Source organism: Pteropus vampyrus, unplaced genomic scaffold (assembly GCF_000151845.1).
Source record: "Pteropus vampyrus isolate Shadow unplaced genomic scaffold, Pvam_2.0 Scaffold276, whole genome shotgun sequence".
Taxonomy (NCBI): domain Eukaryota; kingdom Metazoa; phylum Chordata; class Mammalia; order Chiroptera; family Pteropodidae; genus Pteropus; species Pteropus vampyrus.
This window is the reverse complement of record NW_011889057.1, coordinates 2375104-2518131: the sequence shown is the minus strand read 5'-3', so window position 1 is coordinate 2518131 and position 143028 is coordinate 2375104. Positions and strand designations below refer to the sequence as shown.

General features: G+C 40.1%; 4 protein-coding genes, 1 non-coding gene and 1 pseudogene across 42 annotated transcripts; 2 read left to right on the top strand and 4 right to left on the bottom strand.

Annotated features, from left to right (window-relative positions):
• Window positions 1–4121: 4121 nt before the first annotated feature.
• PCBP2 (poly(rC) binding protein 2) lies at window positions 4122–25204 on the top strand. 32 transcript variants are annotated; one of them, XM_011375794.2, is made up of 15 exons: window positions 4297–4386; window positions 6675–6817; window positions 7395–7418; window positions 7510–7542; window positions 7910–8026; window positions 9426–9557; window positions 10592–10720; window positions 11743–11817; window positions 13659–13751; window positions 14842–14883; window positions 16100–16172; window positions 16650–16688; window positions 17634–17686; window positions 18613–18782; window positions 24747–25178. In XM_011375794.2, the coding sequence occupies exons 2-15, from the start codon at window positions 6749–6751 to the stop codon at window positions 24781–24783; spliced, it is 1086 nt and encodes a 361-aa protein (XP_011374096.1). In that variant the 5' UTR covers window positions 4297–4386; window positions 6675–6748; the 3' UTR covers window positions 24784–25178. The 32 variants fall into 32 exon arrangements, with proteins under 32 accessions (XP_011374102.1, XP_011374104.1, XP_011374099.1 ...); XM_011375792.2 differs by having other exon boundaries at window positions 11731–11817; XM_011375791.2 differs by having other exon boundaries at window positions 11731–11817; window positions 17631–17686.
• On the bottom strand, window positions 25031–40708 carry MAP3K12 (mitogen-activated protein kinase kinase kinase 12). 3 transcript variants are annotated; one of them, XM_011375805.2, is made up of 15 exons: window positions 40458–40708; window positions 33490–33728; window positions 31705–32186; window positions 31177–31360; window positions 30806–30997; window positions 30370–30528; window positions 30059–30217; window positions 29215–29323; window positions 28857–28966; window positions 28615–28731; window positions 28376–28513; window positions 27580–28195; window positions 27332–27402; window positions 26967–27240; window positions 25824–26576 (listed from the first exon to the last, which is right to left on the bottom strand). In XM_011375805.2, the coding sequence occupies exons 3-15, from the start codon at window positions 32147–32149 to the stop codon at window positions 26478–26480; spliced, it is 2673 nt and encodes an 890-aa protein (XP_011374107.1). In that variant the 5' UTR covers window positions 32150–32186; window positions 33490–33728; window positions 40458–40708; the 3' UTR covers window positions 25824–26477. The 3 variants fall into 3 exon arrangements, with proteins under 3 accessions (XP_011374105.1, XP_011374107.1, XP_011374108.1); XM_011375806.2 differs by lacking the exon at window positions 33490–33728 and having other exon boundaries at window positions 31705–31913; window positions 32013–32186; window positions 40458–40707; XM_011375803.2 differs by lacking the exon at window positions 33490–33728 and having other exon boundaries at window positions 25031–26576.
• A 1255-nt stretch (window positions 40709–41963) lies between these two features.
• Window positions 41964–47590, top strand: TARBP2 (TARBP2, RISC loading complex RNA binding subunit). Of its 3 annotated transcripts, none has more exons than XM_011375789.2 (9): window positions 41964–42501; window positions 43044–43213; window positions 44234–44336; window positions 44910–45005; window positions 45581–45653; window positions 45869–45986; window positions 46290–46417; window positions 46802–47003; window positions 47163–47590. In XM_011375789.2, exons 1-9 carry the CDS (start codon window positions 42449–42451, stop codon window positions 47318–47320), a joined length of 1101 nt encoding a protein of 366 aa, XP_011374091.1. In that variant the 5' UTR covers window positions 41964–42448; the 3' UTR covers window positions 47321–47590. The 3 variants fall into 3 exon arrangements, with proteins under 3 accessions (XP_011374091.1, XP_023376552.1, XP_011374092.1); XM_011375790.2 differs by lacking the exon at window positions 41964–42501 and adding an exon at window positions 42604–42748; XM_023520784.1 differs by lacking the exon at window positions 44234–44336 and having other exon boundaries at window positions 42159–42501; window positions 44927–45005.
• Window positions 47591–51691: 4101 nt separating this feature from the next.
• ATF7 (activating transcription factor 7) lies at window positions 51692–130065 on the bottom strand. Of its 3 annotated transcripts, XM_023520758.1 has the most exons (13): window positions 129613–129626; window positions 113831–113899; window positions 90205–90390; window positions 75633–75729; window positions 71685–71803; window positions 68482–68619; window positions 66679–66836; window positions 65546–65645; window positions 64903–65016; window positions 64139–64291; window positions 61692–61889; window positions 60386–60494; window positions 51692–57020 (listed from the first exon to the last, which is right to left on the bottom strand). In XM_023520758.1, exons 3-13 carry the CDS (start codon window positions 90289–90291, stop codon window positions 56803–56805), a joined length of 1491 nt encoding a protein of 496 aa, XP_023376526.1. In that variant the 5' UTR covers window positions 90292–90390; window positions 113831–113899; window positions 129613–129626; the 3' UTR covers window positions 51692–56802. The 3 variants fall into 3 exon arrangements, with proteins under 3 accessions (XP_023376526.1, XP_011374088.1, XP_011374090.1); XM_011375786.2 differs by lacking the exons at window positions 90205–90390; window positions 129613–129626 and adding an exon at window positions 129942–130065; XM_011375788.2 differs by lacking the exon at window positions 90205–90390 and having other exon boundaries at window positions 129613–129904.
• A 4613-nt stretch (window positions 130066–134678) lies between these two features.
• On the bottom strand, window positions 134679–134797 carry LOC111729727. Its single transcript, XR_002776364.1, has one exon. It is a non-coding gene; the product is annotated as a 5S ribosomal RNA (ribosomal RNA).
• Window positions 134798–136334: 1537 nt separating this feature from the next.
• Window positions 136335–136453, bottom strand: LOC111729737 (annotated as a pseudogene).
• Between the last annotated feature and the right edge of the window lie 6575 nt (window positions 136454–143028).

Below are 143028 nucleotides of genomic sequence, written 5' to 3'. Positions count from 1 at the left end.
CTAACCCAATGGATTCCTGGCAGAAGAAGTTTTACAGAAGCTCAGAGTTGTAAAAGGTGTAGGATGAAAGTTCAGGAATTTCTGAGCCCAAGTTCTTGTTCAGGAGCCTAAAAGCAGCAAATGAGGCTGAGGTGGGGGAGATGGGGCTAGAGAAGGGAGTGGGCTTGAGAGAGGTTTATGAAGTGGGATCCACAGGGCTTGGGGACTGACTGAGTGTGAGGCTTGAAGAACAGAGAAGGAGAGTTTTTAGTTGGCTGTATTACATCTAAGGCTTGTTCCTGGGTGGATTATATGAAATAAATGCTTGAAGTAGTCCTATATTGTAGAGATAGCTTCTAATTTTATTAGGAAATCCTAAGGCAAGGCCTGCTTTTCTGGTATCCTGGATTTGGGGGCCATTCTAATGTTTCTTTCCAATCACTCTGTTTTCAAATGTTCATCAGCTTTTCCTTTTTGAGAAGAAGGGAGATATGGGCACAGGGGGATTGTGAAGTGAAGAAAAACAAACAGTAACAAACAAACCAGAAATGAGAGACAATGACAAGGGGCTAGAGGAGGGAAATACAAAGAAAATGAGGGAGAAAATCCCCTGATTTTTTCCCCCCTACTCTTAATGTTAGAGAGCACATCTCTTCCTGGCATTTCTAAGTCACACACAGAGCTCCTTGCTACTATTGTTTTGTTATTGTTTCTCAAAAGTTTATTACTTTTTAAAAGCTGAAAGTAATACATGTACTTGGGAAAAATTGTAACATTTTTAATAGGATGTTCAGTAAAAAGTAAAGTTCTCTCATTTCAGATTCCCAGCTTCCTCCCCAAAGGCAATGAGGACTGCCAGATTCTTTTGTAAACTTACAGAGCTATTTGGTATAGTTAAGTCGCATCCCCACCACGCCCTTTTATTTCTACGTCACATTGTTTGTTGCCCTCCACTCTCACTTTATATCAAATAGGAGCATAGTACAGGCCCTCTTTTGGACTTAATATTTTCTCATTTATCTATCCTGGAGTTGATTCCATATCAGTATATGTATGTGTCTGTGCATGTGTGTGTATGTATGTGTGTATTTAGATAACATTGTTTTAACAGCATTCAGTTTATTCAACCAATCTTTTATTGCTGGAATTTTAGATTGTTTCTGATCTCACTATACACTTAACTGCTGCAGTGAACATTTTGGTACATATATGCTCGCCAGAGGTTAGACATTGGATGTCCATGCAATGTCTGGACGTGAGACTTTTATTTATTTATTTATTTATTTATTTATTTATTTATTTATTTATTTCTGTGCTTAATATCAGACTTTTCAATAAAGGTTCAGATTTCAAGCTGGAAACTTTAGCAACTGTGAACCCACATTTCTAAAGGCAGAAATATGGCTTGAGTAGTGGTCATTCCTTATAGATGGGTTCTGTACTTTCCAGTCCTCTCATTGTCCTTTCATCTTCTTTTTGCCTTCATTTAGGCCATCTTCTCCCAATTATATTACTTCCCTAGCTCCTGAGACCACTGGGTTTGCGCCCTCTGTTTTGTGCACCAGTTTAAGATTCTAAAGATAATGGTTCTCAAATGTTTTTATCTTATGCCTTTACCACCCTGTGTCCATGAAAGGATCTGGGATTCTGCCATTCTCATCTTACTAGGAACTAGGTATAGCAAGATTTCCACACAACTGAGATTGGAAAGGATAGGAAATCCATGAGATCTAAAACACAAATTGACACTATTTTTGGAGACTGCCAGTCATGGAATGAGCCTTTAGTTTGCTTCCTTTTTGGAAACATCTCCCCATATCAGGTTGCTTTGTGGTCCTAGGCAGGTTCACTCACTTGACTAGCTTAATTCCCCTTCAGAGAAGAATTTGTTGATTCATAAAATTATCAGCTATGCTATTAGGTGTACTGCATCTTTCTCTGTAGGCCAGCTCCAATAGAAGCCATGTTATTGTTAGTAGAGGATGACATTATTTTATCAACTTTTGATTTTTGTTTTGTCTCCCACATTAGGGATGATTTCATGAATAGCCACTCACTTTCACCCTAGCTCTTAGAATCCCTGGAGTATAAATGACCCAAGTGTAATATCTTGAGATTAATCTGACCTTAAGCTCAAGCCACACAGAAAGCTAGCTCCTTAGTTTGCTTTTTTCTGGGTGTTCTAACACTGTCCTACTTCGTTTCCTTTCTTTCAGTATTTGATCAGCCCCTTGCCTTTGTCAAACGACAGACTTCTTTTTATTTGTATTTCACATTGTTCCTAATGTTCGCTCCCTCATTTGGGGTGGGGGTAGGGGTGGGGGCATTGGCATCCCCAAGTCTTATTTACACTTTAGGAAGCTATCCCTCTTCAGATGACTCCACTAAATTGGGTTGCCCAACAAAACCTGACTAATATTAAGGCCAGAACCCATGCCCGAAGGATTTGAACAAGGTTCAATAATAACCCTGTATGTGCTGTCTTTCAATTTCTTTCTCTTTATTTTGTGGGTTTGTTTGTTTGTTTGTTTGTTTGAATGTGGAAATTTATAGATAGACACAAGCATAGAGAAAGCAGTTTAATTAACTCTTATATTGCCAGCACTTAGCTTCAGTAATTATCAATATTTTGCCAATCTGGTTCCATTCCACATCATATTTTTTACAATTTTTATTATGAAAGTTATTTTTTAAATGTTTAAAGAACAGTAAAATGATCACCCATAAATCTACCACCTACATTCAATAATTGCTAAAATTTTACCATATTTGCTTTATTGATATAACTATATGAACCATTTGATAATGTTGCAGATATCATAACCCTTTATCCTTAAATATTTCATCAGGCACTTCTTAATAGTATTTCTTCTACATAACCACAATTCCATTGTTACCATTTAGAAAATTAACAATACTTCCTAATATTAGCAAATATTCCATTCTCGTTTGAATTTCCTCAATCGTCCCAAAATATCTTTTATGCAATTAAAAAAAACCCCAGGATCCAAACAAGATCTACACATTATATTTGATATTATTGTCTTTAAAAATTTTCCTTCTCCTCCTCTAATTCCTCCTTCTTTTCTAATATATTGCCTTTTTGAAGAGACCAGGCTAATTATCTTATAGAATGTCCCTCATTCTGGATTTGCTCATTATCTCCTTGTAGTGTGATATGTTTAACTTGTTCCTTTATCCCTTATAAATTTCCTGTAAGTTGAAAGTTCGGTCTAAAGGTTTGATTAGATTAAGATTAAACACTTTGACAATAATTAATAGATGATGCTACATACTTCTTATTGCGTCTCATTAAGAAACACACGTCAAAGTTGTCCTACTATTAGTGATGCTGTTTGATCACCTGGGTAAGATGTTGACTATCACCTCTCTCCATTTTGGTTTTTTTTCTGTGCAATTTGCAAATAATCTGTGGTGCTGATTGGCACTATGATAATATCCTGTTCCCTAACAACCTTTTGCTTAAAGTTTTGATGATTTATGATACTTGCCTGAATCCATTATTTCATTCTGGGTTGCAGAATGAATGGTGATTTTCTAACCCTTTCATTTCTTCTACATTTATCAGGTGGAACTCTTAAAAAAGTTTTCCCTTATCAATTACGAATAAACCGCAATCCTTCCTAAAAAGAGGGTAAATTCTTTCCTTTAATTACGAATTTTCAGATTAAGGAACTGGTGTAAAAGTTACCTTCATTGTGGCAAATTAGTTTTTTTCTCTTTCTTTTTTGACTATCACTACAGACTTACTGTTTTTTTCCCCCGTCCCTCCTCATTCTGTCCTCATCCAACCCTTTTTCCCTCTCGACTCCTTTATCCACGGCGATCGCCAACCTTCTCCGCACTTACGCCTGGGCTTTGCAACCGGCCACTAGGAGCCACTAGTTTCCTCCCTGCCTCAGTGCTGCCGCTCTATCATAGACTTCGCTATCTACTACCAGCTATTGTCTCGCTGGTGCCGACGCTGTCCATGGAGCCGCTCTAGGCTATTGGGAGGCCGCCCGCATACCGTGGGGAAGGTTTGGACGACGCAGTCGCCTCGCCGGCCCCCGGGGCGTTTAGCGCTTCCGGGGTCGGAGGGTGCGCGGGGTTGAAAGCGGGCCGCTCCGCCCCGTTCCCCTCCCAGACCAGCAGAGGCAGCAGCCGGAGCAGCCGCAGCCTGCGCCCTCTCCCGCCCGCCCGCCCGCCCGCCCTCCGCCGCCCTCCACCCGCCCCGGGGTCTCTTTCCCCCTTCCTCCTCCTCCTCCTCCACCCCCCCCTTCCTCCTCCGCCCGCCCGCGGGGCCCCCCTCGCCTTCCCGCCCGCCCCTATTGTTCCGCCCCCGGCCTCCCGCCCTTCCCCTTCCCGCCCGCTCCCCTTTTCCCCTCAGTCGCCTCGCGCCTGCAGGTAAGCTTCAAAATTCTCCCTCCGCCCGCGGTTATAGCTCTATTTCCACTCTTGCCATCTTTCTTAGCGGGCTCCGGTCCTCGTCACGAGCCCCGGCCTCGCGTAGTCTCGCGTGAGCGCATACCTCCTCGCTTTGCCTGGCCAGCCATTCACGCGAGGCCCTGGCTCCGGCGCGGCCTAGTAGGCCTCGCGCAAGGCCGTCCCCCTCCCCCCGCCTTTTCCCGGTGGCGGCTGCGCAGGAGTTAAGGAAGGCGCGCGCGCGGTGGGCGAGGGGGGGGCGGCGGTGGATTTGTTGGTTGATGGGGGTTGGGGGAGGCGATGGCCGGCTTGTTGGCCGGGCGGGTGAGCGCGGCTCCCCGCGGGGGTCAGGCGCTGGCGCAGCCACTCGAGGAGGCGCTGCTAGTCCGGCCCCTCCCCCTGGATCGCAGCGCCCCCCCCCGACCGAACCGTTTATTTTTTTTCTCTTTTCCATTCGAGGGATTTGTTGGGGAGGGGTGGATATTTTTTAAGTGGAAAATGCTAGGATGACCGAGGGGAGGGGGGCTCCCAGTTACCGAGTTATTCAGGACGTTCTTTCGGGGTAACGAATTTTGAAATTACAAAATGCCTGCCGATATAGACCCAGATCGAGCTATTTATAGGAGAAGGGGTAATGGACTGCAGGATTAACAGCTGGATTCCTGGGATTGGGTACACTTATGTTGACTATGCAGGAGAGACATATGACAGGGATTTCTTGTATGATTTGGAGTTAGAAATGACTTTAAATAGGTTTTCAGTTTTCTTTTTTTTAGGCTTGCATTATTGTGGAATTTGTAAAATACTGCTTATTACATTTGAGTGGGGATGAGGAATTAAACTGCCAATTTGTTACCATATCTTATTTTAAAATTCATTATTACAGACCTGACTGTCCGGTCTTCACTACCTCCCCCAAGCACTATTGTTTTTCTTTGATTGAAAAGTGTTGAATTCTGGGATTTTGCCAGCAATTAATTATTCTGAAAATAGATGGAGGGGTACTTTGGGGATGCAAAGCTCATCTTTTAAATAATCACTCTCTCGAGGCAGCTATGGGGCAGTTTGCCATATACAGAATGGTTTGGCAGCCACTTTAGCAGTTTTTAAATATTTAGGTAACGGCTTTGTGTTAGAGCAAAGTTAAAATGGTAGGTAGTTTTGTGAAAGGGAAAAACTAGCTGTAAGAGATCATTGTTGAATTTTGAGGGGATGGGTACTAAAAATGTCACTGGAGAAATTTAACTTTAGAGAGGTCCTCTCTAAAGCTACCATTGTTAGGTCCTAAGGAGATATTGTAGGCAAAGGTATATCCAGAAGAAGTTCTCTTCACATAATCGGTGCTCTCAAGCAGAAATGTTAAATCGTTTCAGGAGCTAGATGGAGAAAGGGCCTCCTTGGTAGGAAAGGCTCATTACTGCAGTTGCTTAAAGCAACTACACAATTAATTTTCAGCAATATCAGTTTTATTTTGATAGTTTTCTTTGGAAGGAAATTTAGGAGACTTAAAGACTGAGTGGTAACAAAGGTTAATACACAGAAACAAGGAAAATTTTCAAATATGAGTGACTATCAAGTTGGTTTGGGAGAAAGGATAGGAGAAGGGACTCAGGCTGTACTTAATGTGTTGTTATTTCCCAAAAGGAAATATAGAACCATAACCTACAGGGAGGGCATTTCACATAATGCCTTCTTCAGTGAGGTTCTTGACTTAAATCTTTTAAAAATTATTTGGTGTCATCTGTCACTATTTAAAATTTTATTGTGAGACACATCTCAATTTCTTTACTTAGAAATGGCTACCGATGAGAAAATTTACTTGTGTCCTCTATGTCTTATAGCCTGAGCTGCTACATACAGGGAAGCAAAAGGTCATTTGCCCTCACTGTAGTTGGTTAGTTTGAGGTTTGTCCTCATGATTTCCAGGTGTTTCTGTATCCTGTTGAAGCTTACTTAATTCTGCTGAAGGACAAGTGGTGCACGTTCAGCAGTTCCTCTTAGAACCATTGCCAACTGAAGGAATCGTCCTCATCCTGAGAGTCAGCAGAAACCCGACCATTAGTGAGAGCTGACTGTGGCCTTCCATACTTTTAAAGAACCTGAGCTGTTAATGGTTGTCATTAATGCATTTGTGCTGGATGTATACAAGCTTGCCAACTGATAGGGCGTCATTTAAGGAAAAGAGTCAGAAAACGTTGATATTGGTGAAAATAGCAGGGAAGTAGTTTTCCTCCCCTGCTCCCCTGATTTTGGTCATGTTTGCATTTCAGTTTTTGGCTTTCACCCCCACCAGTGACCAAAGACTTGACCACTCATAGTCCAGCTCCCCAGAACACTGCTCGACATGGACACCGGTGTGATTGAAGGTGGATTAAACGTCACTCTCACCATCCGGCTACTTATGCATGGAAAGGTATACACCAGCTTGGGAAATTGGGTCATAGTAACTTCAAGGGGAGGGGCCAGGAAGAGAGGGCATGTATCTTGGAGCTCATCAGATTAGCACTGTGGGATGTCTGGCTTTAGCACTCTTCTCTAGCAGAGTAAATGAGAGTGTAGTGGGGGAAAATGGACAGACTTTACTGGGAAGCTCCACTGAGCAGGAAAGGCTTAACTAGAGGCTAGAGCCAAAGAATATCTCATACCTGGCTGGTAAGATTTTTCTCATGGAGGTTGCTATAACTTGTGATAGATAGATTTCCCCTGCCAAGACAATTTGGTGAAACTTTAAGGGAGGGTGATATAGTTGGTATTTTAAAAACAGTTTATATTGAGCACATAGATAGCATTTAGTCACTCCTGCATCATCATTCCTTCAGATGTCTTTGATATCTTCATTTACGTTTTGAGCATAGAAAGGAATAAGCTCACCCACTTCCTTTCCCAATAAATCTTAGTTTTTTCTTGGCTTTGGACAGTTAAAAATTTATTTTCGTGGTAATGAACACTTCGAGTTTCCTCTTATTTGACACTAGTTTTCTCCATCACAGGAAGTTGGCAGTATTATTGGAAAGGTAAGACAGTTTCACTTAAACTTTAATTATTATTTAGTCATTCTGGGTTGAAATAGCATTTGGAACTCATGCTTGACTTTTCTTCTTACAGAAAGGAGAATCAGTTAAGAAGATGCGCGAGGAGGTGAGTTATGGGGGGATTTTAGAAACTTACTTTGGAAAGTTAAAATTTTTAAAACAAAAATAATTCTGTTTAATGAGAGATTAGAAGGGAGAAGGTCTTAATAGAAGAAGCTGGTATTTTTCTGTCTTGGTTATTTGTAACCAGTGACAAATAGTATGCTGTGAAATGTAGTTCTAGCAAGTCTCAAAGCAACTTTTGTAGTCTGAGGACAAACATAGAGCAGTGTTTGAAGTGATAATGATATTGCCTTTGTCAGAATCATTTATGTAGGCAGCTTCTTGCCCGTCTTATTTTGGAGGGTTTGTATGTATTCTTAGAAGCTCAGATCTTTTGTCTTTTTAACCTCTTGATTTTGTTTCTTATTCAGAGTGGTGCACGTATCAACATCTCAGAAGGGAATTGTCCTGAGAGAATTATCACTTTGGCTGGACCCACTAATGCCATCTTCAAAGCTTTTGCTATGATCATTGACAAACTGGAAGAGGTTTGTTGTTTTCCTCCCTCTTCCCTCATTCTTCATTTTTAAGTTCTTGTAGATAGCTTAGTGATTTTCAAAGGGCTTTTTAAATTCGAGAACAGACTGAATTTTATAAATCTGTATATAGGTTCTTTGCCCCTTTTGAGCATCCCCCAAATTTGACCATTTTTAGTTAAAAAATAACTTTTATCGGACTCAGTGTTAAAAATTGTGAAGTACCAGCATCTTTTATTTCTTGACCAACAGTTTTGAAAGGTATGCCACTACTGTGTTGGTAAACTTTGTCCTTAATTTGTAGTTAAGTGAACTTTTCAGGCTTTTTTGGCAGAATGAAGAGTTTGTTTTTGTTTTGTTCAAGCCACCTTAGCTTCAGATGCCGAACAATCATTTCTCTAGGTCTTGCCTTCTCCCTCCTCTCCCTTCTGCTGTTTGCTAGTCATGCAATTGATACCATAGGCAGAGGAGAGCTTCTGGCTGCTGCATGGTTGGTGGTTGGACACCTAATGGTGCCTGAAATCTTATCCTTGTCAAGATCAGAAATGTTACATTTTGACCTGCAAGACCCTGCTAATTCAGAATTTGTGGCTTAAAAAACATTCAGAAGCCTTTTGAGTCACACTTTCTCTTGCTCAGGCCCGCTTCCACATTTGGAGGTGTACTTTCCCTTCTAATAAAGCTTTTCTTTTCTGCTATAAACAAAAAACCCCAGGAGAGCTGTTGTTCATACTTTAACCAAATAAGAAACATGTCTTAGATTTTAGGGTTTAAGTAGTTCCCAGGTCTAGCTGCTGTATAGAGATAAATCTGGGAAGTGATATTTAAACTAGTTAATCTTTATAGAAAGCTAAATTTAACTAGGTTTAAAACTATGATGACTTTTTAAATTTCAAAACTACAGTTTTTTAAATGTAATTGGGGCAAGTACTCAGCCTCAATTTCATCATTTGTACAATGGTAATACTACCAAGAAATTAAAACTACTTAATCTTTATAGGTTTCTAAGAGGACAGAATTAGTTATTTGACTTTGGGGTTGCATCGTTTCATCTTAATATTTAATTTTGACTTGTGTTTTCCTTTGCCCAGTCAACGCTAATTTCCCAAACCATTGTTCCCTCCGCCAAAAACAAACAACATTCCCCCCACCCAGCGTCAAGAAAATACATGCAAGGCTAATTTTGAGGAAGATTGTAGGCGTTTTTATCTTCAGAAATAGTTGGGGGGTACATTTTGGAGCATTTGTTGATGGTGGATTATGATATAATGTGTTTCTTATTAAGGGTAATGGATCATGAAATTGTGTGTCCCTTATTAAGGGTAAGTGGTTCTTTTGTGACAGTTACAGGTTCCCAGGGATCTGTTTAAAACTTGTATATTATGGTATTCTGACTAATTTATTTTTGTAGGACATCAGCAGCTCCATGACCAATAGCACAGCTGCCAGTAAACCTCCAGTCACCCTGAGGCTGGTGGTCCCTGCTAGTCAGTGTGGCTCTCTCATTGGAAAAGGTGGTTGCAAGATCAAGGAAATACGAGAGGTTGGTAACTTTTGTGCTGCTTTTTGAAATGTTAATTATTCTAAATGTGGCTTCTATTAGCTCTTATTATGGCTAGGAGGAGTTAGTATTTGTTGAAGTGAAGATTTTTATTAAAGTAACAGTTCTCAAAGATTGTAGTTTGATTGTATTGAGATGAAAAGTATTGTACAATTGATAGACCATCTTTTTTTATAATTTATGTATAAGCCATAAATCGGCTTGAAAAAGTTAACCAGAATTTCCAGCTATTGCATACGACTTGTTTCCATTTTTTATTAATTTGACAACTTTTCCATGAGGCTACATAATTTTTTCATGTCTAAAGAGATTACAGTGTTATATAACAGTAGCAAATATTTTCTTTGGGCAAATTCCTAAATAGGAGAAAATAGGAAGGTATATTGGGATGTAGATATAATCCTGTTCTCTTTTAAATTGTGAATGTTACATTGAATTATGGAAGCTTTTAACTATTTGGGAGTTAGAATTGGATGTTGGAATGAAATTTGAATGGTTCCTGAAAGAAAATGAGTTGGAGTTTTTGGGAGCCTGTTGTACATGCCACAAGAGACAAGGATTTTGGTTTTGTTCATTAATGTATTCCAAGTACCTGGAATGGTGCCTGGCACATAGAATGGGCTTAATAAAAATATTTGCTCAATAAGAGAATGAAAGGTGGGTGATACTTGTGGGGATTTTGTTCGATGGCCCACAGAGCTCACATTAGCTGAGGGAAACTATCTAGAAGGACCTTTTTCTTAAGAACAGGTTAAATTTAGGCTGTTATTCAGGCTTATTCTTGATTTTTAGAGACTAATTTATAACTGATTAAATAGTTCTATCTGGAATAAGGGAAGATTATTCCAGATATAAGGGAAGATAAGAGTAGGAATAGAGGATAAAAAGAATTAGATAGGAGGTGGAATAAGTACTTGTCTACTGAGCTTTAGACTCTAAAGTTGTTACTGGGAAGAATTGGAAGAGTAAGTATGAGCTGCTTTTCTCTGATTTTTGCATTTCTTTTTACCCCAAAGAGTACAGGGGCTCAGGTCCAGGTGGCAGGGGATATGCTCCCCAACTCAACCGAGCGGGCCATCACTATTGCTGGCATTCCGCAATCCATCATTGAGTGTGTGAAACAGATCTGCGTGGTCATGTTGGAGGTAAGCCCTCAGGCTCATGCTGAGAATGGGGGAGGGTGAGTCTAGGGGAGACAGATCTATATTTAGTAAGACTAGAATTAGGTAGAGCTATTAGAAGCCTCCAATGAGGGTAGGGAAGAGGTTCCCTGAGTTCATATTTTCCTACTCCCAGCTTTGACTTTTTTTATGGTCTGACCAAAAATAGATACTGCTAAGCAGCAGTGATCTTTTGGGTTATAGCAGTTCTGGTGGGATTGGTAGGGGAAGATTCACTGTTTAGACTGGACAAAGGTATCTGGGTTCCTGAGACGCTAAGTTGCCTTTGGATTACATTATTTTGGCTATATTCAACTTTGACATATTTAAACGTCTATTTTGAGACAGGATTATATTTTAAATGGTAGTTATGTAGAAAAAAACGTATCCATAGTGGTGGTTATGAACAACTTCTGAGGGGCTGGTATGTGCTATTTAATTGAAATGATAGCAAAATTAAGGGAAATAAACAGTTTTAGAATTGTCATACAGAGTTGGTCCTATATTGGTGACAAAGGAAAGTAGAATTTCCAAGTAGAGTTTAGTGAAATATTGATCGAGCCTTTGAACTATTTATAGACAGTGTCTGTATTATCTTAGATGCACCATTTGGGTACTTTATTTCCTATTTAAGTTTAATATCGCATTCAGGCAAAATGTGAAATCCTAAAAATTACCAGCTAAAATGTACATATGTACACACATACATTTTTTGTTTGTTAGATTTATTTGAAAACATGGGAATAATGCCTGAATTGTTACAGGGGAAATTTACCTTGTTGAAAAATAGTGTGAGCTGTGTCGTCCACGGACTATCTTATTGGTTTAAAGGCAAATAACTGCAGATGATTTCAGGTTAGATCTAGCCAGAGACAGTGTTGGTAGGTGAGGGGATGGAAATAATACAGTTTTTAACTTAACTGACCTGTGTGAGCTTAAGCCACACAGCTGAAGCAGTTTTGAAACCTTATCTCTTTTTGTTTTTTTCCCCTCTGACTCTCTCCCAGTCCCCCCCGAAGGGCGTGACCATCCCGTACCGGCCCAAGCCGTCCAGTTCTCCGGTCATCTTTGCAGGTGGTCAGGTAAGAAAATTCTTATTGCTGGGCTAGAAATGAACAAGGATTATATTTGAAATGTCAACTTTGCCAGCAGCACATCAGGCCACTCTGCATGCTTGCTGAAACCTGTACTCTGGCCATAGTTTGACCTGCTTTTAGTTTTATTTTTTATTTTTGTACTGGAGAAAGCTATGAATGCCAAGCCCTTATTTAATTTTAGCAGGCAATGGGAGTTTTGTAGGCACTCGAAGATGTAATTTACTTGGTAATGTAAAGTGGGTTGGGTTAGAAGAAAAGGGTTAATTGCTTTGGTGTCACTATTCTCCCTACCCCCACCCCATCCATGCTTTTTTATGTGTTGGGGTAGTCTTTAGAGGTCTGAATAAAGGTAGCAAAGAGTTGGACCTCTGAAGATTTCTGGATGGTGGTCTCATGATCTGGGGTCTAGAACTTGAGTGTCCTACAAACTTCCCCTTCCCCCCACCTCACCTCCCCTACTCCTACCCCTTCACTCCCAAACTCCAGTGTGTTGTTCCCCAGGCTCTTAACCTCATAAGCACTGATTTGAACCCATATGGCATAACAAATCAGCTGGGGTAAGGGTTTCGTGTGTAAGAATAGAAGCGGGAGAGCATGTTGGGCTGTGGTGCTATGACCTTTGGTGTTAGAGTAAGAACACCAAAGCACCCTCTTGGCCTCTACTCCTTCACCCACCTAAACTTTTGATTCTTGGCACATGGTTTATTATAAGGTCAGATTTCTATGACGAGCACTAATTAGTACCATGGTAGTTTTATGCTTTGTTGGTTAGTATTTGAGGATTAGGTAGGTCAGTTTTTAAAATACCGTGGTTCAGGTTGAAATAGGACCTTCATTTTGGTAGTTGCCTAAGCAAATGCACTTTCCAAATTTCCTTTTCCCCAAGTGGGGCTGGCCTGTTAACAAGCACAATTATTTAGTCCCATCTTATATTTGAACTGGGAAAGCATACACTGAAGACTCATTCACAGTCTCTTGAGTTGGCATAAAACTGAACAAGTTTTGGGGGACTTAGTTTGGTGTGTAGTTCTGGGAGTTTTCACAAGAAGTTAATCATGTCACAGTGTTACCTTGGTACAGCTTAGTACCTTTTAACACTAGCCATGTACAAACTGGTTTGGTCAAAGGGGTTTTAGTCAGTCTGGATAGAGGCAGGATAAGCAAAGGTCCAGAGTCAGTGTAGCAAAGTTTAGCTTTAGGAGTCTTCCCTTCTCCCCAGTAACTCCAGGTTCCTCCTCTTCTGAATTTTTCCACTCCCTTTTGGGATTTTAAAGAGTCCCCATGCTGTGCAGCAGCAATCCTTTCTATTTACAATTCTTCCTTCATTTCCCTTTCCTTCCCTCCACTACCCACCTCCCCCTTCTTACCTCTTTGCTTCCCTTCCCCTCCCTCTCCTTTATTCAGTTGACCACCCTCTAAAAGCTTACAGCTTTTCTTCCATGAATGGTCCTGTCAAGAATTATTCTCACGGGCCTTTTTAAATGGACTAGTCATGCAATGTCCACAGATGGACCTGTCTTTTGTTTCTTTGACAAACTGGGCTCTATAGGGGTTCAACTTAATCCCACACTTACCAGGAGCTGGCATAAGCTCTGTTGCCCTACCCCTTTATTCTTACTGAAAATAGCCCAATTGTGCAGTATGAAATCTGCAACTAGGTAACTTTTTTTTTTAATTGACTGATTGCAGCTCGTTTCAAATTGTGTCGTGAGCTACTTTTTAAAGGAAAATAAAAAATTAAACAACTTTTTTTGTGTGAATTTCATGCTGGTGACAAGGTGCCGGATTGACAGCCCTGGAGACTGAAATCCTCTATTTATCCACAGGACAGGTACAGCACAGGCAGCGACAGTGCGAGCTTTCCCCACACCACCCCGTCCATGTGCCTCAACCCTGACCTGGAGGGACCACCTCTAGAGGTGAGAGGGGATGTTCAGTCTCCAAGGCTCACTCAATCCTTCCGCCTCAGCCGAGACTGCCAACACGCGGGGGGCCAGTGGCGCTGGTGATTTTTATGCTGTGGACACCACCTGTCCACGGGGACCTGGACTGACCCCCCCCACACACCTCATTTCATACAGGCCGCGTAGCCCACCAGATGGTAACACCAACTCTCTTTTTTTTTCTTTTTGTTCAACCCCTCTTCCCATCTCCCATTCCTCTCCCATTTTCACCTTCCCACCCCGACCTGGGTGCACTTTTGGGGGTACTGGCCACTGATGTGAGAAGCCTCACATCCTTATAACCAGCCACTCCTTACTTGCCCTTCCTGCTTCTCCTTGTCCCCCACCCTATTGCCCTGAAGACCCAGCTCCCTTTTTGGGAGGTTATGGTGTGGGGGGAGGAGGGCGTAGTGGGAGCTGCAAGTGCCTTTTACGGAGGGGAGGTGGGAAAAGGCAGGACTTAGAACAGTGATTTTTTTTTTTTAATTTATTTTTTATTTTTATTTTTTGCATTCCTATGGTCAGCTCCCTAGTATTAGGGACTTAGCTAGCTTCTAGTGCATTTAAAGTCTTAAGGCAGATGTAGAGAAAATTAAAAATAAGATAGAGAAAGGGAAGTGTTTGAAAACATGCCACGTAGGTTTGTGCAAATACAAATCATTCGCATCACCATAATTAATTGAAGGGTTGGGGTTGTTAAGGGAAGAGACCATTTTCTTCTGGGCTATCTTGTAAATAGAAAGAAGGGAGGGGGCTTGGTCAATCGAGGCATTGCTTAATCCTCTTCCCCACATTTTCAGTAAGAAACTGATGTGTGTTTTGCCTTTGATTGCAGGGAACATGGTTCCCTTTGTAGGCTTCCCAGAATAAGTCATATTTAGGGTTCAAAGAAGGCCAACTCAGGTCTGACTGTATTTGTGAGATACCGTTTATTGCCTCAATCACTGGCCTCCCCATTCTCCAGTTCAACTCTGGCTTCCTGGCTAGATGAAATCTGTCTTTTTCTCGCCACTGGGTGGCTGTCCGTGATTGGTTTTTAATAGGAACTGTTTTCCTCCTTTTGTAGGCCTATACCATTCAAGGACAGTATGCCATTCCACAGCCAGATGTAAGTTTTGTTTTCACTTCTTGTTTTGAAAAGCTCCCTCTCCCACCCAAAATTGTCTCACTCCTTTCTTCCATGTAGGCAGAAGTGAGTTGGGTCTTGAACATTTGCAGTGTTAAATTGTTTCATTACAAGGTGAATCCTGTATTTTGGCCTATAAATAATCTTTAATCAGGGCATAGTAGCATCTTTGCCTTTTGACATTTAATCCCTGGAAATTATAACCTAGCAGATTATTAGGTTCTGCTTCCCCCCACCCTCGTTCCAGATTACTCTGTTTTAGAGTAATGTTCCATGGTATTCTGTCATTTGTTATGTTGCACAGTTTAAATTAACAGTGGACTGTGCATCTCTGCATGGAGTCCTTTCTGTGGGGGAGGGGATTGGGAGGTGGGTTTGCCCTTGGGTGTTCCTCAATTTGAAGTGACTATTTAAAAAACATCTAGAGGGGTGGGAAAGGGGCTTATTTACACAGGAAGGGATAGGAAGCTTGACTGTTTGGAAGTTCAACTTAAAACCTTCGTTGCCACTAAAAACTCATTTAAAAAGTGTGTTCAGTCTTTGTTTAAGGGCATTTCTTTCTATACTTTTCCTTTATCCTTACTAACCCTTTCAGGTGCTGAGCATTAGACTTGGGAAGTTGAGTTTGACTCTTGGTTAGTGGTAGGCCCCAGGAGGGATTGTTTTATAACAGCCAAGACAGTTTGTATAGATGAAGGAAAATAGCTATAGAAGCTAGTGGTGGGGGAGGGGCTAAACCCAGTTTGGTTTCATCTTTATCTCTCTCCTCCTTGCAGTCTCCCTGCCCCTTCATCTCCTTCCCTCCTCCCAATACTGACAGAATCCTGCATGGTGTGTTTTCCCTAGCACCACTGCACAGTTTGTTTACCTATCCTGTCTGCTTTTCCCTGGGGCAACTGTTGGAATGGCTGTAAACACCTTCATTAAATAGCCCACAGGGGATGGTTCTTGGGCGGGTGCTGCTGCTTTTCACACACCCAAAATGCATTCGTTCTCTTACAGTGATTCCTGTTCTAACCCTTCGTATTCTGCCCATCCCCAGGATTGTGATAAAAGCCTCAACCTTACTCTGTGTTATAGTTTAAGTAGTAAGAGTCAATTTTGGGAATCAGGAGCTCTGCATTTTCAAATTTGAATGTGCTTGAGCCCTGGCTCTGTTATTCTTCTAATGCCAACCTCTCCTGTTTCCTCCCTGCAGTTGACCAAGCTGCACCAGTTGGCAATGCAACAGTCTCATTTTCCCATGACGCATGGCAACACCGGATTCAGTGGTATGGATACCTCAGTGTTTATTTCTGTAAGGTGTAGTGCAAGACAGAGGCCAGCCCCAAGGTCTCAGTTTGACATCTGTTTAATCTGGTTTAAACTTGCCTATCTTCTGTGGCTAAATCGAAGGAGGTAATGTGTTTAACTTGGTTTTCATTTGGGGCGAGTTATTCTAAAAGAAAAAGGCCCTGGAAGGTTTGGGGTGAGGTCTGGGGATGCTTGTCAGGCAAAGGGTAGGCTGATATTTCTTCTAACTCATCCTCACTGCTGCCCCTTTGATCTGATTGGCACCCCCTTTCTCTCCACCAGCTTATTCACAGACCTGGGTAGAGACAATCCATTTGTGCCAAATTGTGTAGTGTTTTTTGTTTTAGTTTTTGTTTTGTTTTGTTTTTGGGCTTTTCTTTTTCTGTATAAGGAATAACTTGTCCGATAGGGTTAGGATGAGACCACCAAACTCATTTTCACTTGTATCTTAACAGGCATTGAATCCAGCTCTCCAGAGGTGAAAGGCTATTGGGGTAATGATTAAAAAAAAAAATCTGTAGTATTCTACTGTTATATTAATAAACTGGTGGGAGTCTTGTTTCACTGCCCATGACATACCAGCAACATGCACATGGCAGAAAGAAGCTGAGAGAGCAAAAGGGTGGGCCTGGTGCCCCTGAGGGTCCCTTGGTGGATCTGGCTAACCCCCTTTAAAAGTGTTGAGTTTAGCAGCCACAGCTGAGAGCAGGACTAGCCTTAAGAGTTAGCCAGCTGGCCTGGTCCAGTCTAGGTGTCATTATAGATGGGTATGGGTGTTTGCTGATCGGATTTTTTTTTTTTTCTTTTTCTTTGAAAAACAAAAACCAGAACAAATTAATGAGCAATTGAGTAAAAGATAGGGAATAAATCTGGAGAAGTGAACTTCCCTCACCTGACTGCCATTTCATTCTCTCTGACCTTCAAGTGTAGGTTAGGATAGATGGGGGGCGGGGGCCTGTTAATCTGATACAGGTATATTTAAAGCAACTCTGCATGCGTGCCAAAAGTCCATGGTACCCAATAACAGGCATGATGTTGGCACTGGTGCTAGTGAGCATCAGGTGAGCTAAAATTGGAACACAACAGCGGGAAATCTAAGCAGAAAAGGGGAGAAGTACAGAAGGACTTGGTTAGATTTTAGTCCTTTTTAAAGATGCCACACTCCCTTCTCCCTTGCTTCCATCCCCTTATACCTTAATAGGCTGGGCTTTGCAGGAAATGGCATGAAATCAGCTCTTCTGAGTATACAGAGGAACCTTTCCAGCATTATTTCTACACCCCTCTACCCCTCTTTCCTCCTTGGAGGCTTCCAAGTTAGTGATGAATCCCAACAGCCAATGCTGGGTTTCCAGTTTGTTTCCTTCTGTTAGGTTAATGTGCAAATCAGTGGTTTCTATGCTGTGCATTGAACTTTCTTGCTCTCTTCTGTCTTTTAGCAGGTTTGGATGCATCTGCTCAGACTACTTCTCATGAACTCACCATTCCAAATGATGTGAGTATAGTTGTAAGTTGAAGTTGGATGAAAAAAAGAGAATTGGTTTTAAAGAATAGAAGTTTCAGTGGTGTTATGCCATTTTTAAGGCGTAGAGAAAGAAAATGGGGTGGGAGGTTAGATACTGGATTCAAAGTTTTGAAGTATGTGGAATCCTGAATAAAAATGGAGAAAATTGATAAAATTTATTGAGGTATCTTGAGGCAGAACCTTTTTGTCTCAAATAGAAATTCCCATTTGCCTTTGTTTCTTGTAGGATCTGAAGCTTTATCCTTAAAGCAGTGGTCCTTGGATGTTATGTCTGTGCTGTTCAACATGGTAGTCACTAACCACATGTGGCTATTTATATTGAGAATAATAAGTAACTCATTTTCTTAGTCTCATTAGCCATACTTAATGTGTTTATAACCACATTTCATTAGTGTCTACAGTATTGGACAGTGCAAATATAGGCCAGTTTTTTACTTTTTCTCAAAGCAAAAGCATTAGTAATTAGCCAGAATTCAGTTTATCAGTAAAATGGTAATCTGGCAGGATGAGTTTAGGCAAATTTTTGTTGCCAAAAATACCTCAGATACTTTTACCCTTATTCCTAGATTTATTACGATAAACTAGGTTTATTATCGTCTTGGTTTTGCTTTATTTTGTCTTTGGATTTAGTAGTCTAAGGGAATGAGCTAGTGCTCCTAGGAGTCAACTCAGTTGGCTCTGACCTGTTGTTGTCAGAAGACTAGGTAGAGTAAGAAGTTGAGAGTAATTTATAACTCAAATTTTTAAATCAGGAGTAGATAAGTTGTGTGTGTAGGATGCAGATAGTAGTAGTTTTCATTGTCTTGTTAACCCAAGCTCTAGGGAGGGATGGGATGGAATTCTTGGACCTAGGCATTAAAACATTAATTTAATGTGCCTTGTTTTTCTCCCTTAAGTTGATTGGCTGCATAATCGGGCGTCAAGGCGCCAAAATCAATGAGATCCGTCAGATGTCTGGGGCGCAGATCAAAATTGCGAACCCAGTGGAAGGATCTACTGATAGGCAGGTTACCATCACTGGATCTGCTGCCAGCATTAGCCTGGCTCAATATCTAATCAATGTCAGGTAAGGATTCTCTTCTCTACCTTTTTTATCTTATTGATGCCAACACAAGTAATGTCTGTGTTGGGGAAAGCTACAGTGTATTATTAAATGTGGGATTATTTGGGGCATGGGAGTGGGGATAGGTGGAGATGGCAAAAAGAAAAAAAAAAAACTAGACATATTTTTATCTATTCTTAGTGTAGCAGAAAAAGTAAGTTTGCATGGGATTGGGTTAGGGAGAATAGAATGCTTGAATTTGACTTTGACTTGGATGGTTTGGGGAATGGAAAGGTTGGAGCATGTCTTCAGTAGTAGGACAGTGTCTGGCTAGAGCATTCGTACTGACTTAGAAACAAATGTGGGTTTCTTACCGTACATGTCATAGACCAGTATTTCTTTCACTGATTAATTAGGTTTAGGCCTCAAAGCTCCCATAATTGAAATAAGGATCATGAAGTAATATGACAGCAAGGCAGTTTCTTGGAGGCAGCCATTACTATTTATTCTGAAAACATTCAGTTTTCTTGAAAGTGTGTTCCATTGTTCAGAGCTTGTGGGAAAGGAGAGTCCACAGGTATTAGAATATTTCAGAAATGCCTAGTGTTTTCTTTTTTCCCCCATCATCTCAGCCTTTGATGACTTCCTTAGGTTTTCTTTTTCTTCCCCAAAGCTAGCTAATGTTACTATATATACAACTGTAGCAGGACTATTCACAGTCCAGTGGGCATTCTTAAGGCATTTGTTTTTTGCTTTTTCAGCACATATGCTTAAGTCAAGTTTTTCATTGCTTACTAACAGTTTAAACCAGTGTTAACCCATTTCCCAAGGAGCTTAGCTATCCTTTCTATGTAGACTTGTTCAGTTATTCCTTACCTCTGTCATAACTGAAATCCTGGTACAAGGGAAAGAAACTTGTAACTGTTGTCGTGTTTACACTGATGATGTATTCCATGGTCTTCATCTCTTGGTTAAGAATTTGTCAGTTCCACAGTAGTGGTTCTAACTTTTTGCCTTAAGTCTTCATGCCTTGAGGGATTTACTAATCTTGATGTAGGAAAGACTTCTGTGTTTGCATCTGCTTTCTTCTTCAGCTACCAAACACATTAAATTCTTAGAGTGAAATGATAAGCTTTTCACAGAGGCTGTTAACAAAGCTTTTTTGTCCTTTCTGATTGGGAAAGGAGTCAGTGTTGATTGTTTAGTGGCAAGAATCATGTTCTTGGAAGCTGGAAATTGTTTTCTTCTTGGGTAGGCGTGCCCTGAATATTGTCAGATAGTGTTTAAATGTAATCTGCTTGTGTGACCTCTGTACTAGGCCAGTGGCTGCATTGTAAGGAAGCAGAACTTTGCCACCTTAGTTTCCTGATTTATTCAACTCTTTGTAGGATCATCCGATTTAATTTAATGAAACTGTCCAAGCTATGGATTTGGGTCAAAACTTCTTAAAGTTTCATTTAACACTAAAGCAAGGATTCTGTGTGCACAGTTTGCTCTTCACTTTCTCATCTTAGTCCAGTTTGAGTGCAAAAAACAAATTGGTTTTACTAATACAAGGCGATAGATTTCTCTGCTTTCAGTAATGGGTTCCGAGCATTTCTGCTTTGATTCTGACAGTCTGAGTTCTTTAGTCTCTCCTTTATGGATAACAACTGTCCTGGACTTACTTAGTAAACAAAATGGTGTCAAGAGGAGCCTCATTGCTCTTGAAGACATAATCTAGTAGGGCGGATTGTCTAGACAGATTTCAGCAAATACCTGCATTTCGACTCAGACACATGCAGGCATTTGGGAGCTTCAGGTCATTAGTTATTTGGAGCTTATTTTAGAAGAAGCAGTATTTTTACTTTTTGAACATGAACATTTTGGAAGTGCTTGAGTTTCTCTTCCAGTTTTTTAAGGTCTCTATTACAAGTATGGTCAGTCAAAAAGAGCTTTTTTCCTTACCACAATACCTCACCAGAAATGAAGCTTCTCTAGTTCTTATCTACACTTCTGTTCTCAGCATTTTTCTTTGAAAATGCTACATTCTTTGAAATTTGTCATTGACCTACTTTGATCTCTTCTCCCTGTCCATCCTAATGTATTGCTTAGTTTACTGTGGTTATGGAAGCAAACTTTCATATTCAGGAGGAACAATAATTTGAAATTTCTTTAGGTTAATATCCCAAAGCTTTGCAAGTGATTTGTGGGTGAAACATTTGTTCCTTATTTGGAGATTGATGAGTGTTTTCATTTTCTGGTTGAAATCATTCCTTTCTGATCTCTGGGTTGGAACAATGTCAGATATATGGTAATGTGTGCTGTGTGATTTCTCAGTCTGTAAGCTTTTTCTTTACTGTAGCAGTTTTAAATAGCACTGTGGAATAGAATTTGGCAAAGTTACTTTTTAGAGGGTGGGATACAGACTAAAAGATAGCTTGTCATGAGTTGGTATTAGGTCTTCCTAATTGGCAACCAGAGGCACTTACTGATAACTGAAGCGGTTTTTGTCCTGTACTTTTTCCCTTTTGTGGTCTTCCCTTCCACCCACCCTTTTTTTTTTGTTCCTTTTTTCCTCTGTTACAGTTTAGAAAACGCTAAACCCTCCTCCCAGGCAGCCTCCGTCACGATCCCTGATCACCTCAGCATCAACCTCTCTCAACCCTCCACCCCTTCTTCTTCTTCTTCCTCCTCCACCACCACCCCCTCGCTCGCCACAGCGGGGACCTCCGACGCACCCTCCAGCCTCCCCAACCCTCTTCCGACCGCCCCTTGTGTCTCCAGTCTGCTTGGCATGAAACCCATCCCTCTCCTGGCTCTAAATGTTGTGTCTGCTGCTAAGGGTACCGGGGCTTCAGCTACCACCACCACCACCTCTGCGGTGCCATGTGTAACTAACAAACTGAAAGGCGAGAAACAGAGATTCTCTCCCTACTGATTGCATATCTTGAGGCACCCCATCAAAGTAATTCTTGGTTCATTTTGTTTTCCTTTGTTAACATTGGTAAGAACCAAACAATTGTGAGCTTGTGACATTTCCTTTTTACTATTTCAAGGGATAACGGGTGGAGGGTGGGGGCAATAGTAACCCATGTTTAGGTTTAGGTCATTTCAGCTGAGTGCCTGTTTCAGAGTCTGACCTGTTGAATACTTTATCTAGAGCCACAGTTCTTGCTCTTTCTCATTGTTACTTTTTTGTAGCTTTATTCTGCCTTGCAATATAACAATGTGTTAGGCTCTGTGTTAATGAATAAAAACTTCTCCGATAACCCTTTTTTTAAAAATTTATTTAATGGTTAAGTTATCAGTGGGCCTTCTTGGCCAGATTTGTGTTTCTAGCTGTAATAAAGTTGCCACAGTAAGAACCTTAGTTGACCGTGTGCTGTGAAGGGTAAATGGGTGGGAGCTTGTGATATGTGGCTTTCTGGACTAGGGAGTCTTATAAAGACTGACTGCTTTTTTGTATCCCTGGTTAAAATTTTGTAGTCCTTTGTCATTCCCCACAAAGGGAGATGGGTCTGTGGCCCATTAAATCCTGAGGGTCATAATTGGCAAGCTTCCTTAGTGAAGAACAGTTTCTCTGACTTCTCAGATACCTTACTTTGCCAACAGCAGGTAATGGGATGCCCATCTCAGACTTGCTTCCTCTGACAAGTGGTTACTCTGAGGATCTTTTACAGGTCATACATACAAAAAAGTTACTTCTTTACCCAGAATGGGGGGCAGTTGGGAAAATTCTCAAAGTTTGCCAGCTTGTCTGTATTCCTCTGAACTAGCATTAACTCTTCTTACTGTGATATTGGCTAAATCTTGAACAACCAATCTGTGACATCCCCTAAAATTTGACTGGATTCTATCCAGTCATCCTTCTATTAGGAGTAGAAAATTATAGACTAAGATTTAGAAGGAATCTTCACATTGATCTAATTTTATCAGATTGGAAAAGTAGAAGCCCAAGGAGAATTTAAATTTGTAGATCATGTGGGTGACTAGTGAGGACTAACAACTTGTACTTATACTCAATCTTAATCTCCCTGAAGCCATATTATTTTTCTTATCCCAAGACCACAGTTCTCTCTTCATGAAAGAGTAGAAATGCTGTAGGTGTAATGGCAAAAGACCTCTGGTAGGCTTCCATTCAACCTGAATGCATATTGCCAGGGTAATGAAACTATAATGGTCTTCCCAGGGCATTAGAGAACCAGTAGAGAGATTTGATTTTCCTGATGACTTTTTCCCACAACCCCTTTGGTTTATAAGTGTTTAAAAAAACTAATTGCCCATGAGTGTTACACCATATTATTTTCATGGTATTGTGGCCCCTCAGTCCCAGATTGGGCCCTATGAATTAGTGTTACATGTCTCAAATCTGCATGAAGGACTAGAGGAGCAAACTTCAGTTCATCGTCCAGACAGGTTTTTTTCTGTTAGTTTGCTCCCTTACTGTGTGGTCCAGCTCTCTTAGGTAAGCTCTTTTGTTATTTGAAGTTAATCTCACTGATACTGTCTCCCCCTGAAGACTTGGTTTTTATTTAATGGTTGATTAGAAGGCCTCTTTACCTAACGAGTTCTCCCTAAAGAAAGGTTGCTGGGAAGGAAGCCAGATGGTTAAGGGGTACTCAGTGTTAAATTTTTTTAAAGGTTATAGCTCCCCCGTGTGGTTCTTCTAAGAGTCCTTAACATAATATTTCTGATTGGGTTTTCCCTTCCTATTACCTCTACACAGTTTTTTCTGAGCTTTTTGGTGCCAGAATTCCACCACCTTCTCACATGAACTTCATTTTTTTAGGTTGTAAATCTAAACTTCCCAGCAGTTCTTTCTTGAACCTTCAGTTAATTTGAGGCCTGTTTACGTTACCCTAGATTATCCATCCCATTTTGGCTTGGCAGGAATCTACCCTCTTTAAGAATAAAATATTCCATTTTATGTCAAGGTGAAAATACCATTTTTGACTTAGTTGAAAGACCCATCTATTCTTGGCCCTTATTTGTCTTCCCTCTCCTGGCCAGCTTTTAGCTTGCATTGTTGTGGAAGAGAGATGGGAAAGTATTATTCATGCTCCCTTGACTAGATACCACAATTAATTTATGCCAGTCAATTTAAAATCTATGAAATAAATTTATAAGCCGAAATTTGAGTTGTAACACATTTAGTTTTATACAAAATGGAAACTAAGTTTTGCTCGCTACCTAATACAGTGAAGCAAGCCAAATGCCTACATACCTTTCCTTCAGAGCCCAAAATTGGATTCTGGGGCTTCAGATGACCTATTTGAAAGATAGGTATCATAGCCAGGTATGTTTGGATGGAGAATTTGACTTAAGAAGACCACAGATTTGGGAGCTTCTACAGTGAGCTAGGGAGTTGTCAAAACAAATTATTTTGGCTTTCACTTTTAAGTCCCGAAAAATAGGCCTACAAACTGTAAGTTGAGTATAATTCTTGATACATACTTATACTTTGACATCCTTTAGTGCTTAAAACTATTATCTTAGTAATAGCCTTCACATTGATAAACCTAGGACTGTTCTAGAATAAAGGTTTGAGATGTCTCAGTATTAGCTTCATGAAACTATTTTCAGATTGTTTCCTAAACTGTTCTATTAGTATCTAAAGAGAAGCAAAAATAAGTTCAGCAGTAAAGAAACTTGTGTATTGTGACTCCTTAAGAGAAAGCTTCAGTATATGGTGTATTTTCATAAAGTGTTTAACATTTCCTACAAAGATTTTCAAGAACATAGTTTGAAGGATGCCCACAATTGGTGTCCAAGGTCCTGTTTCCTTTGGTCGTGGGGGTAATTTGCCTTTGGGAAGCTTGAATTGCAGAGGTTGTGGGTTATAGACTCATGGTACTTGTTAAGCTAAGAAATATTAAAATGTTATTCTTGATATTAAAACACTGATTGTGTATTCTTCATGGTTCACTAACCAGGTTGAAAGTTTCGGAGGTGAGGTGCAGTTGGGCACTCAGGAAACTAACTTGGAGTTCTTGTTTTGTGTTACAGGCTTTCTTCGGAGACGGGTGGCATGGGGAGCAGCTAGAACAATGCAGATTCATCCATAATCCCTTTCTGCTGTTCACCACCACCCATGATCCATCTGTGTAGTTTCTGAACAGTCAGCGATTCCAGGTTTTAAATAGTTTGTAAATTTTCAGTTTCTACACACTTTATCATCCACTCGTGATTTTTTAATTAAAAGCGTTTTAATTCCTTTCTCTGTTCAGCTGTTAATGCTGAGATCCATATTTAGTTTTATAAGCTTTTTCCTGTTTTTAGTTTGTTTTGGGTTTTTGGCTCATGAATTTTTTTCTGTTTGTCATGGAAATGTAAGAGTGGAATATTAATACATTTCAGTTTAGTTCTGTAATGTCAGGAATTTTTCAAAAAAAAATTAAAAGATGGACTGGAGCTTTTTCTTTGTGAATAGAAACTGGATGCCACAGTGATTCATGTGGGTTTTATTCCTGTTGTCTTGCTTTATTTTTTGCACCTTTTATCCTCAAAGGACAAGGACCCTGCTTGGGCTTTGAATATAATAAGCCTTTATTCCAGTCAAGATGTTTTCTTCTGTTTTACCACTCCATCTTTTTTTATAGCCCTTGATCTGATTTCCCTTGAGCCTACATTGCAGAATGACCTAATAGCTATAGCAAGCTGGCTGTGCCCTTGGTACCAAAGATTGGGGGTTACATTTTCCTAGGACTAGTCTGCAAATACATTCACTGGAGGGTGTGGAGAGGGATGCACATGACATTCACATGGAAGCAGTTGGATATTTGACTGGGATTGAAGTTGCTGGGAATGTCTGTCCTTTTCCAATCTAAAGCTTTTAGTGTGTGGTTTTTAGTAACTTCATTTATTGTCTTCTCTCCATATTAAGAATGGGTGTTTTAAGACCCACCCTTCTTTCAAGTTACCTGCTCCCATTTATGCAGATAAATTTAGAAGGTTGGAGCTTTGATGTTAGAAAAGCATAAAAGGAGGAAGTAATTCATCCAGAGTCCTTAGATATCTGTAGCCCAAGGCTCTACTTAACCGTGTATGCTGCCCCATTTGTTCATCAAGAAAACCCTCAACAGCTGGGCCTGCATGGAGTGGTTATATTTCAAGGTTTTTCACAGGGGTTACAATATGACAGTCCCCACCCCAATCAAGCACCAAGATAAAAGCAGGGACTTAAACAACACCCCAGTTCTTCAGCTTGAGCCATCACATGCTTTCACAATCTCCTAACCTCCCCCTAGACCCTAAGCCAGGGCTTGGGCAGAGAAATGGAGGGACAAAGAAATTAGTTACATTGCCACCTGAGAAACCTCAGAGGGGAGGACCCAGCTTTAGCCTCCCTCCTCCCAAGTGCAAAATGTGTAAACAGTAAATGGAAAACAAAAAAGTGCAGTTAAGTGGTTCCCTCTCCTTTTCCCCTGGGATTTGGGAGAAAGAGTATAGAGGAACATGGCAGGCAAGTCTGGCTTTTCTGTTGCCTGACTGCTTGCTGAACATAATGAGGTGAAGCAGGAAGGGGCCAGTTTGCCCTTACCCATAGCTCTAGGGCAGTCCTTGTCCTTCATTTCCACAGCTACTGGTGTCCCTAGAGTGTATCAGGTGAATTGGTCAGGGGTCAGTCTCCCTTGAGTCTGACAAGGCTGGGATAGCCCTGTCTTTCTCTGTTGATTACGTGGCGCATATATATTATTTATATAAATATTTCTCTATGTACAAGAGTAAGAGTGGCTTTCATGGAGGAAGGGAGGCTGGGGGCTGCAAGGCTTCACCACTGTTGGAGTTGTCCAGTTCAGTGCTGTCACAGTCTGAGTCCTCAGAATTGGGAGGACCCTGTAAAGAGACAGGCAATGAGGTTTGAGGCTTAGCATGTCTATTGGCGGTACAAGTAGATTCCTTCAGGATCCTTTACTGTCTTTTTAATAGCTTACTGATTTTACTGCGTCCAAATTTCATAGCTCAGGCCATTCTCTAAGACAGTACATTCTGATTTCAGGATTCCTCCCTAGCTGCAACTTACAAGCAAACCTAGTAAACTTTTCATGTTAGTTCTATGCATATATTCCACCATGTGAATTTTTGCTCTTTTGTATTGGAAACAGGCTCAGATATTGAATGACTTGCAGGCTAAATATCTATCTTTCTGACCTCTGCATCTCCCCAGTAGCTGTCAAATGACCAGGTATCTGCTCCTTGTCCCCTATAGCTGTTTCTGTGACTCACCTGCTCCCTTCTGAGTAGGTTCTGGTGTTGGTTGGACAAGGAGCTGGGTTCAGGGCCAGGAACCACCTCTGAAGCAAGTGGGTCCAGTGGGATTTCTGAACCCTGGGAGCACATGTCGTCAGACCGCTCATCTGGCCGCTCATCTGTGTTGGTACTGCCAACTTCAGGTGTGCCAGTAGGGGAAGGCTCACTAGCTGTGCCTTCCTCCCCATCTGATGGATTCTCTGAGCTGAAGGTGGATAGTGACTGGCGCATGTTCAGGCCCTGAGGCCACCTATATGTTGCAGAGACAGGCTGCAGCTTAACTGTGGCTTGCAACCCAGGAAGCAAAAGAATGCCATTATCTCCTGTATTGCATTACTCACCTCTGGCTTGATGTCAGTTCTACTTCACTGTCCACTTCTCCTTCCTCTTCCTCTGAGGAGATGCCACGTTTCTGCAGGATAGATGAGTTGGACTGTGGTCAAAAGTGGGGCCCAGGAGAAGGGAATATAGGATTAAATAGGGAATGGCTTAAAACAAGAACCTAATATGGGAGGTGAATTATGGACTTGCTCCCCAGGGAGAACAAGGAAAGGGAGGGGAAGAGCTCAGGAACCATTCCATACTTTACCTGACTTCGGGTGACAGCAGCCCTGTACAGCAGTGCAGCTGGGGTCAAGTGCTGGGACCCAGCCCGGCTTCCTCCCCGTCCTGCCGTACCTTCCCTTCCAGTTCCCAGCAGCCCAACACTGTCACCAGGTCCTACTGGTGGAGGTGGCTCCCCTTTTGCTCCCCCAGGTGAATCTGGGCTGGTGGAGCCAGGTGCTGAGCCCTCGCTTGGGGGAGTGTCACCTCGGGCTGGAGGTGGTGAGCCAGGATCCCCAGCTACCCCTGTGGCACCCCGGCCCCGGGCTCCCAGTGCTGCTGACAACAGATCGGGGGACGATGAGGACATCTTTCGTAATAGGAGGTCATGGTGGAGCCCACGGAGGGCTGGAGGGCAGGCGTCCCAGGCTAAGGGTCCCCCTCCTAGCACCCCTGGTCCCCCAGGTTCATGGGGTGGCACAGCTGCACGAAGCCCAGGCAGGTCCCCACAGCTGCCCTTGGCGCTGGCCTTGCGATGACGGGTCTTGCCACGGCGACTCCGTCCTGGTGAGGGGGGACCCTTAGGACACCCAGGAAGACCCACCCCACTCAGGGCTGCATCTAGTTTTGGTAGCAAAGACTCCGTCTTGAGGATATCCGGCCTGGTGGGAGAGGGAAAGTACAAGTTGGAGATAATCACCTGAGGGCACTTCTTAACCTTGGGTAGTACAAGGCAGTATCTCTCCCCATCTAAGTATCAGTCTTTATAGCATTCTTGATTCCTACCCCTGCTTCTTCAGCATCCCCCTTGCCATTCTCGAACCTTGGCACTTTAATCCCACCTTTTGCTGTGGGGTGACAGCTTCTGTGGGACATTCCTCTTCTTGATGAGCTTCTCCATTGTATTCCCATGCAGGAGGCCTCTGGAAGGGTGTGACTTCAGCAGACCTGGGCACCTCCGCTCCAAAGCTTGCTCCCTTCTAAAGACAGACACCACTCAGGGGCACCCAGGCTTAGTAGGATCTGAATCAGGCACAGCTCCATGAAGGGAGGATTGAGTGCATAAAGGCCATATGGTTACCTGAGGAGCTCCCGCTCCTTGAGCTCCAGCTGTAACATAAGTGCATTAAGTTCCATGTACAGATTGTTGGCTCTCTCCAGCTTACGTTCATAATGTTCCCTGATGTCTAAAGCGTGTCTGAAATGGACAGAAGGGTCCTGGAGGTGAGATGGCTTTGCCCGGTGCCATAATTTACCCCATTCTCTGGGAACTGGTCCACAGTCCCTGTTGGTGAAATCACCTTTCCAGACACAGGCACACACCTGAGCTCCTCCCTCCTCCGCATCACCAGCTCCTCTTCTAGGCGGTGCAGACAAGTCCCTTCTGACTTAATTTTTTCAAAGTGCAGCTTTACCTCTTCCCGCCACTCTGCCTGGGGGTGGAGAGACGAGGGTTGAGTGAGATTCCTTTACCCAGCAGACCTTTGGAAACCCTCTGCAGGTGCCTGCACTGCTGCAAATGGTGTGTTGGAAGTAGCAGGCACACAACTGACCAAGACTGCGGTCTCAGTCCTCCAAGAGTTCATCTTTTCTAGCCCAATCAACCCCTCTTCCCAGCCTCCCCTCAGGGCATCGCCTCAAACAGGGAGCTGAGGTGTTCATTTTCCTACCCACAGCACACCTGGGACTTAAAGTAAGTCTCTTGGGGCGTGGAGAGGACATCTGCTGAGGCGATGTCCAGATGCAGCAGGATCTGTCGGAATGATGGACGATTTCGTGGTTTGCTGTTCCTGGAGGGAATGGAGTTAGGGGAGAGGAATGAATTTCAAGGAGGACCAGAAAGGAACTAGAGCTAGAGCATCCTTTCCCCAAAGGATGTCCTGGAAAATCCAATCCTAGAATATACTCTGTGACAAAAGAAATCCCATCCCTGGTCAGTTATCTCCAGGAAATGTTTATACTCTTAGCATATCAAAGTACTGCAGTAAGGAAATCTATTTAATTCTGTTTTTCAACTTGTTTGCCAACCTTTTTCTGAGTGACTCCACTAAAAGAAATATACTTTGGGAAATCCTTAAACAAGATAAGAAATCTCAACCTTCCTTCAGGACTGGTTTGAAACCAACGATCCTGGGCTCTTCCCTCCTGCATTCTTAGGCAGTCTACTTGAGGATCAACCAACCCTGCTCGGTGGCACTGTAAGCCCTTCACAAGTGCTTCACAGCAACCTTATGGAGCAGATACTGTTATCCCTATTCTACTCCTAAAGAAATGGGGACAGTGCTTGCCCAAAGTCACACGAATTCTGTCTTTGAATCTAATGCACCTCTGCAGATTACTGGTCAGTCCACTTTATTTCTACATTGTAGTTCCCTGAATTCACACTCAATCCTGAGGTCTTGGAGCCATACCTAGAAGCTCTGTTCCCCTTTCCCTGTTAAGGATTCTGGGTCTGGATGCCTGGGTTCTAGGTGCTAAGCATCACAACACCCCTTTGCTTCCCAGCTTTGCCAGGCCATCCTTACCAGCACTGGCGAAGCAAGATTTTGAAGCCATCTGGACAGCTGGAGGGCACAGGCAGATGGAGACTGTTGCTTCCCACACCCCAGATAATGGCTGAAGAATCTACATCTTTGTAGGGGATCTCACCAGTCAGTAGTTCCCACAGCACGACACCAAAGGACCTGGGTTAAGAGGAGACATCACATGGGAGGTACTCCCTCCAGAGGACCTGTTTGCTACGGACTCATTTCACTTGCACTCAGACCCTTGAGCCACCCTCCCTCCCTCCCTGTGCTAGCCATCTGCTATTCTCAATCCTCAGCTTGGTCCTCACCAGATGTCGACCTTCTCAGACACAGGCTCGTTGCGAATCACTTCAGGAGCCATCCAGGCTACTGTCCCTGCAAAGGACATCTTGGTGCTCTTGTCACTCAGTTCCTTGGAAGTGCCAAAATCGGAGATCTTCACCACATCATCGTACGTGATAAGCATGCTGGTAAAGAGTGTAGTCAGCTAAGGTCCAGGCTCCTGCACACACTTCATCTATCTACAGCAACTCTACCTTTCTGTTTTAAGCATTTGGGACACCCAGAGGCAGGGGGCTCACCATAGCCCTCCCAAAATAAAATTGTCACTGGGAGGGGTTTCTAAGATAGCCACATGGACTTAGGACAGGGTCTGGAAGCAGGAAGATGGCCACACTAACGTGGGTGGGGTCATCTACAGGCAACCATGCACATCAGCTTCTCCCTGCTTGCTTGTGTACTCACTTGGGGGACTTAAGGTCTCTATGGATAATCTTGTGCAGGTGCAGATAGTTCATACCACCGGCGATGCCCATGGACCAGTCAACAAGCAAGGATGGGGTGACAGGGCGGCCAGCCCGCAGAACTTCATACAGCTGGCCCTGGGCGCAGAACTCCATGAGGATGCAGTAGCAGGGAGCCTGGGTGCATACACCCCTGGAGGCCAAACACAGTGGTATAAAGCCAGCCCAGCATTCACTTGATTATACCTGGAACCCCCATTCCCACCCATGCCATTTGGATGTCTCTTTCATAAAGGGTGAGGGTAGATCCCTGCTGCCCAGGTCGGTCCCTGCCCTCAGCACGGAATCCCCAGCCCCTGCCCTGGACCTTACTTGAAGGTGATAATGTTGGGGTGCTTCAGCTTTCGCAGGTGCTTGATGTCAGTCTCCTTCAGGTCCCGTACCTTCTTCACAGCCACCTCCTCCCCATGGAAGCGCCCCAGGAAGACAGCACCCTGGGCCCCTGAGCCCACCCACTGCAGGTCCAGGATTTCCTCAAAGGGGACCTCCCAAAGGTCTGTGGACAGGAGGCACAGTGCCACAAGGCTCAGAGAGAGCCATGCTCAGTGCCTTGTAATGGCTGGACACAGGGGAAGGCACTGGGTTGGCTGAAATGACTCAAGGAGTGTGAGGCAGCAAAGTAGCCAAAATAGGCCAAGAAGACCAGGTTTGAGGAGACAGGAAAGGCAACGAATGGGTGGGAAAAAGCAATAAAAAGCTAGGAAGTCAGTGGCTGATGGATGAAAAAGGAGCTTGGGCCAGGCACTAGGGAAAGAGGATCATCAGATGACTTAGGTGGGATTGGCCAACAGATCTAGGGCTCAGGGAGACAGGGAGAGTCCCCATGAAGACAAAGCCTACCTTCTTGCTGCTGCTTGTGCTCTGTGGAATAGGCTTTGCCGATCATGGTCCAGACAGGGCGCAGACAGCCGAAGAGGCCTTCCAAGAAGCCACTGCCGCTCTGGCACTGCAGCCGCACCTCATCTGCTCGAACTCTGGATGCCCGACTCTCAGGGGACCCAGTAGCTCCCCCTGGGCCCCCTGCATCCTGTTCATGTAGCTGCAGGACACTGTTGGCAAAAGGCTCAGGGGGCGGCTCTCCACCTGGGGAGGGGCTGGGCCCACCCCCGCCCTGCCCACCCAGCGGCACTACATCTCGAAGTACACACTGGGTAGGTGTCAGGTCCTTCTCAGGGGTGCAGTCAGAAGTGTCTGGGTCCAGCTTGCGCATGGACGCCTCGCTCAGGGTGGACACGAAACCCCCAAAGGAAGGGGAGGGTGTGCGAGTCTCATGGAGGCAGGCCATGGCCTCTGGGCCCCAGTGTGGTGGTGAGCGGTGGGCCCTGTGGGAACAAAGGAGGGAGAAACGGTCAAAACCACAGGTACACCAGCTCAGGATGCTCACCCTAGAGGCAGAGGCACGGCATGGGTTGGGGAGCTAGGCTCCCTAATGGAAATAACACTTGAACCTCACCCTGAGGTACCCATTCACCTCCCAGTTTCACCTAGGAGCCATCTTAGGAAACCTGATACACAGGCTTCCTCTAGAGCATCTATTAGTAACACAAATCTTCCTTACTCAGGTATACGGGTAATACATTTGAGTATCATTCTCAGACACAGTAACAGTCCTGCTCAGGTACATACTGGTAAAATACATCTCAAATTCAAGTATTATAGTAATAGACTACTCTCTGTAAGAGTACTGTAAGTTGCCTCTGGAGGACATATTTCTTTTATTTGAGGCTCATATGCACACACATCATATGAAGGTCTCAGATATACACCTTTTACTTTGAGTCTCAACAATAGGCACGCAAAAGTAACACACCAAGGGCTCCGTCACACTGGAGCACACACAGGTGACACTCATAACACTGAGTGCCACTCAGGTACTCTCAGATGACATTCCTGGGCCTCCTGCATACAGGTGATGCACCTGGGCCTCACAATATTGTACTTACACATGCTACAATTGAGGCTGTAGCAGAAACACTAAACTCAGGTGAGAGTCATCCTGAAGCCCACTCAGGGCTCATATCTGGTCTCCTATAAGGGTGCTTACAGGTACACACGGGGGCCTCTTCAAGGTAAGTGCAGGCTATAACCAATCAGCTCCACTATCCTCCTAGCACAGTTGGGGAATAAGGCAGAACCATTGATGGGGATGTAGAAGCTGTGCCAGGACAAGCTGTAGCCTACTGCTTCACCCCGCTTAGCCCCCCAATCAGTCCAGCTGTTTCTCCAAGGGTCAGTTAGAGAAGACCCTGCCTCCTCTTTCTTCATTGTCCCATCCCCAGCTTCTCAAACCAAGACCTAGCTTTCCAGATGATGAAGATTTGTCCCAGTTCATAGCGGGATGCTACTTAAAAAACAATCATTAAAAAATCTGAATCCTAAAAAAAACAAAACAAAACAAAACCCCACACACATCTGAATCTCTGAATCCTAGCCTTGCCTCCACCACTTGCCAGCTATGTCACTTCAGGCAAGCAATATTTGAGCCTCAATTCCTCCAACTGTACAAAGGGATAAACTTGCTATCATTCAGGCACAGCTAATTATTCAATCTATACCAGATCTGACCAGAGCTTGACACCGGGCGTAATTCTGCTCTCCCATCTCCTTCCACATCTAGTTAATTACCAAATCCTGAAATATGAGGATTCCTGAGGCCAGCAATCCTTTAATTGTTCCTCATAGTAGGGTCCTCCTTTAAGCCCCTGCACCAGAGCCTCTGAATCACATTGAGAGGGGTGGCAGGAATCTCACTGGACGATGATGCAGATCGACATGGAAGTCTGGCACCTCTGACGGTCTCAGCTCTTGTAACAATTACCAGGCTTCTCAAAGGCTTTTCAGTGGGTGTGGGGTAGTCCTGGAATCTGTGTATATAATAAGCACCTCAGATGATTCTTATTAATGCCTGGAAAGTTTGAAAAGCTCTGACCTAACGCCATTCTAATCTCTTCTCTAGTTCCATGTTACTGCTTTAATTCAGGCCTCATTAGCTGTGTCACCTGGCCTAGGACAACTATCTCTTAAATGGTTTCTAAGTTCCTCCAAGGCCCCTCACCCCATTTTCCACCAGCCTTTAGAACGATCTAAAACGCAAAATGGCCAGCACCCGCTCTTCTGCTTCAAACCTTTTAGTAGCCCCCACGGCCCTCGGTCCAGCCACCTCATCTCCATGCTCTGGCTCCTTTCCAGCTTCATCTCCTACTGCTATTGGTACCCAGGCCATACAGAACTGAGTTTGACAGCAAGATACATCAGGCTTTTGTGCCAGGGCACCTAATGAGAATGGCTTTCACAGAAGGCTTACTATGTATGTTAGCCTCTGTCACAGGCACATTAGCTCATTTAATCCTCAGAACAAAACTAAAGTAGGCATTCTTCGCCCATTTGAGAGATATTATTAAATACCTTGCCCAGGAGGACTTAGGTAGAAGAGGCTCAAGCTCAGTCCCCAGTTGTGCTCTGCATGGAAGGCACTTCTCAAGCTGGATCTCTTGCCCTCTAATCTCACTTCATCTTGAAGTCTTCCTCTCTGGGCCTGCTGCTCTTGAGTTACTGTCCCTTCTGGGCTGGCACAGTTCCCTATGCTTCCTATCGTGGCTCCCATTATCCTGGATGCACAGTGTGGCTGGGCGTCTGGCTCCTCTGAGAGCTATGATTTCACGTGGGATTCCAGAGCTTCGAACAGCACCTGGCGCGCAGGCAGGTGTTCAGCAAGGTGGGACCACTGCTCTACCCACTCCAGAGGATCGTCAAAGAGCCATACCTACACTAGCTATGCATAAGCTCCTTCATTCCTCAGAACCGCCCAGTGAAGGAGATACTATCATTGGTCCCTTTATTCTTGAGAAAACTAAGCCTCAGAAAGCTGGTCAGAAGTCAGGTTTAGCCTCTGAATCCCCAGCGTATCTCACGAAATATCAGTGGCTTCAAGAGGTTACATGTACACTGTAATGCAAATGACAAACACAGGCCAAACGACATGCCAATACACCAAAGAATTTCCTCTGGAGGACCTGAGGGATGTTGCCTGCGCCCCATTAGCCAGGATTCCCTTCTGGACCACTGAGAACACAAGCCGGACTCTCGGGCTCTCTCTCGGTAGTCCAGCAGGGCAGGATGGTGGGAATGGCGTTTAAGCACGAGCTAGGGCTGCTTGCTTGCCCACTAGAAATCCAAATCAGAGCCATTCGAGATGGAGAGGAAGGGGTTACTGGCCCAGCGCCCCCTCCCCCTCCCCGACCTCCTTCCCGGCGGTCACGTGGCGCGGGGCGCATGGCTGGGGGCGGGGGCCGGGCAGCAGGAGGAGGGGTCCGGGTGGGGAAGAGGGGACACAGCGGGTTGGGGGAAGCGCTGGGTGCTGCGGCGTAACCATGACGACTGGGCCCAAGGCGGCGCGTGAAGTCACCAGGACAAGATTAGCCCAGGGTCACGTGAGCAGCGGCGGCGGAGGTGGGGCTGCGCCTGAGCCCCGCCCCTGGCGCGGGCTGGCCCACGTGCTTGTTGCCGGGATGGCTGCGGGAATCGTAGGCTTGGACCGCGGTCCCCCTTCGCATCTGTGCTCCCCTCCAGTCCATACCTCCCTCGACCCCGCATGCAGATCTTCGGCCGGGGCGGGACTGTTGAGCGATTGTTGCTGGAGAGCGGACTTAGGTTGGCATTGGTGGTGCAGTGCCACAGAGAAAGCAGGAAATAGGGAGAATAAACAGAAAGAACGACAGACACAGTTAGAGGGAGAGACTGAGCTGAGAGACACAGACCGAAATAGTGTGGAGCAAGGGAGAGTCAAACCTGAGAAGGAGGGACTGAAAAACTGATTTTGAAAAGCAGAGAAGACGCTGAGAAAAAGGCGATGAAAAGGGATTGAAAACGCGGAGATCATTTGCGCCCTCCCCAATTCATCTTCTAGAAGCTGAGCCTTGAGAAGGCACAACACCTGGCTTTTTAAAAGAGTTTTTCATCCTTCATCTGGTGTTTGGCTACTAGAAGGTCTAGGCATAGAGAGGGTGACAAGCAGCCGAGCCTCCCTCCAGTTCACCAGGTTCCCCGGAGGGCCCTCTGGTATCTAGGGCCAGCAGCTGGGGAGAGAGGGAGAGAAACCATTTCACCTGCTTGTCTTTTAGAGCAATGGGAGCAGCTGAAAAAAAGAGATGGGACCAAGGGAAAGGGCGGGAATCTAGCCAGGCTTAATCCACCCTCACCCTGTTCTCAGGCTAATGATTACCAGATTGACCCGAAGGAGTGGCAGAAAAAGCTGAGACCCCCCAAGAGATTCCTCTCTCCCAACACAGTTTCCTTTCTCTGACCTGCCAGCTGTGTCCCACTGCCTCCCAGCTAGGCCTTTGCCACCAGGACTTTGGGGGGGGATATGGCTAGGAGCCCCTAGTCCAGACATTCGGTCACCCTGGGGGAGGAGAGTTGTCTCCCCTGCTATCAATTATGCACAGCATGGGGGAAGGGCAAGGATGTGACAGGAGGGGGTGGATATCTCAGTCAGTCATTCTGTCTACTATATTTGCCAGTGTTTACTGTGCTGAACTCTGCTACAAAATGGGTGAGGGGGCAGATTGGTACCTAAGCTACACATCTGCCAGAGGAAGAGGCTCTTTGGACACCCCGGGAGGCCCTAATTCAGTTTCTGCTACCAGATTCTCTGCTTTGGTGTTGGTTTCCAGAGTGCCCCTTCAGGAGGCTGCAGAAGTGGAGTGGGGGCAGGGAGTACCCTCTTTGCCCTTTAGGTTCTCTAGCCTGAGATGTTGAAGGTCTGTGGCAAGGGAACTCTTTGAATTCTCTCACTCCCTCCTGTTCTAACAGCAGAATTGCAATGCCACGCTGCTTATCTGGCTGTCTTGGGGGCTCAGTTAAGAGGCCAGGCCAACTGTCTAAATTTTGAGCACTAGCCACTGTCCTGGACCTCATGTGGCACTCAGGAATAGGAGGAAGTTTTCTCTTTTGAATGGGAGTGGGGAAGGAGGTCTTCACGGGGTCAGGAGACCCAAGGCCTTGGAATGCTAGTTCCACCTCTGTGAGCTTTGAGATTCTGAGAGGATGAAGGACTCTGGCCACTTGACTGCAGCTTGTTCTTGTTTTACTTCTTAAGGAATCCATGGTCCTGGCCCCAGGGTTCTTCTCAGATGAAAAGAACTACAGCTTTTCTCAGTGCCTTCAAGAGAGAGAAATGCCTTTTCCTGAGAACCTGGGGAAAACTGGAGATCTCTCCTAAATCCAGACCTTCAGCCTCATACAGGTCAAGCCCTGAGACTCCTAGTGGCCACCACATCTTCCAGCAGGGGCTGGGGGAGAAAGGGGAAGTACTGTTTAGGGGAAAAAAAGAACCATCTTTGGATTTGGAGAGATCAGAACTAGAACCTCAGTTTTATTACAAATTAGTTTAAGGACTGTAACCTCTCTGAGACTCCCAACCCTACTTCATGGGGCGGTGAAGGTTAAGTAAGACAATGTAGGGAATGCCCTGAACACAATGCCTGGCTCCTGGCTTCCTCTTCCTGGTTGGCTGGACATCAGATCTTTCTTTGTGGATTTTGGAGAGGCCATGTCTTCTGTCTGACCAGAAAAAGGGAGACTTGGTCTCCCACCTTCTACTTCCCTAAGACAGATCTCGATTTCAGGTCCCAAGGGAACCAGGTCACAATGGCAGTGGTATGTTAGAGTTCCCAGTCATTCCTCTACCAGATCTATTGTTCTTCCTCTGCAAATCCTGCCATCCCACCTCCTCTGAATTGAGGGCAAAGGCCCAATTCTTTGCACCCCATCCTCAACCTCTGGCCAACATGATCCAGGATCACCCCTTAGCCCTACCCCTTAAGGTCTCAGTGAGAAGGAGAGGGTAGGAGCAAGATATGAAGAGCCATGGGGCTAACAAAGGGTCTCTTCTGCTCAGGATCTCAGGAGAACCTGGAAGAAGTTCAGCTTATTTTAACAGTTTCTGAGCTGAATGTGCATTTTAAAAGATCCTGAAGGTTAGATACCAAAGTGTAACATTTTCTGGGTAGCTGGAATGGTGGGTGTTTTCCTTCATGTTACCTATGTATATTTTCTAATGTTTCAATAGTAATTTTGAATTGCTTTAAAATAAATTTTTTAAAATCTATTTTAAGTTGAAAAAGGAAATGAAAATAGAGTGTCCATCCATTCCTCCCACCTAGCTTGAGACAATGTGCTAGAGAGGGAGGGTGGATGGCTTGAGAATCAGAGAGGCTTGGTTGGCATCCTGTCTTTGCTCTTGACCATTTGGGCAACGTAGAGTATGAGACTTTTAACAAATCTCAGTTCCTTCATCTCTAAATGGGGACAGTGGTACCTGTGTCACACCGTGGTAATGCAGTACATAACATGGTGGGTAAGAACACAGGCTCTGGGTCGGTGAGATCCTAAACTCTAGCCATATACTGATTTTTTCACTCTGAGCAGATTACTTCTCTAGTTAGTTTCCTCATCCCTAAAATAGACATGATAACACTACCTAAATCTTAGTCCTATTATGAGCATTATTGAGATAATCCAAATAAAGTTTCTGGCCTAGTACCTGGCATCCAAGAAGCCCCCTATAAGCATTAGTCACGTGCAAAAAGTGCCTGGCAAGCACTAGTGGGGGTTTTATATATGTGATTCCCATCCTTTTTTTCCCTTTTCCTCTGCAAAGCAAGAGGCAGTAGAGAGGGTACAGGTGGAAAGGGAGGTGGACAAACACGAGGGAAAAAAAAGAGCAAAGAAATAAGAAACCAAAGGACAAAGGCTCTTTATCCTGGATGACCCTTTGTCTCTTCTGCAGTAGTGTCTCTGCTTCTTCATCACCTATATGACCCAAGTCCTTCTGGGAGCAAATAAAGCAGACAGACAGGTCTCTGTGGCCAACCTTTCATGAAGCCCCTGTGTCCCCTGCTCCATCATAGCCACACTTTACTCCTGCCCCAGCAGGGACTCTTGAAGGGATTGATTTCTTAATCCCTTCTTTCTTCCCAGTCCAGACAGGGGAGATGGAGCACTGCACATGATGAGCCATTTTGCCATTAAGTGAGTCCAGGGTGGAGGGTACTAGAATTTAGGGTCCTCTTCCTGGTAAAGCCGGGCTACCATGATTGTCACCTCAAGGGGAAGAACTGGAAACAGCGGTTGGATTTTAGAGGGGTTCTGCCATCGTCAGCTATAAGGACACCCGGGAAGCCCTGAGCCACTTCCTTTCTTCTTGCCTCCTCTGCCCATAACTGGGTTTAAATAGGGGATATTTAGTTGTGTGTTTTCATGTATGCTGGAGTTTAGACTTCACACAACATTGGTCTTCTCAGCATCACCTCAGTTCCCACTGAGAGTAGGTGAGTGGCAGGCTTGAGAAGGCAGCTGCTTCTCTCTTAAGTGTGAGAGGAGAGTGCAGGCCCTAAAGCTCAGAGGAATTTCAATGTCTGGATGGGAAGGCCCAGGGTGCACTTAGGCCCTTTCCTTCCTGAATGATTTCTGCTCACCTCCCCTTGGTATGACTATCTTCCCTTAGTATGATCCTCTGGCTGAAAATCAGAGCTCCCAGAGCCATGGGTTCACTCTGCAAGTTGAAAGGGAACTAACTGCAAGTCTGTAGAGGGAGGCACTGACTGTGGCTTAGAGGACTCTGGGTGGGGAAGAGACCTCATGTGCACTCCCTCCAGGTTGAGGGCCACTCACCCACTCTCCTCCCAGGAGGGAGCAAGTAGTGGAGTTGAAAAGCAGGATATTCTACTATTTCCTTCCACTGTCTATAGAGCCTCTGACCTCTTCTCTTCCATCCTCTCTGCCAAGGCCATTGTTAGCAGGCATCTCAACTCTATGGAAAGGGTTCTTGTGTATTTTTAAGCCAAAGAGTTTGAAGAATGTATGGGGAAAAGGGAGGTTCATGAAAGGCCTGGGTTGGAGACATGGGTTAGGGGAGCCAGAAGACATGGAGAGAAAGAGGAGGGAGAAAGACACATATGAATGGGGGAGGGTAGGATGCAACAGCTGGATGGAAAAGGTGAATACCACAGCTGGAGGGGATTAGGGGCTTCAAAACGGAAGAGGAGGGGGACCATGCCTGGGCATCCAGGAACAGATGCTCTCTGCCTATAATCCTCAGGTGCAGCCTGCTGTGTGTGTGTGTGTGTGTGTGTGTGTGGCAGTGGGAGGGGGGAGGATGAGGGGGTCGGTGGGCACATCAGGCCTCGTCTTTCCTTCCCTGTTAGGGGCCAAAACTCTTCTTCCACCTCCCCTCACTCCCCCCCCCCCCGCGCTTCTTGAGGATGAGTGGGAGGAGAGGAGGATGGTGTCTTGCCCGCTACCCTTAAAGTCTTCCCCCTAATCATCCCCCCAAACCCATGCAGTCCTTTCCAGCTCTCGAGATCCTTCATCTCCAATCTAGGCCGCGGCGTCCCTCTGCTCTGTTCCCCTCCTTTCCATCCCCACAGGCGTCGGGTCCAGGTCCCCAGTTTCTCCATCCTCACAGCCTTAGCATCCCCGCTCCGCCTCCTCCACTCCTCCACATCTGCATTCCGACCCTCCTTCGGCACCCAGATCCCAGGACCCAGACCCATCCCTGGCCCCCACCCTCCACAACTCGGCCCGGCTCTCACCTCGGGGGCTCCGCGGCCGCAGCACAAAAGGCGGCGCTGCTGCAGCTCGGCTCCGGATGCTGCTCCCGCCTCCTCCTCTATCTCCTCCTCCTTCTCTCCTCCCCCCGCTGCCCTCCACCGGACCCAGGGCGCTGTCACAGTCGATGTTCGTACGGTGTCTGGGAGTACGGATGTCAGCCACGGATTTCTTCCCCCACCCTCCGACCCCTAGCTTCGTCCCCACTCGGCTTGAACTCCCGCTCCTTCCTAGGCCCCCGCCCCTGGCCCCCCGGGACGGACACGCCCTGAGCGGGGGATGCTGCGCTGGAGCCGCCGGCCTCTTAAAGGGGCCCGCTGCTGCCATCCGGCACGCTCCGGTCTTGTCCCTGGCCCGTCTCGGCCCCTTACCTTCCAGCTGACTGTCCCACCTTGGGCCTTACGCTGATTCCGTAGGAGCCCCCTACGATCGGTCTTATAAACTCCCTCCTATACCCTGAGACAGCAGCCCCTCATATAGGAACCCCGCCCCCCCGACATACACGCTGTAGAGTTGCTCCCCTTGTCACATCTATTTTGCCAGCTTTCCTTCCCTTAGTTGTCACCACTCCAGTTCCACCCAATGGGAATCCAGTTAGCTCAATGCCCCGTCCCCCTCCCGTGTTCCTGGATGACCCCCTCCTTATTATTCCAAGATTCCTCTAGACCTCCACCCCAGGTTCAGAACAAGATATCCCTTCTTCCCTGACCCATTCTCAGAACACTCATAAGAACTAGGCATTTTTCGTGATCTCTTTCTCTCCAAGGTCACAAGATTTTTCTCTCATCTTTCAACCCAGTGGTTGCGAGCCTTTGGGGAGGAGGAAATGGAGCTCTGAAAAACCCAGGTTAGTCGATTAGTTTTAAGAGACCAAAGTCTTGTCTTGCTCTTTTCAACTGAGAGACCTAAGACCCATGGCAGAGGTAATGAGACCACCATATGCCTTAGCCCTTCCAATTCTGTCGTCCCACTATAGCCTGATGCTCAGGCTCCAACAGTCTCCTGGCCAGCTACAGAAAGGTTCACTAGGACCATTCTAAAAAGACTTTAAAAAAGAAGTGGAAATCCGGCGGGTTGAGGGGCAGAATTAAGGGGAAGAGAGGTGAAGGACAACCTAGGAAAAGGAAGCAGGATCTGAGACCAAGGCCTGAAGGCCAGGGGCTAATGCCGAGGGCTGAGGGGTAAGTGTGAGATGGACTCGGAAATACAAATGTCCCAGCTCTCTGAGGCGGTCAAAGAACAGTCCCCTCCCGCGTCCAGGTAAGGTCCATTCTCCCAGACTGCAAAGAGTAAGGATCTTACGGCGGTCTCTCCTCTAAACCAATCACAACCCTTTCTTAAGAAAGAGGTGGGGTCAAGGGAGCTGACTCTTTCCTTGTCCCTGCCCCTCTAGGTGAAGTAACCAATCGTAATCCACGTAGAGCACGTAAGCGCAATAGGGAATAACCAATTACGCCGGGAAGCTTCTCGTGCATGCTTCACCCAGCCCCTCCAGCTGCGACAAAAATGGCGCGTGAGCGCCTGGGTTCTGTAGTTTTCTCGGGATTCGAAGGCGCGCCCCATCACAGCTCGTCAGCCCTTACCGCCCCGCCCCCAGCCGCTTCCACTCTAATACGCATGCCTAGAACCCCCGCCCAGGGGAGAGAAGACACGGAAGGAGGCGGGGCGATATAAAAAATAAACAAACAAAAAACCACCCTCAGCTCGAGCAGCAAATGTGGAGGGGTCGGCGCTCCTCCCAGAAGGCGGTGTTGCCTGCCAGGGCGAAGCACGCAGAGCGTTGTGGGACGGATAGCTCCTCTCCTCATGGAGACTCATGGAATAGGGTGGGCGGCTGACTCCATATCCCAGCATGCCCTGCGTCGGGCCCGACCGGCCACGACTCGGGGCTTGGCCCCGGCCCTAGCTCGTCAGCGGTGTATTAGGGCGCGTGGAGGCTGCAGTCACGGTGGCGCCCGCGGGGACGGAGGAGGGAATGAGTGAAGAGGAGCAGGGCTCCGGCACTACCACGGGTTGCGGGCTGCCCAGGTGAGCCGCCCCATACCAATCGCTGCAGGGTGAAGAGCGCGGTACGGTGCGGAGGGGTAGCGGCGCGGCCCCAGCATGCATCTGGCCTGAGGGTTCTTCCCGGCAAGCACTGGGGTAGTGGGCCGTGGTTCCCGGCATGCACCCGAGCAGTGGTCACTGCCTTCAGCTCGAAATAGTTTGGGATTGGCCCGGTTCCCAGACTGCACTGGGGCGCTGGGCTTTATGCCCCCGACATTTAGTGCATTTGGTGGGTACTGGGTTCCTGGCTTGCACTGTGTCTCGGGACATGCACTTCCAATCTGCACTTGGGTACAGGATCCCTCGCCTTAACTGAGACTGGAACAGTGCATTACCCGCAGTGGACCCTTCTTTCCCAGCCTGCACCTCTACTCCACATTGAACCCAGCCAATGGCTGCTGTACTGCCTAGGGTCCCTTGGACCCCTTGTACCCCAATAGTGTACCTGGGTCTGATATAGCAGTGCTTGGCCAGGTGGGTGCAGAGAGGGGAAGTGTGATGAGGATCTGTGCCCCTCCCCCCAGTATAGAGCAAATGCTGGCAGCCAACCCGGGCAAGACCCCGATCAGCCTTCTGCAAGAATATGGGACCAGAATAGGGAAGACGCCCGTGTACGACCTTCTCAAAGCCGAGGGCCAAGCCCACCAGCCTAATTTCACCTTTCGGGTCACCGTTGGCGACACCAGCTGCACTGGTGAGGAAGTTTTGGGCAGCCTGACTGGGATGTGCATTCACAGGGCCCTATTGGCTTTATTTCTTGGAATCTTTTCAAGGCCAGTAAGGGAAGGAGAGATTTCAGGGGGGAAAGGCCACTGACTGGATTGGGAGAACAGGTCTATGAAGAGGTAGGTAGAACTTGGGAGAATTAGAGGAGCAAGCAGAACTGCCACAGTGATCTGGTAGATCGTCATCCTAGAGGAAAAAGAGGAGATAAACGGAAATCTCAGCGAAGTATTTGGGGAGTGAGTGCCAGCTGTGCTGGGCTCTGTTCTAGGTGCTTAACTAAATTCCAATTTAATTATAAACCTCAGTCTAATCTAGTAATGTAGGTCGTAATATCTTCATGTTGAATATGAGGAGACTGAGGCTCAGCGATTCAATGACTGGTGCAAGGTCACTTGCTTAGTGTCAGAGCCAGGTTTTGACTCTAGACTCTCAGTGGGCCCCAACTTTTCGGCACCAGGGACTGGTGCTCCTATGAGAATCTAATGCCTAATGATCTGAGGTGGAGTTGAGGTAGTGATGCTAGCGCTGGGGAGAGGCTGCAAATACAGATGCAACTTCGCTCACTCACCCACCGCTCACCTCCTGCTGTGCGGCCCGGTTCCTTACAGGCCACGGACCAGTAGTGGTCCAAGGCCTGGGGGTTGGACCCCCTGCTCTAGAACCTACCTTCTATTTTTCCAGCCATCCCTATTTATTGAGAGAAAAGAAAGTGCTTCCCAGAGGAAAGTAAGGCAAAAAAGAACCTCCACCCAAAGTGTCTGAGCTTAGGAGTAGTTCTGCCTGGTGTAGCTTGATTTGGGGAGTTCATGGAAAGATAAGGGCCTTTCCTTCCAGCAATTAGTGTAACTCTTCCAGTCTTGGGCAGTGGGAGGTCGGTGAAAGGGGGCTTGTTTGACTCCCTGTGGCTGTGAGGAGAGAGGCTGTGGGATGCTGGTTTCTCTTCTGTCCTTCCAGTGACCTCCAGTATTGCCCACACCCCCTCTCTCAGGTCAGGGCCCCAGCAAGAAGGCAGCCAAGCACAAGGCAGCTGAGGTGGCCCTCAAACACCTCAAAGGGGGGAGCATGCTGGAACCGGCCCTGGAGGACAGCAGGTGAGGGAGGAACAGCTGAGGCATCCTAGAGGCCTTGCCAGGAACCCAGACCCCTACACCAGCCCCTCTCTCCAGTAGGCCTGGCCTTGTAAATTTAGCCACCTTGACCTGGCCTCTTCCTGAGTTTCCTCTGCACCTGAGCAGAATGCTTCCAGGGCTCCTGTTGTGATCAACGATTCTAGGGGGAATGGCCAGTCCCACCGAGGGGTTGTGACTGTGGTTTGGGGCTCAGGCTAGGGAGGGAAGGGGTAGAGGCTGAGCCTGGAGGGAGTTGCTGCTCCCCAACATGCCTCCTCTCTTTTTCTGCACTTAGGTCGGAGTTTGTTACTCCCATGGTTCTTGGGTCAAAAGAGACCCTCTTCCCTCTTTCCTCAGTCTTTTTGATCTGGTGTTTGGCAGCCAAGGATCTCAGAAGGAAGAGCTGGTGGTTGAGCTTCCCTGAGTCTTTGGCTCAAGTGGGAAGCAATTGTCTTAGAGGATGGGCAGATCAGGAGGACCTGGGTCCCCCACCCTTCCTCTACTCCTCCCACCCCCAGTAGGGTGTGAATCAAAGGCCCCCTTCCCCTCGGGAAGTTCTTTTTCTCCCCTAGACTCTTCACTGCCTGAGGACATTCCAGTTTTTACTGCTGCATCGGCTGCTACTCCTCTTCTGTCTGCTGTCCCAGCCAGGTATTTTGTGTCTCCTGACTGCCTGAGGGGGGTTGGAAGGGGTCCTGGCTCCTGGTCCCCAGCCCTTGGACCCAGGCTAGTCAGGCGTAAGGAAGTCTGAGAGTAAACAGAGGCTGAAATAGTTGAGGACCAGTTTGAAGAATTTGCACCAGCTGGTAAGCTCTTGGGACAAGAGGTAATTAATGATTTTTAAATATCCATGTGGATGGTATTTGACCATGTTTAAGGGTCTCGCAGGCCCTGTTTTCTTTCGAGTTGGCCCCATGATGGTTCCATGATGTGTTTGAGTCCCATCAGGTGCTTCCAGGGACTGGTTATACAGCCCCTCTCCTACTGTCCTGGTGAAGTGATGATCAGATGTTCCAGAAAAATCAAAATGAGCCTGAGACCTGGAGGAGACCTCACTTGTTGGGGAGGGGGAAGGAAGTAGGCTGCACTTTTGGACAGACAGCTGCCTGCCTGGTGGGAAGTAGGGAGATGGTAGTGGGGGAAATGAAAACAAGGCTTAGGACTCGTGGGCAGCTGCAGAAAGAACCAGCTCCCTCAGCTTTGGCCCTGGGCCCTTTTTCCTTCAGGAGCCCCCCCATGGAGGTGCAGCCCCCTGTCTCCCCTCAGCAGTCTGAGTGCAACCCTGTTGGTGCTCTGCAGGTGTGGCCCCATCCTCATTTCCTGTGCATGCCTGTCTTCCCCTGAACCAGGGACCATGAAGGAAGGATATGGGGGGCGGTTTTCCTGTTCTGAGAGCTTTTCCACCCTCTTTATTCCTCTTCTAACCTGGAATCTGAGGCTTCTAGGGTAGGAGGGAGAGAATATTGGATTCATTTTTTACTCAGCCTTGTACATCCTTGTTTCTCCCTTCTAAGGAGCTGGTGGTACAGAAGGGCTGGCGGTTACCTGAGTACACGGTGACCCAGGAGTCTGGGCCAGCCCATCGTAAAGAGTTTACCATGACCTGCCGAGTGGAGCGTTTCATTGAGATTGGTAACTGGGCAGAAAGGAGTTCTTGCAGCTACTATCCCCCAGTACTCTAGTCCCGGGCACAGGCAGCTCCTAGCTTCTTTCTGCTGTAGCCTCACTCTCCCCGCTCTGCTCCTTCCTCCTAGCTTCTTCCTTGCATGCTATCCTTCTTTCCTCTTCTGCCAGTCAGGTACTCAGGTGCATGGCAGGTCCTGATCTTTTTCCACTTGATACCTCCTGAGGGAACCCTCAAACCAAGTTTGAGTTGGGTGTAAAGCACTTGGTCTACTGGGAGTCATAATCCAGTAACCCTCTCCCCACATGCAGGCAGTGGCACTTCCAAAAAGTTGGCAAAGCGTAATGCAGCGGCCAAAATGCTTCTTCGAGTGCACACGGTGCCTCTGGATGCCCGGGATGGGAATGAGGCAGAGCCTGATGATGACCACTTCTCCATGGTGAGTGGCTTGTGGGCCATCCTCCATACCAGGCCTCTGGGGACTCAGGTCTATGACTCGGGAGTGAGCCCCTCTGAGTCCCAGGCCTGCTTCTGTCCGTTTTCCTATCAGACTCAGGGTTCCTGGGCCCCATCTCAGCCTCAGCTGTAGGCCTGTCTGGTGAGTGCCGTGGGGAAGCTGGCCCAGGGCCGGGGCCCTGCAGACTGCCTAGCCATCCCGTCTGGGATCTAGTAGCGAGAGGGGGCCATACAGGGATTGACTGAGGGGAGGCAAGCTGGAGGAAGCATTCTTTGGGCTTATCTCTCCTTGGACATTGAATGTCTGTTAAATGCCTGGGTCTCACAGCCCATGGCCACATCGTTCTCAATGTTTCCATCTTGTCAGGGTGTAGGCTCCCGCCTGGATGGACTTCGGAACCGGGGCCCAGGCTGCACTTGGGATTCTTTGCGAAATTCAGTGGGGGAGAAGATCCTGTCCCTCCGCAGCTGCTCCCTGGGTTCCTTAGGTGCTCTGGGCCCTGCCTGCTGCAGTGTCCTCAGTGAGCTCTCTGAGGAGCAGGCCTTCCATGTCAGCTACCTGGATATTGGTATGGCTAGTTGCGGGGCTGGGAGATGGTGGGGGACTGGATCAGAGCAAGTATAGATGGGTATAAGGAGTCGGGGGGACATGACCATGACGTGGGTGCACCCCTCCTGGTGCAGCCTTCCCACCCAACACTGTCTCCCTCCTCTCTCTTGGTCTCTAGAGGAGTTGAGCCTGAGCGGGCTTTGCCAGTGCCTGGTGGAGCTGTCCACACAGCCAGCCACCGTGTGTCATGGCTCTGCAACCACCAGGGAGGCAGCTCGTGGCGAGGCTGCTCGCCGTGCCCTGCAGTACCTCAAGATCATGGCAGGCAGCAAGTAAAACTCCAGCTGGACTCATGGATGTGCACCTTTGCTTTCTGCTCTTCTCGCCCCCTGGCCCAGGCATCTGTCCAGCTCTGGTACCCCCTAGAGGTACCACCATCTCTACCTCTGACACAGACTGCCTCCCTGCAGGCTGAGGAGGGCACGGGGCCTGGAGCCAGGGACCACGGCCTCAGGTGGCCCAGGATCGATCCTCATGTTAATGGTGATGATGAAATCAGGGGCTTTCTCCTAGAGCCCAGAATAAATGTGCTGCTTGGATTCTTAACTGTTTCCCTGAGTAGCTGATGGCAGACGAGGTGAGTGCCAGATCACCTCCCCGGTGGTGCCTCTCCACCTTGTTCCCCACATGTCCCCATGTCTGCCTTTCTGGTGGCAGGAGGCTGGGTGTAGTGGGACCTCCGGGAACCCCATCAGCTGCATTCCTGGAGAGTTTGGTGGAAATGGAGGAGCTATGGTTCTTGCCTTGGGCTCCTTCCCAACCCTTTCAAGTCTCAGACACAGACACCTGGATTCAGAAGCTAGGCAGCTTTATTTGAGAGGACACATAGCACTTCGGGGTGTGGGCTTTGCATGCAGACATATCAAGGAATGACATGTCACTTCTTCCCCAAGCGCTGAGGTGCAGCCAGGCTCCAGAATGGGGAGCTCAGGCCGTCCCCAGCTTGGGGACTCAGCCATTTGTTGTTCCAGGAGTCCCAGGTGTTTCTGCCAAACCTTACAAGAGAACGATCCTCAGCTGTAGGTTTTTCCGGTTCCCCCCTTCCCTAACTCCCTGCCTGTCCTCTCCCTCTGGCCCCGGTCTTGGCGGTGTTCCTCTCAGACTCACCTCTGGGGCTGAAGTGGGAAGGCTCTGCCCCGGACAGGTCTCTTCTGCAATGACCCGGAGCAGGGAGCGCAAAAGTGACCCAGGGGTCTGGGCATCCTACTGTGGGTGGAGTCCAGTGTCTTCCTCCTGTGGTACGGGAACATCCAGATGGAAGATTGGCAAAGGCCTTTGACATTTAGGTCACAAAGGGAAGAATGTGGCTCAGATGTGAGGACCGAATGAAAACCTTGGCCACTAGAGTGTTTGAACCTAGAGCACAAGTCTCAAGCTGAGGTAGAGGAAAATGGTGACATGGGGCTGGGGGTGCTAACTTACCGCAAAGATCTGATCTCTATCCCAGCCTCCTGGTCCTTCAGCGTGCCCCTAGTCCGTTATTAACAGCAGCGCCACCAGCAGCACTACCGCCTGCCTGGAATCCATGCTGTCATCTGCCTTCTGTGGCCACATCTGCCTCTTATACCTGCTGTCTCCCTGTCCCCCATCCCCACAGCAGCCTGAGGGGGGAATCTAGAGCATGCAATGGAAATGCTCAGCTCCATTAAAAGCCCCTGGGATCCCCTCCCATGGCCCCCTGGGGACTTCCTGCTCGCAGCCTCCGGCCCCAGCCCCTAAGCCCGGAGTTGCAGACTTTATTAGATGCATAAATCCTGTCTCCAGAGCTCTTAAAGCATCATTAATTGCAGACACTTTGTCAGAGCCAGGCCCTGGGGGGCCTTCAAGAACCCCCAATCCCTCAACAGGTTGGAGAGCTCCAATTGATCACCTGCTCTCTTTCTTAATTGTAGAATAAAAACATAAAGTCATGTCAGGAAGAGCTAGGCATTGTGTCGTGGAATAGAGGAATAGGGGGAAAAGAGCCAGAGTCAGAGTTGGCTAGGATGGCCCAGCCTAGTTCCTCCCCTGACTGGCTGTAGTTGGGGTCACCCAGCGCATTCACACTCCTGCATATATGCCTCTTGGGGGGTTACTATTCTGAGAGTCACCTGTGGGTAAAAAGTGAGATACAGGAGGAGACTAAAAAGTTTCAGAGCCCACAGAAAGTGGTGATTGCTTCAAATCTTTGTAGATGGACCCCATTTCACTAGGGAGCACAGCTTAGGACTCACCTCACCTGGGCCTCCGGAGCCATCCTCTACAGCTGAAGCACTGCTGCCACCCTGTGGTCACAGCTCCACACTGTCATGTCCGGCCATTTCCTTTTTCTGGAATAGAACTCTGAAGGACCAGGTATGGATGGTGGTTCCTGAGGCCCTGACTCTTAAGAAAGAATTCCAGAAAGGCAGGGGCAGGTTACTGGGGTTGGACTATCATTTTGTCCATCTCCCTCTAGTCATCCCTGCCTCGCTCTAGCTCTGGGTGCAGGAGACTAGAATCTTGCTTTAGGAAATATCTTTCAGGAAAAGGTCCTTCAAAGTCATTTGGTACCCTTTCTCTTATGATTTTAGGATCCCTTACTCAACCTCCCCACTAGCCTATATTGTAGAGGTGCCATGATGTAAAAAGCCTGTAATCAGCTTTGGGCAAGCTACCTCTCAAACTGCAGTTTCTTCACCGAACACATGGCAACATTAAAAGAAACTACTTCCTAGGGTGGGCATTATTTGAGATACTTTTTGTAATCTGTTAAGTACAGGATCTGGCAGAGCAAGTGTCCTTAAAATGTTGGCTGTGATAAGCCTTACATACTCAAGTCCTGGGCAAACTTACCATCTCCTGAGACAGTCTTTAGACAGATTGATCCTTGCACCAAGCTGGTTTCCATCTCCTTGTGGCCTCCACCAGGGGTCTGTTTGCCTCATTAAGTCTCAGAGAACATCTCATTTCATTCATGTGTGCCAGCCTTTTGCAGGTTTGAAGGTAGATTTCATTCTTCCACTCTATAGTACTTTTTTGTTCAAGGGGAAGCGTTTCTCCTCCTTAAGGCATCTACAAACCAATTTGTACTTTGGGTAGGTAGATTAGAGTAGGTTTTGACCTGGATGTTCTAGATACTACATTGCTATGAATGCAGCTGAACCTAGCGTGAAACTTTGTGTAAGTTTTGTCTCACAGATAGTCCCAATCACAGACCCTGACATTCATCATCATTACATCTTGTAGTTTCATCACTTTTTAAAAGGGAGCATCAAGACTGCAGGTAGATGGTCTTTTGTGGCAAGTGGATCCTCCTCACAGTGAGGTCCTTATCTGTTTTAATCTGACGGAAGTCCGGAGGAGCAGAGGGGTGGTGGAACACTGCAAAGAATGGCTAGGATCAGACAGACTCAGTATTAATCCTAGCTCTTGCACTTCACTGTGTGCCTTGGGCAAGTGTCTGAACCCAAAACTCAGTTCATCTTCAATAAAATGAGGCAACTACTCCTGTTATCAAGAGGTTATTGTGAACAGTAAGTGACCCCATCTAGCATTCCATCTAGCATTCCATCTAGCACAGAGAAGGCACTCAATAAATGTTTACCATCCTGCTGCTTCCCCCTCTGCTATTTCTCTAATCACCAATTACAACTGTATCTGAGCTGAGGCTGCATCAAGGGGCTGATTTGGATGGCTTCCTATGTCCAGGATGGAAGTGATTGGTCTCTCCTTCAGTTAGTTGGATTGGGTTAATTCTGCTAACATGTGAAACTTCCCTGCCTTCAGTCTCAAACGACTTAATCTTGGCTTTGGTATTTGGCTTAGTAACCTCCTTTCTTACCTTTCTCTGGACCCCCATGTGCTCCTGACCATAACACAATGAAGGCCACCGCTGCCCTTCCCACTCTCTTAAGGAGACTCAGTCTCCCTATTTGTGTCAATTATACCTAACATTGGCCACAAACGGTTTCTTAGATCATTTCTCTCCTACTGGGAAACCCTCAGAGGCACCTGCTATCTCCTGGTCAAGTCCTTCGGCCTGGCTCACTCTCCTCACTTGTGAAAATTATCAAGAAATATGCAGATACAAGGAGCAGGTAGTGACTGCCCTACACTCCATATGGTTCCTAAGCATTACCTGTTTTTCTTGAGAAATCTTACCTGCTTCTAAACGACCTTCCCCTATTTCCCGATAGAACTCACAGAATCATGGAAAGCTCCTCTTTCGGTCTGTGTGCATCCCCCAGTCATGCTGGAAACTTCTTGGGCGTAGGGATTATTTTTATTGTTTTGTTTTTTTAATTGTTAGGAGGGGTTGGGGATAAAACACTGAAAGGTTCAGAGGCCACTTGCCTTCAAACACTGTCTTATCCCCCATTCCCATCCCCATAAAGCACATAGGTCCTTCAGTGAGCCCTCCCATGATGCTGAGGGCCCTTGTCCCCAGGGCAGTACACAGTATGAGCCCTGGTTCCTGTGCCTTCTATTGTCTTATGTAATTTATATAAGCCACCCACCTTCTCTGTGTCTTCACTGTATAAAAAGAAGTGATAAGAATCCTGGCTCCTTCTGTCCTAAGAAACCTAGGAGTGTGAGGAAGATCACAGATGTGAAAACCCAGTGAGTTCCCAGAAAGAGTGGACAATGGGACTTGTAAATCAGAGTATTGAAGCATCAGACATAACAGTGGTTCTCTTGATAGTTTAATGTTATATTTGCAGCATAAATAAGGCACAATATATGTCAGGGCAGGGAGAAAGGGAGAAGGCATGGCTGGGGGATTAACTGCTAAGTGGCAAGGAGGAAGGAAGAAGGGATGGTTAGGGAGAATAGAGCGAAGCCTCTGCCTCAGCCCTGTCCCGGGAGATTGTGAGAGCCTGCTCACAGGGATCATGCTGAACTGGATGGAGGGGAAAGGGAGAAGATGATTTTGTAACAAAAAAGCCTGTAGCACTGTACTCTCCCACCTGTCAAAGTCTACCACTGGGGACTGGGAAGACCCACATCAGAGTTCCTTGATGAGATGGAGAGGTTTTGCTACATGTCAAAGATATACAAATGAGCAGAGATAAAACCATAGATACACACTGTTTTCTTTTCAACAGATACTGTCAGGAGGCTGCAGCCTCCACTGTTGGGGCTGGAGGCTCATCTCCCTGCCTGAAATGTACGTGTGTGTGTGTGTGTGTGTGTGTGTGTGTGTGTGTGTGTGTGTGAGAGAGAGAGAGAGAGAGAGAGAGAGAGAGAGAGAGAGAACGGACACGAACACGAACACGACAGCTAGAACTCCAGCTGCTCTTTCCTGTAACAAAGAACATGGAGTGACCAGTCTGCTCAGGTCAATGAAGGACAGGTTTTAGGGATAAATAGGACAAAGACAAACCTAGATTTTGAGATGAGTGATATGGTGGTTGTTTTTATGGGAGTGGAAGAAGGGACTGGAGGATATGGAAAAATGTTAGTGCTAAGGCAAAAGATGATCCTTAAAATATTCTTGACACCCTACAAGAATTTCCCTTCTGCCCCTAAGGTGATGGTTCTCAAACTTTTGTGTGCATTAGAATCATTTGGAGTGCTTGTTAGAGCCCATCCCCACAGTTTCTAATTCAGTAAGTCAGAGGGGCCCAAATGTGCATTTCTAACAAGGTCCCAGATGCTGGTGGCTGCTGGTCTTGGACCATGTTCTGAGAACCACTGCCCTAAGAGAAAGTCAATGAAACTAGTACTCATAGCCATTTTTTTACAGCTAAAAACATCACTCACCAGCAACTAATGCTGGTGAGAAATCTCTGTGCTATCAGCCCCCATTAAAAAACCAAAAAACCAAAAACTCTAGCAGCTACAATACAAACCTGCATTTACAAAGGACATAAGCTGCCTTAACCTTCCCTACTTTCCCCAGCCTTTTCTCATTCTGGGGCAAGACTTTACCCAAAAGAGACAAACGACTGGTACAGCCACCTATACTCATTCAGTCTAGGTTAGCACCCTGGGGGGTGGGGGAGGTGGGGATTTGTGTCTGTGCACATCTGTGTGTTGTAAACAGAAACAAAGATACTCTGAGGGGATGATTAGGGTTGTGGGGGGTTGAAGATCCTCACCTGTCTTGTTCCTCCCTCTGCCCGTCAAACAAAAGTCTAAAGAAAGCAGAAAGCATATCAACAAAGGCATACGTGATGTAGCTAGGACGACTGGATTCTAAACCGATGGGTTATGAAATTAAAAAAAAAATACATTTCCTTCCTGTGTATACAAGGTACAATATTAATGAAAAATAATGATTTGGGGATGGGAAGGAAGTTATGAAAGAAAGGGAGAACTTTTTCTGAGGGAGAGCTGTCTCAGGGCTAGCACCTTTAAAGGAGCCTCTCAGTGTGCAGCAAGGAGGCCTCAGAAACCAGAGGAGGAATATCTTGATGTCTGCTTGGTGGTTCAGGCTGTAGACAGGGCATGGTTCTGATTAAGCACCCCATCTACCAGGACATGTGATGCTAGAGGGCAATGAGTCAGGAAAGGAGCCAAGAACACAATAAGCATAGGGAAGGCAACGAGGTGAGGTTCAGTTAGGTCATCTCCTCTTTTACTACCACCAAGAGTATATGGTCTAGTGCTTAGGGAGAAGAGGGGTGGAGGCTGAAGGAAGCTAGATTTGGGGTATGCGACCAACAAGGAAAGAGTAGTAAAGGAGGTCCTACACTTTTTAGTGGCCCCTCATAATGGGGGAGGCTTTCTCAGACTTTTCGATTCTAAGCAAGCTTTCTTTTTAGAGAATGAGGCAGAAAGTCTGAAGACTAGAAAGCCTGGTTCTGGCTCCTTTCTCAATGGCTTTGGGTATCTAGCAGCTGCGTCTTTGGAGTGAGGTGAGAGACTTCAGTCCTGTGTTCACTTGGAAGAGCCCCAACGGTCCACACTCCCAGTTCCTTTCAGAATGTGTCTTCCATTAGGTCCCTAGAAAGGCCATGACCTTTAAAAAGGGCTAAGTGACATCCTCCATGATATCTAGTTTTGGTCCAGATAAGTCTGGAAGGCAAAAAAGCAAGGGAGAGCAACCACATGGCTGGCAGCAATAACAAGGTAAGTGATGTTCCCCTTGACTACAAGAGAGCATTCAGGGTAAGCAATTGCTCTGCCTTCTTAGTGAGACTGAGGACCAACTAAAGAGTTACCTGGCAGGGTTCTGCCCTGACCCTTCCTCATGTCACTGCTGCTTTACTAAGGTTCTGCCAATGCCTCTCATTTAGGTCCCCAATACTAACTTCCCACTGATGAAAACAAAACAAGGACTCAAGAGAATTAGACAGGGGGAGGCGCTAAGAAACTAAAGAGGACCCTCTATATAAATTAGCTATCCTATGCAGGGACAGACTGGCAGGGCTCAAACCTCCTCCAAGGCAAAGCAGTGAGGCAGGGCATGTGTGTAGTGACAAACTGATTCTTAACTTGAAAAACACTTGACTGAAGGAAGAAGAAAAAGAGCGAAGGGTCTATGAAAGCTCCTTGGGAGCCATAAACTCAGTCAAGCTCAAGGGCAAAGCTGCTAGTGGGAATCAAGATAATAAAAAAACGAAACAAAACTAAAGCAGGAGAAAAGCCCAGGGAGCAGCCAAATAAAGGAAAAGTCCTGAGCACAAGTTATGGCTGTGAATTTTTAAAGGCAAGTGGAGTCCCTGAAGGTGGTAACCTGCATCCTGACCATCTGCCATGCCATTTGCTAGTCTGAGTCATCTGAGGGGCTGTTCCTGTTGAGTCCCGGGTGGCAGAGGATGAGAAAACCATGTTTTCTCTCCTTTCTCTTTACCAGGCTCTGAAAAGCAGGAGGGGAAATTAAAAACAAATGCAGAAGAACATGTCATCTAATGGGCTCACCGGTTTATCACTCTGAGGAGATGGGAATCTTGTAGCTTAAAACATTTCCTCATTTCCATATGACAGCCAATTTTGGAAGACAAAATAAGAAAGGAAGCTGGGAGTTATTCTGTGCGTATGTTTAAGATGGAGGTAGGAGAGATGGAGAAAAGGACATTCTTGGCTTCGGCAGATGGCAGAAGGTGGCTCTGGGACAACTGGAAGAGTTTCATACTGAAGGGCTATTAAAGCTAACATATCTATCCACAGGACCCTGGCTTTGGATTGCTTCCTATGGCCCTGGTAGAAATTGCATAAATCAGAGCCAAAAGGAAAATGAGAAGTCTTCATGGGAAAGAAAGAGAGACAAGAGGGATGAATTTCTCCCACTGTAGCCCAACTCTTCAAAGTAAGAATGGTTGAGAACAATAGGCACCAATATCGCAAGCAGGCCAGACCCTTCAACAAGCAGGGCTCTTCTGCTGAGATTAGTACTAACCTCCCTCTTCCCAGCCTGCCCCTATCCAACCTTATACTCAAGAAAACCCACTCAGGACCTTGGCTATGATGCCTCAGAGTCCTAGGGTTTAGACTATGGAGAAGCACTGCATCTAGGGGGCAGAGGGCAGAAAAGAGAAGAAATGCTGCAGAACCAGAGAGACCTAGTGGTTAGGCTAGGAACCTGGTGAAAGACAGAAGGTAGATCCAGAGGGTGTGGGACATTTGTGAATATAAGACCCTAGCTCAGAAAAGAAAGATGTGTGAGGCTGACAGATGGGGGAAGAGTGAGAGACCATAAGAGTCCCCTACATGACAGCCTCCAGAGGGCTGCATCTGAATTAATTATGGAAGAGGAGAGACAGTATTGTGGGCAGGGGAATGAAGAGGGAGAGGCAGGAGTGGAAAGGTGACCAAAAGGAATATGTATGCTTTGGTCAGTAAACTCTTATAAAAAACATTAAAGAATCAATCCAGTAATATGATGGAACAAGCTTTAAACTACATTGTTCCTGCTTGCCCAATGATTAGTCTGAAGGATGGAGTGGGGAGGGGAGGAGTCAGCCAGTCAGATCACAGGCTCTTCCCCTTTTCACTACCAAGCAATATCTAATAAGGCCACAAGATGAGGTTGCCAAGGCTTAGTGGGAGGTGGAAAAGACCCCACCACTAGACTGGGAAAACTCAAGAGACAAAATGAGGTACCTAAATAGCTCTGGACGTAGATGAGAAAGGACTAGAATTCTTGAGGTTTTCTTTCTTTCTACTCTTTTTTTTTTTTTTTTTTTTTTGGTTTTTCTGTTGGAAAGTAGGGAAAAGGACTAAAGTTAATGGAAGGACTGGAAAATATTGCTATTTCATATATCAAAGGTAACCTTACATTCACCCTAAATGAATTTTTGACTAGAATTTTGGAAGGAGGAAAAGGGATAAATAAGCAGCTACTGGGAGACAAGGTCCTGAATCCATAGGGTGAAAGCTGAGGATGGGTCAGCAGGTGATATGCCAATAATTCTAAATCCCTCTACCAAGCAGGAAGTGGCATGCTGTTAAGGAACAAGAAGGTAACATTCATGGTTTAGTGGGAAGAGAAGGAACTGAGAAACCTGAAACCTAGAAGTGCAAGGGTTAGTGTTAAAAGAGACAGGTATATATGCATGGGCAGGGGTGATTGTTCGAACCATCTGGAAAGGCCTTTGGCTGTGGGGATATCAGAAACCCCCACTTTGGGGGATGATATATGTGGCTCTGGGGCTGGGAGGCTCCTAGTACAGGTATTAACGTACATGACCATGTGGCTGAAGAGAAAAGCCCCACATTTGTCCATTACTCACAACACACAAATTTTCCCCCGTACTGCCATGTCCAAGGCAGATGGGAGGGAATAAGATGACATTGCTCTTGGCTCTTGGACGGGCGAGCTCTGGCAGGGGACCTCTCCACCAGGGGAGGCATCATCTGCCCGCAGACTGGGACTGTGGGGTCATAATCACATGCGACTGTATTGGCATGCTCAGTTCTGTCCTTTGGCTGGCCATCTGAGTGAGGACTGAGGTGGCCACAGCTTCAGCTGCAGAGCGAACGCTGAGGCCATTGCTAGATGCTGTTGCTGAGCTGTGCTGAATCACAGGGGCTGGAGAACCCGTTGGCTCTGAGCTTTCCTTGGGGCTTTCTGTCAAGGAAGGAGGGCAAAGAGCAGAGAGCAAGTGGTTAGAAAACAGAATGGGGAAACAGGCAGGATGACTTTTTGCCATAATTCTAAAACAGACCACCAAAGGAAAAGGAAGCCCATCTTTTTTGGGGGGAGAAACTTCTCAGAATCTTGGCTTCTAAGCCATGAATGAGCTAGGAAACAGTGAGCAATCAGAAGGAAAGCAAAAACTAGGCCCAAATTAACCTATCTATCCCAATAGAGTGAATCCCCAACATGTTAATTATACTGTCTGGCTTCTAGGACTCTGTATGTAGTTCATTACCCGTATTGGAACACTCTTCTTCTTCATGTTTTTAAAGGTAATTTAAAATAGGTTTCTTTTTAGCTATCCTCTCTGATTAATTCCCACAGGAACTGAATCATTAGATTCTTTTTAATTCTTTCAGCATGAAGCTGAACCACAGATCAGCCTGATAAATATAAAGGTACAATCAAATGATGTCATGAATGATCAGTCCTTGGCCAGGGTTCAGTTAACACAACAACCCCCAAAGAGGTCTGTTAGACCCTCCTGACTATTGTTTAGCTAGGCATTATGATTTAAAATATTTATTTTGAGTTATGCCACTCTACCTGAAACAATAACATTTTACTAAACACAAGTATCTGAGCTGCATACAAAGATAACTAAATCATAGAGTTTTATTAAACAAAAGATAGCCTCTATGGCTGCTTAAACAGAGATGTGTGGAATAAGGGCAAACTTCCAGTAGTTGGTTGTATTTATGACCTAACAAATGCCTGAGTCATCTTTCAGGATTCAAATATTACCTCCTGCGAAGCTTTCTTAATTGGCTCAGGAAATTAACTATTTCATCACTTGTGCTTTCACAGCACACATACATTTATTCATCAAACATTTATACTGAGCATCATCTGTATGCCAAGCACTGGGGTATGTATATAAAGAATAAAACAGCCCTGTCTTCAGGAAGCTCCTAGTCCAGGGGCTCTTTGACTGAGATACCTGTGCTTACCCTCTTCGCAGGTTGACATGTTTATCTCCTCATAACCCTATGAGTCTCCCAGAGGCAGGGACAGTATCTCATTTGTCTTGTGTTAAGTACCTACCATAATGTCTACACTACAAAGCAAGAACTAAATACATCTTTGCTGTAACAAATAAGCAGTTTAATGGATTGACTACCTGTCAGAGTTCTTGTAGGGACTGAATAGAAAACTTACTGTATACGGACTTCATTGTTAGCCCCTGAAAAGTATTTCGAATGGTTGATCACTAAACATCTTGAAATATTTTATCTTGGTTTGCAGAACACCACACTCAGCTTACTCAGTTGGTTCCTACCTTCTTGGCTGCTCATTCTCAGTCTATTTTATGGGTTCCTTCTCATCTCTCTGACCTCTAAATGCTGCAGTACCCCAGGTCTCGGTCCTGGGACATCTTCTCTTTTTCTATCTATGCCTCTTCCTTGACAATAACATTTCATCCAGTTTCATGGCTTTAAAAACTAACTATATGCTGCTGGCTCCCATAGTTTTATCTTCCAGCCTTTCCTCTGCACTGTAGACCCATATAACTGGCTGTCTGCTTGACTCTACCTGCAAGCCTAACAGGCTTCTTAACTCAGCTTGTTCAAAACTGTGTTCAAAATATACCTCTCAATCCATTTCTTCCTATATCTTCTTCTATCTCAATTAATGGCAAATCCATTCTTGCAGTTGCTCAGACCAAATACTTTGGTGTAATTTTTGACTCTTCTTTATCTCATACATTACTGCCCCATATGGCCCATCATCAAACCCAGTCATTCTACAAACTATCCTGAATTCAATCTCTTCTCACCACCTTCACTTACCACTGTTCTGGTCCAAGGCTCCATCATCTCTTGCCCACATGATTACAATAGCCTCCTAAGTGACTGCCTGCTTCTGCCCATGCACTCCTGTACTTTCTAATAGAGTTGATCCTATTCAAACGTAAGTCAGATCAGTCATGTCACAGCTCTGCTGAAAACTCTCTAATGGTCCCCAATGTAGAGTAAAAGCACTCTGGTTATATGGGTCTACACCTCACTATGACTGATGAGGCCCTACACAAGGATGCTCCCTTTACCTTCCTTACCTCATCTCCAACTACTCTCCAGCCCCCATTCTCTTCAATCCAGCCATGCCAGCCTCCTTGATGTTCCTAAAATGTCTAGGCATGCTCTCGCTTTGGGTTTTTGCATTTGCTCTTCCTCTTGCCTGCAGTATTTTTCTCCCATATAAATGCATGGCTAGCTCCTTCACTCCTTTAAGATCTTTATTCAAAAGACACCACATCTGAAATTTCAACCCTGCTGCCAACATTTCATAGTTTTCTTCCCTGTTTTATTTTTTCCTCCAAGTATTTACTCTTATCTAACATACCATATATTTGTACCTATTTATCTCATTTACCATGTCTCACTTACTAAAATATAAGCTCCTCAAGGGCAGGGAGTTTAATCCACTTGATTCTCTATTATATCCTCAGCATGTAAAACAGTGCCTGGGACAGAATAGGCTCAATCAATATCTGCTTAATAAATGAATGTTCATATTAAAATTAAAATTTAAATAGATATGTTTAAAATTGATGATGAGGTTACTTTTTCTATGAGAACACATCTGTGAAATGATAAGACAGTGAAAAATTAATTCAATCCATCAAAATTTGATTGCTAACATTTCTATGAATTTATTTAATTTGTAAAGGAAAATGATTTATTAGCTTTTACCAGCCATAAGCAAATTATTCACAATAGTTTTAATTTCAGAATTGTGCCTGTCCTGAGCACAACTGTGACCATCTTTTTCTAGCACTAATTTTTGTGTGCTCATAGATTATGAACTGAAACCAACGTCAGCCCATCATTAGAAAGATAAAATATACCCCAAAATCCCAATGTATTTTCTGCTGTTTACATCCTCTTAAGGCCAAGGCAGTATCTTTGGAATAAGAAAGACCTGAATGTGAATTTTGGCTTTGTTACTGTATTAGCTGTGTAACTTCAGGTAAGTGACTAATCTGAGTGCAGTTTTCTCATGTATAAATGGAGATAAGGCATATATTTCCTAAGAACATATACTTCATAAGAGAACTGGGAAGATGGTAGAGTACTTAACACAAAGTAGGTACCCAATAAATACTGCCACCCTTTATCTCACTTAGGATAACTCTATATACTCAAAAAAAATTTTTTTGTAGGACTAGTTGTTCTACAAAGGTCTGTAGCCCTCCAGAACATTCTGAATGGAGTTATAAAATTATAAACAGTTGAGATACTCCACATATGCAGTTTACTGACCGACTGACTTTGCTTAGATTGCAAGCCACTCACCTAAGTAGCCTTGGGTCTTCTTCTGTAGCGCAGTGACCGGGCAGTCTTTATGAGCTAACAGTAGCTGTTTCAACTGAGCCACCTCATTACGTAGTAACGTGACTTCATTCTGAGAGAGAGAAGAAAAGTAAATCAGGAAAATCCATCCTCCACTCTTGTACCCCGGTGACTATCCCTCAAAGTGAGGACTGAATGCTGCCTAGATTTCTTCCTCCGAATCTGGAAAAGACGTCTGACCCAGCAAGGCTTCAGACAGCCCCGGGCCAGTATAGTCATGAATTCAATGACAGGAGCTGCTTACAGTGTACAGTACGAAATCACAATAGAAAAATCACTCCTATTTAGGATAAATATGATTATATCAAAATTAATAATATATATGTCCTTTGATTAAGAAAGCATACTTCCAGGAATCTATTTGACAGATCTACTCAAGTGCATACAATGTTGACTGCAGCATTGTTGTTCTGGAAAAAATAAGAAACATTATAAATATCCATATCTTATACTATAACTACACTGTAGAATGTACTACTATATAGCTATTTAAAAAAAATGAGGTAGATCTTCTATATACATGGCTAGCTCTCTAGGAGATACTGTTAACCTATTTCTGTTAAAACAAACACCAATCCCTCCCCGACTCCCCTACAAAAAGGGAGTAAATGAAAATATTTAGAAATACATATTTGTCAGGTAGGTACACACTAAACTTACCTACAGGGAAAAGGATGAGTCTGTGAAAGTCATATTCAAGAGAGAATTTGTTTTTTATTCTATACCTCTGTGTATGCATATGTATATTACATATATGTTATATATAAAAAAATATATTACCTATGTAATGAAATATTTTAATAAATAATTAGAAGAGAAAATAAAATTCAAGGAAATATATGGATTATAATTGTTCTATTTGTGCTTGTGTGGCTTTTTTCTTTCATTAAGCTGCATTATCTGGGGCAAAGACATTTCCCTTTGGGTATCCTAACACCCAAGTCAGAGTCTACTGATGACTTAAAAGAGCACCCTGGGGTGTTTAATCTAATTCTCTTCATCCAAATGGGTTTATGGATGACTCATTCTAGTAGCAGATTTGGGAGTAGATGGTGTTCTGTCCAATCCTGGAGGAAGAGATTTCAATTCTGACTGTTAAGAGATTCTTTCTGCATTCTTCCTGGATTATCTTCTGGATCTGTCCTAATTTCAAGAATTACCATCTCCTATTACATCATTTCACTTTTTTTCTGATTCAATCCCACTTTCTAGATTCAACAATCCCAACAATCATTCAAGACCCACTCACACTCAGCTGAATGTTCTGAGAAGTGAGTTCCTCTGCCTTCTTCTCTAGGGAGGACACCCATAACTTCCGCTTTTGACGGCAGCGAGAGGCTGCAGCCCGGTTGCGCTCCAGAAAACGCTGCCGCCGCTCATCTGGATCTTCATCCACTGTGCGCCGCCGGCGCCCTCCTGTACTAGGAGTGGGCTGGGCTGGTGAAACCTGTTGCCCAGGAAGGAAGAGGAGTTACTTGAAAGCAATGGCAATCCTTTCCAAATTAAACCTGTTATTAGGTATATTAGTAAGATCTGGTAAAGGGATATAAAAGTCTCTGTAACCACAGCAAGTCTCATCACTATGTCCCTTAACTTCTCTTTGAGGTAACTCCTCTTTCTGCCTTCCATTTCCTTCCAGTCTTTTCAGTCCCATACTTAGACAAACCACAGTTCAACTGGAAATTGATTCTTTCTAAGATAGATAGACAAAATGAAACTAGGATCATTTTTTGTTTCTTAACAATAGGGAATCTTACAGGCAGGGAAATCGTAATGGAGGATGTCAGGGGAACTTTTAGCAAGACCAAGGAATAAAAAAGTTTAATAATCAAGCAATATATACAAACAACTGGACGCCTCAACAAGTTTCAGAAAAGATTTCACTACCAGTGAGAATTAGGCTATTATGGAGAGAGATGGATTAGCATATTCTTTTCATTTATAATCAGTCGTTAATCATCCTCAGCAACCTCTCCATCATGTTGTTTGTTCTGTTTGTTCTATTTTAAACAGAAAAGCATTTTTTAATCCCTTTACAAACTGGTGTTATAAAACTGCCTTTTGTCTTTAAACTTCAGGTTGATGTGCCTTGTCACTAAAGCACTTTTGGATCATCTTCCCTTTCTGTTAGATGGTAAGTGTTCAGAGAAGATAGATCAATTTTATAATAGTGGCAAAAATTAAAATGTAGAAAGGTAAACAAGCTGTATAAAAGAAACTACATAATGTAAAACCAATGCCAAAAATAAATTTGTCCTGGATCTGTTGCTATTAGGGAATATCTATATTAGTTCTTCCCAAATGCCAGAGCTCACACCAGTTGCATGAGAATAAGCATGCGTTATAAAAAATAGAATCTTATATTCCACTTCAAGCCCTACTGAATCATGTTCTCCATTAAATATAATCAAGAGATAATGTTATTTATCTAATATTATCTCAAAAGAAAAAAAAATAGGGAGGAAATTTTAAACTCAATTTAATGAGTTAGAGGCCTTGGGTCATTGCTTCTCACTCTACTAAGGAAAGTTTACACAAATTTTCCTGAGATTTAAAATTTCCTCTTTGTCCTGACCTCACTGGAGCACATGTAAAGATTGGTGCTTTAGGAGGATGGGGAAAAGAAAATGATCGGTTCCTATTCTCTCATAGGCAACTCGGAATTCATGCAGGAAATGGAGGTGAAAGAACAGGCTGAGAGAAAGAAGGGAAGAATGAGAAGGAAAGGCATCAGTGGGGACTAAAAATGAAGTCATGTCATTTTCTCAAGAGGCAAAGCAGCACAACATGGGCAAGGGGCTACTGCTTTACCATCTCCAAGGACTGGCAATGGAAGGGGTTGCACAAGGGTGGGAAAGCTTAGCTTCAAACAAGAAAATTCAAATGAAGGCTTTAGTTGTTGGCCAAGTTTTAAGGCAGCATATGGCATATTAGGACATGTGGTGGTAACTGATGAAGCAGGTGGTGACATCAGGAAAAGGGGCTGGGCAAAGAATGCGACTCTAGAAACCGACCTCAGGTTGTTGTCATCTGTTCAGTACAGACAATACAAAGACAGAGGCCTATTCAGTTTTCAAAGAAATTTACTACAACTGAGGCCTCCTTGATAAAAGAATTGGGTATCTAAATAGGACTGCTCTGTCTTTTCTAAGGCTTTAATTCTTCTGTGATAAAAAGGGATTAAATTGATAAGGAAAAGGTGTATTTTTGTGTTTGTTTACTGAGCAGTCTTAATACTGTAACATCACATATTATTAATATATTATCATCTCATTTTTGCTTTAAAATCTAATCAGGTTAAGGGTTTGTTTGTTTGTTTGTTTTGATAAGACTTAATAGATAAAAAAGAGACTAGGGGAGCCTCCTTTGGTGCACAAAGTGGTTTGAAGTGAGGTTCTGTCACCTTTTAGAGAGTTCTGCAGATATATCATTCACTTATAGATAAAAACAAAAAGCAAAAATTAAGAACTCTGTGACGGTTCTGCATTATTCAGTCTGTCTGCATGTAAGTATAATACAAGGCTGGATAAAGAATGGTGCATTTTGCTACTGTCAAATTGTCAACAAGAACCAAAGCACAGGAAGATGCCAGAAAGCTGAAATCCATTCTTCTCTAATTTTTCTCTCCTTGAAAGACATAAGACATAAAGAGTAATGGTGACCCAGCTGGTTCCCCGATCCAAGGGCCCAACTGACCTGTGGCTGGGCTGGGGAAGGGGCATCAGGGTGCTGGATGAGGATCTGGCTCTGCTCAGGACGGGCCGTTACCATGGTGCTAGCAGTACCTACCGCCATTCCACAACCACCATTGATTGAGGAGACTTGGTGGGTTAGGGTGGCCTTTAGTCTCTGCAGGGAAAGATTAAAAAAAGCTTGTCAAGGGTAAAATCCTATCAAGGGTAGAAATAGTGGGCTTAGATTTTATTATTGACCTTACAGATAACTAAAATTTCCATATCAATTTTCCCTTTACAGAAAAATTAAAAAAAAAAATGACGGAGAGAATGTGCACCTGGATCCTTAAAATGCCTACTCTGTTCCCTGGCTATCATCCTGGGCACAGTTGGAGGGTGGGGGTTGTTGAAGCAATAGTCCAGATGAAAGCTATCTCCTGGAACCTGGCCAGGTGCTGGTTATGCAGCTATTCACCTCTTGGCCAGCTCTCCTGCTCACTCATCCACCCTCCATCTGTCACTCTGGAACTGAAACAGCAACTGTTCCACTCCAAACAATCTGTGCTGCCTCTTCACTGCCATGGTCTATATACCAGGCTCTAAAGGTGGACGAGAGGAGATAAGAGTCCTAAGTCAGGGTCTTTTTTTCTGTATACCTCACAACGGGGTGTCTTTAGCTTTGCTACTCTCAGAAGGTTCCTTTGCTTGGCTTGCTTGAAAAACCTAGGCTGATAAAACTATTTCTTTCAGAAGGGCCAACATTGCCTCGGGCTGGGATGTACTCACCATCTTGGCTTCTGATGGCATAGGGTGGCCAGAGGGAGAAATGGAACCACTGCTGTTAACTGGTGGGCCAGGAATACCAGGAATGTTGGGCACCATAGACACAGGCCTGGCCAGCTGGATCAAGAGAAGGAAGAAAAACCAGAAGGGAACATAATACGATCGGTGGGGCAAAAGCTCCCCAAAATGAAATGTTTTTGAGATTGGCACGTCAGGACTTACTCTGTGCAAGCTTCCCACAGGGCATGCAGGGACGGCCTGGGAAATACCTTCCCCTATGGAGCACCACAGTGCAGGGAATCTACTTTTCCAGTGCTATGACAATTTCTATGGAAAAGGCTACGGCTGTATATTGAGGAAAATGGTGGGTAATTTGGGAGATGCTAAGTGCCAAGTGAAATCAACCAATCAGCAGGCTGGGAGCCAATTCCTAGACCAGGAGCCAATTGTCCAGATGACTCTTTGTCTAGTATTCCATAGCGCTGGGTTGGCAGAGGTTAGTGAAGAGTTTGGGCAGGCTGCCATGCTCAACTAATACAGACCATAGCCCACGTTTCCCTGGGGCTCATGTGTGTTTATGAGCACTCAGGTGGAAGGGAGGGATTAGTGTGTTGGTAGGGCTGGCTGCCCCAACTACAGAGCTCACCGATATAACAGAAGGCATCTGTACTGGAGGCCCTGGCAGCACAGGCATGGTCTGTCCATTAGCAAGATGCATGACGAGAGGGAGGGAGCCTGTGGGAGACCTAGAGGAGACATGAAGTAAAATGCTCACGATACAGACGCTTTTGCCAATGGATCTTCCTCCTGTAATACAGCAGATTTTCTAGTCTTCCCTAGTTAAGGGTGCTAAAGGGCAGCATTGTGAAATCTTGACACCCTCATGAAGTTGGAAAAAGCAAGGAATGCTCCTTACCTTACAGATGGAGAGAAATGGCTAGATCTTTACACCTTGCAAATTAAACAAACACCACTGAACTCAAAGGGGTGAGAAGCTAATCCTATTAAGAGTTTTGAACAAATAAATAAACATCCCTATCACTGCCATGTATAAATTTTCTCTTGCCTTCGGCAAGGGAGACTTGGACCAAAGTTGTCATTTTGCAAAGCTGAATTATGTCATATGAAAGCCAAATTTGAAGGTTTCTCTTGCTTCTTTCCACATTTTGCTTTACCCTGTCTAAAAAAGATGTCCCTTTGTATTTTTCCTAGTGAGTCCAGAGAACAATAAGCTTTAAGAGGCTGAATCCTGATGATAATCTCTTAACTCATGGGTACCTGGGGACAGGATCTCAAGTCATCCCACTAGGAGATCTGTATGCGCCATGCCAGGAGCAAAGACAAAGAGAAAAACAAACTTTGGGGTAACAAAGACCGAGAATCCTAACTGGGACTGAGGGAAACACTCAAAAAAAGATAACATATGGGTTTCATCCCCTCATTCATTCAGTAAACTTCTACAGATTGAGGTCAAGAAATATAGTTTCCTGTGCACCCTCCACTATTATGATAAACTTCCTAAAGCTTTATGGATTCTATTTTAGATTGAAGAAGTATTAAACTTCCAAATTAACGAAGTATTACCCTCAAATAAATACTTGCTTGTCTACCCAAAAGGTAAAGGAGATTCTGTTTATGGGGGTAGAAATTTATTTTGAGAGACAATCTCAGTGACTCATTTTCCTTGAGTATTCAAAAACAGTCCCTGTTTTATCAAATAATTTCATAAAGTGGAAAAAGACTCAGGCTTCATTGTTTTTCTCAGCACTCTTTACTTACCCCAATTGCCTGTTAGATGGTGGAGCCTGTGTGATGACAGAGGTTGGGGAGGGAAGGGTTGGGTGAAGTGAATCATAGCCCACGTGGAGAGGCAGGGACCCAGGACGTACGATGGTAGGCGTCGGGGTAGAGATCACCATAGGCTTTGGGGCAACTTCCTGGGGAGAAGAGACCAACAAATCACAAAATGCTTTAAGGGACTGCTTATAGGGAAATATGTAGCTGGTAAAAATCTAGTACAATTTGTTGGAAAGAGCACCAGAGTGACTCGTGTCATTCCATGGCCACACACCATACCTCACTTACCCATTCAATAGGAACGCTGAGTTAAGACTTTTTGCTATATCCCTTTCAGGGATGATGGCTATATGAATGAGATGACAGTTGAAAAATCACTTGAAATCTTTGTAGAAGCACTGTAGTATCACATAAATTCTAAGGATTGTTATAATTTTTCACAATCTAGATAGTGTCATTCTAAACTTGATGCCTCAGTATCCTCAGATCTCTAATGGGAAAAGGTAGGTATAAGACTAGTGATAAGGCAACCCAGTATCTCTTACAGACACCTTTAAAAAAGGGCTATGGAAGTTTAAATAAGGACCATATTGTAATAAAACAAACTGCTTTCCACTGTTAACTTGTTAGGATCTTAAGATTGCCACTGGCCCTGAAAACATCTCCAGACAGCCTCTAGGAACTGGTTGCTGATGAAAAGAAGAGAGGTCGGGGGAAGGTTGTATTGTTTATAAAGGGAGTAATTTTGGGAAGTAAAATATGGAGGAAGGTAAAATGAGGTCTACTCTATCTAAAGTGGGCATTAAAATAACTACTGGTAGAGCAGTAGAGACTGAAAGGAAGCATAAGGGGACCTCTGAGGTTCCAATAAATCTGGAACCTAGTTGCAGAGGCTGTAAACGTCATGAAAATTCAGTGAGCTGTATTCTTACAATTTATGTGCTTTTCTGTATGTGTGTTATATTTTAATAAATTTGTAAAAAATACTGCTTTGTAAAAAATTTCCTTCAAAAAAATAATATTCAGAATCCTAGTAGATATCCCCTTTAAGTCACCAGAAGACTTCTCTCTGGCTAGACTTTTTCTTCTAAATTGTTTAATGTCCAGTTTATAAATTACGTGATTTTCTTTTTTCACTTATTGAAATACACAACATGAAGCACATTAACCTAAAGGATATAAATGACTTTTTATATATGTAAAATCATGACAGAGTGCTCATTTCTAGCACCCCAGAAGGTTCTCCTATATCCATTCCCAATCCATACCTTTCCTCACAAGAAGTAAACATTATTTAGAGTTCTATTGTCATTAAGTAATTTTGCCTCTTCTTGAACCTGATGTAAATGGAACCATCTAGTATGTACTTTTTTTCCTGAATTTTGTTGTTGTTGTTTAATATAACATTAATGAGAATCATCCACTCTGCTATGTATATCATTAGTTAATTCTTTTTTAATGCCATGCAGTACTCTGTTTTAGAAATATACCACAGTTTATTTACTCATTCTTTTGTTGATGGCTTCCTTCCCGTTTTTTGACTATTACCAATACAATATATTCTCATCTACTTCTTTTGGTGGATATATGCACTAATTTCATTTTATACAGACTCAGAAGTAGAATTGCTGGGTCAGAGAACAGGTGTAATTTATATAAATCTTCTAAACAATTAACATTTATTTAAATATAAAAAATCCTCCTGTATCATACACTACTTATACAACTAATCATAATGTCATCTATTAATTAACAATTGGGATGTCTCTTGGTAGAGAATTTTACCTTGTCTTTGAGTGGCGGAGAGCAGGGGCTGGAGGCAGGGCTGTCAGGCGGGGATGAGTCTACCTCCACTGGCTCCTCTTCTTTGATTTTGATGTCTGGTGTGGAAGGCAGAGACATGTCAAGGGGCCCGGCAGCAGCCTGTTAAAATAGAGAAATGAGTATAGTTTATTTTAACCCCATGACCCCATGATTCCCTTCAGGTCGAATCTACATCTTTCCAGGTAAAAGATGAGGAAATACACTTCTAAGAAATTTAGCACTTGGTCAAAACACTGAACTGCAAGTCAAAGAAATGTGAAGCATAGGTTTTATATACAACTCTGGCCATTTTAACTTCTCATGGTTTCTGTTTCCCTAACTATAAAATGGAGATAACATCTGCTTCACCATGAATGAATATTTATAAAGATTCTCAAGGGAAAAAAATACTTATAATACTTATAGAGACCCTGAAAGGAGGAAAAAAAGATATCACTTGAATCCATGTAAAACAGGAAAGTAAAATGATTCCTGAATTCAGTGCCTGCCTTTTCCCAACCAGCTCTGTTGGCCACTGGAGAACTGTGACAGTTTTTCTGCCAATCAGAATGATTACATTACCCAATTATCAATAGCAAATAAAGACAAATTGGCTATTAAAGTACTGCAAACAAGAAAGATCTTTTCCAGGGACCTCTCCATGCTTGATAGTGATCTCACCCCAAAATCTGGTGGTAGAGGTTAGAAGTTAGAAAGGTAGGGTTTTGGGGTAATAAAGAAAGGAAAGGCTGATCACTTGATCAGTGAAAGAAATTACAACTTGGTCCTAGGAGCAGGACTGGAGAAAACCAGAAAGAAAAGAGAGTACTTTTCTAGCAGTTGTGTGATCATCTCACAGAACTGTGGAACCAAAAATGGCTCTGCAAGGAAGAACAAACCATCTGAGATGAGGGTTCTGACACTGTATCTTGACAGGAGGGTTGGCATTGCAGTTCAGTTTCATGACAAAGTGGATTCTTTGTTCTATTCTTCCCATATCCTAGGCTTCTTGGTGAAAGAGGAACTTGTTCTAACTTTTCCCTTTCTACCTTAATCCTTAAAAACCTTCTTGGTAGTTGAGCAAACTAAAGATAATCTGGTGTCTACCACATTAGAGAAAGTGGTAATGGTTCTTTTTCTCTAAGCTGATGGGTTGAGCAACAGCAAAGATGGTTTCGTTTCTGCTCTCGTTTTTCCTACATTGCTAAGATGTCAGGCTTAATTGACATAATTCTGGGATCTCTGAAGTCAGAGAGTGGTGGGAAGGAGAGGCCTCTCAGTAAATACAACCACAAGTTTAAAATCGCCAATCCCCTTGGGACATCCCCTTGAAAAGCTGTGGTTCAGGAAAGTTTGGGGCTCATAAAAGGCTCCTAAAAACAATCTTCCACTGAGTCTGTGCATCCCATCAAGGCGAGGTGAAGACCACCCCTGTTCAGACAGAAAGAAACACTAAGAGATACCCAATGAGTAAAGATCTAATCCAACTATGAATGGCCTTCTGGAAGTGTCAACTGAACTAAAATGGCAATGGAAAAGACCTGAAGCTTTTAAAGGGAGGCTAATTTTCTTAAATTTACTTATAATGAGTTTGGTTTAAAATCCCTTATATCCTGGTGGGAACAATTTGACTGATTTCTTTGTTTTGGGGGAGGGAAAAATGATAGTGGGGATGAGGTAGAGAAGCTATAAAATAAAATTATACCATATAGATTGAAGCAACTGAGAGATGAGAGACCTGGGTCTCCAAAGAATAATAATAAGGGGAAGACTGTGGTTAGTTCTGCCTTTTCAAAGTAGACCTACAAATATATGACACTAAGTTACCCTACTTTCTTTTACTTTGACGGAGAGAGCATAAAAAGGTCATAGAAAGCTTTGGAATTTAGAAAGACCTCCAGTGATAAGGACACTTTATCTTGCATTCTTACCATTTAAGCTGAATGGAAAAATCATGCACAACTCTCTTGCTATCTCTCTCTTAGAAGGAAAGAACTCCCATGGACATTTTTTCTTATATCCTGGCTTTTCTATATTCTGATGGAATTCTATGCCTCATTGCACCATGCAATTATGGGAGGTACATGTGTTAATTGCACACATTTTGAGATAGAAATATTGAGATTTTTCTGAAATATTATGGAACACAGACCTGATTTTAAATAGTGGCTAATAATCTAGAACTCCAATTCTAAAGTAAACTGAAATTTCCAGTTGCCTTTTCCCCAACCCAAGTCTCTCATTCCATGGAAACTACTTTGACTCTGCTTCCTGAACTATTTCCTCTGGTCTTCTAAACTAAAGGATTCTCTAGGGGTCTGGAATATAAAAGCTAAAATCAGAATTACAGCACCTCAGGATCTGAAGGGATTCCAGCATTTTAATGCCCTCTACAATATCTATACTAAGTGGCCTACATATAATTGAACATACTTTGTAATAACTTCCACCTGCTGGTCCTACTTCTACTTCTGGGCCTTATATATAGGATATAGATATTATCTTAACCTCTTTATATATAAAACCTCTTCAAATGTTTGAAGACTGAACTTTTGTTCACATTAAATCTTCTCTCTTCTAAGCAAAACTTCTTCGATTTATTTAAATGTTTCCAATTCTTTCTAATTCTTTCACCGTCCTGGTTGATCTCCTTTGGAAGGCACTAAGAACATCCTTCTTTAGATTTAATGTCTTCAATATTACCAGAAAGCTACTTGAAGGTAAGAGCCACACATACTGAAATGAAGAGTAGAAATTCAATAAACGTTTGTTGATTGGCTGACTGAACAAAAAAAGTCCAGGTGAGAAGTCTGATTAGCTCAGAAAAGAGTGAGATTTGCTCCCCCCCCAATCTAACAAAATATGAGTAATTTATAATCTTTCAACATCTTTAAATATTCAAAGTAAATAATTTAAATGAATAAATTACTGAACTAAAGCTCTACTGGAAGTAGATTTTTGATGAAGATAGACTGATTTTTGATGAAGATAGACTTGGGCTGATCTATTACCTAGACCCCCTAAAGACTTAGATGGCTGACTAGGATTAGTGGGTACTACCTGGTTCTATAGAACCAAGCTTGTAATTTTGTACATTAATCAATTAAGCAAGTTATCCCAGGGCATAATGAGAATAGCCTAGATCTGAACACCACCAGTTTTTCAGCAAAATACCAGCCTCTTACCTTTTTTTCATCTTCATCTGCAGCTTTCTTGAATTCATGTTCAAAGGAGTTAGCTAGTTCATTGAAGAGCCCCACCTCCTCACAGTTCTTTAGGAATCTAGTTGGAGTAGGAGTCTGATCTGTAGACATGAAAAGAAAAGGAAATTCTATTTTAGTCTGACCTGAAACTAAAACTTGAATGTATATAGAGAACACATTTTATTCTATTTGGAGAGAGTCTCTGTTGGGGCAAATTTGCTTTATGAAGTTCTAGCAGGTAAAAGCTGGTGCTAAACCACCAGAGGGTGTCTGTGCTGTGTTGCCTCAAGGCCAGCAGAGGGAAGACAGAACAATGCTTTGTTGTGTGACTATCCATGTAACCAATCTTTCTTCCAGAGGCGGTTTCACCTCCCTCACCCCCAAATAAAACAAAACCACCCACCCACGTGGAGTTTGTGAAACTTCCAGATTTGAAAATCAAGTATAGTTAAGCAACATTCTCTCTTTAAACTTATTCCCTGTCTAAGTCTGAAGTGAGCAGGTATAAGCAGATAGACCTTAAAATCTGATGAGAAGAAACTGAGGATCAGATGGTTGAATTTGCTTGCTAAAGCTACCAAATTAGAAATGGTGCCTTATCTTTCAGTGGTCACTGACGTAAGGGTCTGTTACCTTCTGAAGACATTCCAGGCAAATCTAGGGGCTGGGGAACAAGACAGCAAGATCGTGAGCTAGAAAAGGAAACTGCAAACAATAGAGCTCATTTCACAGAGACCTAGGCCCAGAGCAAATTCCGGAAACCAGGATATTTGGATTTAGATTTGCCAGCCAAAATATCCTCTCAGGGGCTGCACAAATCTTTCCTCAACACAGTGCCTCTGTCCTTGGGAAGAGGTAGGGTCTCAGTAACCCAAGGGAAATTCTCAAGCAACTTGAATTTTAGATTTGAACTTCTCTCTCCCCATCTTGCTTTTCCAGTTTTTCTCTTAAGTCAGTTGAATCTTGTTCCTTGATCCTAACTCTATTATGGTGGTTTTCCTTGGAATTCACTTCACAGATTCATCTCATATCCCAAACCACTAGAATGAATGACAGAAACAGAACAATGTTTAAATAATATTTTAAGGAGTGAGACCTGGGGTTAAAATCACTCCTTCTAGCATGATCGATTGGGAATAGTCCAGTGGGATTTTCCATGGAAACAACATAATTAAAAAAAAATTTTAAACAAAACCTCTTCTGAATCAGAGTGTTTAGAAAAGTTACCACTACCTCCCAAAATAGTTTTAAAAGCTTCTCTGGCAGCTTTGGTTGGCCAACAATAAAGCCACTCTCTCTCCATCCCCGGGTGAGTGGAGGTAATGTCCTTTATGCTTAGACAGAACTTCAGTAAGGGCACACAAAAATTCACAACTCGAGTGAAACAGGATGGGGCAGCCAAGGGTATAGCTATGGCAGAAGAGGCTTTGGATCTCTGATCTAAGGCTCATACAAACTTCTCCCATTTCTGAACAAACAGCGAAACAGCCTAAAAATGTATAAGAAAATCTTTAGCCTGCTCTGATGATTGTGAAACAATCAAAAAGTGTTTATACTTTCTATGTATACATTCACTTATGTGTAAATGTGGGGAGAAGAGAAATAGGAGTATAGAAATTTTGCCCAAATATAAGACAGGGCTCTTGCCCTAGAGAATGAGAGAGTGTTTTCTAGTTGAAGAAATAAAACTAATATATACAGATAACATCATAGTATACAAAAAATAGGTGCCAGGATAGTATACAAAAAATAGGTGTCATGTACAGTAGAAAATAAAATTGTTGTAGAAATTAAATAGACAAATTAATGATAGAGTAATTAGGAGGTTTCAAGAAGTGGGACTTTAGCTGGACCTTAAAGAATAGCTTTAGATGTTAGAGAGAAGAGAAGATTGGGATGATAAGAGAGTAAGAGAGATGAAGTCATAGAGAGAGGCAAGGTATGGGCACTATGTATAGATTAGGAGAAAAAGGTATGTCTAGGTCAAGAGATAATCATGTTAGATATATAAGTTGTACATAAAGTTGGGAAGTATCATGAGGCTAGGTTATGAAAAGCCTAAATATCCAAGTATAAATAATCTTAAAGCAAAAGAAAATGGGAAGATAATGGTAGATTTTTGAGCAGAGGAGAATTTAAGGAAGACTGGCTTTTCAATAAAATACAAGATGGATTATAATGACAGAATAGTCGAGAAGTCCAGCTAGGAGACTATGGAAGAATCCAAGTATAACGAAGATGGCTGCAGAGAACAGTATGGAACAGAACAGAGAGAATTTGAAGAAAGAATAAAACTCAAGATTTTGAGAATATTGATATCACTGAATAAGGGGATAAGGAGTTGCTTTAGGGGACTAAGATAAATTCAGTCAAAGACATGAATATTTGAATGATAGAAAGATGGCCAAGTTAGCTGTTCAATTAAGGGTTGGAATACATGTGAGACCTCATATCTTACTTTACATATATGAGAATTACCAGCCTAGATAGGATAGCTGAAGTCATGTGCAATGGGATGAGTACTCCAGAACAGCACGCAAAGAATAACAGGAAAACACTTTCTCTTCTTGGGGCTGTCCTATATCAAATTTTTCTCATATTCCTGGAAACTCTGCAAAAGCCTTTCTACCCATTTGTAATAACCTCTCCAACTTGATAACCTTTGCCTCAAATATACCTCTGTCATAAACTGTCTCTGATTAATTCTACTTAATATTATTTCTCTTAGTATTTTTATTGTTTGTATTATTCACCTGTATTTGACTGTGAATACTGATTTTTTTTCATAAAAAATGCCCTGACTTAATAAACTTAAGTATATATTACTTATATATATATTTATACCCTTTCTACCCTTTTCTAAGACCTCCCCCAGGCTTTCATAAGGATCATTAATGACAGTGTCCCCACTCATGTCTTTTTCCAGACATTGCAATATACAAGCTCCTAGCAAAGAACCTAGTGTTCACAGCAGATATTCAACAAGTATTTGATTAATTAATAAGGAATAGGAGATCTGTCAGGGCAAGTCCCTTTCTCCATATATGAAGAGAAGGTTCTTTCTCTCTTTATATCTCAAGTGGCATTTTGGCCAGGAGCACTTAAAGAAACTGCCTTTCCTGAGTTATTAACGGATGTAATAACCACCAACTAAATCCCCCATTGGTTAAATATTGAGGTAAGCTTGCTTAACTCAGACGAAATTAGAAATCTTGGTATCAAAAGAAGCAGTTCACTTTAGTTTGTATGTCTGTCTAAACAAAAATGGCACAACAGAACTGCTACGCAGTTTGAGAGACGTTGTTGAGAATGGTCCCTTGAGATGGCATATGTAAGCAAGACAATATCTAAAACAACCGATGAGAGGTTCCAGGTCAACCCAAATTGGCTTAGAAAAGTCCCATTGACTAAATGTCTTGTTTAAGCTTTGGAAATGTGCCCTCAATGGTATGTGGGTTCATAAGGGAAGCTGAATTTCCGAACTGATAATCCGCCTGCTAGGGGAGGGGTGGGGAGTGGGACTGACACCCGGTAGAAGAGAAGCAGCCAGACTAGGTTGGCTTCCTTGCTTTCTTTTGTTCACCTCTTCACTGTGGGTAGGGAGAAGTGTCAAAGGCGTGTTTTGTCTGTCAATCTGCCAAAGTCTTAATAAAAAAAGGCAAGGAGGGAATAGACTGAAAAAGACTAAGACAAAACTTCAACACATCTACCCTCAGAAACCGCAGAACTTGATTTTGTGTTAAAAACAGAGTGGAGGGCACACAACAGAAACTTGGGAGCTTTTAGTGTTCCTTTTTCCTGATTAAATGCAGATCACATAAGGGCTCCTAATGGGAAAAAGGGAGTATAGCTCCCGGTACATCTGGTCCCTGGTATTAATCTTAACCGTCTAGTGATATTAAGGCAAGTGGCTTCTGGGGCAGCAAATACCTGCAATGATGACCGAGTCAGTTCGGGCTGGGCCAAATTTCAATGTCATCTCATGCTTGTGTTTATGAACTGCCAGGTGGTCCTCATTTGTAAATCTCTGAAACAAAACAGAAACGGAGATGTGAAGAAAAAAAAAGGCAATTCAGTGCCCTTTTAAAATGTCCTACCAAACATCTTGCAGTAAGGCTGGTTGCTAGAAAGAGGACTGGACGGGGAATGGAAAGGAGAAAAAATTCGAAGTGATGGAAAAGGAGAGGCAATGGATTTAAACAGAGAAAACAGAGAAGGAGAAAGAGAGGCACTAGAGAGCTGCGAGGAGAGAGGAAGAGAAAGATAGTAGCACCAACTGCTCTGTAACGTTAGGTCCAAATGAGAGAAATGGACAGATTGTTGGTGAAGTGGGGTCCAGCCAGGAGGCTCCAAAAGAAAAAAACAAAAACCAAAAAAACATTAAGGCAAACTTGTAACAAACAAGGGGAAAATAATTTTTAATAATAATAATAAAGAGAGAAGAAAGGAAAGGCTGGGCACTCATTGGTCATCACAAAAACAGGAAATTCAGAATGAAGCTTTCCATATTGGGGCTGAATTGGACTATTTATGAGGGGTCTAACAGGGAGATGAATTATGCAGGATTAGGAGAACCATTTAACTTCCTGGCCCCCACACTGCTGCAGCAGGCGCCTGCCCAGCTATTTGGATCAGGGTTTTAATGAGTCAGGATGGAGCTGTAGAGGACAGAGGCCCAATGGCCAGCAGTAATGGCACACACACCAGCCCCATTGGCCAAATGCTGTCGTGGGCAGCCCGCCTGGGCACCATCAGCCATAAAGGGACAAGTGCAATGCTGCTGGCTATAGAATGGTAGAATAAAAATGCAAGCAAAAAGTTGTTTTTTTGTTAGGGTAGGGAGAAGCCTGCAGGCAGGATGACGGGAAGGGAAAAGGAGATTTTATAGATTTTATTTATTTAGGGGTTTGGGTGAAAGGGCAATGAAAAGGTGAGGCTAGGTCTGCCTCAGTTTATGACGAAGGAAGACAGGGTTACTGGACAATAATGTATGCTTCGACCCCTTCTCTAGAAGGGGGAGGTGAAGAGAACAGATGAACAGCAGTAATTCAAAAGAATGATACCCACAAAATTCCCTTTGAGGCTGGCTGCCCATGTTCCTTCATTAAAACATGCTGCAACACAGTAACAGCTTGAATGCTGCAGTTTTTCACAGTTCCTTCACCAGCCAGCTCTGAAACACGCTTCTATTTGTCTTTTGTTTCTAAAAAAATAATTTTTTTTTTACTTTCCTCATTAGATACACATTTCCCACTGAACACTATACTTTTAGCCCTTTTTTCCACAGCTTTTCTTCATTGCAAACTAAATAGACAGAAGTTGGCCCCATCCTAGCCCCTATCCAGTCAAGAAAGCAACACTGAACTGTTTCTTTTATTTTACCAGAAATGAAAAGAAACTTCCCCCAAGTTTGCTCTGAGCCCTATCATAACTAATGCCAGTTTAAGATCTAAAATTTTTCTAGGCTAGGCATACAGGCCTAAAGGGCTAAGGGAATTTTCATTTAAAAGTATAAAGAACTAAGAAGTAAAACAGTCAAAAGAAGAATGCCTTAGCAGTTTCCAATGCATCTGGGATAAAACTGAATAAAGTGGGGGAAATTTAACAGAGAACTTTAGTGTTCTATACTGTTGGTTAACCCTAAGCTAAGCATCAACTTTTTCGGTCACAGATTTTTCCCTAAGGGAAAAAGGGTGGGGAAAGGAGAGAAGTCTGTTAACTAGGGGTATGGTATTTACAGGGTAAACAAGTCACTAGAGAGGGTCTGGGATTGCCAGGTATTAATTTGGTAAAAAGAAATGAACAGAACCTAGCCTAAGATGGATAAAAAACATTTTAGAGGGACAGGAAGAGTAGTGGATTAGGCAGGGACATACATTTTCAAAATGCACTGGAAATGTTACAACAATTTTTTTTCAAGAATATGTCTATAAATTCTTCAAGGAAATTTCATGTAGGTAGCTTAGAAAATTTTGCATAATGTTCTAGAATCTAGAAGAATGACTTTCAAGCAAAAAATCTTTTTCTACTGTTAGAAATCTAGTTTGCTCAAAACTGAGCTGGGAGATTTTAAACTTCCAAGTTTTGCTCTGGTTAGAATTGTTTAATATTTTAAAAGGTAATTTTCCTTCTGTTACAGCTTTGCTACACAGTCCTGACTTGTCTTATTTGTCCTCTAGTTCTCGGTCCTCTCTGTTGCACACTCCCCACTACCCTCTACTTCACCCAGATCCCCCTTAAGATATTTTATTTTCCCAAATCAAAAGTTGGAGTCTGAAGAGAAATTAAGGTGGCATCAGCATCTCAGAGGGTTTGATAACTGTAAACATGGATAGGAAAAAAATTACATCTTTATTCTCACTAAACTCTAACTGCATTTAACATTACTAATTTCATAATAGAAATCATACTTTCATATCACATTATAGCTATCAAATATCTTAAAGTATCCTTTATACTCACCATTACTTTGAAATTATGGTAGTCACCAGACCCATCATTAAAACTCGTTATTTAATGCATTAATTAAAAAATGCATTAAAATTAAAATGTACATATATTACATCATCAAATATTTAAAAAATTTTTGATAACTGTATTTAAAAATAATTAGTTTCCTTTGTAATCCTATGTATTTTATTAACTTAAAAACATTCTGAGAAGAGGTTTAATAGGCTTCATCAAACTACCAATGAAGGTCATGACATCACAAAAGTTAAGAAACCCTGACTAAACTGGGTAGTATGCTTCAAAGGAGGAGCCAAATGGGCAGAATTTTTAGAAGCAAGGTCTGGTCTTGGATCCAGTCATCTTTCCCTGCAATTTCTAACACAATTCTTGTACGGCTAGAATAGGAGGGGGAGAATAAAAGTTTACTAAAGCTTTTTATCAAAGTGAATGTCAATCTGACTATTATTTCATTGTTCCTTATATTCTCTCATTTATTAATAGTTAACTCTTAATTCTCTACATTAGTCTTGAACTGCATACTTAGGAAGCTATCCCTCTGAAAGCAAATTCTCAATTAAAATATCTAAAATTATTAAGTGATAAAAAACTTTGATTTTTAAAAATATATTCTATTGAATTAAAATGGATGAATGAGCTCCCCAAAAGATTTCCTTTGTGAATTGTTGCGCATTAAAAAAATCTAACTGTTCACTTGTTAATACCCTTAATGGGTCTTCCTTTGTTGTTTGACTTTTACCTATGACTAAGGTTTTAGCAATGAGCCACTCAGGGAACACTCACTCTGGTTATAGGGCAAATAATGATAGTTTTCAATAAATTTGTAAATATTAACCATCTCCAAGACACAGAGGTCTATTATCATTTAAAACGGGGGCTGAAAATTTTTTCATACTGGATCAGAAAGGCAGTTTAGAAGCCTTGAGAAGATTTGTATGGTAATAAGTTTAGAGTCTTATTATGCTCAAGTAAATGATTCAGGACAGTTTATTAGTATAAACGGGGGAGGGAAAGTATTATGTGCTAATATGCACCCTATCTAGTGACCAAGATGATTTAGATCGGCCCTATCCAATATGGTAGCCACAATTGCAAGTGGCTATTGAGCACTTGAAATGTGGCTAATCCAAATTAAAATGTACTGTAAGTCAAAAGATGTACTGGATTTCAAAGACTTCGTACAAAAAAAGAAATGTGAAATATCTCATTATGTTGATTACATGTTGCAATGAGAATAGTTTGGATATATTGGGTTAAATAAAATATTAAAATTAATTTCCCTTATTTTTACTTTTTAATGTGGCTTCTAGAAAATTATAATTACATCTGTAGCTTGCATTTGTGGTTTTCATTATATTTCTTTTGAACAGCTGTGATCTAAATAATATGCCCAAAGATCTGATAGGAATTTTAATCATATACCGATCTTGAATCTTTCCCCCAAAACCGATTTTCTCTAAATGAACTTTATAAACTATATAGCAGTGACTCTCAACCAGAGGCAACTTCACTCCCCAGAAACATTTGGCAATGTTTGGGACATTTTTGTTTGTCTCAAGTAGACAGATGCTTCTGACCTCTAGAGAGTACAGGTCTAGGATGCTGACAAATTTCCTATAATGCACAGAACAGCTACCCCAAAACAAAGAATTATCTGACTCAAAATGTCAATTGTAACTCTGTTGTGAAACCCTGCTACAGGGTTACAGGGAAAGACAGAAACAAGAAAAAAAAAGACTGTTTTTTAGTTTTTGCCAAATGGCTAACACATGTTTTTGGATTTGAAACTTGGAAGGAAAAGAACAGGCAGAAAACTCCCAACCTCACTTTATAAAATGGCTGATGTACTACAGATCTGAAACTACTTAGGGAAATTAGGATGATGGAGACAGAAGGCATTGTAATTGGGAGAACAGATTAAATGGAATTCTCATGCACTGCCTTGTTAATAACAAAGAGATAATGCAGAAGAAGCAAATCAAAACAATTTTGGCTATTTCTGATTTTCACTCCCTGATAGAGGAAAAAAATAGTGAGAAAGGAGATTTTCTTAGTTTAAGAAATAAATGGTAAGAAGCCAGTCTGAGGAAGTCAATCTGAAAAGTGGTATTAGTCGCAGAATGCGCGGGAAAAGTATAGTTTCTTATTGACAATTTTCCATGGGAGATCTTTGGTTAAAACACTTTCATTTCCAGGAAGTTTCATTCTTGCCCATCCTCTGCGATAGGAGAATCTGGAATCCTACCTACTAGCAAACTGACTAAATGAACAGAACTAAGTAAAGAGGAATGCCTTGAAGAACACAGATGGTGGGAACTGAGTATCAAGAATACATTTCAATGAATGAAGTCTTAAGATTTTTGATTTAAAAAAGTGATGTATAACATACTAAACACGAATCTTAAGTGTACAGCTCAACAATTTTTTATATAAGTATATGCCTGTGTAATCACAACCCAGATCAAGGGGAGTGGAGGGATGGGCAAAAAGGTGAAGGGAATTAAGAGGTACAAATTTCCAGTTATAAAATAAGTAAGTCATGGGGATCTAATGTACAGTATAGGGAAAAGAGTCAATAAGATCACGGTAACTTTGTATGGTGACAGAAGGTTACTAGAATTGTCATGGTGATCACTTTATAAAGTATACATAGATGTTGAATCACCCTGTTTTACATCTGAAACTAATATAATATTGTATGTCAACTATACTTTAATAATAATAACAAAGATCTCTCATGTCCTCAGACTTGCACTAAGAATAACAGTATTTTTAATTATTTAGGAAATCCAAGGTTTTATAAATATAAGTAAATTTAATAAAATAATTATTGTTCTCTTCAAGGAAAAAAAGATATGAAACATTTCAGACATCCCAGAAGATTTCCTCAAACCCTTCAGCTTTTAAATGAAAGAACTATTTGAAACTGTATAGTACCTGCCATAGAGCATGTATTCAGCTAGTTCTCTCCTCTTTACTTTTTAAAATCTCAAGGTAGACAGGTATTGTAGTAAAAATTAGTTTTTCTTTGCAAAATAATTCTAAACAAGTCAATGTTTAGGGAGAGTTCTTCTCTCAATCTCATTAATACTAGCCTCTCAGAAGCTTTTGGAAATAGCAGTACTGTTTAGAAGAGAAGGCTCTGGGCAAAGGCTCAGGCCAAACTACAGCTAAATTTTTGTCTGTTGACTCTGAACCAGGCACAGGCATATGGGCATTAGAAATGTAAGAGTTTCAAGCTAAATCTTTGGTAAAGTATTGTGACCAACGAAATTTCTGTATAATATGCACTCAACCCCCAGCCAAATTCATTCCTGAAATGTTGTTTTTGGCCATCACAGTGGATTTGTCTCACATTTAAAAAGGCTCTTATATCCTGACTTATGATTAATTCACGTCCCTTTCCTTGTTTTAGAAGAGTAGACTAGGGGAAGGAGACAAATCAGGACTCTTAGTTATTGGAAAATGAGCTCTGAATGCCTAAACTATCATGGAACAATACAAGGAATTGAGTTTATATTCGTGATAGTCTGAAAAGTTATTTATACTGAAACCTAACTATCCCCTTCTCCCAAGTTTCTGGGTTTGGCAGGACTTCATGGACAGAATAGCTTTCTTTTATTACAGTATCAAGTACTCTTGGACATATTTTGATGAAGGAAAACAGTATGAAAAAGCCAGAGAAAATCTGAGAAACTATGGGGAGCAAGCTCTAGCATATAGTGATATCGGTGCTGAGCAAGGTGAAAATAACTGACCTTTTCTTGTAGACTATTTAATCACTTCAATTGATCACATATTCTGAAAGAAGAAACTGGGAGATCTGCAACAATCTTGATAAAGATTCTCACCCTCACTGAGTGCTTCTATTCCCAATGCAAGATATCATTTAAGTTTGGGAAAGTAGGGAAAGGGAGAAGGGAAGGGACTGAATACACACACCTCAAAGCCAACATAACTTTCATCTGTACCTTAGTCAATCCTAGGCTCCTGCTCTCTACTTCAAGATGCTACTGTTTACTAAATGAGTCACATATCCTGCTTTGAATGCTTCATGAATGTTGAATGAATCATTTCAAAGTACAGAATTATTCAACAAATAAATACAACCACAGCAGCAGCAGCTCATAGGCTGCATGTGTGAGCAAGGTAATTTATAGAGGAAAAATAAAAACAGGAAACTTCTTCCCAAAAATACTCTAGAGAAAATGTTGTCAGGGGAACGAAGGAGGACAAATTAAAGGAGGGGAGAACCCACCAAATTGTACCTAAGGTAAATTCCTTTGTCTGTGTATTGAAGAATTTTCAGTTTGGGGAAAGCTGTTTGAGTATCTTAAGGAGAACCCTCTGACTAAATTAGTCCATTATAAAAAGAATGAATTTTGAGAGCTGAGATATTATTTGATAGTTGGTCTAATGGCAAAATCATCTGGCAAAATATAAGTTCTCGAGAGCAAGCAACGAAGTATTCTAAACACCTAGAACAGTACCTGCATACAGTAGGTACTTAATAAATATTTGTTGAATAAATTCCAACTAGCATATCTCACTAAAGTGCTACAAAGCATCCCGAACTTACAAAACTCTTGTCCCATGTGTACAACGGTGGGAGAATTTTTACCATCCATATCCAAAAGGAGAGCTGATATTTTATTTATTTTTATTTATTTTTTGAGAGTTGATATTTTAAATACCGGCTCTTTCCTATGGAACTAGAGGCTGGGCCTAGTCAGAATCAAGAATACCCTAATGGAATTAGGAGCTTGGAATAAGAAACAAATAGAACTTCAAAAATTAAGACTACAGGAAAAGGTCAAAATGGCAGCAAAGCGGATTTAAATCATTGGAAAGAACTATAGACTCTGAGGGGAAGTGGGTTGAAATCATTCCCAAAGATTTTAAAGGAATGTTAAATGCATAGTTTCCTGGTCCTCTTGTATTTTTGTGACTTTATTTTCTCTTATTTTTCTACTAATGCTTTCTATCCAGGTCAGCCTTTCTACTGATCTGCAAAGTCTACTTTTCAATTTTTTACCTCCACACAATCCCCCTATTCTCAGATATGTTTTCCCCTCTCCCTTCCGTTTATCCAAATCCTACCATTTTTCCGAGGCCCAGGTTAAATCCAATTGCTTTTTGAAAGCTTCTCTAATGACTCTACTCTTCGGTAGTCTATTTTTCCTGAACTTGTATGGTACTTGACAGGTTTGCACCACATAATTTAGAATTTTAGTTTATATGGTCTCTTAGTTTAAAGTAGACTGTAAATCACTAGAGGATTAAAAATGTAACCTACGCTTATTCTTTACTCTCCTTACCTTCCCCATGATGGGGCTTGGCCCAGTGGTGAGCACATGGTAGGTGCTCAATAAATTCTTTTTCAGTGATTGGGTCAAGTTTTATATAGTGGCATGAGAATAACTGTTTAAAAAAAAACAAAAAAACAACTTTTCACTTTTGGATTCTCAGATCATACAAGGCATACTTTCAGAATGTGTGTGTCCTGTTATGGCCTTTGCATCTCCATTTCCAAAGTATATTTCATTATGCAAGTAAGTGAGAATGAGTTTATCCTCCTCACTTTTTTGTTAGATACCAGATTCCCTTTATTACAAAAAGGTGCCTAAGATAATTGCAGTGTGCTAGAGTTATACTGCTGTTGTATGAAAGGACCCTGGTGTTATGTCTTGTGGGTCAATTTATTTTTTTCAGGTATCTGATTCCATCACCGAACTTTATTACCAACTAAAATGCTTTGTGCAAAAAATGTCAATTCATAAACAACAACCTTTTTACTTCTTCACTCCCCAAACCACTAATAGTAATTTTAACTATATTCTTTTAAGCATTTTCTTTTAGGGTCTCAATTACTTTAATTTTATAGGGAAGAATATCAATATGCCACAGGAGTCAAGCTGTGTCAAGAACTGGATTCCTCCTTTTATAAAGTTTATCTCTGTCAAGAGGAAAAGGTATATTACAAACAAGATAACAAACTGGTGAGAGTGTGTGGAAAAAGAATATTAAAACCAGAGTCAACAATGAATTGCTGGATCATCATCATGATCTGGGATTAATATTAATGTATTATTCTACATCATTCAGACCATTGATATAACATTCCTCTAAGTAGTATAAGTTTTGACTCAGTCACACCAGATCACTCATTTTTATTTTGGTTCCTTGTTCCCCTCTCTTGCTTATGACAAATGCAAAGAATCATGATTCTCATGGGTAATGTCTTATGCCAAGTAAGTTGCAGATACCCAACAAATCACAACAAAAAGGAAACTGAGCTCCAAAGGTGATACAGGCCAACTCTAAGAGATTGGGCAGTGTAGGAAAAAGGGTGGCAAATATAATTTACCAGTTTAAGTTGGGAAAGGTAAGGTATTCTGTTTTAAAATCTCGCTTACTATTTGATGGGATTGAGAAATACAATCTTACTTCAGGTTTCAATGTAAGTAGCCAAAGTCCTGGTCATCTCGACTTCTATGGGAATCCCTAGTATCACAGTAAAGTAGGAAGTACAAATTTTCGTATTTCTTCTACTTTCTTTTAATTTTAATTTTTCATTGTGGTAAAATACTTATAACAAAATCTACCATTTTAAGTGTACAAGTCAGTGGTATTAAATACATTTACATTGTGTGACCATGACCATCATCCATCCCCATAACTCTTTTCATTTTCTAGAACTAAAACTCTATAGCCACTAAATAATAACTCCCCAATCTCCCCTCCCCGCCCCATCCCCTGGCAGCCACCATTTCACTTTCTGTCTTAATGATTCTGACTACTCATATATGTGAAACCATATAGTATTTAGCATCTTTTGTGACTTATTTCACTTAGTATTTCTTCACGAGCCATCCATGTTGTTGCATACTGTAGAATTTCTAACCTTTTTAAAGATAAATGATATCCCATTGTATGTATATACCATATTTTGTTTATCTATTCATCAGTCGACAGATACCTGGGTTGCTTCCATGTTTTAGCTATTGTGAATAACACTGCTATGAATGTGGGCATACAAATACCTCTTCAAGACCCTGCTTTCAATTCTTTTGGTTATATACCCAGAAGTGAAATTGCTGGATCATATGCTAATTCTGTTTTTAATTTTTGAGGAACCACCATACTGTTTTCCACATTAGCTGTACCATTTTACATGCCCACCAACAGTGCATAAGGGTTCCAATTTCTCTACATCTTCTCTAATGATTGTTTTCTTTTTTTTTTTTTTATAGTAGCCATCCTAATGGGTATAAAGTGGTATCTAATTATAGCTTTGATTTGCATTTCCCTAATGATTAGTGATGTTGAGCATCTTTTCATGTGCTTTTTGGCCATCTGAATATCTTCTTTCAAGAAATACCTACTTGCCCATTTTTGAATCAGGTTGTTTTTTTGTTGTTGAGTTTTAGAAGTTCTCTATATATTCTAGATATGAGTCCCTTATCAGATATATGATTTGCAAAATTTTCTCCAGAGTAGGGTAGCCTTCCTACTCTGTCTTTTTATGCATAAAATTTTTAATTTTTTAATAAAGTTAAATTTATCTATTTTTTCTTTTCTTACCTTGCAACTTTGGTGTCATATCCAATGTTATGAAGCTTTTGTCTTATATTTTCTTTTAAGAGTTTTATTGTCTTAGGTCTTACATTTAGATCCTTGATCCGGTTTGAGTTAATTTTTGTGTATGGTGTTAAAGAAGGGTCCAACTTTATTCTTTTGCATATGGAGATCCAGTTTTCCCAGCACTATTTGTTGAAAAGACTGTACTTTCTCCATTTAATGGTCTTGTCACCTTTGTCAAAAATGACTTGATCACATATATGAGGGTTAATTTCTGGAATCTCTATTCTATTCCATTGATCTAAATGTCTTTCTGTATGCCAAGACTACACTGTTTTGATTACTGTAGCTTTGTAGTAAGTTTTGAAATCAGGAAGTTTTATTCTTTTTTCAAGGTTATTTTGGCTATTTGGGTTCCCCTAAGATTCCATATGAATTTTAAGATTTTTTTTAAATTAATGCAAAAAATGTCATTGGGGTTTTGATATAGATTGCTTTGAATCTCTAGATCACTTTGGATAATATTGACATTTTAATAATATTAAGTCTTCTAATCCATGAAAGTGGAATGTGTTTCTATTTATTTATATCTTCATTTTTTTCACTAGTGTTTTGTAGTTTCCATTGTATGAGTCTTTTACCTCCTACATTAATTCCTAAGTATTTTATTCCTTTTGATGCTAGTATAAATGGAATTGTTTTTTGTAATTTCCTTTTCAGATGTTCATGTATAGAAATGCAAGTGGTTTTTATGTGTTGACTTTGTATTCTGCCCCTTTGCTTAATTCATCTATTAATTCTAATAGGTTTTTTTGTGGAATCTTTAGAGTTTTCTACATATAAATTCATATCATCTGTGAACAGAGATAATGTTAGTTCTCCTTTTCCAATATGGGTGCCTTTTACTTCTTTTTCTTGCCTAATTGATCTGATGAAAACTCCCAGTACTATGTTGAATATAAGTAGTGAAAGCAGGAATCCTTGACTTGTTCCTGATCTCAGAAGAAAAGTTTTGTCTTTCTGATGCATGCTATAGATTTTTCATACAGGGCTTTTATTATGTTGAGGTAGTTTCCTTGTATTCCCATTGAATAGAGTGTTTTTATAATATAAAGCGTATTGAATTTTGTCAAATGCTTTTCTCTGCATCAATTGATAGGATCATGTCTTTTTGTCTCCCTTTGTTTTGTTAATGTGTGTACCACACTGATCAATTTCCACATGTTGAAATAGCCTTGCATTCCAGGAATAAATACCACTTGGTCATGGTGTATAATTATGCTGTATAAATGCTGCTAAATTCTGTTTGCTAGTATTTTGTTGAAGATTTTTCCATTAGTGTTCATAAGAGATATTGGTCTGTAGTTTTCTTGTAGTGTCTTTATCTGGCTTTGGCCTCATGTTGAGTTAGCAAGTGTTCCCTCCGTTTCAATTTTTTTGAAAAGTTTGAGAAGGATTGATATAATTCTTCTTGAAATGTGTAGTAAAATTCATCAATAAAGCTATCAGGTCTAGGAGTTAACTTTGATGAGAGATTTTTGATTGCTGATTCAATCTCCTTACTAGTTATATGTATATTCAGACTTTCTTTTTTTCATGAGTTAGTCTTAGTAGGTTTTATGTTTCTAGGAACCTGTCTATTTCATCTAGGTTATTCAATTTGTTGTACAATTGTCCATTGTACTCTCATATGATCCTTTTTGTTTCTGTAGAACCAGTAGTAATGTCTCTACTTTAATTTGACTTTAGTAATTTGAGTCGTTTTTCCTTCATCCATCTAGCTTTTTAAAAGTCTGTCAATTTTGTTAATCTCTTCAAAGAACCAATTTTTAGTTTCACTGATTTTTGCTACTGTTTTTTTAGTCTCTATTTCATTTAAATCTCCTCTAATCTTTATTTCCTTCTTTCTGCTGGCTTAGGATTTAGTTTGTTCTTTTTCCAGTTCCTTAAGTTGTAAAGTTAGGTTGTTGATTTAAATTTTTTTTTTAATGTAAGCATTTATAGCTATAAATTTCTCCCTTAGCACTGCTCTCACTGTGTCCCATTGGTGTCGGCATGTTGTTTCTGTTTTCATTCATCTGTAAGTATTTTCTAATTTCCCTTATGATTTCTTCTTTAATCCATTGTTTAAGAGTATATTGTTTAATTTCCACAATTTTGTGAATTTTTCAATTTTTTTGCTGTTGATTTATAACCTTCATTTCACTATGGTCAGAGAAGACACTTGGTACCATTATCTATCTTTTAAAATCTATTGAGACTTAATTTGCAGTCTAATATATGGTGTATCCTGGAAAATGTCCCCTTGTGCACTTGTGAAAAATGTGTATGCTATTGTTGTGGAGTGTTTTTTATATATATATACATATATATATATCTGGTAGATCTAGTTGGTTTATTGTGTTAAATCCTCTATCTCCTTACTTATTTTGTCTAGTCTTTCTAACCATTATTGTGAGTACAGTATTAAAGTCGCCAACTGTCTATTTCTCTCTTCAATTTTGTCATTTTTGTTCTTTTTTTTTGGATAGTCTGTCATTAGATGTGTAAATGTTTATAACTGTTATATCCTTTTGCTGTCTTGAAACTTTTATTAATATATAATGTCCTTCTTTGTCTCTTGTTACCTATTTTGATCCAAAATTTATTTTTTCTGATACTGATATAGTTGCCACTACTATCTTTTGATTACTATTTGCATAGAACATCTTTTCTTATCTTTTCACTTTCAACCTGTTTGTGTCTTTGGATCTCAAGTGAGTCTCTTGGAGACAGCATACAGTTTGATCACGTTTTTATCCACTCTGTCAGTCTCTGTCTTTTGATTGAAGAGTTTAATCCACTGACATTTAAAGTAATTACTGATAAGGAGGGAACATTTCTGTCATCGTGCTGTCTTCTACATGCTATACGGCTTTTTTTGTCCCTCATTTCCTGCATTACTGTCTTCTTTTATGTTTCGTTGATTTTTTATAGCAAAATGTTTAAATTTCTTTCTCATTTCCTTTTGTGTATATTTTGTAGCTAGTTTCTTTGTGGCTACCATGGGGATTACATTTAACAACCTAAAGTTACAATACTCTAATTTGAATTTATACTAGTTTAACTTCAATAATATATAAAAACTCTGCTCCTTTACAGTTCTCTGTCCACCTCTGTTTCTTTTGGTTGTTGATTAGAAAACCAAAATTATATCTTTATACATTATGGGCCCCAATACATAAACTAATAATCTTTTAAATACATTAGTCTCTTAAGTTATGGTGAAAACGAGATTTGGAGTTACAAACCAAAATTAGAGTAATGCTAGCTTTTACACTCATTAAAAAAATGTATTAGTCTCTTAAATCATATAGAAAGCAAAAAGTGTAGTTACAAACCATTCTTACAATAATACTAGCTTTATAGTTTCCCATGTATTTACTTTTTTTGAGATTTTTATTTCTCCCTATAGTGTTGAGTTACTGTCTAGCATTCTTTCATTTCACCTTTCAGGACTCTCTTGTAGGGCAGGACTAGTGGTCATGAACTCCCTCCGCTTTCATTTATCTGGGAACATCTTAATTTCTCCCTCACTTTTGAAGGACAGTTTTGCTGGAAACAGTATTCTTGGTTGGCAGTTTTTTATTTTAACACTTTGCATACATTGGCCCACGGTCTTCTGGACTCCAAAGATTTTTTTATTTTCTGTGCCTCATTCAATAATTTCCATTCTCTTACCTTCAAGTTTGCTGATTCTTTCTTTTGCCTGCTCAAATCTGCCTCTGAATCCCTCTAGTAGATTTTTTTCATTTCAATTATTGTACTCTTCAGGTCCAGAATTTTTTTGGTTTCTTTTTAGGTTTTCTATTTTCTTGTTGATATTTCCACTGTGTTCATACATTGTTCTCTTGATTTTCTCTACATCTTCCTTTAGTTCTTTGATCATCTTTAAGACAACTGCTTTAAAGTCTTTGTCTAGTAGATCTGCCACCAGGTCTTTTCATGACAGTGATTTATTTTTTTCCTTTGAATGGTCATACTTTGCTATTTCTTTGTATGCCTTGTGATTTTTTTATTGAACAGTAGTCATTTGAATCTAATAAAGTCATAACTTTGAAAATCACATTCTCCCCCTTCTCTAGGGTTTGTTGATTTTTCTTATTGTTTTTGGATTTTCGATTGTTGTAGGGTATCTCTGTGCCAAAGATCTGTCTGAGGTGTACATGCAGTATCTTCTTAGGTTTTTACTGAGCCTTTCCCTGAACATGTGCAGTCACTTTCTAATTTTCTCCATATATGCAATTGTTTTTGAATGTCCTAGTCTTTAATGTCTGGCTCATGAAAGGGTAAAAAGTAAAAATAAAGGGGAGGAAAAAGTGCAGCTCCTTTAAATCCTCTAGAAGTACATCGCCGAGAGGTGGAGGACTTATAACAATGAGAGGGGTGGAGAAGCAACAAAGAGGCTACCCACCTCTTTGTCTATACCTCTGTGATCAGAAGTAACAATCAGAAAACAGATCCCTGATATCTGGAGAACAGGGTCTTTTTTGCCCGTCATAGCTCCTACCCACTGTGTACAAGGTGCTCCAGGAACATATGCACAGCTACCTGGCAACTGGCTGAGGATGCAGGATGCGGATGGTTAGCTGCTCCTGTCCTGAACAGAAATTGACTTAAATTAACCACAATTTATCCTCCAGTACTTCCCCTGAATGTTGCAAGCCTTCAATAGACTCGAGTTCCAAAATGGTTATGTTAGACAGACTCAGCCAGTACAATTGTTGTCTAAGTGGGGAGACAGATCCCTGATGCTTCTTACTCCATCACCTTCCCAGAATCCTTCTTTCTCTTTTTAACGATATTGTCTTGTGACTTTCTTCAGTAAGGCCATAAACTAAATTGTGTCCAGTGACTTTAAAACTGGAAATCTGAATGGCTTACCAGGCCTTTCTGGTCCTGAAAAGATTGTTGTTAATTAATGTCTTGTGTGCTGGATTACTTGAGAGGAGGGGATGGTAGCAGGATAGAGAAAGGGAAGAGGCAATAGGTCTGATGAAGGCACTATTGGTTTTTTAACCCAACTCCCATACCCAACCCTCCTACTATAAAGACCAAAACACCAGATACTCACTTTCCCAACCTCCCATGCAGCTAACATTAAATCTGTCACACAGTTCAGGACAACGACACAGAAATACAGTGGGGTTTAGAGTAGAAGACTGTACTTCTGGGGAAGCTTTTGTTTCCTTATAAAAGAGAAAGCTAGAGAAGGAAAGTCCTTGGTGCTCACCCATTTTTCTTCCTCATCCTTTGTCAGGAAACTAACTTGAAACTAAAAGGTAAAAGCTAAAAATGGCAAAGCAGAGAGATAGAAAGAACCTAGGTCCTCTAGTTTAGCTGCTCAAAGAGTCTTAATTCTTGTGTTATAGGGATTCACAAAGTTTTAAGCTATTGTTAGTTACTTGTAGCTGAAACCATTCCTAACCAATAATGATTTTCAAGATATATAGACTTTTCCTCTTTTTCTATTTAAGGAACTTAGAAAGTGAAATACATAAGAAAGTATCTCATTCTATAACTTCATGAGCACTTATCAGTTTAATTCCATTCAACGAATGCAGAATTCCAATTTTATTTTCACATAGTATATCAAATAAATTATTCCATCTCATCATTACCTATTGCCCAGGGTTCCTTAAAAACAATGGTTATATAATGTTTGGGTTTTTGGAAGGGCAAAATGGGAGGAGTAAGGGACCTTAAGAGGCTGCTCTTTACTCCACACCTCTTTACTAAGGTGTGGAGTTTTTAGTTTGAGCCACATCTTTTCTTATTCCTCGCTGCCTCTCTCCCTCAATACCCAATGGCTGGCTCTTTATTAAACTACAGGGCACTCTTGGGAACTATATTTAAGAATTTACAACAATATCCACTATCTTTCTTTAGATGGCAGCTACTTACTTGGATGGATTACGTGCTTAACAAACTTTAAAGGACCAGGGCCTAGGAGCAGAGAGATCCCAGTAGCTATTCAGCAGGGCTTGGTTTTGTGTCAGTTACATGGCTAATTGATTTCTCCACAGCTCTTGCCCAATGGTAGACCTTTTAGTATTCTATTTTCCAAATGTAGCCACTTAGTTGGGGTACCATTAAAGTCCTCAAAGGAAAATAAAGAGATATCTTTCGGTCTCCAAACACACTCACTCATTCACCCACAAATAATTCCAAAATGTAGCAATATATTTTTGTTTTAAAGAAACTATCAAAGCTTAAGTACCCAGGGCCTTAACAAGAGGTTATAGGCTGGTAAAGAAATAGGCAAAGACTCAATGGTTTGGCAGATCTCTTGAAAAAACCAGAAGCTTGTAGAGTATACTAATTCTGCTTTGCCACCTTAATTTAATAAAGAAAAAAAATTCTTTCCCTAATTTGTTGACATATTCAGCTGATTTTCTTTGTGTCTAATTTGGAGAGTTTTGAAATAAAACCAGGCAAATGGGAAATTCCTTAAATTTTGGATATTTGCTTTTTAACCATAAGAGATACTCTTTGGAATGTTGTCCACTGAATAGAGCGGTCTAATTAAAAAAACACAGGCAAGCAGAGGAAAAGTAACAGTAACATGTATCCACATGCACCTTGACTGTTACAGTGATCTAAAACAGCAGCAACACATCAGTTTCCCCAGAAACTGTCCGTTAACTTCTGCAGTTTCATCTCCTGCTGCTCTCTACAATTTGTGTTCTATCAACATCAAGCTACTTATAGTTTCTTTGAATATACCATGTTTTTTCATTCTTTTGTATTTTCTGTTCTCCTATGTTCTCCACCTTTTCTGTCCCACAAATTTCTCTTTATCTTTCAAAACCTGTTAAAGAATCATCTCCATGGAACTTTCCTTAATGTCTACCAGATCTCTCAGTACTTGCAAATACTATGTTTATATTATTACCCTTATCATATTACAATGTAATTACATTTTTATGTGCCTGACTCCCCTACAAGACAGTGAACACTTCGATGTCCTTATATGTCTTTCTGTCACTAGTATCTAGCATGATGTCCAGTACATTGCAAATATTCAAGTATTTTTTATTAAACTGACCCCACAAAGGCTAATAAGGGTCTCACTGAATTTAGAAAATTATTCATGGGCTATTTCTGCAAACTGGTCCCAGGTTTACTCAAGGTTGGAGATATTTGGCAAAATACACAAAGGGAAATGCCTTGATTTTATTCTTTCAATGGATCCTTTGTGTGTACTAAGTCTCTTACTAGAGACATTTGTGAAAACCCATATTTGATTCTTGATTGTGGTCTAAAATGTTAACAAACTGTTCTTATTAAATACAACCTCCCACCCTATTATATCAGAATGTAGACAAATCAGGAGGTGTTAATGGGATCCTATTAACCTTCATATCACATTACAACAGCCTCATCTGTTAAGTAAAGAGAGGAGTAAGGATAAACATAAAGGCCATAAGCATACTGATGGGTGTCAGGGAGAAACTAAGTCTCTGGTAGTCCCAGTCCTCACTTCTTGGTAACAATTCACTATAGCAGATTTCAACCACAGTGTGGTAGGCTGATAATGGCTCCTATATTAATTTGCTAGAGCTGCCCTGTCAAAGTACCACAAATCTGGTGGCTCAAACAGTAAAAATGTATTGCCTCACAATTCTAGAGGCCAGAAATCTGAAATCAAGGTGTCAGCAGGACTGGTTCATCCAGAAAGATATGAGAGAAAATCTGTTTCATGCTTCTTTCCTAGTTTCTGGTGGTTTGCTGGCAATTTTCAGTGTTCCTTGGTTGTGGCAGCATAACTCCAAACTGTATATGGTGTTCTCCCTGGGTGCATGTCTGTATCCAGTTTCCGTTTTTTATCAGGATACCAATTATTTTGGATGGGGCCCATCCTACTACAGTATGACTTCATAATAACTAATTACATCTACAATGATCGTATTTCCAAATGAGGTCACATTCTTAAGTACTTGGAGCTAGGATCTCAACATGTAAATTTGGGGGGACACAATTCAACCCACAAGATCTCCTAAAGATATGTCCATGTCCTAATTCCTAGAAATTGTGAATGATACTTTATATGATGATTAAATTAAGGAATCTGAAATCAAGAGGTTATCCTGGATTATTTAGTTGGGCCCTCAATCCCATCACAAGTATCCTTAGAGAAGTAAAGGAAGACACACATAAAGAGGAGAAGGTGATGTAAAGACAGAAGCAGAAATTGTTGTGTTGTAGCCACAAGCCAAAAAATGCTGGCCGCCAAAAGAAGCTAGAAGAGGTAAGGAAAGGATTCTTTTGAGAGCCTCCAGAGAGAGTGTGGTTCTGCCCATACCTTAATTTAGGACTTTTTGCCTCCTGCACTGTGACTGTAACAGATACGGTAGATAGAAAACCAACTATATCAATAATCACTTTAAATGTCAAGGATCTAAATATACCAATTAAAAGACAGAGATTGTCAGAGTGGATCAAAAATAAGACCCAAACTATGTGTTGTTCACAATAAACTCACTTTAAATAAAAAGACATATAAATAAAAAGTAATGGGATGGAGAAAGAGAACCATGGTGACAGCAATCAAAATAAAATGGGAGTAACTATATTAATTTCAGACAATGCAGACTTCAGAGTAAGGAACATTATCAGGGAGAAAGAGGGGCACTACATAATGACAAAGGGGTCAATACTCCAAGAAAACAAAATAATCCTTAATGTTTATGTGCCTAACGACAGTGTCAAAATTCCTAAGATCACACTCTTAGAACTACAAGGAGAAACAGATGAATCCACTATTATAATTGGAGACTTTAACACTCTTCTATCAGAAATGGACAAATCTAGCAGGCAGAAAATCAGTAAGCCCACAGTTGAAATTAACAGCACTATCAATCAACTGGATATGATTGATATCTAAAGAATTCTTCATCCAAGAATAGCAGATTACACATTCTTCTCAAGTTTACATGGAAGGAACATTCACCAATATAGATCACATTCTGGGCCAAAGAACACATTTTCACAAATTTAAAAGAATAGAACCATACAATGTCTGCTCTTTGTAATAGCCCGCTGAAATGTGAAAGGGTTAAAGAATAATTAAAACCTGAAACTGGACAAAGGAAGTCTACAACTTAGGCCTAGTTTCTGGAACCCCTAACCACATTCTGTTAATCATGAAACTTGTAACAATGAGCTCATACGCTAACTGCCAATTTTAGCCTGTGTAACCCTGCTTGCTTTCGTGGCATGAAAAATAATCAATTGTATATAAGCTGAAAATTACTGTTTGGCCATCGCCCATGGGAACACTGGCTATTGCCCATGGGAACATAGGCAATCACCCATAGGAACATAACATTCTAACAATAAGCTTTCTGCTTCTGTACTTCCCGCTTGCACACCTGACCAGTGGGTTGACAGGTAATGAATAGGAGAAAGATGGACCTTTGTATTTAAGACAGAATGAGGAATGGGATTTGGGGCTTAAAAACCTTGTATCTTGGCAATTCGGGGCTGCTCCTTTGCAAGGACAGCCGCTGGCTAATAAACTGTCTCCTGGTTAAGAGCACTCAAGTTGGGTCTGGTTATTCTGGACACAACACTCTTAAACCACAATGGAGTTAAACCAGAAATCAATGGCAGAAAGATAGCTGGAAAATCCCACAATATTTGGAGATTAAATAACACATTTCTAAATAACACATCAGTCAAAGAAGAAATAGAAATCTCAAGAGAAATTTTAAGATATTTTGAACTAAATGAAAATAAAAAACAACTTATCAAAATTTGTGAGATGTACAAAAACAAGGCTTAGAGGGAAATTTATAACATGAATGGATATACTCAAAAAGAAAAACAATCCAAAATAACCTAAGCATTCCCCTTAGGAAACTAAAAAAAGAAGAGCAAATTAAATTCAAAGAGCAAATTAAATTCAAAGAGCAAATTAAATTCAAAGCAGAAGAAAATAAATAATAATGAAAATTGGAATAGAAATCAATGAAATTAAAAACAGGAAATCAATTAAAAAAATCAATAAAACTAAAACCTGGATCAATGAAACAATAAACTTCTAGCTAAGCTAAGAAAGAGAAAAGACACAAATTACCAACATCAGAAAAGAGGGGACGAAAAGAGGGGACATCACTACAGATTCCTCTGACATTAAAAGGATAATAAAGGAATATTATGAACAACTTTATTCCCACAAACGTGATAACCTAGATGAAATAAACCAGTTCCTTAAAAGACACAATCCTCTATAATTCAGACAATAAGAAATGGACAATCTGAATAGGCTCATATCTATTAAATTAATTGAATCAACAAATGACCTTCTAAAACAGAAAGTACCGGGTCCAGATCAGTTCAGTGGTGAATTCTATCAAAAATGTAAGGAAAAACTTATACCGATTCTCTACAATCTCCTCCAGAGAACAGAAGCAGAAAGAATACTTTCTAACTTATTCTGAGGTCAACATTACCCTAATATCAAAACCAGAGAAAGACATTACAAGAAAACTACAGGCCAATATCTGTCATGAAAATAGATGTGAAAATGTTCAACAAAATATTAGTAAATCAAATCCAACAATGTATAAAAAGAATTATACACCACAACCAACTGGGATTTATCCCAAGTATGCAAGGCTGGGTCAACCTTTAAAAATTTATTAATGTAATTCATCACATCGGCAGGCTAAAGAAGGAAAATCACATGATCATATCAATAGATGCAGAAAAAGCACTTGACAAAATCCTATATCCATTCATGATAAAAACTTTCAGCAAACTAAGAATAGAGAATTTTCTTAATTTATTAAAGAACATCTACAAAAAACCTACAGCTAACATCATACTTAATGGTGAAAAACTTGACACTTTCCTGCTTAGATGAAGAACATGGCAAGGCTGGCCCCCAACTCTCAATACTCTTTTTCAACATCATATTGCATGTCCTAGTTAATGCAATAAGACAAAAAAGGAAATAAAAGATATAGATTGGTCAGGAAGAAATAAACTATCTTTGTTCACAGATGATATGATGATCTATGTAGAAAATCCAGAAGAACTGATGAAAACTCCTGGAATTAGTAAGTCATTATAGCAAAGTTGTAGAATATAAGGTTAATATACAAAAGTCAATTGTTTTCCTATATACCAGCAATGAACAAGTGGAATTTGAGATTAAAAACCAACTATATCAATAACATTTACATTAGCATCCCCCAAAATGAAATACTTAGGTATAAATCTAACAAAGTATGTACAAGATCTGTATGAAGAAAATCACAAAACTCTGAGTAACAAAAGCAAAGAACTAAATATATGGATATTTATTGTAAAGATATCAGTTCTTCCCCAACTTGATCTATAGATTCAATGCAGTACCAATCAAAATCCCAGCAAGTTATTGTGGGTATTGACAAACTGATTCTAAACTTTATATGGAGAGGCAAAAGACCCAGAATAGCCAACACAATACTTAATGAGAACAATGTTAATAGACTGACACTACCCGACTTCAAAATATACTGTTAAAGTTATAGTAATCAGTGTAGTATTGCTGAAAGAACACATGAAAAGATCGATGGAATAGAATACAGAACCTAGAAACAGATCCACGTAAACATCTTTAACAAAGGAAGAAAGGCAATAGAAAGGAGCAAAGATGATCTTTTTAACAAATAGTGCTGGGGCAAATGAACATGTGCATGCAAAAAATTAATGTAGACACAGACCTTAAACCCTTCACAAAAATTAACTCAAAATGAATCATAGACATAAATGTAAAAGACAAAGCTATAAAACTCCTAAAAGATAACATAAATCTTGGTTTTGGTGATGACATTTTATTTATTTTTTAAATGTTTTAAAAATTATTTATTTATTTATTTAATTGAAGAAATTATTTAAATTCTGTCCCCCCATCTACCTACTCCCTTTTCCCTCCCCCTTACCCTTTGGTAACCACTAGTCCATTGTCCATGTCCATGAGTCTCTGTTTGATTGTCCTGTTCATTTGTTGCTTTTAGGTTTATATCCCACACATAAGTGATATCATGTGATTTTCAATTTTTTCTGTCTGGGTTATTTCACTTAGTATGATTATTTCAGGGTCCATCTATGTTGTTGCAAATGGCAGTGTTTCATCTCTTCTTATGGCTGAGTAATATTCCATATGTGCCACAGCTTCTTTAGCCAATTATCTATCGTAGGACACTCTGGTTGCTTCCATGTCCTGGACACTGAATAATGCTGCTATGAACATTGGTGTGCAAATATCTTCTCGGATATGAGTTCTCAAGTTTTTGGGGTAAATACCCAGTAGAGGGATTGGTGGATCATATAGTAGATCAATTCTTAATTTTTTGAGGAACCTACATACTGTTTTCCAATAGTGGCTGTACCAATTTGCAGTCCCACCAGCAGTGTATGAAGGATCCACATCCTCTCCAACATTTGTTATTACATGTCCTATTGATTATAGCTATTCTAACAGGTGTGAGGTATCTAACAGGTATGTCATTGTGGTTTTGATTTGCATTTCCCTAATAGATAGCGATGTTGAGCATCTTTTCATATATCTGTTGGCCATTTGTATGTCCTCTAGGGAGAAGTGTCTGTTCATGTCCTCTGCCCGTATTTTGATTGAATCATTTTTGTTGTCCTTATTGTTATTGAGTTGTATGAATTCTTTGTATATTCTGGACATTAGGCCCTTATTGGCGTTGCTTGCAAATATACTTTCCCACTTGGATGGTTGTCTCTTTACTTTGTTGATAATTTCTTTTGCTGAGCAGAAGCTTTTTAGTTTCATGTAGTCCTATTCATTTATTTTGGCTTTTACTTCATAAAATCCTCTTTAAGTCCAAGGTCCTTGAGTTTCGTTCCTATGTTATCTTCTATGCATTTTATTGTTTCAGGTCTTATATTTAAGTCTTTAATCCATTTTGAGTTAAGTTAATTTTGGTGTGTGGTGATAGACAACAGTTCAATTTCATTCTTTTGCACATGGCTTTCCAGTTTTCCCAGCACCATTTATTGAAGAGTCTTTCCTTTCTCCACTGTATATTTTTGGCTTTTTTTGTCAAAAATTATTTGCCCACATAAATATGGGTTTACTTCTGGACTCTCAATTCTGTTCCACTGGCCCATGTGTCTGTTTTGCTGCCAATACCATGCTGTTTTGATTACTGTCACTTTGTAGTATAATTTCAAGTCGGGCAGAGTGATGCCTCCAGCCTCATTCTTTTTTCTCAGGATGGCTTTGGCAATTTGGGGTCTTTTGTGCTTCCATACAAATCTGATGATTTTTTGTTGTATTTCTTTAAAAAATGCTGATGGACTTTTGATGGCGATTGTATTAAATCTGTATAGTACTTTATGGACTTTTGATGGTGATTGCATTAAATCTGTATAGTATTTTAGGTAATAAGGTCATTTTAACTATGTTGATTCTTCCAATCCAAGAATATGGAATATCTTTCCATTTCTTTGTATCTTCTTTGATTTCTTTTAACAGGGTCTTATAGTTTTCATTATATAGGTCTTTCACATATTTCGTTAGATTTATTCCTAAGTATTTTATTCTTTTTGTTGCAACTGCAAAAGGAATTATTTTTCCACTTCTTTTTCTGACACTTCGTTATTAGAGTATAGAAACACTATGGATTTTTGAACATTGATTTTTGTATCCAGAGACTTTACTGTATTTGCTTATTGTTTCTAGGAGCGTTCTTGTGGAGTCTTTAGGGTTTTCTATATAGAGAATCATGTCATCTGCAAATAGTGACAGTTTGACTTCTTCATCTCCTATTTGAATGCCTTTTATATCTGTCTCTTGTCTGACTGCATTCACTAAGACCTCCAATGTCATACTGAATAACAGTGGTGATAGTGGACAGCCTTGCCTTGTTCCTGATCTTAGAGGGAAGGTTTTTAGTTTTTCGTCATTAAGTATAATGTTGGCTAAGGGTTTGTCATATACGGCCTTTATTATGTTAAAGTACTTTCCTTCTATACCAATTTTGTTAAGTGTTTTGATCATAAATCGGTGCTGTATCTTGTTGAAGGCTTTTTCTGCATCTATTGATATGATCATATGATTCTTATTTTTAAATTTGTTTATGTGGTATATCACATTAATCTATTTGCATATGTTGAACCATCCCTGTGCCTCTGGGATGAAGCCCACTTGATTGTGGTGTATAATCTTTTTAATATGTTGCTGTATTCGATTCGCTAGTATCTTATTTAGGATTTTTACATCTGTGTTCATGGGAGATATCGGTCTGTAGTTTTCTTTTTTTGTGTTATCTTTACTAGGTTTTGGTATCAGGGTGATACTGGCCTCATAAAATGAGTTGGAAAGTATTGTCTCTTCACTTTTTTGGAAGAGTTTGAGGAGAATAGGTATTATATCTTCTTTGACTGTTTGGTAGAATTCACTGGTGAAGCTGTGGTGATGACTTTTTAGATATAATATACCAAAGGTATGATTCCATGAAAGGAATAATTGGTAAGCTAGACCTCATTAAAATTAAAAACTTCTCTGTGAAAGACATGTCAAGAAAATGAGAAGACAAGCCACACTGAGAGAAAATATTTGCAAAAGATACATCTGATAAAGGACTGTTATCAAAATATATATAAAGAACTCTTAAAGCTCAACAATAAGGAAACAATCCAATTAAAAAAAATAGTCAAAGACCTTGACAGACACCTCACCAAAGAAGATATACAGACGGCAGCAAATGAAAAAAGCATATGAAAAGATGTTTCACGTAAGTCATCTCATCAGAGAAATGCAAATTAAAAAATGACATCTCACTACACACCTATTTAAGTGGTCAAAATCTGGTTCTCTGACATCAAATGCTTGTGAAGGTGTGACACAACAGGATCTCTCATTCATTGCTAGTGGGAACAGAAAATAATACAGCCACTTTGGAAGACAGTTTGGCAGTTTCTTACAAAACTAAACATTCTCTTACCATACAATCTAGCAATCATGATCTTTGGTATTTATCCAAGGAGTTGAAAACTATGTCCACACAAAAACCACACACGGATGTTTATAGAAGCTTTGTTCATAATTGCCAAAACTTGGAAGCAAAAAAGATATCCTTCAGTAGATGAATGTATAAATTGTGGTACATCCAGATAATGGAATATTATTTAGTGCTAAAAAGAAATGAGGTATCAAGCCATGAAAAGACAAGCAAGTATCTTAAATACATAGTATTAGGTGAAAGATTCCAATCTGAAAAGACTACATACTGTATGATTCCAACTATTTGACTTTCTGGAAAAGGCAAAACTATGAAGACACTAAAAAGATCAGGGGTTGCCAGAGGGTGGGAGAATAGAGGGGATAAGGATTAATAGGTAGAACTCAGAGGATTTTTAGGGGAGTTAAAATACTCTATATGATAATATAATGATTGATACATGTCATTATACACTTGACAAAACTCATCAAATGTACAACACTAAGAGCGAACCCTAAGGTATACTATGGACTTTGAGTGATTATAACAAGTCAGTGTACGTTAATCGGTTGTAACAATTGTACCACTCTGGCGGGAGATGTTGATAATGGGGGAGGCTATGTACACGTGGAGGCATGGAATATAAATATGAGGACTCTCTGTACCTTCTTCTCAGTTTTGCTGTGAACTTAAAAGAGCTCTAAAAACATAAAAGTCTTTAAAAAATTGACAACCACTAAGTAAGATAGCTTGTCACGCATTTATTCTCATAGAGTGCTCAGAAAAAAGCCTGAAAAATTAAGCCTGAAACAGGGTACTCATTGCTTATTAATCTAATGTTAAGACAGAAAAGCATAGCATAGCAGAAAGTCCAGTTTCCAAGCAAGAATTGTTGTCTTTTTCACAGAACTCCAATCCAATTATGCCCTAGCTGCTGATTTTTCTATCACCACTTTCCCTTTGTTTCAGAGACAGCATTCACGACCTTCTGTTCATGCGGTAAGGAAAAAAATCGCTTCCCAGAAAGGCTTATCCCACTGCATTTTACTAGATAAAGGAAAAACAAAAAGCTATTTGACTCTGACAAGCTGATTACTGTCTGTGGAGGAGCAAAATGCGTCCCTTAGGACTAAGAGAATAGCCAACAAGGTACAATATGTTCAAACCTTAACCACTGCCCCTGCCAAGAGCTGCTACATATGTGCACACTACTCTCCTCTGAGAAGTCACATGCACATAACTGAAAATGTAAGCCTCCATAAGGCCTTGTCTGGCTATAGTTTCAAATACATGTAAAGTGCAAGAATGCTGAAATAAAGTCTCCCCTTTTCACTTTGCAATTACCTAGGTAAAACTTAGAAGGGAAGAAAGGAAAGATCGAAGAGGAAATAGCTAAATTGTTGAATCTAATATGGTGCCTTATAAACACATTTAGACACCTAGACCCCTGAACATTTTAGAGTAACCACTATTATTGTCATCTCCCAATACAGCCGAAGTGGTCTACAGTTTCTTCCTTAGTCCTAAGAAATACCTTGAAACTGAAGCAAAATGTCTAAAGTTATGAATACAGTGAAAAAATTAATGCACACGGATTGCCACTGAGTGAAAAAAAAATAATGCTCACTGAAGTGATAGACGTCTGTCATACTATCTACTCTCTCTGGTATTATGCAGCTAACTTCACCTATACACCATAACTGAGATCTTTAAAATTATCTCAGCAACTCTTTTCACTTGATTCAAATAACTGATGCCAGTTAAAGTTTTGTTTTGTTTTTACTTTGAGAACAGAGACACAAAGTAACTAAAGCTTAGCATTAAAAGGGAGCATTAAAACTTCAAAAGAAAGTATCCATCCTATTAAGTTTGTAGTCTATGTTCGATAGGTTGCTGCTCTGAATCACCTTTCTGCTGCATTTACAGTTTTACAGGAACTCCTGGCAGGGGACACACACACACACGTGCATACATACACAACTAACTGGTCTGTCCGAGGCACCCAGCAAAATAAACAAATGAGATCTTTGGACACCTAGAGTGATCATTTTAGTAGTTTGTGAGCTTGCCTAATAACGCATTCTCAGCTCTGAAGCCAAGAATTTGACTTCATGGTCAGAAGAAGAATAGAAAAGACTTCAGTCAGATATTTCCTGCAGCTGAATACAGTTAATTTCACATAGTCCACAGTTATGCAATGAATCATTATCAGAATCAAGAAGGAAAAAATATATTTTAAGCAACTCTCCAGTAAAAGATAAAAACATTAAGACGAAACATACAAAGAATCTCTTTACTATAAACATCAACCATGAGTCTCTAATCTCTTTTGATCCTCTGTGTACTCTACATATTATCACAAATTATTTCACATAAATATTTCCATGTATCTATTTAGTGATAAATTTTCACTTCCAATGATAAATTAAACCTCCTCTGCATTAACAGACCATAGTTTGTGTAAGAGAAAAATGAAAGGGCAGATATATGGAAGTGCTATGAAGTCAAAGGAGAGGATGTGAAATATGAGTGAGGAAGAATTTTATTATTCAAAAGGTAAGACCCTCCATGTAGTCTAATGTCAAAAATGTCAGAGAATAAACAAGCTACGAATCACTGGGAAGAATATACATCTCCCTACACTGTTAACATACTTCAAATCATACCTTAATTCTACCTTAGTCATAATATTTCCTCTTGTTACCAATTAAGTATGGTAGCTACAATAACAAAAGTTGCATTACTACATGGCATTATACAAAGCAAGTTACCCGGATACCATCCTTTGCATCTGGAAACTTACAGCCATAAAACTAAGATGGGGAAGAAGGGAATATGAATCAGGAAGTGACACAGTCTAGAATTCACAAAGATGACACTACAATGCTTCTTTGGGCCTACTAGTGGAGTATATGTATGCTGTGAATTTTAGGTCCCAGCTTTCTAGCTCTATCTACATTTCTTATTGATCAAAAATTTTCTTTTCCATCTTAAAATCATGTCCCTGCTACAAAACAATGGTTATTTATCTCACAGAGAGTTAGACACATTTCAGCAGCATTCCCAGGCAGATTTAAAAAAAAAAAAGACATTATAGATTAAGGCTGAGGCAGTTGCAGAGAGGTCTCTTCATTTTAGTAAGCATTCTCATCTTTTTGTACAGGCAGAGCTCAGCAGTCGATCCAACTCTCTAGTATGGCATCCAGATGCCTAGATCAGCAACAAACTACAGCTAGGATGTACTTAACTGATTATATTTGGCCTATTTACCAAAAACCACTACTTATTCATTTTTTTCTTCCGCTAGATGTGCATATTTTATGTATATGAAAAAGAATAAGGAAGTAGTTTAGACTAGTAGTTAGGAGTGCTGGTCTGGAGTCTCTTTGTATTACAGCTCCATCATAAAATATTGAGTGATCTTGTACAAATTATTTAACCTCTCTGAGCCTCAGTTTTCTCATCTGTAAAATAGGGATATTATATCCCCCCTTAAGGAATTTCTAGGATTAAATAAAATAATACCTGTAAAGCACTTTTCCACAGTTCACGATAAGAGCTCAGTTTTTATTATTATTGCTGATTCTGCTGCTGTTATTATTATTACACTGATAAAGTTAAACAATTTTCTTTATAATTTGTTCTCTCTCATTACCCCCATATGATCCCCTGGGTGGAATACAATTTTCTTGAACTTTATATAAACACAACATTTCCTCCAAGTTGTATGTGTATTTATGCATACATGAGCTGTTGGCCTGTACTACTTATGTTTATCCTGAATACCATGCCATAGAGCCTTCCCTAGGCTAATGTTCATTTTACCAGAGTCATTTTGGTTCAGTAAGTATGGAAATTAAATTAGTACTGAGGTCAAGACTGAAAGATTCTCATATGCAGCCAAATCTAGAAGATAAAGAGTTAATATCGCTATGAAAAGAGATCTTACCCAATACCAGGTAGTTTAAATTCTAAGTAGATAGGAAACTTGAATTCTAAAACTACAGAAATGAGGTCACTTTCCTTCCTCCATATTTTACCAATCTAAATTTTCCGGAGTAGGAAAAGGAAGAAATCTCTCTTTTTCTATCCAAAGAGAATTAAGTTGCTTCCAGTGTTTACTAGGGCCATGCCTAAGGATTTATACTTCTCGACTAGCTTGTAGTAGAAGAAAGTTAAGGTATCCCAAAATTAGACTAAGAAGTAAATGTTATTTCTGACATCCTCATAAGTCGCCATGTCTCCTTTGCTTAGGGGCCATTCCACCTAAGCCAGTTCTTATCTACTAGCCTCTAACCCCAAATGAAAACTTCCATTCCTATATGTAGCCAATATTACATCTGTGGTTAAACTAATTAACACTAAAGTGTGAATTATAGCTCCATACTTTTTAAATAACTTATTAATTTACATGAATCTAAATGTAGAAGTACAAAGGGTTTATTTTTGGATGGGGAATCTTTCCTGTTTACCTTTATGATATACTGATTTTTTCAATCATATATATATATATAGGGTTACCCATGGGAGGGAGGGAGAGGAGAGACTTAATAGTCGTCAGCCTCTACAGAAGAAAAGGGTTCTACTTCCTCTTGCTTCACCCAGCCCTAATACCCTGACTCCACAGATATAGCCATTCAGTGTTCATCCTGTCTTTGCTCTGAACACCTAGAATCAGTAAAGTGTTAATAGGCAAGCCAAATCTTTTAAAATCAAAGAGGGAATAAAGGCTGGCTACTTAAATCTCTGGATAGACTCTTGGACTTTTAGAGGGACAGTGGAGCTATGACCTCACATGTCTAATTTTCTCTCCCCCTTTGTCCAGCTATTCCCAATCGCATGGTTATCTGCTTACAACTTAAAAAATTTAGAGGACTGCACGATTCTAACTATATGATATTCTAGAAAAGGCAGAACTATGGAGACAGTTAAAAGATTAAAGGTTACCAGCAGTTAGGGGTATGGGAGGGAGAAATGAATGGGTGATTTTTAGGGCAATGAAACTATTCTATACCATACTGTACTGGTAGATACACGTTATTTCTTATTATATATTTGTCAAAACCCATAAAATGTACAACACAAAGAGTGAACTCTAATGTAAACTTTAGTTAATAATAATATATCAATATTGGCTCATCAGTTGTAACAAATGTACCACAATAAAATGAGAGGAATATATGAGAATTCTGTACTTTCCACTCATTTTTTTTTCTGTAAATGTAAAAACTAATCTAAAAAATAAAGTCTATTTTTTTAATCAGAGGAAGTACTGGTTAATAATTTCCACCAGGTACAATGGCTAATGAGAGTGAAGATAAGCTGTATAAGAGGAAGGCAAAAAGTAAAAAATTAGACTATATGGCTTGATCTCAAACTGCAGAGGACAGTAATCAAGAGCAAGGAAAGAGGCTTGAGGAAGTGAGGGAAACAGAGAAAGACAACCTCACACAGCATTTTCATAATGACTGCTGTGCAAAAACTAAAGCAAATATTATGTCCTTCAGAGAAAGAGAAGAGAAGCCAAGCTTATAAGAGGCATTGAGCTACTCAGCAGAAAAATCTCCACCATTAAGCCTCTGGCATACTTAAGAGTGTCACCCTGATACCTTTCCTTGTGGCTAAGAAATCAGTTTGTCATTGTAACCAAGTCTGCAATCTGTGCTGGTGCCAATCTTTATGGCAGACTGAAGTATTTTTCAGGAAAATCAAGGGATAATTGCCCAATATCAAAAGAAGATCTGACCCTTGGGAAGAAAAAGGAGGTGTTCCTTTTGCCACAGGATGATTCTCTCTGGAATAACATAAATGGCTCTTCGAGAGACATGTCTTTGATAAGCAGAGCTGCAATTCTGACAGCCAATCTGCTGAATGCTGAACAGAGCACTCACGCTTTCTACAGTGACTCAAAGGACATGGCAAGTCTGCAGATTTATTTTGCAGATTTTCCCTGTAGAGCTACTCAAGTTTTTCAAAGGCAAAAAGGAAGAATTCTTTCCTTCCAATCCAGGGAATTGCAAATTCCACCTGGGATCTAAAGACAGAATTATGTTTGCTCAAAATCTGACATCACTGATGTGAACAACAAGATTTAAAAGCAGGAATGATGGCTGGCAATTTTAGTCTTTAGAGCAGAAGTTGGTTCAGCTCTTCAATCTGCCAGCAGAATCAGAAGCCACACAGGGCACATGGTGTGCCAGACTGGGAATGGGCTAATTTTACAAAGTTCGTTCTCATTCTCTCTGTACTTTCACGTGACAACTGCATAAAGTCTAGATTCTTACCAAAGCATAATCTTAGGTAGCATAGTTCACTGCACACAAAAAAATTCAAAGTTAAACACAAAGGCATTATTACAAAGAGATAAACCCCAAAGCTTCCATCTTTTCTCCATGATGCTTTCCTTCTTGAAATCCTATCCTTAACCTGATAAATGTGTGAGAGATTTAAAAAGCAAAATCTACCTACGACCAACTATTAACAGCAGCATTTCTCCCTCACAATTTGTATGTCATTTCATGTCATTTCTTCAAGATGAAATTTTAAAAAAGAAAAGCTTTCTACACATCCGAACTCGAAAGTAGCAGCCCTGTGCTATAATTTATAGGACAGTCCCTCTGTGGTTAGATTTAACCCTCAACAAACAAAAGGAAACTAGGCTTGAGAATTAAGATATCCAATTTCTATTTAAATCTTTTTGTTATGACAAATAAAGAGATTAAACAACACTAAAATTTATAGGTAATCAGTTCTATTTTGATTTTTAAAAATATGTATTGCTATATTGAGCAAATACCCCGAAATAGGTACTGGAGTGAGGGGATTAGTAATAGCAAAATATAGCCCAGGAAATTATAAGCAGAAAACTAGAATAAATTCCCCCCCCCCAAAAAATACATGCTTTTTTACAAAAATGAATAAAAAGATGACAAAAATAAAGATGTTTTGCTTTATAAACAATATTGGCAAACATTATATGTCAAATATTTAAACATAACCAAAAGTCTAAAAATTTAGCTAAGTAAATAACTAAGTCTTTATTAACATAACTATAATCCTTTCAAAGAGGTTTATCATTTGGTTATAAAGACTTAATTAAGATCAAGACCTGGCTCTGACCAAACTCAAGCTCATGAGGCTTTTCTTATATTATAAAGTCCAATTTAAAAGGGGCATTGTGTTTTATTTAAGTTACTGCATATGGTTAAAAAGCTTAAGTTTACGTCCTTTGAGCAGAACGTGGATGCTCTCTTTCTTCTCCTATGAAAGAGCTTCCAGAGCATCTCTTGCACCTTGTTCATAATGCACAATTTATTGGCATTTTGTTTCCTTTCTAAATGGCCAGGAGGGAAGAACAGCTCCACAGCCACTGTGTGTGGTTAGTAATGATGCTTTTACTTGTCATTGTACAAAGCCTGTTAAATATTTACAACACAGACAGCAATATCTAAGTCCTAAACACCCAGTTGTGAGTTTGAATTTTTTTAGAAATAAATCTATGACAAGTTTTCCCCAGCAAAACGCCAGAAGACTTTACTAACAGCTTCAAGAGACCCAGAGGGTCCAGAGGAGCAGTTATAGGCCATCTGGTGATTACTTATTATTATTTATACAGCACTGTGGATATACACACAGATGTGTTATGAATCCGCATACAGAGTAGGCCCTAACAAGGGCTTCAGACAAAATGGGACTGCTGAGCAAGTCAATCTGCATTAAAGAAACACGCTAACCAGAGAGAGGGAGCACACTGGCTGTTCTTCAATCTGCTGCATTAGCTGGAAGAGTATTTGATAAAATGAAGAATTCTAGATAATGATGACAATACCTTGTAAGTTAACAACTTACGTATATGTGGTTTTGCAGGGGTGGCAAATGAGGGATTAATGAAGGATAGGCTCTCAGATCCAGAAGGCACTTCATAAACTCGGAAGTTTGTAAAAAAAGGGACTAGGAAAGAGTCCCTCTCCTAACTTAGGAAGAACTGAGATATGCTAATACAGGATTTTTTTTTTTTTAAATCATGAATGCTATGAGAACAGTTCCTGGGCTCCCGTTTCAAATGTTAAGTCAAAAAGAAACAAGAGCGAATAACTGAAAAATTTTACCTTAATTTTTGGGGTATAGCTACAATTTAGGTTCATGCGCTTTTCTCTCTTTTGCTCTCTCTTTTTTTTCTGGCAGACTGGAACAAGGATGCTTTTAATCTACTATGCTTTTAGTAACATAATAACTATAATGTGAAAAACTAAAATAATCAACCATATGTTTCTAAGGACAAGTGTCAAGAGTGCCAGATCTGACGTTTTAAAACTTGGATTTAATTCCTTGTTCTTAACACCTCTACATTTGTTTTTATCCCAGTCCCAGTTTCATCTACACAATGCCTAACATCCAAGGTTACATAAAACTGCAGCACACTCAGAGTGGACTGAAAGTTATTGCAAAATCAACATATTATTACAAAAAACAAGGTTAGCGTTTGGCCTAATTGTGTATAATGCAGTGTATTTTCAGCTGCCTGTCAGCATGCAGGCACTCTTACCAGATGGGAACTGAATGAATTATTGAGTGAAATATGAATTATTAAATAAAAATTTGAATTTTTTTAAACTCTTGGCAGGGGGTGAGGAAGAAAGGCTTATTTGTTTGCCTGAAATTGCCCTCACCTGTCGAAGCATGTAAAGATAGCATATACCACCACAAATGGCATTTACCGACCAGAGCCATTTCTTCCCTTGTTATTTTCCAATTCAAGATGCTCCCTTAACATAAAGATTCAGTAATCAGCACCAACCTGTTCTTCCTTCCTTTTCTTTTGTGCTAATGCCAGGTAACAGGGAAACTTGCCAAAGGGATAGAATTAAAAATCCAGAATCCCATAGTATAAGTATGGCCCATTTAATGGGAGGGCTGGGATAATAGAAATAATCTCTATAGATTCATGTTATACAGGCAATAAAACATATACCTTTGTAGCATGCCAGCATTTAACCAATCATAGAAGCTATTTGTTGCTTCATATATTACGAAGCAATAGAGATTTAAGGGATAATGTTCATGGAGGCAGAGGATACGAAGCAATAAACAGCTTTGGAGGTTGGTTAAATGCCAACTGAAGCCAGGACTACAGCATCATAAACATTATTCCTACTATATGACAAGATAAGGAGGTATAAGAAGCTGCCCTCAATCCCACCACAACTAGGGCTCTACTGCTATTCTTGGCCTTAGAAAGGGAAAATGGGCCCTGGAGGTCTATGTTCATGTCTCAAAAAGGTATGAACAGAACCCCAACTTGTACCTAAATGTCCTCTGGGAGAAGAAAAGATCTGGTAGTAGATATCCTCAGGAGAACAAAAAAAGAGTAACAGGGTCACACAGGACAGAAAAACAGTCAAAGGATTTTTCCTTAAAAGGACACAGTTGATACAGAGTGGTTATGACAGAAACCTTTCTCAATGGCTAATGATGGGATGATACTAACAGTCCATTAAGTAGTATCTATCTCCTCAGAAGAAATGTGTTCCTGTTCTTAAGGAAATAGACATTCTAAGTAATAAGCTTATATGACCAGCTTCTGCTCAAAGACTTGATTATGGTAACCAGAAAGACTACTTAAATATGCATAATTTGTACTGCAAACCAGTGTCTATGCTTGAGATGGAGGTATAGGAATATGGAATTGGTTGACTCCTGGTAATAAAAATTAGACAAAAAGTATCTAGAAGGTAAGTTATCTAACTTCATCCACATGAAATAACATCTCAAATTCAAGATTACTGACAGAGACGTAATTATTCCTGCTTCCACATACAATATCCACTTTCAAATAAAAGTGTCCCCCAAAGCATCAAAAACTTACAAGACTTCCTAGATTCAGCACCAAACTATATTTCTATTATTTTAAAAATAACACAGAGGCAAAGCCATTTTATAGTCACAATGTTTTTAAATAGATGCTATCTTATAAACATCAGAAACCCATACAACTCAAATTCAACCAGCCTTTTGCCACAGGAAATCTCAGGCACTACTGCCATAATAACAATGACCCATTCTCTGGAGACAGTTCTATTAACTACTCTTGCTGCCACATTCCATAGAGAGGTATGAGCAGGAATATTGCTTTCCCCGAATTCCTCTTCATGAGGGCGATGAGACCTTAAGAGAAACAGAGTCTCCACAGGAGAATAAGAATGAGAAGGCTCAAAAAACCCTATCACCTGTCTTTTCAGATAAGAATGCAGAGAACACAACCTTCAGCAGCCATCTTATTTTTAAAAAGTACACGCAGCATATTTAGAACTCAGCTGTGTCACATCAGACTTACTGTTGGGAAGTGGATCATGAACAGAATCCAAAAATAACAGCCATTAAAGACCTAGCAACCAAAACATGTTTACGTATCCATTGAAAGCCTGGTGGTTTTGATTATTTGGTGGAGAGCATAATCGACTAGTCTATTTTAGGTGAATTTTCCTTTCACATTCTCTTAATATTAAGGCGTAAGATGATTTCGGAGTTTAGAGGTACATGGGGTAAAGTCTGGGCAGGGAGCAGATATTGAAAATATGCAAAGTTCCTATAGTTTTTGTTTGTTGGTTTATTTTTAAGATCGGTGTCTTGCTTTATAATTTGCTTCCATTCTTTCTTTCTCAGACAGAAACTGCTGATTTTTGAGATTTCTATAGCAGTAAGTCCTAAACTATGCCTTGCAAAAATTATCGCGGTCCTTATTACCCTTCCTGGGACTTACAGAGACTTTTTACTCTTCTACCATTTCTGGAATAAAGAATTTAAATTGATGACAGTGGACTATAAATAGCTTCAAGGCCTAAAGGTGGCTCTAGAATGAAACCATTTTCAAGGGATATAAGGAAGTTGGACTACAGGCCAAGGGTAGTTCACTTTACCAAATTTATCTCCTCTATCAGATTTTCACTACTTCATATAACACAAAGCAATCATAGGAAATCTTGTAGAGATCCCGCTCTATAGTTATTTGTTACTAGTTAATGGGAGAAACTGGGAGGGAGACTAAATACGACTAAAGAACTACAATCTCATCTGACCACAAAGTATTAACATGCAAAAAGGTAAAAAAATCAGGCTACCTTCAAAGCTTTAAGTTGCAGTCTTCTATTCTTTCTCATTGAAACAAGGAACTTGAATCCAAAAGAAGGTAGCCATCTCCCTGAGTTCTGCACTCAATGAGGAAAAAAATAGGACCTATGCCAGAGATTATAATAAATCCAAATAACCAAAATACCAATTCAGAAATGAGAGGGAGAAGTTAAGGGAAGGAAAAGATTTATGGTAAATAGAACACAACAAGATAAGAAGGAACCAAAGTAAAGTCCCTCCTGTTTTCCCACCTCTAGTCCAAACGTAAAACAAAAACAAAGAAGCAAATACAAAACTCTTTGAGAGCTCTCAAATTTCAGTGAAAATTACTCTCTTCTGATGAGACAGCCTGAAGAAACCCTATTTATATCTTTCTTCCTCTGAGAGCTTAAGAGATGCTTTTCTTGTGTATTCCTTTATTTTTATCATCCATTTTTACTTTTCTAAATCCTTGTCTGGGTGCTTTGAGGCATACAGCATCTAAGAGGGGGTACAGGTGTTGTGCAGCTTACATAATAAATGAAGAAAAATAAATTTAAGTATGAGAAAAGTAAATCTTATCACCAAAAATGCAGATTTTTAAAGTAAAGGAGTAAAAATGAAAAAGGTACCAGGTATCAATTATGAGAGTCACATTAAGTACTCTTATCAGTGAATTCGTAGAAAAATTTAGAGGGATCGGATTCAGATATACACTGCAATGAAGCTGTCTGAAAAGTGAAACAAATTTGCCCTATTTTTCCAAGTGGCTTCTATTGAAAAAAATTAAATATAAAACACATGGGGGAAAACATGCAGTCAACAGTAAAGTTGAAAACTTTGACAAGGAAGGAAATACTCCCTGCAATACTGAATCCTTAGAATACAATGACATTTTTAGTCTTTTCTGAAATTTTCAGCATTTACTGGAATTTGAAATTGTCCTTCTGCCCATTTCCTATCATGACCCCCATCTCATCCACCTCTCAAATTCCAATTCTTAGGAATATCTAGAACTTAACTCTTCTTTTTGTCTAAGTATTTACAATGTTTAATAGAACTAGTCTGCAGTCTCACATACCACCAGTAAGTGTCACTGGACAGTCATATGACATATTCCTAATTGAACAAAAATTCAACCCTTCAGGTTCCATAAAATCAGTTCACGAAGGCAGATAAAACTTTCTTTGTATTCCTTTCCTCATCCTTTGTGGATCATGGTAGTAGGGGAGGGTCTAGGAAGAAGAGTTAAGAAGGTGTAAAATGGGGGGGGGGGGCAGTTTCAAAAAATTTCTTTATTAAAAAAGTATGAGGGAAAATATTCGACACGTAATGTACACATATGCAAATAATAACGAGGCAGCTGACATACACAACAAGGTTTTTCATGGCGTCAGACAAGGAAAATGGCTGAGAAGTCTTGCAGTTTATATATTGCTGTGAAATCTCAGGTTCTATGATGGATTTGTCTTTCCTAGATAGATGTCTACCTTAGCTGCTAAAAATGATTTTCTGAATCAACAGTCAAAAGAAACATTTTTTTTTCTTATTTAAAAAATCCAACAGACTCTGGCAAATAGGGGTTAACGATGAATAGGTGCATTCTCAGCTGCCTATCCAAATGTGTTAAGCTGACTTTTATATCCGTGAAGGTTGAGGAGAAGGTATTTCTTAACTTGCTTTGTATTTAGATGGATAGGTTTAGGAGAGAGCAACATGTATTCCTCAACACTGTATGTTGGGAAACAAACACCAGTAGCATAACAATATGAAAGAAAGCAAGGCAGATTTCATTACGGTAGAGTGCCTACACTTCCTCATAACTTGGATTTACACACTGCAAATCCTCTGATCTGATTACCTCCAGTGATCACATAAAGTGCCGGCTTTAAACTCTTTGCCTTAGTGATAAAACAGCCACTTTGATTCACAACGAGACATTCACAATAAAGTATATTGTAAACGTACCTGTCCACAGCCTGGGGCATTGCACACAAACGGTCTGTCGTCTCCCATATTTCATATAGCAGAGCAGAGCTGAGGAGGAGGAGGTAGGGGGAAAAGTTATGTTAAATATGCTGGAGTTTAAAAAAAAGTGCTTCAAAAATATCAAGCCTAGAAACAGGTGTTCCAAGAATGCCATCTATCAAAGCTGTAAACACAGGCTACTTTGGGGAGACCCATTAGACAAGTGGCATATAATCTACTCAAATGAAACTTTTAATTAGAAAAATTTTAACCTAAAGTCAAGGAATTTCAAATCTTTTGCTAGATTCTCCCTTTCTGCCACAGCATACAACACAGTTCTCTAGTCTGCTGAATTACAACCAGTATAGTTCCCTATGTCAATAAATCCATTGAATGCTTGATGCGGAAGCTGTATTTCTGAACTAGAGAAGACCAAAATTTGTCATTTAATTAATTAAGGGATTATAGGAGGGGTGCTCCATTTTACAGGGCCATAATCTGGCTCCCTGGTGTATAAACTACGAGACTGTTGGCAAGGGCCATTTATCCCAGATTATTGCCAAAGAAAACAAAGCACCCATCCTATTGGGCTACACAGGAAATGATTTTCATTAATAAAAAATAAAAATAAAAACCTGCTCTCCCCACTGGGAGCCTCCTTCTCCCCCCACCAATCGTCTGTGGCAAATGGAGAAATATCGGTGCCCTTCCCCCTCTGATTCTATTTATGGCTAGGTTTTTAAAAGCAGCAATAAAACAAATGTCGACTCTTTGGGGGTTTACTGAGTGAATATGTTCCGGCTGTTTGTGCTTCTCTCGGCCACAGTTCTTGGGCTGCTCTGTTGTAGCCAACAGATGTGTGCTGCTGCAGGGGATAAAGAAATGGCACTAAAAGGCATCACCATCCATCCTCTCCATTTCTCTGAAGAATTTAACAGGACTTATGCTGTTGTTGTTTTTTAATTATTGAAGCTAAACTCTCGATATGCTGATTGAAATTCTTTGTCAAAGAACAATAATTCTAATATGAATGTGTTGGGGAAATATCTCATATCCCTCCGAGGAATAAAAATAGAGGTGAAGATGGATAAAAATTAGAAATGCAAGAAGATAAAACATTATTTTGAAAAGGTGGAAGAAAAAAAGAGGAAAGGGGACAAAAAACATTCTTTATAAAATAAACTCTTAAAGGACATTTTCAAACATCCTCTACGAGAGAAAGATATTTGAAAGAATATGAACAACAGAAGGTGAAAGAGGAAAAACAGCAATCTGAATATGCCTAGAAACGCCTTCAGAATTGTAACCAAATTTCACATTTTTATATTGGAGATAAACCAAAATGTCAGGTTAACCTCAGTCAGGCCTGCGTTAAAAGTAAAATGTTAAAGTGCTAGGTTAGATCAGGTAATCAGAAAACCATGCTTAAAACTCAGAGGGTAGCTAGGTGACATCTCTTCGACTCTCTTAAGAATCTGGGGTTGGAAACCAGTATTTCTGGCAGTTTGATCAGTAAATTCCACAACCGATGGGTATTTAAAATTGCGGGGTACCCCGTAAAATAGAAAGGGCTTCTTAGTCATCTTTCAGTGTGATAGTAACAGGGTCTAACTGTGAAAAAACTGATGCTGCAGCATTGCTGTAATGGAAGAGAGCCTGTATGTACCTAGGTGTACACAGATTTATATCACATTTAGCCAGGATAAATTGCTTCAATAAATTCTCTTCCTAGGAGAGGCCAGCTCGAGCTGATGATTGGGTACTGGGAAAATGAGAGCTTTATTCTTCTTTACACAGCCTCAGGCCAAGGGGGTTTTTTGGTTTGTTTGTTTTAAATACATGATGACTTTTTAGCACTTTCTGGAACTACAACATAGTACAAAAATAAATATAAGTAAATAAAAGTAAATAAATGCAAAAACTAAGGCCATTATGGCTGCAAACTCAGAGCATTTCTAGAAAGCAACTTACCTCTGGAAAAATTCCTAACAACTGCTGTGCTGGAGATAATTTCGATTCCTATTCCCAGAACCTGCTTTCCTAACATAATCATGAAACGAGAATTTTATTTCAACAAGGTCCTCTAATATATTTTCAACCAAGCAGTAAAGTACAAGGACCAGGGGAGGTACAAGGACCAAGCAGAATTCCTCATTTTTACCTGACTCTGTTATTTGAAGCTGTTTTCTTGGTTTTCCACCTAGAGAAGGTAAAAGGTCTTGGCTGAGGAGTGGAGTAGCACTGGCATAGGAAGTGATTAAATAAATAAATTCTGGAATGGTTTCCCTCAAATCAAAAATTCAAAATTTAAGCTGGTTTTGTACAATCACGTCACAAGATACGTCTTCCATATTTTATTTAATTGCATGCTTACTTGGAAATAGAGATGAAAAATCATGACTTTCTAAAAGCAATTTAAGTGAGGGCAAAAACAAGTTGAGGGGAGGGAAAGCATTAAAATGTAACAGAAGCATTTTAAATATTCTGACAGTCACTAAGTAGGATTTCCTGCTTCCTTCCCAATTTGCTGGCTTTTGTTTGCCATTTTCACCAAAGAGAGATCACAATGGGAGGAAGGAGGCCCTCTTTCTTAAATATCCACAATCATTCTTAAATCATTCATTCAATCTCTTGCCCCTTTTCTTTTCCATCATTCTGACATTTTCACTTTAAAGAGATTTGTCTTTTTTAAAAATTAAATATTTAACAAAAATAATAATGTCTTACCCTTTAAAAAATTTCCAGCTAACATTTAAAATATTGTTTCATCTCCAGTCTGCTGAATCAATTGCTATGTATAAAGAATGCCATTGCTTATTTGATACTTAAAACAAACTTCTAATTATAAGAGGTCAAATTGATGCCCTATCAAAAACAAAAAGCAACACATTTCTGAAGCATAAACAGACTGAGATGAAAGGTGAAATCTTGAATAATGATGCTGCCATTCACTAGAATTTAACTCAGCCCATTTGTTAACTGTACTGTTTGACAAGGAGATCACGTGTCTGGGCATGGCACTCATGACTGTCGTCTGCTTCTTGATCTTCAGGATGAAACTAAAGCATTTCATAGAACTAAGCAATAAATGACAGGCAAGGGAAACACATGTAGAGACAGTTCCAAGGGAAATGAGATGCTTTCAGTGGAGATCTTAAAACAGGGGGAAAAAATGCATGAAAAGGCTGTCCTAGAGGCCAAGTCTACCAAGGAATGCATAAATGATAAAAATTAGTATTTACTCAAAAAAAAAAAAAAAGAGAGTTATCTGAATGCTAGGAAGGAAGTGAAGAAAATCTAAAGTTTAGAGTATGATTTTTAATAACTGGGATAATTTGATAAAATCTATGTTAAATAGTTTTGTCAGAGCCATAAGTACAACCTAAAATGACCAATGTGCAAATAAAAAAATTGATTCTCTCATTATGTATATGTGTAGCTGTCTTTTTTTTTTTTTTTAATAAAATGAAGATGGAGTCTGTTACTGAGGTCCACAAAGTCAGTTCTCTGGACCTGGTTGTAATGTGATTAACTGATGTTAATAAGATGGCTCAACTTTCAGTGAGGAATAAAAGTCATGTACAAACACACCGAAGAACAAAAAGCAGATAATGCTAGGTACAAAAAATGAGAAGGGCATATGTACCATAAATATCAAAGATTCATGAAAATCTAGAAAGGGTTCAAACTAGCTATTGTTCATTCATTCAAAAAACATTATTAAGGGACTACTAAGTGCCAGGTAGAGTGCACATAAAAAAGACAACAGGCCTTTGTAAAAAAAAAAAAGAAGAAGAAGAAGAAGAAGAATCACTCATCTGTGTCAAAGAAAAACCAGAGCTAGAGAGTAAAGTGGTAAAAAACGGATTTTATTCAGGACTATTGCAACAGGGGAAGAGACCTCAGTATAGAACTGGGCTTAAATCCAAATACAGCATGGGTAAGTTGCAATTTATAGCCAAGCACCAGGGTCAGGGGTTGCTAGATGGAAAATTACTAAAAGGAAACATGAGGGGAAGGGGATTTTGGCTAAACTGACCTAACAGAATTCTTGTTGAAGACAGGCCAGGGTGATCAGCTATAACGGTGATCAGATATCGAGGGTCGGGGGATTCTTGCTAAAACTGGATTTTTATAAGGAAGTACACAGATGGGCCTAACGGAAGGTTCAGTAGCCTGACTAAAATTTGGACAGGCAAAGAATCTTTTCCACCTGGCATGAAAGATGCCAGGTAAGTGGAAAGAATGATGCCTTAATTTATAAGTTCAATTAGTCAGAGGTGATCAGTGTACATATCAGATCCCTTGCTATTTCACCTATTCTTTAGTGATTTATCAAATTGTTTTGCTAGCAATTTCAGAGTATAAACGAGAGCACAAAAAGTGAGGTTAACAGTCTTGGTAAAATATCCAAAAAGGAAGAAGTTTGAAATGAATAATTACAATTACTTTTTGGACCAAAAAGTAAATTTACTTAGTTTTAAAATTCATTAATTCATTAAATATTTTCTTCAGTGCCTACCATACACTCTAGGCCCCAGAATTCAACAGTGAATGAGACAGACAAGGTTTCTACCTTCATACTGCTTATAGTCTAAAAGGAAGAGACAAATACTAAGAGACAAAGTAAACGAAATAATTTTAGATTAATAGCAAATAATTCTATGAAAGAAATGAAATAGTGATGTTAGTGACTAGGAGTGGACTACTTTAATTTCATGAATAAAAATAAAATGGCTGTATTATCTGTGACCAAAGGGGAATGGGGTAGAATACAGATATCTAGGTTAAAGCTTCTGGAAGCCTTTCATCTCACAACATATAACATAGTTGATGTTCAATAAATATTTATTGATTTAATCTGAAGTCGCTATTCAAGTATACTTTACTAAAATTTAACAATGATCTTCAAATTTTTACAGAAAGCTGCTAGGACCACAAAAGAATCACTGTGCAGGTATTTATGTATTTAAAGCTATACATATTTAAGACATAGTTAAATACATACTTACAACTACTTTGTGCCTAAGGTACTTTATGTGACTACACTCAACCAATTCTATGCTTTTCTTATTCAAATAACATAGAGGAAGCTCTATAGTTTTTGGTTAATGTTAAAAATGGGAAGGAGGGAGGTATTTGTCAAGTTAACCCTTAACTGATCCTGGAAAACAAAACCGAGGCCAGTGCTATTAAGATATATTTTTAAATATAAAAGAATGCTAGTCAAGAATGCAGCAGAAAGGACAGCTTAATTAATATAGAACTTTGGGGAGTATAAATTGAGACAATCCTTCTGGAAAATAATCTGGCAATATTTACATTAAGTATCTTAAAATGCTTTATATTCATGAACAAATCATTCTTCTAGGACTTTATTCTGAGGCTAAAACCAGAAACATGGACCATTTATATATTAAAATGTTCATCACAGTCATATTTATAAAAAATAAAACAGGAATTAAATTAAATGTTTAAGAAGAATGGATGAATATAAATTAAGATACTGCCTTACAACAGACTATATTTAAGTTGTTAAGAGTAATGTTTCTGAAAGCTATTTAATGACATGAGAAAATGCTATACATGCGAGGCCTCAATGTAAAATTGCATATGCACTATAATTCCAAATCTATAAAAAAACAAACAAAATAATAAGCATAGAAAAAGATGAGGAAATAACATAAAATGTCAATAATGGTTATCTCTGGATAACAGTATTCCAGGTGACTTTTTATTTTCTTCTTTGCACTTCAAGATTTTTCTGTCTCTACAATGCTCACAGGTTGCTTTTAATAAATTTAAAAAAATTATAATGTAACCTAATAATAAAAAATAATGTTAATCAGCATGGCTTAAGTCTATCTGCATGACTCGAAAAAACCATATCTATCAATTTTAAAAAGGCCTATATCTGCTAGGTTATTCTAAAGCACTAAATATTACATTTACAAACCATACAAAATTTGCTCATTCTCCACTAACAAATTAAGTTTAAAACAGACTACTGGAAAAAAAAACTTTCTAAAATTATAAAGCTTCATATAGAAATAGACATGGTGGAAACTTAAACATATCGATGCACAAGGTAAATCAAGCAGTTCAAGATAGTTCCTCCTTTGTTGCCTTCAAGGACCCATTTTCAGAATCCCATGAATGCTCCCTAATAATGAGTATTACTTATATTAAACACTTAGAAACTGCCCCAACCATCTATCACAAAGGAAATAGAGAGAGCTGAAATCAAGCTTAGTAGGTACTGAATGCCTTTCAGCTCAGCTATAAACAACCTAAAAATTTTAGACAGGCACCCAAACAAAACTCTATGGGCTCCACAACCTTATGATATTAAAAAGAAAAAAAGTATACACAAACAGCTATCTTCCTAGAACACAATTCTGGATACTAAATTTCACACTCTAAGATAATTTAGCTGCTGCTAAGCAAAGAGTACAAACACTGAAGCTCTCTACACCACAGTGGTCTCAACATTTTATTCTCCATAGGATACTCAGCGCCTCTGTGATCTGCATCACATCTAGAAAACTGACTTAAGGGAGATCCCAATAAAAATATATGAACTGTGAGACTGTAATGCAGGTTATATGAACTCCAGAAAACAAAGAAGACTCACATTTCACTAGGTAGTAGATAATATTGGAATTGAAATTTCTGTTCCTAATTCTGGGTTCATTTTCCACTGTTATCATTTAGCATAAAAACAGTTTAGAATATTTCATTAGTAGGTAAATCAACAGCCCCCAAAGGATTATATAGAAGGCACATATATTATTATCATCTTATACTAATTAGCCTTATTGTTTTATATCAAGGTTTTTGTAAAGTACTTTGCTAAAAGACTTGAAAACTGGTTTAGAGTTATAAAAGACTAATAGGCAAAAGAATAATAGGCAAAAGATGAGTCAAGAGGTTGAGACTGGCCTGGATCCTAGTTACATGTTCTCACATACCCAAAATAAGATATAAAAATGGACACGTCTTTTTAAAATTCCTGAAAGTAGTTATATTGTATAACTACTTCTAACTGAATTGTTTATTTCCAGAAGTTTACATACAATAAGCGTTTCCTGTATGTTTATTATATAAATGAACATCCAGAAACATGATCAAGGATCAGCAAACTCTACCCCACAGGCCAAATTCAGTGGGTTATCTTTTTTAAAAAATTAAATGTATTGGGGGTGCCACTGATTATAAGATTATATAAGTTTCAAGGGTACAATATTAGAATACATCTGTACACTGCATTGTGTGCTCATCCTCCAAAGTTCAGTCACCTTCCACTACCATATATTTGATCCCCTTTACCCTCTTCAACCTCCCTCCACCCTCCTTCCCCTCTGAAAAATACCATATTCTTGTCTATGTCAATGAATTTTGTTTGTTTCAGCCGCCTGTTTTTGTATGGCTTGCAAGCTAAGAATGTTTTTTACATTTTTAAATGGTTGAAAAAAATCAAAAGAATACTTTGTGACATTTGAAAATTATATGAAATTCAAACTTTAGTGTCTATGAATAAAATATTATGGGAACACATGTATTCTTTGCATGTTGCCTATGCTACTTTTGTGTTACAATGGCAAAGTTGAGTAGTTATAACAGAGACCTCATGCCTGCAAAGACTAACATATTTCCTATCTGGCCTTAGTTGCTGACTCCTGATATTTACACTATTATTAATTAAAATACATGGTTAATTAAGATATCCCAATTATGATAAATGTCAGTATGGATTTTAATTGTTAATAAAGACTTTCATAATGTGACTATTCAAGTACTAATTTCTTTTTATTTGACTTTTCCTCAAATTTTAGAACTTAAGTTTTCTTAAAATAAGGTAATTAAGTTAGCTCCACAGTTCTAAGTCTTTAGCATATTCACCTGGGCACCTTGTACAAATACAGATTCATAGGCCTCCCGGATTCTCTTGGCTTAAGGGCCCAAGAATTTATACTTTAAAAAGTACCTTGGGTAGTTCTGAGACAAATGGTCAGTAGCCATCCTTTGAAAAGCACTAAAACAATTGGAAAGCTTATACTCCTCCTACATGGTCAACAGCTATTATTTTTTAAGTTTGGTACTATAAGACAGCAGTTCTCAAAGTGGACTCCAGGGATCCCTATAGTTTCCTGAGACCCTTTCAGAGGGTTCATGGATGTTCAAATCATACATGGGCAAAAAATCTATTTAAAGGGCAAGACAGGCCAATGTAGTTTAATGTAATAGAGCATTAAAAGTTCACAGACGTGGTTTCAGATTCTATACAACAGCTAACCTTTAAGAAAGTATCACTTTTCGGGTTTTGATGTAGTATCAAAGAAGAAAGACTATCTACAATTATCTGAAAAAAAGAATCTTTCCTTTTCCTATTACACATCTGTGTTAGGCCAGGTTTTCTTCATATACTTCAACCAAAACAACATATCGTAATAGATTGAATGCAGAAGCAGAGATGAGAATCCAGCTGTTTTCTATTAAACCAGACATTAAAGAGATTTGAAGCTCTTCCCTTAAATTTTTTTTGAAACTATAGTTATTTATGTTATTTTGTTTTTTCATGTTGTTATTTTAAAATAAATAAGTACATATTTAAAACTTTTCTCTATTTCAAATAGGCTAAATATCAACAGATGTAACCAAGATAAACAAAAACTCTTTGGAGTTCTCAATTTTTCATAGTATAAAGGCGGGGGTACTGAGACCAAAAGCCATTTGAGATCCACTGCTTTAAGAAATATACAAATAGTAGAGTACCCTAGATTGATCAATCAAAGAAAAGATTAAAATAAATTTCTGGCTTTCAGGCTCAGACATGCAGGGACAGGTTTCAGAGAAAGGAGCCAGCTTAAATAGACCAAATAGTTTTGGAGCAAATGACTGAAAACAGATGGGAGTGAAAATTAGGCTGAATCATAAGTTAGGCGACATATGGCCAGAGTTTAGAACCTATCTGGAAGCAGCTTCATATAGGCAACTACTTGACTAGAACTTTAAGTCTCTCTAGGCTTTTAGAGGATTTAAGGAACTATTTTGAGCTATCCTCAGAAAGGTTAATAAAACAAAAACAAAGAAGCAACAACTCGCTAATGTGACAGCAGGAAGCAGAGTTAGAAATAAGTAGAGAACATTGTATCTATTTATGTTTGGCCTCAATATGCATTTTAGAAGTAGAAAAATTCCTGGAAACTGATAGGTTGTCAAAATCTAATGCTGTGTTTTGCTTTTGCCTACTTATTTTCAGATAAAGTATGATCCTTAAGACAAATTCCAAACATATATGTGTAAAATAGTAGCAAACTATTGCTTGATCAAAACATAAAAAAATAAAGAAAATAGTGCTACAGGAGACATTAGTACCAAAAATACCAGAAAAACCATATTAAACAAAACCAACATAGTGTTACTCAAATTTGATAAAGCTTAAACAAACATTACTGGCAAGAAATTTGGTGCCAACACAAATCATTTACAGCAATCATATGTTATAGTCAATAAATCATCCTATTTAAAAAATACAATCATAACAATAATTATAATACATTATAATATAACTATAATTCCTGTTTCAAAAAGAATGGTTATGCTATTTTTTAATCTGAAAAAATACATATAATTTTCAACTGCATAGTAAGTTTTAAGCCCCAAATAAAATTTGACCATTTTAGCATATAAATCTCCTCTGTCCATTGTGTCAAAAAAAAGCACTATACCAGATAAAAAGATATTAATAATTCTACTCAAAGAAAGCAAGTAAATTGGGTGTTGCAAGAAGGTGAGGCTACAGCAGAACAACATTGTTCCCTTAGAGGCCCAAGTCACAAGCCCACAAAGTAATTTTTTAAGCTAAATTTTGGCTCTTGTTAGACTTTCATAAATTGATATTTATTAAAGACAAATGCAAGTATTGAATAGAAAAGAGAAACTTTTCATAGTGTAAATATATATGTGCCATATTGTTAAAAATGTACAGCTGAAACTTACTGGATTTCATTAACCTATGTCACCATAATAAATAAATAAATAAACAAACAAAAAATAAATAAATAAGAAAAGAAACTTTTTGCCCAGTTGGGTTTCAAATGTATGACATTTTGGATTAAAATTACCCAAAGATGAAAAAAGCTAATAAACTGAAGTCATAAGTTTGTAATAAGTTTTGCTGTATTAAGTGTCCTTATATCCCTCATAAGACTAATATGGTAACTCGCCTTTGGTTTAGTTGAGAATCTATTCTAGATGTCTGCCTACAAAGTTTTAAAATTAGATAAATTTATCTTCTCATAAAACCTTTCCTGAATTGTAACATTCATCCTTCCTCTCCAAAGAAGCCATAAAGTATCCACTTACTTTCAAACTAAACTGAATTTTGCTTCATTGTATACTGGCAGGGGGTACAGTATCTAGATTTTAAAAGTTTCTAAACCAAAGGACAAACACTCAAAGAAAAGGTAAGAAAATACTATGATTTAACAGAAAAAAAAAAAAATTCTTTCAACACAAAGTATTCAACAGGGAAATTCTGAAAATGTCATGATAAAATATTCTGACATGAAATGACTCAATGCAAAATATATATTGTTGTTGATTTTTGTTTTGTTTTTGATTCTTGTCATTTATGTTCCTTTTTGTTTATTCATTCCCAGTGGGTCAGTAGAACCATTTTAATTTCATTTTCTTTACAGTCTATTTTTCTTGAAGTTTCTTGATCTGAGCTTCTATTTATGAATGTTTGGATTGGAAAGGACCTTGAGGGGTCAACAAGTCCATCCTTCTGCTTTCCAGGAGAATTCTTAAGTAAACAATCTCAGATGGAGAAGATATCAAAAGAAAATATATCCTGTCCCTAACAGCATGCTACTTTATTCCATGTGAACATTTACATTTACAATTTGCGATTTTCTAAAAACGAAAGTAAAAATTAAAACCCCAAAAGAGGAAGGTGCTTTAAAAATGCATTTATCAGCTAAAATTGCTCAAACATAAATTCGATTATCAGTTCTAAAATTGACACAGAAAAGTTGTTGGCTGCCAACATAAAGTCTTAGTCCCTAGAGATGTCTTCTGATGTTCTATCTTATTTGTAGCACCATTTCACCTACAGCACATAGCTTGACAAACTCAGACCACCACAACAATAAAGTATAATTATAAACGGCAATTCTGTATTTTTTTTTTTTTTTTTTACAGGTGGTGTAGGTTTTTATTCCAAACAGAAAATAAAAAGTTAGGTTTAAACTGGAGAGGTCAGTATTACAGGAAGCTACAATACAATTGTTACATGGGCAATAGTTTAATTCTTTAATATGTAACTTAAAATGTTTAGGGAATAATGTTTCTTCTGAAAATAGTTTCCAAAACAGAATTTCATCTGATGACAAAAAGCATGCAACTATAAAGACACATTGTTAATCATTCTATATTTATTTTTTTAAAAAGGTGGGGAGCATACCAGAAGTCTTGGAAGTAGGAAAATCATACTCAATAAAATAAGGGGCAGGGGAGGTAGAATCCCTAAATAATAGACTGATAATTATTCTTTCCCAGGAAGATTATAAAATTAATAAAGATGGCTTATGTAATGCAGTAATCTACAGACACTAGCATATTTAAATAATAACTAATGTCTAACCTCATTTTCTTTTTGACAGGGTCTCTAGCCTAGGAGCTCAGGGATATGTCAGAAACAATATATTAGATTTCAACAGGGCACCTCAAAACTTTATAGGAAATATAGTGTAGATGATAAAACAGTACGTGGATTCAAAACTGAATTTCACCAACCCAAAAGGTTGATTAATGGATTAATATCAATTTAATGATCTAATGATAGCGTGCTGTTATAGCATTGCTCCACTTTTTGTTTTTATCTCTCTTAATTCCCCCCCCCCACACACACACACATATACACTTCCACTCCTGACCTATGGATGTTGCCGTTTCCCCTCAAGAACTGGATCTCTGAAGGTGGGGCGTCTCCTCCCACATACTCGGGGCATGCACCTGGGGCCTGGTGCACCCGGGGTATGGTCCGTGGCTCCACCTGGTGTGAACCCAGGACCTTCTGCGTGTAAAGCAGACGTGCTAACCACTACACTATGGAGCCACCTCCTGCTCCACTTATATATATTTACTAGTGACCTAAATCAAAAACATAGGTGTTATGTTTATGTTGTTTATCGAATTTATCTATCAATGATAGAAAGATATGAGGAATGCCCAAGAGGCAAAATAACATTAACAGCTAAAACAATAAACCAAAACTAACAAGATGACAATTACAGGGATAAATGTAAAGTCCTCAATTACATTTAAAATATCAACTAGGCTTTAAAAATAGAGGTACGAATATAGTTAACAAAAAAAAAAAGATACTACTCTCCCCTGTACTTTTTGTTGATCAGATTATATGTGAGATGTTATATTCAGATCATGATAAGAAGCCCTAAAAACTTTTTTTTCATTTAAAAATATTTATTGAGCAACTACTACATGCCAAGCACTACACTAATCTTAGGGTTTTCAACACTAAACTGGACATAATCCCTCCACTCAAAGACTTTACAGCAAGAGAGACAAAACAAGTTAACAATTACAATATGGTGCGATAAGTATAGGAGAAAAGCGCTGAGTGATATAGAAGGGGCACCCAATTCAATCAGAAGGATTCTGGATAGGATAACAACTACGCTGAATCCTAAGTGTGGGTAGGCGTCACCTGGGAGAACTGCTACAGGGTTGTTGTGCAGAGGTAAGAAACAAACTGTTAATCACTGCAAGTAAGAAGCCCTAAAAACTTAGTCAACTAAGTTGATGAGGAGCCCGAACTTTATTAAAAAATGTCATTTAAGGAACGGCTGAAAGAATTTGGGATATTTACCCCAGTAACAAAAGCTTTACCAAGACATAACTGTCATGAAATATTTAAAAGGCTACCGTGTTGACGAGGAATTGGGTTTATTTATTGTAGCTTCAGGTGGCAGAACTAAAGAGCTTCCGCACAATGTAAAGAATGTTCTAAAAGTGGAGCTCCAAAATGTAACAGGGTATCTGTGAAGTGGGGATCTTTTCCTTACAGCATTCTGAAGTTAAAAGACTGTCCCTCAGAGATTCCAAATATGATGCCTTTTCACATTTCATGAATATCCTTGATCCTAAAAGAAGCCTGTTAGGGGAAGGCAACGTTCAAAAATGAGAAACTTAAAAATTGTTTTCTTTGACATGTTTCTAAAGAAATGCAAGACTTTTCATGAACTCTAAAATCATAGTACGATTTTCTGAGAAACAAACAACAAAAATTAATGCTTTCTCTTTTTAAATGAATGCTACATTTGTTTTTCTCAAAGAAACAACATCTGCACCTTAACTTTAGTTTATCATGGAATAAGGGACAATTATATGTTAGCCTGCCAACTAGTCTCAAGAAGAGAGCTGTCTTTATTAGACATTATATGGCAATGCTATTTGCTCCACCCAAAACTTCCTCACAGGGAGAAAGCTCCTCCTTATCAGACGTGGATAGGAGACTGCTTGCTGTAACACTGACTCCCTCCTCCTGCAGCCTAGGAAAAACTCAGTCTTGACATGTACAAAACAATAACTTGTGAGAACTTCAGAGTAGCTGTGTTCAGGCAGAGCCAGGGACTTTACTTGAGGCAAAGTAGTAGCTTAAGAGTTGGTTGAAAAAACAATTTTCATTTTGGGTTAGAAGTAGGGAGAGGAAAAAGAAAGGAGAATACAGTAACAGAATCCACTGACAATTAAAAGCCATGGTAAACAAAAATACTTAAAATCATAACACTGAAACTATCACAGAATGTAACCTTTGATACACAAATTTAAAGATGAGCAGCACTCTTCAGCTTTCTGCTGTGTGAATGCTAATGGGAAAAAAAAAAAAACAATCTTGCATTTAATAGTGCCCAAGTCAAAGCCATCACAAATTCTAGGATGCAAGAATAAAACGAGGCGTTTTGCTATCTCATTGGATATTTCTTTGTGCTGCTGCCAGGCAAACTGTGAAAATGTCTGAATGTCCAAAAGTAATGCTCTAATGGGAAATACTGCTACCCAATTCGGTAAGTAATGCTAAAGGTTCACTAATTAATTGATCTCAATGTGCTGTAGGGGCGACTTCCTGGCCAGGAGAAAAAGCTTCAAATGTCTGCTGAAAACCAAAGGTTACTACAAAGCAACATACTCTGGTTTCTCTTCATATTAACAGCTTTACCAGTATTTCAGATATTATTTTGCTTCTCAAAAGTAAAAGTAGAAGAGGAATGTAAAAGACAAATCTGTGCAATAGCAAATAAGTTATTAATTGGCTGTATCGGCTCAATTCATTTTTAAATAACACAACTATCAAACAAAGGGTAAAGGCTTTTCATTTTTCTGTACAGAATTAAGAACAAACTGGTAAGACTACTTAGTATAGCTGCCAAACTTTAGCTTCTTACAGACATGTTACATTTCGCAACAGTCTGCACTTACCTTACATCCTCCATGTTTAAGTACAAATTGTGTTTGATTTCTCCTAACCCCTGCCCTAAGATACAATGACATATCTTTAAGCTTCTGAGTCTGGATACAAAGGAAGAAACCAAAAAATTTTCACTTTCTTGAAATACGTGTCCATTTTATTTATATCATTTAAAAATATATAGCATAAGCTAACGAAAACTAATTGCAACCATCCACTTAACTCTTCAAGAATATGAGTAAGATACAAATTTAATAAAAGACCTCAGTTTAGTATATTTTTCTGTGCTTAGAATACCTATAAAGACAGATGTCTCTACAAGAATTACTTACACTATTGCAAAGTTTTAAACACAGGAATCAAGAGAGCTTGCCGAGAAAACTCTGTACAGCCCCACAAACCTACACATATTATGACACAACCCTCAGAGATAATAAAACACTCCTGTTAAGGAGAAAACAAACTTTTAAAGTTAGGGAAGTAGCAACACGGGAATCTGGGTAGGAGGTGCCCTGGGTAGTAAACACCCCAGTCAGAGAACATAACAAGCAATTCAGAGCAACACATAACTCCCTACGGGGCTCCAACTTGGACCGCTTATGTCCCAAGCCCCCATCCCTGAGTTAGGAAGAAATGAAATGTGGGAAAAGAAAGAGAGGGAAAAAGGAAATCACAGTAGAAGTGGTGAAAGTGTTCTACTTTTCTCCTTTTCTACCCCTATCCAGCATTCTTGCAGGTTGGTCACCAGACTGGGTGCCATATCCACCAAAAGCCCTAAATCAATATCCTAAGTTTCTTCTGATACCTAGGCTCCAGACCTGTATATATTAGCCGTCTCCTTTCCAAACACCTCCCCTGCACCTCTGGATTCCTCCATATCCTTTTCAAAGTGATGCCTTTTGGCTACAGAGCCCATCCCTATTAAGTCTTCCTAAACTCATACTTAATTTTTCCATATTCATACTTTTTCTCTGAAATCATGTCCCTGATATTTTTTATAATTCAATCGAAATGCCATGACTCTCATTTCCAATGATTTATCCCTATCTTTCCAGCCAAACCCCATGCCATGTTTTCACCCACTCATCCCTACCTCCTGCCTATTAACTCTGCTTCTTCCAATGCCAAGCCCCTAATCCCACTCTTTGAGAAGCCCTGGGTCTTCAACCTTTCTCTCATTCCATCCCATTCCTTGATCCTTCCATTAAGCTACACTAGACTTCCATTCCCTCAGGATTCAACTCCCCTCTTCTCGCCACGCCCTGTGCCCCCCGGGGCTACTTACCCCCAAGTTCTCCCCACACTTCAGGCCTCTGGCCCCGCCTTCCCCCCAAAGGAAGGAGGCGGGAGGAGGGAAAGAGGGACGGCACACCGCAAGGTAAAGATGATCTCCTATTAGTGCTCATCGCCGCCAATCGTAGCTTCCTTCTCTCTTATTGGCCACCGTTACTTCATTTCCCACCCTCTTCCTCAGACAGGGCCCGGCCACCGCCTCTGCGCCCCCGTCCAACACAGACTGGGAGGGGAGACCCCGGCCTGGGACGTTGGGACTGGCCAGAATTGAAGGGGAGGCTCTCGTCACATCATGGACTAGTTAATGTTAACAGGACTCACCCGCTGGTAGCTCCGTCGCCTCCCGCCCGCCCGCGCTCGGTCCCACAATCTGTTTCCAGCTCCTTCTTTCCCCCCTTAGCCGAGCAGACACTTTCCTCTCGTCCGGCCAGGCGCGCTCACCTCTCGCGAGATATTGGGGGGTGGGGGGGGTGGAGGAAGGGCGAGATCCGTAAGGCCTGAGTTGGAAAGAGGCCGAGGGGCGGGGCTCCGGGAAAATGAAGGGGCAGATTTTCGGTGGGCAGGGCTTGCCAGCGAGACTGAGCGAGTTGGGGACACACAGTTCACGAGTGTAAGGCTGAGAAATGTCCGGGGCCGGGGGGAGGTTGGGAGGGGGCAGGGAAGAAAAAGAAGGAAAGGGAATTCTTACAGGTGCCTGTTAATAGTGATCCAAAAAGTGAAGTAAATATTTTAGGAAGTGATATTATCTCGAAGGAGCGCACTTTAAAAACGAGACAAGATTACACCTCAGTGAAGCTGTTAAAAAGAAAAAAGTGGAGGTAAAACCCGAGGCCGGTACACAGGGGATTCAGAGTTCCAGACAGTTGAGTAGTTGCATTTTCTTTGCATCACTGTGGCCATGATCTCTGCTGTGTGTGTGGCTGTATAAGGGGGTAGGTGAGAGGAAAGTATTTCAACTGCAGAAACCGGCGACTTTTTAAAACGTGTTCATGTTGTTTCCACTATCCTCCAAATTCATCACTTCCTTAATGGCGGAGTAGTTTGAAATACCGTTAGCCCTAGAACTGGAGTGAATAGAAAAAGCAAGCCCCCAGCGCAGCAATCCTTTCATTTAGCCCAATGGTCTTAGCTGAAATGCTCTATGAATTTCTTTGCAATAGGGGGAGCAATCCCATTTTACTCAAAAAATTGTAATGATCAAATGAGGTAATATATATGAAACTGGGAATTAAAAAGCACTATGTTTATTACTCAGCATTTTAACAAATACTTAACAGGACATGTGTGCAAAGCACTGTTCTAAGCCTGGGGAGAAGAGCAGCAGACCACCAGGTTCGTGCTCTAGTATAACTTATATTTTGGTGGGGAGAGGGAGACAGTTAATAAGCCAATAAACAAATAGTTCAGTTAGTGGAGAGTGCTTCAGGTAATGAGACAGAAGGAAGCAGCTTTACTCCGGATGTTGAGAGAAGGCCTCTTTGAAGAAGTAACCTTTGAACCAGGAATTGAACTATGAGGAGACAGCCCTGGGAAGATTTTGGGTAAGACATTAAAGGCAGAAACTGTATTAAGAATTTTCTCATATGGTTACCAAGATGGTAAATTTTATGTTACTTTTTTTTTTTACAACTTAAAAATAACTTATAAAAAATATCATAGTTATAAGGAGAGTTGACTCAAAATATTACCTATGGGATCTCTTTTCCCTCAGGTAACTTCCTTCTGCAACTTTATATTACGAACTTCCTGCCTAAGATCTCATTTGTCATCATAACACTCTCTGAAAGGTAGAAAGAATCCAGGTGATTTCTCCCTCAGTAGCGAAGGTGACCCAGAAGCATAGAATCATTTATGTTCTTGTGAAGTGATTTGAGAAAAGTTGAGAGGAGTCTTGGCTTCCAATCTACTCTCTTCCCTAAAAAAATTCCTACTTAAAAGAATATAATCGTAGAACTAGATCCTCAAAAGAATACAATTTTAGAAACCCTCAAAATTTGTATGTAACAGAGGTGGCATTACAAATCACAGTGGAAGGGATACTACAAATTGTTAGAATTGGCTATTACATTACTCTATACATACAGAAAAAATATGATACCTAACATTTATAGATCTTACTATGTTCCAGGGAGCATTTTAAGTGTTTTATATGTATTAATTTTTTCAAAATTTATATCTCCAACTATCTCTCCCCTGAACTGTAGCAGACTAATCTCTCCAACTGCCTACTTAACAAATCTACTTTGAAATCTGTATTTCAAACTTACCATGTCTAAATAAATTCTTCCTTTCTCTCCCACATGTGACAGTTCCCTAGTCTTCTTTATCTTAGTAGAAGGTACCTCCATTGTTCCAGCCACATTTTTAAAATTGAGATATACTTCACATAGCATAAAATTCACCTTTTTTAAAGTGTACAATTCAGTGATTTTCAGTACATTCGCAGTTATGCAACTGTCACCAATATCTAATTCCAGAACATTTTATCACTCTTAAAAGAAACCCAGACTCACTAGCAGTCACTGTTCATTTACCCCCACCAATCTACTTTCTCTTTTTGTGGATCTGTCATAGACATTTTATATAAATGGGATCATATAATATGCGGACTTTTGTGTCTGGCTTCTTTCACTTAGCATACTGTTTTAGGGTTCATTTATGTTGTAGCGTGTATCAGTAATTTATTCCTCTCATGGTAGAATAATATTCCATTGAATGGATATACCAATTTTTGTTTGTCCATTCATCATTTGATAGACATTTGGGTTGTTCCCACTTTCGGGCTATTATGAATAATGTTGCTTTGAACATCCATGCACAAGTTTTTAGGTAGACATTGTTTTCAGTTCTCATATACCCAGGAATGGAACTGCTGAGTCATATGGTAAATCTATGTTTAACTTTTTGAGAAATTACCAACTGTTTTTCATAGCAGCTGCATCATTTTACATTCTCACCAGCAATGTATGAAGCTTCCAATATTTTTGCATCCTCACACCAATACTTTTATTGTTCATCTTTCTGATTTTAACCATCATAATGGGTGTGAATGAAGTGGTATCTTAGTGGTTTTAATTTACATTTCCCTAATGGCTAATAATGTTGAACATCACTTCATGTACTTATTGGCCATTTATACATCTTCTTTGGAGAAATGTCTATTCAATTTCTTTGCCCATTTTGTAATTGGTTTACTTGTTCTATTATTGAGTTGTAAGAATACTTTATATATTCTAGCTAATGGACTCTTAACAGATATATGATTTGCATCTATTTTCTCCCATTTTGTGAGTTCTTCCAATTTATCTTTTGTTGTGCTGTTGGTGTCATATCTAAGAATTCACTGCTTAATCCAAGGTCACAAAGATTTACACCTATGTTTTTTTCGAAGATTTTTATAGTATTATCTCTGTATTTAGGTCTTTGATCCATTTTGAAATAATTAAAAAAGTTTTTTCAATTATAGTTGACATTCAATATTATATTAGTTTCAGGTGTACAGCATATTGATTAGACATTTATATAACTTACAAAGTGATCTCTCAATAAATCTAGTACTCACCTGAGACCATACATAGTTATTACAACATTATCAACTGTATTCCCTATTCTGTACTTTACATCCCTTTGACTATTTGTAACTGACAATTTGTGCTTCTTAATCATGTTACCTTTTTCACCCCGCCCCCTGATCTCCTCCTATCTGACAACTATCAGTTCTATGTTTCTATGAGTTCATTTCTGTTTTGTTTATTCATATATTTTGTTTATTTTTATTTTTATTTTTTACAGTAGAAAAGAACAGTTTTATTAGACAGGAAAGTACACTTCCAGAAGTGGAAGCGGGCCTGAGCAAGAGAAGCGTGGCTCGAAAAGCTATAGTTTGTTTTTTAGATTCCACATATAAATGGAATACCACAGATAGTATTTGTCTTTCTCTGTCTGATTTATTTCACTTAGCATAACAGCCTCTAGGTCCATTAATATTATTGCAAATAGTAAAATATCATTCTTTTTATGGCTAATATTCCATTGTATATATGTACCACATCTTCTTTATCCAGTGATCTGTCAATGAACACTTAGATTGCTTCCATGTCTTGGCTATTTTAAATAATGCTGCAGTGAACATAAGGATCCATATTTCCTTTCAAATAAGGATTTTGGACTTCTTCACATACATACCCAGAAAATAAGATTGCTGGGTCATATGGTAGTTCTATTTTTAATTTTTTGAGGAACTTCCACAATGTTTTCCATAGTGGCTGCACCAATTTGTAGTCCCACCAACAGTGCACAAGAGTTCCCTTTGCTCCACATCCTCAGCAACACTTAGTGAGATAATTTTTGTACATAGTATGATATGGGGGTCCAATTTTATTCTTTCGCAGGTAGATACCCAGTTGTCTCAACACCGTTTGTTGAAAAGCCTATTCTTTCTCCCATTGAATCGTCATGGCATTCTTATAAAAATTTAGTTGACCTTAAATATTTGGACTTATTTCTGGTGTCTCAATTCTATTCCATTGTTCTGTATGTCTATCCTTATGCCAGTATCAAAAAGGCTTAATAACAGTACCTTTGTAGTAAGTTTTGAAATCAGGAAGTGTTAGTACTGCAACTTTGTCCTTTTTCAAGATTGCTTTGGATATTCTTCTGGGTCTCTTGCATTTCTACATGAATTTTAGAATCAGCTTGTCAGTTTCTTTAAAAGAGCCATCTAAGATTTTGATAGGGATTGCACTGAATCTGTATATTAATTTGGGGAGTATTGCCATCTTAATGATGTTAAGTCTTTCAATCCATGAATATGGGATGTCTTTCCATTTATTTAGGTCTTCCTAATTTTTTTGAACTATGTTTTGTAGTTTTCAGTGTACAAATCTTTCACTTATTTTGTTAAATTTATTCATAACTATTTTTTCTATTTTATTCTATTGTAAATGAAATTGTTTTCTTTCTTTATTATTTTTATTATTTTAGGCAAGGCAACCCTTGGTTGACCTCACAGATTAAAAGGAGCTTGTCAGCTTACAGTCCCTTATTTTTTATTTTTTACGCCTATAGCACCTGGTCTTCTGAGGTGGTCTCCCATCCAAGTACTAACCAGGTCCGACCTTGCTTAGCTTCCAAGATCAGATGGGATCGGGCTTGTTCAAGGTGGCATGGCCATAGGAAATTGTTTTCTTAATTTTGTTTTCAGATCGTTTATTGCTACTGTATGGAAATACAATCAATGTTTGTATACTGATCTTATATCTTGCAATCTTGCACTTTTTTATGAGCTCTAATAGTTTTCTTATGGATTCTTGAGGATTTTCTATGTATGAGATCACATTTGTAGAGATAGTTTTACTTCTTCTTTTTCAATCTAGATGCCTTTTATTTCTTGTTCTTACTTAATTGCTCTAGCTAGAACCAACAATAAACTTTGAATGGAAGTTGTGAGAGTGAATATTCTTGGCTTGTTCCTGATTTAGGAGGAAAGACTTTAGTCTTTAACAATTAAGTATGCTAGTAGCTGTGGATTAGTTGTAGATGCCCTTTATTGCATTAAGAAATTTCCCTTCTATTTCTAGATCGTTGTGTATTTTTATCATGAAAGAGTGTTTGATTTTATCAAAATCTTTTTTTCCTCCTCTTTAATTCCCCATCCCCACCACACACACTTCCACTCCTGACCTATGGATGTTGCCGTTTCCCCTTAAGAACTGGATCCCTGAAGGTGGGGCATCTCCTCCCACACACTTGCGCATGCACCTGGGGCCTGGTGCACAAATTCTTTATCTATTGAGATGATAATGTGATTTTTGTCTTTTATTCTAGTAACATGGTGTATTCCATTGACTGATTTTCATATGTTAAACCAACCTTGCATTTGGGGGATAAATCCTTCTTGGCCACAATGTATAATTTTTTGTTGTTGTTGCTGTATTTCTAATTATTTTGTAGAAGATTTTTGGGTCTATATTTATAAGAGATATTGGTCTGTAGTTTTGTTTTCTTGTGATACCTTTAGTTTTGGTATCAGCATAATACTGGCCTCATAGATTGAATTGAGAAATATTGCTTCCTCTTCTATTTTTAGAAGTTTGTAAAGAATTGGTGGTAGTTCTTTTTCAAACATTTGGTAGAATTCATCAGGGAAGCTATATGGTCTGAGGATTTTCTTTGTAGGAATTTTTTTTATTATTACTGATTCAATCTCTTTGTTTGTTATAGGTCTATTTAGATTTTGTATTGCTTCTTGAGCCAGTTTCCATAGCCTGCATCTTTATGGACATTTTTCATTTTGTCTAGGTTATCTAAGTTGTTGGCATATGATTATTCTTAATATTTGCATATAATCTTTTTTATTTTTGTAAGGCTGTTGATAATGTGCCCTTATTCATTCCTGATTTTAATAATTTGAATGTTCTCTCTTTTTATTTTTATCAGTTTAGCTAAAGTTTTGTTAATTTTGTTGATCTTTTCAAAAAACCAACTTTGGGTTTCACTGATATTCTCTATTATTTTTCCATTCTCTATTTCATTTCTTTCTGCTCTGATCTCTATTATTTCCTTCCTTTTACTTGCTTGTTCCTTTTTCTCTTTAGCTTAGATTATTGATTTTTCTTTTTCTTTCTTTTTTTTAAAGTGAGGCAACCCTTGGTTGACCTCACAGATTGCAAGGACCTTGTCAGCTTACAATCCCTTATATTTTTTTATTTTTTACACCTATAGCACATAGTCTTCCTAGGTGGTCTTCCATCCAAATACTAACCAGGCCCGACCCTGCTTAGCTTCTGAGATCAGATGGGATTGGGCTTGTTCAGGGTAGCCTGGCCATAGACTTAATTTCTTTTTTTAAAATACACTCTTGTATAGCTATAAATTTACCTGTAAGCATTGCTTTCACTGCATTCCATAAGCTTTGATAGGTTATGTTTTCATTTTCATTCATCTCAAGATATTTGCTAATTTCCTTTGCAATTTCTTATTTGACCTATTGGCTATATAAGAGTGTTGTTTAATTTCTACATATTTGTGAGTTTTACAGGTTCCCTTTTTAATTTCTGATTTAATTTCATCATGATTGGAGAATGTATTTTGCATTATTAAAATACTTTAAAAATTATTAAGACTGATTTTGTAGCCTAATATATGGTCTATATTGGAGGTTTCATATGCACTTTAGAAGAATATGTGTTCTGTTATTGGATGGAGTATTCTATAGATATCTGTTGAGTCTAATTGGTTTATATTGTTGTTCACGGCTTCTCTTCCCTTGTTGATCTTCTGTACGATTGTTCTATCCATTACTGAACATGAGTTAATCGCCTACAACAACATTTAAATTTCAGTTACAATGGTATATGAACTGTGAGTACTTGCATGAAGTACAAACTTCACTGCTAGATAAATGCACAAATTACTTCTTAAATATGTGGACAATTAGTTAGCGATCATGTCACTTCTTTCAACATTGCCTGTGATTGGTCATGTGCATCTGTTATTCAGTTTGTACACAGACAGCAAAGTGTGTAGTTGTGTTGCCCCCTTGTCTTCCAGTGATAACCCATATGATGCTTTACAAAAATGGACAATCATTGGCAACAAAAATAATAGTGAAGAAAGAAACAAAAAGTGATAGTGCAGAAAGTATGATTCAAATTGAACATAAGTGGAGTTTAGAAAATACAGCTGAGTAAGGGAATGCTGACACTGGAGCCATTATAGAGACTCAATGTAAGAAACCAAAGAAACAGTGAAGGTGAACTTATTGCCATAAATGAGGAAAGTTACAAAAAGAATGAAAATATCCAAGAGGAAATGATACCGGCAAAAAAAAAAAAAAATCACACGAGAGGAACTCTCACATATTTCCAGGCATTGAAAGTACAAAGGATAAAATATTAAAAGATGATCCAAATTTAGAAAGCAGACAAACAGTTTACTAAGGCATAGAAAAGGTATTCACTCTGTATTGTAAGTTATATGACAGGAAGGCAAGCACTGTTCTAACTCTTCTTGATACATTTTTACAAAGAAATAAAGCACTTTAATTCTCAAAAAAAAAAAGAGAAAGTGGAGTATTGAAATCTCAACTATTTATCATTGAACTGTCTATTTCTTCTTTCATTCTGTCCTTTGTTGCTTCGTGTATTAGAGGCTCTGTTGTAGGTGCATTTATGTTTAAAATTTCTATATCTTGATTAATCAACTATTTTATCATTTTTAAATGTCTTTGTCTCTAGTAACAATTTTCTAAAAAATTTCAATTGATTTTATTATTACGATTGACTGAGAGAAAATACAGCTGGCAGTGAAAGATACCACTTATTATATACTTTTCATAACATGTGGTACTTATGTCTAAAAGTAGCTGTGGTATTTATGCGAATGTGGAATAGTTTATAGGCAATTACAATGAAGGGCCAAATTGCTTAATAGAGTGTTCTGGATTTTATTTTTATATATCATCATCAAAATGCAATTACTAAGTGACCATCAGCATATCATTATTATTGTTGTTATTTTCCTGATAATTTTAGGGCTTTGGGTTGGTTCTACAAAGCTAATTAAATAGATTTTATTGCAGAAATCATGTGTGACTTCTCACCATCACCTTCTGCTTGCCACTATCCTCAACAAAAGATACTTTGTGGCACACATTTTTTAATTAAATAAAAATGGTAAAAAGTAGTTAAAATTTATAGAGAGCTCTTTCAGTACTGAAAATCAGGCCTAGAAAATATTCCAATTTACTTTAAAAATTTCCTTTGGATTTCCAAGGCTAGAATTTTATACATGCTTCACACTTCCCATCAATTTTATTTATTTATTATTTTATTTGATTATCAATGCTCAGAGTGTTGTATTGTTTATGTGGTTTTTTTTTTTTTTTGCATATTGAGTTGATGCAAATTTTTTTTGGCTTTATTGAAACATAATAGACATTTAGTTGCTTGTATTTACATTGTACAATTCAATGAGTTTTTTTTAACTTCTAGTTGGCATACACTAATATACCAATTTCAATTGTATAGCATAGTGATTAGAGATCCATATAACTCACAAAGTGATCACCTCACTAAATCTAATAGCTCTCTTCCCCCTTACGTATTTACAAATATGTAATTTTACAACACTATTAACCATCTTCCCCATGCTACACCCTACATCTCCATGTCTATTCGGCAACTATCCATTTGTACCTCTTAATCCCTTTGCGTTTTTTACTGTCCCCCAAACCCCCCTCCCATCTAGTAGCCCTCTAAATATTCTATGTATCTATGAGTTATTTCTGTTTTTGTTGTTGCAGTTGTTGATTTTGTTCTTTAGAGTCCACATGTACGTGAAATCATGTAGTATTTGTCTTTCTCTATCTGACCCATTTCATTCAGCGCAATACCTTCTATCTAGGTCCATCAAAACAATATCTTTTTTCCATCCCTTTCCTGTTAGTCTGTGTATGTCTTTTAATCTGAAGTGAGTTTCTCATAGGCAGCCATCTTAGGTAGGTGTCTTTTTTTCTTATCCATTCGACTGCTCTATCTTTTGGTTGGAGCACTTAATCTTTTCCATTTGAGGTACTTGTTGATAGGAATGTAGTTATTACTATTCTTTTTTCCTATTTTTTGTTACATGTCTTTTTCTTCTTAAAGAAGTCCCTCCAACATTTCCTGTAATACTGGCTTGGTGGTGTTAAATTCCTTTAGCTTATTTTTGTCTGGGAAGCTCTTTATCTGTCCTTTGACTCTAAATGATAGCTTTGCTGGATAAAGTATTTTTGGTTGTAGATCCTGGGTTTTAATCATGTTGAGTATTTTGTGTCAAGCCCTTCTGTCCTGCATAGTTCCTTTTGAGATATCAGCTGCCTTTCTAATGAGTGCTCCCTTGTAGGTAACTAACTGCTTTTCTCTTGCTGCTGTTAAGATTCTCTCTTTGTATTTAACCTTTGGCATTTTAATTATGATGTGTCTTGGTGTGGGCCTCTTTGGATTCCTGGTTTGTGGGATTCTCTGAGCTTCTTGGGGTTGTATGTCTATTTCCTTCATCAGGTGAGGGAAGTTTTCCAACATTATTTCTTCATCTAGCTCTTCCATGACTTGTTTTCCTTCAGGTACACCTATGACATGGATATTTTTACCTTTAATAGTGTCCTACAGGCTCCTTAAATTATTATTATAATCTTGGCTTCTTTTTGCTTGCCATTCTGATTGAGTGTCCTTGGTTTCCCCATCTATATCGGTGGTTCGATCCTCTTCTTTATCCACTCTATTATTCCATCTAATATACTCTTCATCTCAGATAATGTGTTCTTCATTTCTGACTGGTTCCCTTCTATAATTTCCACTTCCATTTTTATCTTTTTTATCTCTTTGTTAAAGTTCTCACTGAATTCATCTACACTTCCCCTAGTTTCATTGAGCATCTTTATAACCAGTGTTTTGAACTCTGCATCTGTTAGACTGCTTGACTTCATTATTCCTGGATCTCTGTTCTTTGTCCTCCCATTTTGGCTGCCTTTCTGTGTCTGTTTCTATGGACTAAGCAAAGCTCCTAAGTCTCCTGGTCTTATTGGTGTGGCTTTGTGTAGTAGGTGTCCAGTGGCACAGTCCTGAGAGGGGTTCAGCTTCAGGCCAAGTTTAGCTCCAGCCTGTGCCCCTCGTGGGCCACCTGTTAAGATTATGCAAGCAATCCATAGATGCTGTGCTTATAGAAGTATATTAAGTGGAATAAACAAAGGAATCAACAAAGTGAATAAAGAAAAGGATCAGATGTCCTATCTAGAGGACAGGAAAGCCAAGGACACACAATCAGAATGGCAAGAGATAAGATGCCAAGCCTATAAAAATAATTTAAGAAGCATATGAGACACTATTAAGGTCTAAATATCCATCTGATCAGCGTAACTGAAGAAAGTCAAGATGTTGAACAGCTTTTAAAGGAAATAATGATGGAAAACTTCCCTCACGTGGTGAAGGAAATAGACATCAAACCCCAGGAAGCTCAGAGAATTCCAAAAATCAGAGATCCAAAGAGGCCCACACCAACACATCATAATTAAAATGCCAGAGGTTAAATACAAAAAATGAATATTAAAAGCAGCAAGAGAAAAACAGTTACTTATAAGGGAACACCCATAAGACTGACAGCTGATTTTTCTAAAGAAACTATGCAGGACAGAAGGGCTTGGCACAAAATATTCGACAGGATGAAGACTCAGAATCTACGACCAAGAATACTTTATCCAGCAAAGCTATCATTTAGAGGCAAAGGACAGAAAAAGAGCTTCCCAGACAAAAATAAGCTAAAATAAGCCAGTATTACAGGAAATTTTGGAAGGACTTCTTTAAGAAGAAAAAACATGTGTCAAAAACAGGTATAAAGAATGGTAACAACTACATTCCTATCAATAAGTACCTTAAATGGAAAGTAATTAAGTGCTCCAACCAAAAGACAGAGTGACTGAAAGACCCCTACATATGCTGCCTACAAAAGACTCACTTCAGATTAAAAGACACACACAGACTAAAGGGAAGGAGATGGAAAAAGACATTGCTTTGATGGACCTAGAAGGTATTTAAGTCAGATAGAGAAAGATAAACACTAAATGATTTCACATATATGTGGAATCTAAGAAATAAAAAGAACAAACTAATCAAAAACAGACTCACAAATATAGTGGACAATTTGGTGACAGACAGAGGGGAAGGGGTGTTGGGGGGCTGGGAGAATGAGGTGAAGGGTTAAAGAAGTACAGATTAGTAGCTGATGGATGGTCATGGGATGAGGCGCACAGCATAGGGAATGCAGTTAGCATTAATATGTTGGGTTGGTGGAGGGTCAGGGAGGGAGGGAGCAATTGGGGGGATCATTTTACGAACTATATAGATGTCTAACCAATGTACTATATACTTGAAACTAATTAAAATAAATAAATTAAAAAGAAATAATATAATGTGGAAACAATGAAAAGCAGATTCTCCTCTCTCTCCAAGGCCTACTTTTGATGCTGTTCATTGTTGGTGATGGTTGTTTATTTAGTGGCTTTTCTGAAATAATTCTGTATTCTTCGTCATATGTGTCCACTGAAGTCTCTGCTCAGTTAGCCTACTTATTGAAGAGATTTCCTTAAATGCCTGAAAACAGTTAAGTCTTTGCCAAGGGACTCTGAGTGCATATTAAAACATGCTTGGGACTCAGTCGGGCAGTTTATAACTCTTCCTTAGGCTTTACTTCCTACTTGTGTAGAGCCTGAAGGTTAGTCAGTGGTGATAGGGCTTCTCAGGTCTTTCCTAACCATGCACCCAACTTTATACAAGTGCATGCCCTTTTGGATTCCCAGGAATATGTCAGAACATTCCAAAGCCCCTTATGGACATTACAACCCCAAGATTTTCCTTTAAAATTTTTTGATTAGCCTATTTTTTTTTTTTTTTTTACCTCAGCTGTTATCCACCATGACAGACAGCTACAGTGTTGAAAATTTGCCTCTCATTGTTTTAAACAAATGCCCCCCCGGGAAAAGGCTGTTTGCATGAGGCAAACTCTGTCAGATCAAATAAAGATAGCCTTGAGTAGAATCTTCCAGGAAACTACCTGACAGGTCAAATAATGACAATTCTCTAGAGAATGGGGTTTTCAAAGCTCCATTCCCATTCTACCTCCTCCAGTGGCTGTCAGGCTATTGGTTTTCCCCATTGTTGCAGGCTTTTGGTTTTTCAGGTTACCATGGAGCTAAGAAGAGGGTAAGATGGTAATAGAACAAGTTAAAATACCACATAATTCATTGTTCTTACCAAGATTCAGTCATTTTTCTTGCATAAACAATCCCTTAATCGTTGCAAACCTTTGGTTAATTTCCAAAAAAAAAATTTAAAAAGTCGATCCTAACAATTTTGCCATGTTCTCATTGCTTTTATGGAAGTAGATTTTGGGGATTCTTACTCTGTCATTTTTGCTGATGTCACTCCTTCCTTCTCATTATTTTTCAGCCAAATCCTTTAGAGTCATCCTTAATGTCTGTCTTTTCAAACATTCCAACCCACATTAGCAAATCTTGGAGAGGCAGGAAGTCCTCTAATTTCAAAATATTTCCAGGATCCCACCACTCATCACCACCTTCATTGCTACCACCCTGATATAAGCTGCTCCTCTCCCCTTAATTATTTTCCAACATCACCTCACCTTTCCTCAGACTTCCAAGCATGGTCCTATTTCGAAACCTTTGCATTTTCTACCAAGAATACACACGGCTAATTCCCTTACTTCCTTCAAATCACTGCTCAAATTGTTCCTCCAGGGGAGCTCCTCCAAGATGCTCCCCTGACCACTCTACAGCTCATACCCTATCACTCTATCCTCATCTTGGTTCATTTTTTCCTAGCAGTTATCACTACCTGACATTTTATATTTACTA

Bases quoted from the DNA above. Each gene is read 5' to 3' on its own strand.
- PCBP2 (XM_023520759.1), top strand. From the start codon at position 6,749: ATGGACACCGGTGTGATTGAAGGTGGATTAAACGTCACTCTCACCATC. The intron at 6,818-7,394 runs GTATACACCAGC...TCTCCATCACAG, and splicing joins GGCTACTTATGCATGGAAAG to GAAGTTGGCAGTATTATTGG. The intron at 10,721-11,730 runs GTAAGCCCTCAG...TTTTCCCCTCTG, and splicing joins TCTGCGTGGTCATGTTGGAG to ACTCTCTCCCAGTCCCCCCC.
- MAP3K12 (XM_011375803.2), bottom strand. From the start codon at position 32,149: ATGGCCTGCCTCCATGAGACTCGCACACCCTCCCCTTCCTTTGGGGGT. The intron at 30,998-31,176 runs GTAAGGTCCAGG...TTTGGCCTCCAG, and splicing joins CCCAACATTATCACCTTCAA to GGGTGTATGCACCCAGGCTC. The intron at 29,324-30,058 runs GTAAGGATGGCC...CATTCCCTCCAG, and splicing joins ATCTTGCTTCGCCAGTGCTG to GAACAGCAAACCACGAAATC.
- TARBP2 (XM_011375789.2), top strand. From the start codon at position 42,449: ATGAGTGAAGAGGAGCAGGGCTCCGGCACTACCACGGGTTGCGGGCTG. The intron at 42,502-43,043 runs GTGAGCCGCCCC...CCCTCCCCCCAG, and splicing joins ACGGGTTGCGGGCTGCCCAG to TATAGAGCAAATGCTGGCAG. The intron at 43,214-44,233 runs GTGAGGAAGTTT...CCCCTCTCTCAG, and splicing joins TGGCGACACCAGCTGCACTG to GTCAGGGCCCCAGCAAGAAG.
- ATF7 (XM_023520758.1), bottom strand. From the start codon at position 90,291: ATGACGGGCAAAAAAGACCCTGTTCTCCAGATATCAGGGATCTGTTTT. The intron at 75,730-90,204 runs GTGGGTAGCCTC...GTTTTGTTTCAG, and splicing joins ACAGAGGTATAGACAAAGAG to AGATTTACAAATGAGGACCA. The intron at 57,021-60,385 runs GTGAGTGGCTTG...CTTCCTTGACAG, and splicing joins GAAGACCCAAGGCTACTTAG to AAAGCCCCAAGGAAAGCTCA.